The sequence below is a fragment of the Ambystoma mexicanum genome, chromosome 12 (genome assembly GCF_040938575.1).
Source record: "Ambystoma mexicanum isolate Mex_15411 chromosome 12, UKY_AmexF1_1, whole genome shotgun sequence".
NCBI classification, from domain to species: domain Eukaryota; kingdom Metazoa; phylum Chordata; class Amphibia; order Caudata; family Ambystomatidae; genus Ambystoma; species Ambystoma mexicanum.
Window position 1 is genome coordinate 1,135,609,561 of NC_090936.1, and position 144,179 is coordinate 1,135,753,739.

The window sequence follows — 144,179 nt, forward strand, 5'->3', positions numbered from 1 at the left end:
CAGCCAGGCTTTGAGCTGATTTCACATCTTTCTGGACTATAGGAGTGGAGGTTTCTGATTGTGGATTAGTATAGAATTTCAGAGTGTTTCCTTCCAGCGTGGAATACCACTTTAGACTGGAAGGAAGGTTGATTTTCAGAAATAGAGAGGACCCCCCATCACCAGTCTGTTGTCCTACTGCTATTACCGTCACGTCTGGAATTTGGTTGTTCTGGAAGTGAAATTCCACTTGGTCAGATTTTTGTTCAACCATGTGGCATGTGCCGTTTAAACTAACATGGTTGACACTCTGTTTTAATTTTATGGGTCGGCTAGTCTGAGTCCAGAGGACCTTGTTTACGCAATCTATTAGGGGTGACAACCTTCTCAGGAGGTCATTCCCTAGTAAACAAGGGGTGCCCTCTGGGGTCACAACTATGACCGGGTGTTTCAACTTATGTCGCCCGATCTTAATGTCCAAGTCTGCCGTCCCCTCGACGGGAATTTCCTTCCCGTCAAAGTTCTGCAGTTGTCCAGGAAGAGAGGTGAGAGGAATTTGGTAATTCTCTCCCCTTCCTGCATTCAGTTCGTCAAAGGCCCTTCTGGACAGAAGGGTAGCTTGAGATCCAGTGTCCACCAGTGCTGAGATTGTACCCTGCCCCTGTACTTGTACCGGGGCATAATATCTTCCCTCCTTCTCCTCAAGGGGGCACAGATAATGTACATTTTTGGACAACTGGTGGGCTAATTTTCTGGTTTTGGACATCGCTAGCGAGGAGATTTGGGCAGAATTCTGTGGAGAGTCTTGGGAATCTGAAAGAAAAATTTTGCAACTGGAGATCAGAGCCATTGTGGGTTCCCCTGGCTCCGTTTCTGGGCCGCCCCCCCCTTTTTGGAGGCAGTCGCCAGGATGGGTTTGAACCAGGGGATTTTCTTGCTGTTGGTTCTGGGATGAGATGGTGGGCGGCGGTAGCTCAGTCTCCACATCTCCCCAGTCTGGATTTGCATCCCTAGGGACCCATTTTTCTTTGGGAGGAGTTCCCCCCTCTCTGAAGGAGAAGATCCTTTTCCCAGGATCCTCTGAGGATCCCTCTCCCTCAAATTGGAAGATCTGTACCTCCTCCTCAAACTGAGTCTGTTTGGGTCTTTTGTTTCTCCTACCCCCCCTCTGCTCCTTAGGAGGCAGACTTTCAGGGGCAAGAGATTTTGTTTCCGGTTCCTGGGTTTCCAGGGGCTGTTTACAAGTGAGGAAGGAAGCTTCCTCCAAGGCTTTACACCCCCCTTCCCTTTGTGCCTCCTCCCTGGGAACCGGTGATTTATCGGGGTGCTGCCCCCGTCATTGTTCTGGAGCACCAGGTCCAGAGTTGGGTGCGTTCTGCACCGGCATGCTGATCTGAGGGTTCTGCTGTGCCCTCAGTATATGACCCATATCCCGCGCCATGTTTTGAACCTGGCGCTCTAACTGGGAAACCCGCTCAGGCTGATACGGGGCCCTGTTTTCTCCCCTGGGCTGATCCCGGGAAGGGTAGCTGTCCCTCCTCTGGTAGTACCCCTGGTTGGGAAGATTTTGGTACCCCTCCACCCTTGGCCTCCCCTCTCCCGGATTCAGTGGTCTGGGCTCAGGGAATTGAGGAAAGAAGGATGGATGATTTTGGGGTTGGAAGTCGGGTGGATATCTGGGGAAAAAGTTCTGCCCAGGGTTTGGTAAATTTCTGCCCTCCTGTGGGAAGTTTGGAGGGAAGTTCCCTGGGTTAGGTGCTTGGCTGGATCCCCCCCCTTGGGCTGGAGGAGTCCACACATAACCCAGGATGGGTCTGTTACCTTTGTAGCGAGGACTTACATAGTCAGGAGAGCGAGGGACCCCATTTGTGGGGCTGCCTCCCTGGCTCCCTGTCTGCGACTGGCCCGAGGACCTTCTGGGCCTAGCATTATTAGGTGCAGGTAGGTTTTTAGGCCCCCCCATCTCCAAATCCAAAACGGGGGTGACCTTTACCTCTGCCACCTTGGCAGCAGCAGGGGTGCTGTTGGCTTTGGGGTTTTTCTGGGCATTGCTTTTATTTTCTATGGGCTTCTGCACCTCATAGATGCGGGTAGCCTGTTCAATGACCCAGTCTAAAGATCTTTTCTCGTGAAAATCCCTCACGAGCTGGGTCATGATATATTTGGGCAAGGCATGGAAAAACGTGTTTATAAATTCACGGCTATCCGTGCGCACCCTTCTTGTGGTCTGTGCAAAAGCCCGCTTTAACTCCTGCACAAATTCTTGTGGGGCCTGATCCTCCCCACATTGCAAATTGTAGGCTGCCTTGCGAGCCTCTTGAGGATTTCTGTGAACAGAAAAATGTTTCAGGATGGCCGCCTTATAGGTGGACCATCTTAAATGATTTTGGTCCTCCAGCCCCGCAAAGAAACTGGAGTATTCCGGGGAGAAGGTCCACTTTACATATTGAATGCAGCTTTGGCTGTCCTTCAAATGGAAAGTCTCCATCATTTGTTCAAACAACTCTAAGTGCTCCCAAACAGAATACTTAGCGTTCTTATGGTAAGGCGTGATGACGCTCCTGATCGCCTTAATCTGCTTTAAGGGGTCCTTGAGCAAGGCCCTTTTTGCCTTATTGGCCTTTTTGGTTCGGGTAACCCTTGTCCATTCTTCGTCGGACTCAGAGGCACTGCTCCCAGAGGTTCCCGTCTGTTCTTCCAGGTTTTCCCGGATTCTGCGAGCCTGGGAATGGCTGGCAGAATGTGGGGACCTGGTCTCCTGTGTCCTGCGCAGTTCAGAGGAGTCTTCAGATTCCTCCTTGCTGTCAGGATTTGATGGGTACCCCCTCCACTGACCTAACTGGGCAGAGGTTTTCAGGATGCCCTTAATGGGCCTACTCTCCTGGGGTTCCCCACTGAACTGTATTGTACTTGGGTGCCCATACCCGGATGCCCACCCCTCCATTCCTGAGTGGTACTGGCCTATGAGCCCCATACTCTTAGCTGGATAGTAATCTGCCATCCCTGCGGCCCTGTGCTCATGTGCGCCAGGGGACATGGGGGTGGCAGAGTCCAGGGACTGGGGGAGATGAAGGCCCCTGGGGTTAGGGCTCCTGCGGTTATGGTCAGGAGTCTCTCTTTCCCAGCGGACCTCATCTCTATCCGCCCCTGCTCCCTGTTGCAATGCAAGAGCCTGCATTTGTGCCTTCAGTTCCTCTGTTAAGGCCTTACTCGACTCTATCAGTTTCTCCTGCATCGCTACCTGCTGTTGGAGCCTATCATTGTGTTGACAGAGGGCCTCATTTTCCCTCTGTGCTTCCTGGTTGGTCCTGGAGAACTGGGCCAGTCTTTGCTGCAGGAGGGTTACCTCCTGAGCTGTGTCCCTATTGGCCTGCTCCTTTCTTGCTAGAGCATCCTCCACCCTCCTGGTGTGCTCTAGCAAGTTCTGGTTTTCTTTTTGGAGGTCACCCAGTCCCTGGTGGGCCAGGTGATTTTCTTCCATTTTCCTTTTTAAATGGCAGACTTCCTGGCCTAAGGCGTCTCTTTCCTGACTAAGAGCCTGCATTTGTGCCGCCAGGTCGTCCCTTTGCCTTTGGAAGGCACCAGCTTTCTGGCGCTCCTGATCAAACTCTGCCTGGGTATCCAGGTCTTTCAGGATCAGTTTATTGCTCTCCTCTTTTTCTCTGTCTAGTTGGATTTGCAGGGTGGCTACCTGCTCTGTGCATGCCCTGTTGAAATTGATCTGTTGCTCCAGCTTTTTCTGGCTCTGCAGTAAGGAGTCCAAACTGTCTTGGTGCTCCTTCTGCAGGGCCAGAAATCTAGTATCCTGTTCTGACTTTTCCTTTTGCAGCACATCCATATCCTCCTTTATTTTAGTAATGTACAGTCTGCTGTCATTTTCTGACTCCTGGCTCCTCTGCAGCCTCTGCTCAGAAGAGTCCAGATCAGATTGGACCTTCTGTAATGCCATCTGTTGCCTATTTGCCAGATTTTGGCTTTCAGCACATCTATCCTGCATGTCTCCCATATATAGGTACAGGTATGCTGCTATCCTGGCGATCTTATTGTGTTCCTCTTTGGCTTTAGGAGCCATATATAGTTCACTCAGGGCCACATGTAAGGGACCCTGATCTCTATATATATCTGACCCTGTTTCAGTGACCTGTTGTGTGATGGCCTGCAACCACACATCCTGGCCCTGTTCGGTCCATTCACCTCTCACAAATAGCTTATGCAAGAGGTGCTCTCTGGCTATTTTCATGTCTACTAAGGTCGTCATTCTAGAGATTGGTCTCTGTCCTGACTTACAGAAGTTAGTATTTTATTTTTGCAGAACAGAACTTTTCTTGGAGTGTCCCTTTTGAGGAATGCTTCACAGCGTAATGCAGCGTGGTGATCCGACCGGGTGTATGTATCCCGTCAGTTAGCACACTGTATTAAGCTGCACAACTGGTAAATCTAACCCAACGTCTCGGCTCGAGCCCCCACTTTGTAAGAGGATTCAATTCAGCACTACAGCCAAGTTAACGCCTAGTCTAGAATACTGAATGAAAACCCTTATTGATATATCTTTAGGTCCAGTTCATGCGTTCTGGATGACTACCCTTGTATAACACCCCTCTCTTGGAATCCCCCTGACCCCACTGAGCCAAGAAGTAATTCTGTTTTGCAAGTTTAAAAGGTTTATTTGATAAATTAAAATATATATCACACTTTTTAATAAATTAATAATTGAATATCACACTTAATCTGATATGGTAAATATTAACAACGGAGAATCTGGCACTAGCACACTTCTTTAATCACTAATGAGTTGACATGAAATGGATAAGGTAGCACACTGGTAAATAGGAACAAAAGTATAATGTGGTAGAGGATGCTTTATGTAGGCTCAGGTGGATGCAATATTCAATGAATGCAGTACAGAAAATACGCAATATGATTTCAACCAAACAATGTAATCACTTTTCTCTGGCTACTCCCCTCCCCCCCTTGATGCAAGGCAAGGAAATGGAAGGAAAACAAACAGTTCTCAGAAATGCAATCAACTGTAATTCAGTTCAATCCAGCAAGCTTAAACAGAAGTTTGAAAACACAGGCAAATGCTTTGATAGGTGCTAGCAATGAATGAGAAATATGCTGGAAACGCTCTTAATTGCCTTTTAGAGGTTCAGGATGAGTGGTATCTAGTTAATATTAGTCCAGGCTCACACTAGCAATGATGCAGGGATAGTTAACAGGTTAAACGAATTTCTGGCAAATGGAAAGCAGGCATCAGCAGTTTTTTTACATGTGAAGAAATTGCAAATCGTGGCAAAATTCGCGGATGCGCCGAGCGCTATTACAAAGGAACCGCAAGGACCATCTCTACCATTTTGGGGTCCTAGGAAAGCCTGGGATCTCAGCTTCCAAATGAAAGTTATTGCAAGTCTCTAGCCCAAACGGTTGCGGAGATATGAGTAATTTAGTAAAGGTCGTTTTTGGTTTTGTAAATTTTAAATGCACACTTTTTCAAAATGACAAATTTTACTAGAAATGACAGGTGACAGATAGGAGGCAGTTCTACTTAGGTTAAATAGATTGAATTAGATGAATTTAAACTAAGAGATGTGTTCTGAGTTTTGCTAAGTACTCACAAGAGATTTTGAACAGGAAAGCGACTTGGTCACGATCTTCAGTCTGGTCAGGTCTTTCCGGATTCTGCTCACAGCGCCTGGTCTGGTCTCGGCTAGGCACAGCACTGCTTTCTCTCTGGTCTGGTCTCTGCTAGGCACAGCACTGCTTTCTCTCTGGTCTGGTCTCTGCTCTGGATAGATTGAAGTCTCTAGTTTGGCTTTCTGGAGTTTGATGGAGGTAAGTATGGATTTTTCCGGCAGGGCTTCCAGCGGCAGATGAAATTGAATGTCTCTATGTGTCCTGACTCTCTGCTTTTATCTGTTTCTTGAGAATGGGTGTGTGTGTTGCATCACTAGACTTGCCCCTCTCATTCGTCATTGGTCAGGCTTCCATTCCTCCGCTTGATTGGCAAACTGAACTGTGAGTCAGATTGATGTCATTTTATGATCTCTTGAAACAACCTCCCTTATCATCTGTACACCCAAATCTATATATGATCAAAATACATACTTCAGAGTTACACAGTTGTTTGAAATTACATATACATGGTGTGGCTGAATTTAGCCATGTCTATGTCCAAATCTGCTCATTCTCGGAGCTTGCATTCAAAGAGTGTACATAATTGACTTTTTAACTGCTTTTTCAATTTCCGACATGGACCCAACTTTACATACATGTGTGCAGGGGGTAGGGACATTAACTGATGAAGTTTCAGATTTTTAACATGCACACATTTAGAGTAATATCCACTTTTCCGCTAAAACCCCCCTGAACATACCACCGGTTCCTACCACGTCTTAAACTGTGGGCAGAAAAATCACAAGAATTATGGTATCATTTATAAAATTTCCACATGTCCGCACTATGAATTATCCCCCTTTTTATAAAACCATATCCTTGCTGCAGGGGTGTGTCTTTTCAGGTCACATGGTACAGAAACCAGTCTTTCCAGTTTCTGCCAAGCCAGCTTGCTTCTCACAGGCAGTGCCCCTCCCAGCTTCTCCAGGAGGAAGCCACTTTTTACGACGTCTGTAATAAAAACCTTTGCCTGAGTGGAGAGGGCTTTGTTCACTCTCTGGCAGAGCACAGGAAATTCAATTATCAGATAGATGGCATATCCTTATTGTGGGCAGCAAAAGGAACATTGGCCTGGGAACATAGTTGTGACTCAAGTTTCACTCCTGATGGGATCCGTTGCTAGGCAAAATCAAGTTCCTTAAGCCAGACCTTCAGCTAACTTTTTGTTGCTTTTAAAATAACTTGTAATTTTACACATGCAGCTAGAATGCTGATTCTAAGTGCAAAACTATGACATTTCAACAGTTACAAAGGCATGTGACACCAAACATAGGTCACTCATTTAATTTAACATTTTCGATTTTGGTGGTTTTAAATCCAGTTGCAGTTAGGCTTAAGCTGCTGACTCCATAGCATTTTTGTTATAAGCATTGTTTTTGGGCTCTTCATTTCCCAGATTTTGTAGGCACACAAAACTCCATTCTACCAAATGTCTGCTGGTGTTCAGTGAATATTTTGCACATGTTGCAAGGTTTGAAATAGGCATTTTGCTTGCCTTCAGAAAAACACACAGTGGGTTTTAAAACGCCGGCTTTTGGATAGTGGCGAGTACTGGTACTGCACCCATTTTTGGGATTTTCTTGGATTAATGCATTCTAAACAGGAATGGTTCTTACATGGTAGTGAATCCTTGCTTAACATTGTTTTGATGGGGCTCCTTACAGTAAGATGGTTATGTGGAACCCCACAAAAAGGGTTGAATCTTTAAAGTGGTCCAATGAGTCACGATTTCAGCAACTTTTTGACATCAGTAAAAGTGGATTTTGTTAACAAAGACCTTTCTTTACCCTGGTGGGTGGCAAGTTAGGTAACCATTTTGGTGTGCGCACAACTGCGCAGCTTTCCTGGATTTCGGCGCACATGTGGGTTTTCCGCCATCTTGAATTTCCTAAGCCCACAGCACCAAATGTTGTAGCAGGGTAGCTTAAACGTGGGTCAGGACACCCTACACTACGGGATCTGTCAGTGCTTTCTAGGTGATCGACCTGTGACTCTGCCAAGACTCTCTGCTGGTTGATGGCGGCAGAGTTCCCCCCCAGACAACAGGTCGTGGCTCGCCCTGGGGCAAGGAACTTCCCCATAACTTATGCTTACCCACTCGCATTCAGACTCATCCCTACCTTATTGACATTCGAGAGGCCCTCCGGACATCCAGTGGCGTGCACGCACGCACACTCATCCCAACATTAATGACATCCGAGAGGTGCTCTGGACGTGTCTAGCAGCGCATGAGTTGACACTCACCCCGACATGAATGACATTAGAGAGGCCCTCTGGGTGTGTCCGGTGGCGTGTCGCAATTGTAGAGGAGCTTGTGTCCGTCCTTCCCTTTAGTTTGAGGGTGGCTCTTGCACCTCCCCTGTATCTACGCTTCGGTATGTGAGTGGTGGGGGGGTTCGCCCTCCCTCCCCACTTGTGATCCCAAACAATTTCCTACATCCCTCTCTTGCGTCCACCAAGTTTCCCAACATTACTTAATGTCTTGTAGCCTGATGCCCCCTCTCTCAAGTCGCCACTGACAACGTGCCCCCTTGACATCCTCTTAAAGGAAAGAAATCCACACCTTAACCCAAGGATACCTGCTTGTTTGACCCACAGAGACCTCTTGACTTACCCTTAAACCTGGGCACTGAGAAATGCCCCTACCTGTATTTGCTGTCCACTGTTAGGTGAGGGCCCTGTGGGACTTCAGGTGGGGGCTGATGGAAGAGACTGGGCTCAGCAGTCCCCCCCACCTTAATCTGTTCCCCGGCCAGATGTGGCTGTGGCAGAAGACACCCCTCCCTCCTGGGGAGGTGGCAATGTGGGAGTGCTCCCCCCTCCTAATTGACTCACCATGGTAATTTCCAACACCTTTGGGGAGTTTTCACATGTGGCCCCAATGCCCTATGTAAACCAACGGGTATCCCCTTGTTCCTGGCCCGTCCTCGCTCGCCTTGCTCATGTTTCGTCACCCAAACCGGGGGCATACCCACGGATTTCCTTATCTTGACTTTGTTTAGCGTGAGCAAGACATCGGGGTTCCTAATTTGAGCACAGTTTTTGCCGAACAGATGGATAATAAGTATTTCTAGAGCCGCTGAAGAACTTCACACATTAGTAACCTTAATTCACATCGCACCTTATTAGTAGCCCGAACCCTCACCCCCCGCATGCTAGGTGCCTGGGTAAGTATTTAACTATTCCTAAAGGTATATTGCCCAGTTGGCTGATTATCTGATTTGTTTTGAGAGAATTGCTGTGCAACTGATGGGGATCTCTTACCTGTGCCCTTCTATCCCCCTAGCTGCTCATAAGGTGCTTGGCACACTTCCTTCGCCTCCATCGGTGCCCCCCAAATCCCCAAACCAATGAAGAGCCGGGTGAGACTGCCTTGAGGGACATAGTTGTTCCGTGTGGGGCAGTTGGATGAGTTCATCACTAAGCGGTTAATGCTCCTGAATGTACATTAGGCATTGCAAGAGCATCTCCAACATCTCCTGGCCTATAGGGTAATACCAGACCCAGGCTCATTACGATAGTTGATTTCACGACCTGAATGTATCAAGGCTTGTAAGAATGTCACTGTATTCTCTCATGGTACCTCTGTGCCTAGATGCGCTATGAAACACGTTGTGTATTAACATGGTCAGACATCATCGACCCCTTGCCATCCACAACCACCAAACCCCAACCATGCCCCAACCAACATGCCAAAGTGTGCCCCCACCCCAATTAAACCGCCTTGCCCATAACTCACAGCGAGACACACCCGGACACCCGTTGCATGCCCCACGATGTATGCAATTTTACTAATATTCCCACTGTCTGTCCTGCTTTGATGCCTTTTCTAACCCTCTTTTCTTTATAGTTCTAAGCTAGGCCCCTTTATTAGCAAATATGAAAATGTGCAATGTGCAAGGCGCGATGAGGCAAGGAAGGGGAAACAGAGGGAGGACTGAGACACGATCTTACTAGGCCAGGTGACGCATGGCGACTACAGGACATACATCAACCAAAGGAATGAACCCCGTGTACCTGACTATGGCGCCTTGCATCTGGTGCGAAAATTCGAAAAGTAGTATTCAAAATGCGCTTTTGTCGATTTAAACCTCTGCCCCGCGTGGGTGACTACAGTACACAACAATGTTTATACCCGGTCGCTCACAGTCACAGCTCCGCATAGAGCCACATAGAAGCATCCCATAACATTCCAACACTGTACTCACTAATGGCGGCCCTCAACCCCCCCCTCTCCCAGTCACACCCCAACCCTGGCCCTTTGCGCTGCAGCACAATGGTACTTGTGGCCTGGATCAAAGAGAGGGAGATTAAGAGACAACCACCACAAGCGATCCCTTAAACTAAAGGGATTAACCCTTGATGAATTGAAACACAGAGCTTGTGGTTTGAAACTGCTACCTTGTCTAGGTGGAATCCATTATCTTAACCATTTTCACTAATGGTACTACACAGAACATTTGCGTGACAACCGCATTATCAAAAAATATACATATTTTATTTGTCAAGTACATACAAAAAGTTAAAACTCACAATGTTGAAGTACCCGTATGGTCTTCTACCAAAAAATGAGGAAAACACGTATGTTAGCGTCTCGGCATGTGTTAACCCCCTTAAAATGGTAAGTATGTTGGTTAGGATGCTTAACCATTAAAGTGTCTTGTGCTGTGCTGTGCTGCTAGTTGCACTGGGCCATACCTCATTATTCACAACTCACCCAATCACATTCCATTAATTCTACCTTCATTCCATTTCAAAATTTCATTACACAACCACAAAAATTGCCAGACATGTTTCTTTCCGTACAAGGTGTCTCGTGTTAAATACCCGGAAATTCTTAAGGGGCTTGTGTGCCTGGCGCATCACCTGTGCTCTTTGCTTGACATTGTCTAATCACGATTGCACCTGGTCTGATTTAACATTGTATACACTAAGCCTGGGCTTGTACGGTTTTAGTAAAGCCTAAAGCCCCCGACCCCCAGAAGTCCCATAAACCCCAGATCCCCCCTGCCTCATCAGCAATCTGAGCCTAGCCACAGTCCACTTTGGGGGAATCTAATCTGGACTGGTCGCTGCCTCCCACCTTCGTGTGCCGCAACACCCCGGTCAACATGCGGCAAACCCGTCTTACTCCTGTAAAACCGCCTGATAACCCGTAAAAACGAAACCTCAATTTACCAAAGCTTGCCGAACAGTACTATACCCCAAAGCACAACTAATCCACTGACCAACGTTGCAACACTTTCACATTTATATTGTATTGGAGGGCAAACCTGTATACAGTTAACACCTTCTGAGCCGTCCTTCCGGCTACTATGTATTTTGGCGCAGCATCGCCTGTATTAAATTTGACACTGAATTGCTGATGTAAAATGCCTCTACCTTACCAAAGCAAGGCTACAAATAAAAACAAAAAAAAAAATCTACCCAGATCCCTCCCCTTTCACTGCCCTCTTGACCAATCAGTGTGAAGAGCTCTCCCCCATCCCCACAACACAGCTCCTACCTCCTTGCCTAAAACACGCTAATTTCTGTACCCACATGGCGAGCAGGGCTCAAACCATCACACCCGTCCTTTAACCTACATTTCCTCAACAAAAAGTCAGCGCGCCACTCCCCCAACAGAAACTACGACCTCCAGCATGCAATGCGCATAAAACCGCACCCATAACTTTACTGGTGTATCCAATATAACGCTTCTATTTTTTGTTATGCCCCGAAAACCGCGCCGGTGCAAGTGCTCATAGCCGTCTTGGGCGATAAACTCAAACGTTGCCCTTAACCCAATTCTTATGATTGCCCGCGTTTGGCTGGAAACTCCCAATACCAGCCAGTGCGAGCGTAGCACTCAACGGGTTAAGATGCTGCACAATGCCTTTGAACAGACAGCATCAGAATTAACAACCCCCCACCCCTTTTCCAACTGACATCAATCGCGCCAATATTTTCCTCGCCTTACGAACGCCCGCTCATGTCCCACGCTTCCATGAATTGCATAAATGCCACCGTTCCCCTTTGTGTGCTTCTCCCTTAACCATCGCCCTTCAAAATTACAGAGAACATATCCAACTCCATGACTACATGCTAAATTCCGACCTGCGCTACATGCCTCCGGGGCACTCCCCAATCTTGTATTCTTTTTTTATTTTATTTTATTTGATTTAGTTGATACACAACTTTTCAAATATATGCAAAAGTACACAATAATACAAAATCAACAAAAAAGAAAAAAAGGGTATAAAATACCAAGGGTACAAAAGATAACCATATTAGACAAAAACAGTAGATAAAAACAAAGTACTTTACATTTCATATACCTTCCAGATAATTCGAATACAATAACAAAAGATAAAAGATAAAATGACCAAACCAAACACAACTCATGAACCAATGGGACCCCATACAAAATTAATTTGAGGCGGCTACAACAGCCAAAACAATTCTTAAATATTGGACAATAGCGATCTGTACTTTTCTGTAATCTTGTATTCACAGATGGCTCTCTACATACCTGTCTACATTTGAAAATCAAAAATCCTGAGATGTTTGCCCCGCCCACAGTCACACAAAACGCCACCCATGTTCACATGGCCCTGCCCACATGCCAAAAAGGTAAACTCTGTTGTAATGATATGATATGGCATTTATAATTCGCCTATACACAAATGTTTCAAGGCGCAACGAGGCAAGGGGGTTGGGAAACAAAGGGAGGACAGACAACGATCCTACTAGGCCAGGTGTCATTCAGATTGCACAAGTGAATGGGAAGGGGGGAAAGGGAAAGTGCCTGGGGGAAGAGAGAGGGTAAAAGTGCAGTACATGGGAAAGTGGAATAAATAAGATAAATAAAACAAATAAAACAGCCAGCTAGTGGCAAGTGCAAGGAAGTGCAGACATAAGTGCTGGTAGGGGGACTGTAAGGATACAGAAAACGGTCCCAGGGTTCAGGGGTTGCCAGGGTGGCAGTGCAGGTGGGAAATTGACGGGGCCTGAGCCAGAGATCAGAAAAGGGTGGACAGGGAACCAATACAATTTCAGACAGGAATTCAGCAGGGGAGGGGAGGAGGGAAAGCAGAAGCAAAGAGGAAGGTTTTGAGGTGCTTCCGGAACCCAAGATGGTTCTCCTCAAGTTTCAGGGAGGCAGGAAGGCTGTTCCAGAGGGAGGCCCCTGCCAAAGAGAGAGATCGACCACCAACTAGTTGCTTGGAGAAGCGGATGACCCTGAGTGAGTTGGAGGCAGATGAGTGAAGAGCTCGAGAAGGAAGATATTTCGGAAGAGAGAGTTGAAGGTATTGCGGTCCCAGACCCCAGAAGGCCTTGTGTACAATGCAGAGGGTTTTAAACTTAATCCTCGCAGCCACTGGGAGGCAGTGCAGAGATTTCAGTCCGGGAGAGATACGATCCCTGGGTTTGAAGCCAAGGACAAGTCTCACAGTCCTGTTCTGGATAAGTTGCAGAGGGCGGAGAGTGGAGGCAGGCAGATTTAGAGGTTGTTACAATAGTCCAGCTTAGAGAGGACCAGGGCTCTGGAGACAGTGAGCTTCTGGGGGAAGGAGAGGAAGGGAAGAATACCTCTAAGAAGGTGCAGCTGGTAGTGTGACTTCTTAGAGACGTCAGAGATGTGAGTGGAGAAGGAGAGTGCAGAGTCAAAGATGACCCCGAGGTTTTTAGCCTTGCAGGTGGGAGTGGGAGGAGGGCCAAGAGAGGCCGGCCAGAGAGCTGCAAGGAAGGACGGAGTGGGTGTGCTGATGAGTAGAATCTCAGTCTTACTGGCATTAAGGCAGAGGTTGTTGGCGGCACACCATTCCTGGATGGCAGACAGACAGTCAGAGATGAGGGAAGGGGAGGAGGAGGAGGCCGAGGTAGCCTGAAAATGAGCTGGGTATCATCCACATAGCACTAAAAGTTGGGACAGAGAGCGGCGATGCAGTGGGCAAGGAGTGCCAGGTATTGGTTGAACAGCCAGGGCGAGAGGTTGGATCCCTGGGGTACACCACAGGTAGAGAAAAAGATGTCGGAGTGGAAGGACCCAAGTTGGACCTGGGAGGGTTGGTCGGAGAGGAAAGAAGTCAGCCACGCCAGAGCCTGACCATTGATACCCATGTTATCACGGAGAGGGTTGAGCAGGATGGCATGGTTGACAGTGTCAAAGGCAGAATAGAGATCAAGCAAGACAAGAACGGATGGGGTGTTAGAGTCAAGGTTAGAGAGCAGGTCTTCACAGATGTTCAGGAGAGCAGTTTCCATGCTTCTGGCAGCTCTGAAGCCAGACTTGGTGATGGTCATGAAGACAACCAACAGATTCTGTGTGGATTTTGAGCTGGGAGATGGCCGGTTTCTCCAGGAGCTTGCCCAGGAAGGGAGTGATGGAAATTGGGCGATAGTTAGCCGGGCAGGAGGGGTCGGCAGAGGGTTTCTTAAGAAGAGGGTGCACAAGGGAGTGCTTCAGGGGGGTAGGGAAGACTCCAGTGGTGAAGGAATGATTGCAGAAATCAGCCAGGGCAGGAGCCAGGGAGTCGATGTGGTCCTTGATAGTTTTGGAGGAGCAGGGGTGAACCTGTTTCTACAAGACTTTCATAGATCGGATTTGTCTAGAAACCTCGTCAGGAGAGAAAAGGGGAAAGGCAGAGAAGGAGGGAGGAGGGGTGGCTGCAGAAGGGCCAGAGGAAGAGCAGGGAATAGCATGAGGGGGTCGAGAGGAGGAGATTGAGGACAGGATGTCCTGAGTTTTAGAAGTGAAGTGAGAAGCCAGTGCTGTGCAGAGGGCCTGGGAAGGGACAGGAGAGGTAGAGACTGTGGCAGGATTGGCCAGTTCCTTGCAGAATTTAAAGAGTTCAGCCGAGTTGTTAGATGCCACAGAGATGCGGGCTTGGTTATGAGCTCTCTTCTTGGTGAGGACGGAGAGTCGTTATTGCCTTTGCAGCAGGCTGCAGGCCAGTTTGTCAGAGGATGAACTTGAAACACGCCATTTCCTCTTGGCCACCCTACACTTGCGTTTTAGGGTGACAAGGTCAGAGTCATACCAGGAGTTACACTTGACTTTGAGCTTCAGGCGGATTCTCATGACAGGGGCAAGAGTATCAGAGATAGAAGAGTGGATCGTGGAGAGGGCTGTGTCAGGGTGAGAGTCAGCCAGGGGGAGACAAGGGGGTAAGAATGTGACAGCGAAAGCCTCAGCTGACATGCGCTTCATGGGTCGGATGACCGAGAAGGTGGGTGGCAGTGACGGAGGTGGCTTGGCTTTGAGGGGTAGGGAGGGTGAGGTGGGAGGATAGGAGAAAGTGGTCCCAGAGGGGAGAATGGTGAGTGAGAGAGAGTCACAGAGGTCGTGAAAGAGTCCAGAGGGGGGACAGGAGGCATCCAGGTGGATGTTGAAGTCTCCAAGAAGGAGGAGTTGAGTGGTTGAGGCCAGGAGTGAGGAGGAGAGGTCAGCCCACTCAGAGAGGAAGGAAGAAATCTGACCAGGTGGCTGATAGATAGTAGCCACAGTAAGGGAATGGCTAGGGGAGTGAGAGAGCCTGCAGACGAGGCATTCAAAAGAGGAGTAAGCCTGCGTAGGAGTGACAGAGGCAGGAATCCACTCATGGATGATAAGGGCTATGCCCCCATCAGAGCTGTTGGGCCTGGGCGCGGAGAGGTTTTTGTAGCCATCAGGTAGGAGCGAATCAAAGCTGGTGACAGAGCTGGCCGTGAACCATATCTCAGTGAGTCAGAGGACATTGAGGTCAAGTTCTTCAAGAAGGCGGCAGATATCAGAGGAGTGTTTGACAGCTGAGCAGGAGTTAAGAGTGGCAATGTGGAGAAGGTTGCCCTCCTTGAAGGACTTCCGGGGAGGGGTACAGATCAGAGGTATGCCCTGCGGAAGTGTAGAACGCGCCCGAGAGGGGGCAGAGAGGGAGGGGGAAGGCAAGGTAGCCAAGGAAAGGGGAGAGGGGACAGCAGGAGAAGAAAGGAAGTTGATGAGGTGCGGAAAGCGTCTATCAAAGAGGTGAAGGTTGACCTGAGGGCCTTGGACCAAGACGGTCCCATTAGAGTAGACATTAATGATGACCTTAGAGGATAGGTGATGTGACGTGACGTCAGAGATTTGCAGCTCAAATTGAAATATGCATATGTCATTAAATTGCCTTTTCACAACCACCCAAATTGCATAGGACAAAAGGCATTCACCTTCCATAAAATCAACACGTTAAAATGTGCACATGTAAACTCCAAGAACCAATACAAAGGTTTTCCCAGAATTTTGCAGGCCCGAAATTGGACATTTCACCTTAGTTGTTTTTCAGCAGGTTATTTCGTGCAGTGGTGAGTTGTCCAGTTGTCCAGCTGGCAAACCAGATGGCTGTGGTTCAATGGGGCCGAGTCCACCTTAAACTGGGCAAAAAGAACGAAAGCAAAAGAAACGTGCGTTCGCATTGAAAGTTGGCAAAAAAGAATGAAAGGTGAAGCAAAATAAATGTGCATTCTTTTTGCCAATGTTGCTGCAGAGACAGAGCCACACTCGGGCAGGGAGCCGCGGAGGCGTAGTTCTGCAAGGATTTTTCAAAAAGCAATCAGTGAAAGCTGCCCCCCACCCCAACAACAGGCTCACAGGAGGCACTTTCGTGCCATTTCTGGGGCTGCGCAAACCTCCACCCAACTGGCTACCGACAGCAGTCTTTGGCAGCCAATTGGGTGAAGGATCTGATGGGACCCGGAAAGAACACAAAAATTCCTGAGATTCCAAGGTCTTTCCGGAGACCCGGAGAAATGGTTAAAATTCCTGAGTCTCCGGGAAAAATCCGGAACTTAGGCAGGTATGGCTCACTATCATTATTCACAAACTCCTATATGGCACGAATAAGCCCTCTCCGTACCTTCTCTCCCTTGCTTAACGCCTCATGACAACTCCTTTCCCGGCTGGAACCGACACCTGCTGCACTGGAAGGAGGGGCAGGAACCAAGAGGGTGCACCTCGAGGGTCAGGGCTTTCTATAGCCAGCCACTCTCTTGGTCCAGCTACCCCTCCATCCTTTGTCGCTGTCTTGTGACATGCCCCCCCCCCCATCCACCTAATCTGGGTCTATCCTGTCCTTTGTTGTTTCCTTGGGTTGGCTGGGAGGGAGCCCTGATTAAGGGCGGCGCCCACCATTTGCCGCCGTGGACGGCGCACTGGCTCGCCATAGTGTTTGGGAACTCTCTGACTGCCCAAACAGCTAGACTACACTACGTCATTTTACCTAGATTCTTGTCATTTCTTTTTTTAGTTTTCAACGTATTTTCAATGGTTTGAAAAGCATGCAGAGAGGTGAGATTGTGGAAAGCGACCAGAGCATGAATTTTGGTGCGGTTTGACGATCTTGATGGTTTTCCTTTTCCACAACGTCCCTTGGTCCTTTCCTCTAAGCTGCTGGAGCTCGGCAAGGGAGTTGACTGCAGCAGCACAGGCAACCTGCAGGCTTGTGGAACCAGTGGATACAGTGGAAGATATTTGCTTGTGGCTGGCTGGCTGTGTCACGGTGGTCCCTGGGAGGGGCAGGGAATTGGCTGTCAGTGCTTCTTTTTTTGACCAGCATTAGCTGAGGTACAGACCGCGCAGTCCGTGCCACGGCCCACGAGTAGTCTGTCAGTCGGCTCAGTTGCTTGTGTGTTTGAGAGTTTTTCTAAGAGCATATGAGCACAAAGTTCACACTACAGTTTGTGTTACACTGTGTGTGTCAGGCAGGAGCCTGAGCGTTTATACACTACATTCTGAGCGCACCTCCCTGCCTTTTCACTGCTATACAGTGCTAAACAGTGACTACGGGCTGTCTATTGGTCCCCTTAAACTGTGTGCATTGTCTTTTATTTTAAGCACATTGTATGTAGAGCACTGTGACTTGAGCAGAAGGAGAAGGCTAAGTTCTGGAAAGTAAGAAGCTGCAGTTGGCAGCAAGCAGGGTTTAACGAAGACATCATGGCAGGCAAACCAGGTTATCTGCTAAGAAGTCAATCAGCCCTCACGATGGCCAATATTGAAACTCAAGGGCAGACTTCTACTCAGTCCATCTTTAGGATTAAATCTCCCTGACTTCTACTTGATGGCTGGATCTGCATTATTCTGCGGGAAACAAGGAGGTGGTACCACTCGAATTTAACTTGAGAGGTGGCCACACCATGGAAGACATGGTGAGTGAGCTGAGGGCTAATCTAGGGTAAGTCACGTCAACCACACCGAGGGAGAAAAGGGTGATGGATAAGAGGAAACATGTGGCCTCCGTCTCTGCCATAACAACTCTGGTTGCAGGCCAAAAAATAATGAACTTCTTCACAAAATCTGGAACTAGCACCGAAGTGAGACTCTTGGCCCCTAGCCAGGCGACTACCATGGTAAATGGAACCGTTCTTAATGGTCAAAGCATTTTGGAGGTAGTAGAAGAAATAGGTGATATAGGGCCTCATTCCGACCCAGGCGGTAAGTTACCGCCTGGGTCGTACCTTTACCACCATGGCGTAAACTACCTTTACGCCATGGTGGTTGGCGGACTTACCGCCCCATTCCGAGGTTGGCGGGGCGGTAAGTCCCCAATCCCCATTTACCCTTCCCCATTCACATTTTTGCCCCATAGGGCATAATGGGAGTGGGGAAGGCGTTAATTACGCCACCGTAAATTACGGTGGCGTAATTAACAACAAGGTCCCTTAGCGCCATGGATTTTAACACCTGCTAAAAGCAGGTGTTAAATCCTCCATGGCGTAAGGGACCTCGGAATCAGGCGGTAAGGGTCGGCGCTGTTTACGCTGCCGTAAACCCCTTACCGCCTGGGTCGGAATGAGGCCCATAGTCTCTTCAGGGGAAACTGAAGTGACCAAGTGCTCATGGATCGGTTGCCAGAAACTTCGATCTCTTCTACTCAACGTCTGGTTCACCTACCATGCTAACAGATGTGCTCACAATGTGCAATTCATCAGGAAGTTTGAACTTAAATAGATCGATGGCCTCCCTACACCATACTTTGAGGGACATGGATGATGGGATCAAACATACCTCCCCATCGGTCTCGGCATTTAACTCTATACTCAGTGCTTTTGTAGAGCTCTATGACAAATTTAGAGATGAAGTGCAAGCTCATCCACTTATACTCAGTGAAATTAAGTTAAAGAGGGAAGTCCTTCCTGATCATTGGGAAACATGGCAAGCTAACTATTCTAAATTACCTCAGCAAACGGTCAAAATTCCCTCGTCAGTCGAGGGGCAGAACCACGTGCGAGTGACCGAATGTGTTGGTTCTCATTCACTGCCTCTGCCTCTGATGGAGACTGGAAATGTGTGGCTTCCTATTGTACCACTAGAAGCGGTGTCCATACCCAATGAAATAGCTCCTCAAAGGGTTCCTCAAGTAGACAATTCAAATATAGAAATAATCTGCAGCCTGTAAGTGTGGAAAGGTTGGTAACACAACCCGGGAAATCTAAGTCTAAAACCAAACATTTAAAGAGAAACCCATGCAAATTCTTGAGGCGGATCCACGCAACTGAGGAATTGGCGAATCGCGCCCGAAAGGGAGGCCTGAATGTGAATAATAGAAATATTATTTCATTGTTTGCCCAATTAAAATTTCTGGGGAAGGACACTAACAGTTCTTGTTATGCGGGCAACGCCAACGTTTTTATTCAGCACCGTTAAACTCAGAGGAATGTATGGTGATGAAATGTGATTACAGAACCCAAACCTCTTAGTGGATGATAATTGAGAGAAAATTGCAATGTTCCCATTGCCAGTTTTATCTCTTATTCAGGAAACAGTGACACAGTGTACTTTGGTGACTCAGCCATGGGGGTCAAGGTAGTACCAAGATAATTCTGGTGCAAGCTACTTCCTGGATGTATTAAGAAGTCATGACATTGCTGTTCAATGCAATGTTGCTGAATTGTTAATAAATATGAAAGAGGTGGATGTTGAGAGGAAAAGGGAACTAATGACATGCAAAAATGCAATGACCATTAGGTTATTGCACAAATAAATTTAATGCAAGGTACATAAAGAGACTGAGGCTGGAAATCCATCTCCTCAGGTCGAGCTGTGTAGGGATCACCCTAATTCTAAGAGGGTATTGGGCTATGTGTCTACTCCCACAAGCACCCCTGTGAAGGGTCTTCGAGCTGATGAGTGTTCAAGTAAGGAAGGTCTAACAGACCTGAGCGGTGCTACATGTAGTGTCAATGTGGTGAGTGGCACATGTAGAAACCATTATAGCCGACAAGGGAATGGTGCTGCCATGCCTCAAGTATTGAATTGCAATGATCTTTGAGCAGAATTTAATTAAAATATGTTCTCACGCATTGGACTTAAATAGTGATGTGGTTAGTAATTTAGGAGCTGATAGTGAGTTGGGCACATTGTTAAAGCAGCAGAGTACAGTTGCAGCCTCTGGGGGTCGGTATGCTTAAAAGGGTCTCAATAAGGCCTTAGAGGAAGGTTCTTCTTTCTTGATCTTGGAATATGTCCTGGAGCCAAATGATCAAATTGGTCTAACAATGAATCGCTCAAATATATTAGCACTATTTAATCAAGTGCCTAAACTGAGTTTGAGCTGCAGAAAAGACCAAGAATTAGTGGATTTCTTTGGTGAGAAGAGGGATGACATTGTAGCAATTCAAGTTCCACCACGAGCGATCTACTGCGTGTTTTCAGAAGAGGTAGGATCCTTGAGATCATTAGGCTTTGATCTTCGTGCAAGCTCCATAACACCTGCGACCCAATACCATAATATTAACAAGAGGATATCTATACATAGCATATTGGGAGCAAGAATAACATCTTAATGGAGGAGTGAATTGTACAAAGAAATAGGATATCCAAATTCCAAACCAGATTCAGGAGGGGCATCGGGATGGACGCTAATGCTTTAGCTACTAATGCATTATTGGAAGAGGCTGGGGTAAGGGTGCCAGCCCACTTTAAGTGGCATGCATAGATCTTAATATGGCATTCAATACAATAGATAGGTCTAGATTGTGGTCTAAGCTTCAGAAGTGGAACTTTCCAGAATATTTATTGGACATATTGGTTTTTATCCATGCCAAAACAGAGAATAGGGTTTGACTTAATATGCAGCAAAGGGCATTAGGCAGGGTTGCGTCTCAAAAAGGATTACAGTGGTTATTGTCCAAATTATATGACTATGCGATGAGAATAGGCAAATCCCTTAAAGACCAATATTATATGCTTCAAGGAACATAGAAATAGGTCTTCAAATTTGACATGGTCATTAGGTGGATAAATAGTGGGTGCCCCTGGTGAAATATCTGGGATATTTTCTTACCAGAATCTCCATTAGGACCGCTTGGGAAAACAGTTTGATGGAAAAAAGGATGCAATTGGGAGCACAGATCGTGTTTATTTATAAAAGAAAAAAGTACTGTCGCTTCACACTGATCCCTCTGGTTGCATTTTATAAACAGAAAGTAATCCCTGCTTTGTTATATGGGTTGTAGTCAAGCTCTTTCTCAGAGAAATGTGAAATTGAAAGACTACAAAGAAATATTTGTCAAAGTACTAAATCTCCTGAACTGCCTACCTATCTCCATAACAAGATATGAATTGGGCCTAACATCAATGTGCGGTGTAGTGACATGGAAGGTGCTATGCCTTTACTGGAAGTTGATTGTTGCAAAACCTGGCTCCTTATACCATCAAATGTGCACACAGTTGGAAAGCACTAAGCCAGGATATCTAATACATTTCAGAACAAAGTGCCTAGAGGCATTACAGTATGGTGTTGTCACTGGTGATCTTCTTATTAATTATCCTTGTGTAGCAATTAAAAGATCCATGAACAATACTGGCTACCCACCTGTGACACTAGAAGCTCATATAAACTGTTTAAAGAGCTGAGTAAAGAAATAATTGTATTTTATCGCCTTACATTGTACGATGTCCCAATGGGAGGGTGCTGAAAACCTTTTTAAGAATTCGGCTTAACCTCATACCTACCATTCAAGATTCTATATGTGAGAGTCTTTTGTCTAAATAATCTATCTAGGTATTGTAAAACTGATGAGGAAAATCTCAAACATATTTTTTATAATGTGCCCTTTTTTACAGGCAAAAAGGAAAGAGTTTTTAAAGGTTATGTGCACAACATGATGTACTTGAATATGAATTATTTTTGGTACTGTATTCTGGCAGGGAAAACGACCGGTACTAATTAGGGTGGTGACCTTTTTAAAGAATGTAAAGTTGATCGATGAAATTCAAAGTTTGATGAAGTTAAAGGTTTAACGCTGTTTGGATTAATGATGTAAATGATTTTAGAAAGTTTATTTGATCTACTTTTTAAATTGGATAACTATTGAATATAAAATTAAAATGTATTGTTTTGTATTTGTATAATCTAAATGTATAAGGTTTGTAATAAACCATGTACTTAATAAAAAAATGCAGAAGTTTTATATCCTGTTTATTTAAGTTATTTGTATAGCCAGCTGGGCCCCAAGTGGCAGTAGAGCATTTTCTAAATGACGTAGATATATTTACCGAGATGTGAGGAATACACAGGCATTAGGTGCAGTTCACATCATTCAGGGGAGTGTGATATAGACCTGTGTGCTATTGGACAGGTTTCTAAACGATTAATGTCCAGTCACGTCTGGTGAGTAGGCACCGTAGAGAGGCCTTCATGTTTACTCATATATGCGTGAGCATAGCAAGGCAACCCACACTAATTAAAGCGTGTTCAGGGGCTAGGGGTCCACTCCAGAGAACATTTTTAAGATAATATGCTGAAATTATGAAACACCATTTTTGAGAAAAATGAGGTAAAAGCCATACATTTTACAATTGTTTCTCTAGGGTAACACAAGAAACGTCAAGTAGATGCCAGATTGTCAACAGCCCATAGGTGCATTATGCAATATTTTTATGAGGTTGTGGCCACAATCTAATAATTCCAATAATGGATGGTCACTTTAAATCACTTGCATGAAGCTGCAACCACAATCTATCAATGACAGAATGGATGGTCACTGTAGATTACTTGCACAAGACTGCAGCCATCATCTATCCATGGCAGTAATGGTCATTTTAAATTATTTGCATGAGGCTGTGGCCACAATATAGCAATGCTTGTAATGCCCAATGTACATCACTTCCATGAAGCTGAGTTAGCGGTGTAACACAAAATGTGGCGGCCACCCTGCGGGACCTTCCGATGGGCCCTCAAGCTCCACCCCAACATAGTTATACAGCGACCACCAAATTAGATGCCTACTACCATATGCTCCACTCATACAAATTTACTCCACTCATTTAATTTATGCTCCATCCATAGCCATTTGTCCCAAATATAATTTGACGAGCATCTGCACTCAAGTACGATATAGTGACTTCAATTTTGTAAACGATGCTACCAATGCATGTGCAATGCATTGTATCTAATACATAGCACATAGTAAGAATATAATGTAATACCTATGTTATCCTATGATACATATAAACGAAGAAAATAAACATAAAGAAGTGATAAAGATAACACGCCCCAAATCAGAGTACAGTGATCATAGTCAAATATTAAAAAATATATGGTTCTGCTTGCCAGTAACACAATTTAGTCATTATCACAAATGAAGTATTTGAAATTTTGAATTGCACAGATTTCCAAAAAGAAACAATCTTAATGACATACGTATATATTCACCTATATATTCAGAGAAAATCCATGGGCCTCATTACGACCCGTGCGGTAACCATGGTGCTAGTAGCGCCATGGTTGCCGCCGGTATTTTACAAGGTTGGCGGGCGGTAATTCCCCATTCACCATTGGCCCTTCCCCATTCCCATTTTTGCCCCATAGGGCTCTATGGAAATGGGGAAGGCGGTAGTTACGGTACCGCAAATTGCGATACCGTAATTACCTCCAAGGTCCCTTTGTGGGTCCAATCCTTAACGGCTGGTAAAACCAGCCGTTAAGGTAGGGACCCGCAAAGGGACCTCGTAATTAGGCGGTAAGGGGTTAACAGCGCCGCCACCTTTTACGGCGCCGTTAACCCCTTACCGCCTGGGTCGTAATGAGGCCCCATGTATGCATGCCTATCTACAGTACCTAAACATCAATGGGAAACAAAAAGGGCAATTGAGCAGGTTAAGAAAAGAAAAAAATGGTCTCACCAGGTCGGACAGTTTGACAGCGCATCGATTCAGTGAATATGTCCAAGATGTTCCATGGTGAGATATGCTGTGTTCATTAGGTAATGGCCATAAAATTGGTTGTACTAATTCACAGATAAAAACTGTACAGGTATAACGTCCCTTCAATTAACAGTGTCACAGGGACAGAGCCTTTAACCTGGAGTCCAGAACTATAATTTGAGAAAAGAAACAAGACTGAATATAAGTAAAGAAGTGGCTATACCACAACATACACATCATACGTTTAATCATCTAGCAATCTGCCTACAAATGTGAAAGTTATCATGTATCTGTATATTGTTTGGGGCGGACCCCCAGGTATGCCAGAGGGATGCTGGAATTCTTAGGACGTGGACGGCCCAGGTATGTTAGAGGGATGCTGGAATTCTGTGGACTTGGAGGGCCCAACACCCCCTAACACACACACCCCTCCCCCAGGATACATAGAGGACTCAGTCAACGGCAAGTGCAAACTGCGGTTTATTACCGACAAAACCAACAGGGATCAGCACAGGAACAATAAATATTCATGCACATCACACTCTTCCTCGGCTCGCAGGCTGGTTTTACTTCCAAATAATGCACTTAACAGTTCTGTTAAGTGCATTAACAATGTGCTCTACGGTCCGCTGCACTCGACAAAACCTAATCATACTCCATCTTGCTTGTCGTTGCTCGGCACACACCTGCGCTTGATATATAATGCTCAGCTACCATGCCCAACTCCGTATGTCTCTCACTGCACACCTGACCTACGCTGAACTATACTGTGTACCGCTGGCGCTACCGGCACGACCGGAAAAGTTTTGCATTTATACTCCTCATACTGCTCCCGTATCCTGCAACCGCTACTTAGCAGAGCACATCCTGCTGAACTACTAGTGGTGCCCACATGATTGGTGTCCGCACCTTTAGCAGCTGCCACTTAGCATGACCTCTGCCTCCCTGTAAAAACTGTTGCTAGTTGCCAGCATATAGTACTATAATCCATATAGGGTAACTGAACTGTTGATAACTGCTACATAGACATAATAGTGATTACTGCTGTTATTTGGACATTCGAATCTAGGTGTACGTACAGCCAGTGAATGTTATACAATTGTGATTTCTGCCGCTTTAAGGAAAATCAAATTTAGGCATTCTAGAGATTGTGATATAGACACATCTGTGATTTTTACTGTTTTATGGACACTCTAGTTTAGGTGTATTTACAGCCAGTGAATGCTACATAATTGTGATTTCTGCCGCTTTAAGGAAAATCGAATCTAGACATTCTAGAGATTGTGATATAGGCACATCTGTGATTTTTACTGTTTTACGGACACTCGAATTTAGGTGTATTTATAGCCAGTGAATGTTCTACAATTGTGATTTCTGCCACTTTAAGGAAAATCGAATCTAGGTACTCTAGAGATTGTTATACAGACACAACTGATGTCTCTACTGCATTATAGAAACTCAAATCTAGATGGACACACAGTTTAAGATTAGACAATAGCCTAGACTATTGTTCTAGCCTAGACGTTGCTGCATAGCACCACTCCTATAGCCCTGATTCAAGTAATTGTTATATTTGAACCTATAGCCAATGCACCCGCAACCTGTTACTTTATTTGCCTAACACTAATAGAATAGTCAGTCCATTCACCCAGATCTAGTGTACTTCACACCTCATACAATGTACCTAACACTGTCCAATTTAGCATACCTGGACACTTTACTCACATTAGTGTTATTGCACATTATGTTGTCCCCATCAGGAGTTACAACAGACACCTTCAATAACCACTTATCACCTCCTACACTAGCTAGCCATCAGCATAATTTACAACATCTAACTACACAATGCAATATAGCCTTGAGAAATGCTAGACTACGCGCACAACTACCTAGAATCTTTGATCCTCTTATTAAATATGAAATTAACACCCGCCGAACAAAAATGAATCTATACCTAAACTCAAAGGCGCCTTAATAAATGCCAGATCTCTAGTCGCCCATGCTATAGAAATATGTGAAGTTATCTCCACTGAAGGCTATGACTTCCTAGCCATCACTGAAACATGGCTCCAAGAGGCATCAGGCCCAGCACTGTCCCTAGCCATTCCGAACAATTACACTATCCTTAGAATGGATACTACTTGGTGACCTTAATATAGGCTTTAATGACATTAATGATCCACAAGCTACGGCAGCATCTAACATTCTGTCAGAACTGGGCTTCTCCCAAAGAGTGAATGAGCCTACTCACATCAAAGGGAGAATCCTAGATTGGGTTGCTGACCACAACTGCAACATTTCTACCCTAACTATCTCACCTCAAATATGGACAGAGCACCATCTGATATCATTCACACTAGATACAAAAACTCCTAAACCACAGCAACTCTTTGCACCACCCGCACTTACCAGAAATAAAAAAAACATGATGACAGACAAATTACTCCCTGTTATCCTGCCTACTTTAAATGCTCTACCAGACAACTCAGATCTTAACGTCCTAGTTGAAGAATTCAACAAAATCATGAACAAAACCCTTGATAATATTGCCCTGCTAAAGCTCAGAAACAGCAAACCACACAGCCATCTGAACAATTGGTTCAGCCCCCTCCTAAAAAACCTTAGACTAGAAAAAAGAAAATGTGAAAACACTTGGAAACTTCACCGTACTCCGGAAAATAAATTGAAACTAATCAACATTTCATCACAATATAAAAAGGAGGTCCTCTCAGCAAAGCAAGAGAATTACAATAACAGAATTACAGAAGCAAACTCAAGCATGAAAGAGTTGTTCTCCATACTTAGAGAACTGGAAAATCCCATAACTCCTCAAGACAACTGTCTTAAAGATAAAAAATGGTGCTCTGAAATCCAGTATGCATTATCCAATGAAGTCCTCAACCTCCAAAAGAAAATAGAATTAAAGAGAGAGACATTAGCCACCTCTACATTGCCCAATACAATAACACCTCTCAAAACTAAACCTTCCACCCAATTCTACTTCTCTAAAGTCTCTATAAAAGAGGTGGAGAAAGTAATACTTGGACTGAAACCTTCCAGCTGCAAAGGAGATCTCTGCCCAGCACAACTGATCAAAGATGCTGCGCGGGACCTAGCACCATTTATCACTAAGCTGATTAATGCCTCCTTTACCACTGGCACCAACCCAAGCAATTTAAAGGAATCATGGGTGCTCCCACTCTTCAAAAAGCAAACCTTAGACCCGGCTATACCTACCAATTATAGACCGATCACAACTGTGCCGTTCCTTCTGAATATTCTGGATAAGGTGGCATATATCCAAATCCAGAACTTCCTTGAACTGAACCAGCTACTAGGCTCTTGTCAATCCGGTTTCCGTCCATTACATGGCACAGAAACTGCACTTATCGATCTTAAAGCACAAATAGATAAACTACGAGACATTGGAAAACCGACACTACTCCTTCTATTAGACGTATCTGCCGCATTCGACTTAGTGGATCACAAGGTTCTTTGCAACCACTTAGATACAGCTACACACTTCTCCACTGAGGCAATAGTGTGGATCCAATCATTCTTTAGTGACCACACCATGAGGAGCTTCTCACCAACAGCAGCTGCAGACCCCATCCCCATCACCTGCGGCGTGCCACAGGGTTCATGCGTTTCACCAACGCTATATAACATCTTCATTCAGCCCCTGTTTGATGACTTGGACCATCTGGGTATCATCTACACCAATTATGCAGATGATACCCAGATCCTCCTCCCACTTACCGGGGACTATGATGAGGACCTAGCAATGGTGAACAGAATCTACAGCATCGTTCAGGCATGGATGGCCACCCATGGCCTATGCCTGAACGAGGATAAAACATCCTGGGCACCACATCCCTCCTCAACAAACTAAGTATGAATTACTCTTCCTTTATCATCGATGAGAACTGCATCCAAGTAGCTAAGGAAGCAAAAACGTTAGGTATATACCTTGACTCTACCCAAACAGGTAAATACTTTAGCCACATCAACAGCTTACACATGTAAACTAATTAGAGCGGAAAAACAATTTTTATCTCAGAACAGTTGTCTAACTTTAGCCAGAGCGTTGATCATCTCTAAACTAGACTATTGTAATGCCCTGTACATTGGAGCAACTAAATCCACCATCAACAAAATTCAGATACAGCAAAACAATGCTCTTCGAGCAGTATTGAACATTCCTAAGAGAGAACATATCTCGGAAACAAGAAGGAAACATGGCTTACCACCTATGAAAAAATTAGACTTAAAACTGCGTCCCTCACATACAAATTCCTAAACAACAAAGCCCCACAATACTTAGTAGACAGATTCTCTAGAACAAAATCCACTAGACAAACAAGACTAGCAAACACCAATCGCCTTCAAGTACCCCAATTCAAACTCTCCACTATACGCAAATCTAGTTTCCCAGTCAAAGCCGCTCACCTGTGGAACGAGTTACCTGTCACATTGAGAACAGAACAATCCTTTACCAAATTCAGGCAACATGTGATCAGCTGGTTGATAGCGACAAATCTTAAATAAATGTACAAATTTGCTCCCGCCTGTTTTTTACCTATATACCTGCTACAACTGTTATCTCTTTACTGCTGATTTGACTAAATTATTAGATTGTTAATCCTTTCACATGTATGACATTCTGTAACCTGCAACCTTGCACTAAGCTGTAGGTTTTCTTACCTCCTGCGCCCTTATACCCTAGGGTCCGGTGCGCATGATAAATACTAAACAAACAAACAAACAAACAAACAAACAAATGGTGTCAGCACTTCATCACAACTTGGCCCCTTCTCCAGAAAACCTATCGGGACAAGTTATTGGGTATTGAGTATTCTAATACCTATATAGGACATTAAAGATGTCATTCTACTGGCCCTCACATGTCAGGTGGCTGGCCTGTCCCGTCCCCATGACGTTTATCTTCTACATTGTTGCAGAGTAATGGTCCCATCATTGGCCCGTGTCCCCCTTTAATCCACCCCTGGATACTAAACTGGTATTGGTCAGTGCTGTTGTCACCAGGCCTTGGACTTGAACTAGCTCACAGCATCCCATGAACCTCTTCAAGATGATGGGAATGGCTATGTGTCTGCATTGTAACTTCTGTGTACCACCTTTCGCTCATGAGAATGTGACTCTGATGTTGCAACAAATATCGCCATCTGCACATGTTTTCAGCGGGTAAGTGCTCTTTTTCCACCGTCGATCGCTGTACATTGTTTGCTTTGGCCACGTCATGTGTTCAGAGACCATGAATTTGAACCTCACAGCTCTAAATTATGAAGATTTATTGATAATTTCTGCAGCTGGTCCTTTTGTCGTCTGGGGATTGGAATGTCATCCTTATCTCTGGACCTTGACTGCAGATTCTGTCTCACACATCTTGCTCTCTGTCCAACCTGGACCGGCTCAGCTCATCTCTTGCTCAGAGGCCTGAGGCCTGCTGTAATTTTCCTAACCCTTATAATGCAGGTTCTACATTGTTCCTGCTATACTATATTTCCATAGGTTAGTCACACTTGGCTCTGTCAGGTACCATAGGTGCTCCTGCAGTTCCATAGGGTTATCCGCATGTAAGCATCTGCATGCTCTGCTTAGGGTTTCTTATGCATTGCGGTTGCTGCATTTGGCTAATGGCAAAATAATAAAAGCAATGACCGTATGTTTATGTATCTGTCCACTAACTATAGAACTGTATGCTCGTGTTCTTCTTGTATGCGAGTGTGTGTTTGTGTCCTGAAGTGCGGATGGCACATGTGCTTCATGTCTAACGCTGCTATGTCGTGCCTCTAACAATGTCAGCAACAGGGCTTCTGTTGTCTTAGTCCAAGCTGTCCATACAGGTGTCTCTGTCTATGTCCTATGGCTCTTCATCCACGCATGGATAGAGCTGTATGTCCCTTGGTCGGTATTGCTGGCTCAGGGGATACCTCTCAACATACTTGTCAATCATGTGTCCATTGGGAATTCATCCAAAATAGAATGGGCGATTGCTGTGTTTTCTGGCCTTCTTCCTTGTCATAAATTTAGTAGGGGGGGTGGTGGCAAGCTTCTGCATCCATCTTCAGTCGCCTCTCTGGTCGACCTGTCGACCACATCCTTATACAACAGTCCTTTTACTCTTGGTTGCCATATCTTCGTTATTCCTCGGAGGTGCTGATAGTAGTTTGTGTGGTCTTTGTATGACCAGTTCTTGTAACAGCATACTCCTTCTGGATTACACCATACCCACTTCCCTTCATAGTAGCATCGAATGCGTTATCCAGCTTCATTGCTCCAAGTGGAAACAGTTAGCATTGTGCAGTCCATTCCCTTATGCTGTTTCTCTCTTCCACAATCTCGTCCTTTGCTCCTCCTATATTCATATTCATCAGAACCTACATCCCGATAGCTTCCTCCGCTGTTTTCTTGCACCTTGCCATACAGATTTGAATCCCACACATCAATGTTGCTGCCAGCACCAGTGTTCCCATTATCACTTTTAGCCCATCTGACAGCCATGATGGCATCCATGACGCTATCCAGCTCTGGTCCTTTCCTGTCCCCCTTGCTTCTGCTTCCATTTTGGCATGCATCCGCACCATCTGCACCACTGCATCTGATAGTGTTCAGTTATCTTCATCGTTGGCAGGTATGGCTGTGCAACTGGAACTCTCTATTTTAGCGCAAACTCCTACTTCCATGGCTGTGAGGAGGTTCAAAACATATCTATTCTGGAGCACCACCAACCTTATTGCTCTGAGCTCTTCCTTTATTGCATTTAACCCATTCACTGTGAAAGTAATAGTCACCATCAGCTCCCAGCATGTGATCTGTAACCATTCGCATTTGTTTATGTCTGTACAGAAGGTATTATTGATGTAAAGAACATTTGCTTTCATCTAGTGTTGTCTCTGATGCATCTGAGAAGTAATGTCCTCCCTTCTTTACTCTGCTCAATTCAGCTGGTTTCTCTGCCTTGGCTGTTGGTACCAGTTCGAGTGACCTCTTCTTTCTTTTGTTATTTGCCATTTCCGGGAACTCATTGAGCTTCACATCCTTCTTTGGCAATACCATGAAGGCATGTTGATGTGTACCAACGAGAAAACTCCTCCCCAGTCGGGTGGCAGCTTCTTGGATGCTTTCGATCTGCAAGCCGAGTAGTGGTCCATCTGTACTGCTGTTCCTGCCTTCATAGCTGCGTGTTGTTCAATGCTTCTTCATCCAACATTTTCACCAACTTCAACTTCACCATTGTTCTGGTAGCACAGTGCTGGTGTCTTCAAATGTATTATCGGACAAGCTTAATTTTCCACCCATGTCAGTAGCTTGGCACTCACGTCCCATTATTTCAGACACTTGTCATTTTCTTCTTGTACCTTGCTCACTGGTGATTGTACAAGTGTCAGTGCTTTGCTCCCTACCACTCCATCCTTCCATCCATCTTATGTGTACACTTGGCCATACACATGTATCTGTGGTCTTTCCCAGCAACCTGGCTCTCCTCCTGTCTCCTTCACTCTTGTCCGTGGACATAGTAGTTCCTTCGGGGTAATAGTCTTTGTTTCTCCTTTGTCAGGCCCATCAGTTATCTACTGTATAGCTACATCTAGTTGCCAGTAATTGTTCATCATGTCTAATGTCCTTATGTAGTTATCTTCATACAGGAATGTTGCTTTAGACATCCATCTCAGCGTTGCTGTCTTCCCTTGAAATCTTCCTCGAGTTGTCACCATCAAGAGATATAGTAAGCACTGTGCTCTTGCTGCTGGTATTTCAGTTGCTATGAACGTTCTGGAGGCACTCATTGCATAGGGGATTAAGGAGCAGACATAACAGCTCCCCCCGGTGGTTTTCTTTCCTACTTTGGTCATGTGTTTGTACCACATTTTCTTAGACACTCGAGCAGTGTCAGTGAGATACATGTCAACCCCCTACATGTCTGTGTCAACACTGCTCTTACCTATCCTTACTTTTCAGCAGTGTTCTCCTGTCCACCTGACATGGTCATTCTACCTGCTCGGGTTGGGGGAATGTTAGTAGAGGGTACAGTGGTAGCACTAGCAACGCAAAATAGGAATACAATAACACTCCTAGGAATAAGTAAGACCAAAAGAACCATAACATTTTTTAATGTGTCATTCATTTTCACTTACGCTTCTTGGTGCTTGCAGCTTGAAGATCTAGTTGCTCACCTGAAATGCACGAAGAAATGGATTATTTGGTTAGTATTGTAAATGCTCTTAAGACCCGCGGACCAAATAATCGCTTATGTCGAATGCAAACACTTCTTCCCAAACTTTTCTTACTGATGGGTCTCTCTGTGTGGCGAGGGTGGGAGGATTGCCATGCTCAAGCTGTGGGTGTGTTTGGGCCAAGAACTCTATAAAGGCAAGATAGTGCACGTCAGGGGATCGGCCTCGGTTTCTGCTTTGTCTCATCACCGCATGGACAAATTGGTATGAGAAAGTATCTGGGGGATAGGCAGAGGGCAACATGGACAAACATCAACAATTACACCAGCTTTCACATTGGTTATGTGCAGAAAAGAAAAATAACAGACAGTGTGTCCTAATCTATGTCCACAAGGAGTCCGGTCTGTACTTCTGCTGCTCGCGAGTGCATGACCATTGGATGCCCTCCTCCTGGTCGTGTAAGTTCAGAATGCGCTTGTAGCTCTCCTAGGTGCTGAACATTGGGCCTGTTGGTCAAGGTGTCAAGGTGACCTTGTTGCCAGATGACGCCACTGCTTTGTTAGGCTTGACATCAGAGAAGTGGTTCCAGATCGGCTTTCCCTCGAGTTCGACAGCACAGTCGGCCACTTTCTCCACAACGTGCGGACCCGTGAACCAAGGCACATTCCAGGGCCTGACGAAATTTCTGAGGATGACGAGGTCCCCTACATTCACAGGGTTTTTAAATTCAGAGTCTTGCGGCATGCTGTTGCAGTTCCTCTCTTCGCTGTCTTCTGGGCCTCCCCGGTGTCATTGTATCTGGTGAGAGATAAAGAAGCACTAGCCAACAAATAAGTAACATAGTCATGCATCTCTTGCCCTAACTCATCTGCACTATTCTCATAATCCTTCAGTGCTATTGTGGGAGTAGCCAGGGGGAGATGCATGCACCGTCCCTTCACCACTCATGGGGCGTTAAATGGTGGCCGGACCCAGGCCTATTGCGCGGAGGCCATTCAGGCATTCACACACCCCATTTGCTTGCGGGACGGTATGCACAGGCAACTTGTGTTGAGTGCTCAACAATGGTGTGATATGCTGGAACATTTCATTGGCGAAGTGAGGCCCATTGTCAGACCACAAGACCTCACACACACACCCCATCTTGGGAACACTTCCCTGACCACAAACTTAGCTGCTCTAAGGGTGTCAGCATGTGAACAGAGGCCCACCTCAATCCACCTGAAGAATGGGCATACCACCACTATCATGTAGCGGTATCCTTGGCAAACCTGGATCATGTCTACATAATCCACATGTAAATGCTGGAATGGGCCTACTGGCCTCGGTATGGCTCCTCTCACAACTCTCAGAGTATGCCCTGCTGTAAACTTCTGACAAATCAAACTATTGCTCACAAATTCAGCCACGTGTTCTGCCAAATTAGGACAGGACCATGTTTCTCCAACGCGTGTAGCAATGACCTCCTTCCCTGTGTGTGTGTTGGACAGTGCAACCGTGTCATTGCAGTGTTCAATAATGCTAGTGGCATCACCATTTTCCCTGTATTATCCTGCCACCATAGGGCATCGGTCGGAGACATTGTGCATCCACTCCTTGTCCACAGTTCCTTCTCTTCCCTAGGTGCAGATCCCTGCAACTCCATCATCTGTGCTTCTGGAAGTACATTGTATCTCTCCTTGAGAACCATATTTCTGGTGCACTCTCTCACATTTGGAGCTTCTCCTGATTCCCATGGCTCCCCAAAATATGCTGTTCATTTTGCCTCAAATTCTGCTGCTTCCCCTTTTGTGTGTGCTTGGCACTTCACTATTGCTATCTGCCTTGTATAAACAATTACTTCAATCAACCTGCCCAGTAAAAGTGCATGTTGTACTGGAGTCCCGTATGCACTTCTGAACCCTCTCCTGGGCCACCGTGACAGTCCAGAGTGTACTGTGGACGTCATATAGGCAGAGTGGGAATAGATTGTCACCTCCTTCTCTATGCTGTGTTCCAGTGCTAGTATTAGGGCCATTAGTACCTAGCTCATTTTCAGGCTACCCTCGGCCCCCTCCTCTCCTTCCCTCATCTCTGACTGTCTGTCTGCTATCCAGGAATGGTGTGCCGCCAATGACCTCTGCCTTAATGTCAGTAAGACTGAGATTCTACTCATCGGCACACCCACTCCCACTCCCTCCTTCCCTGCAGCTCTCTGGACAGCCTCTCTTGGCCCTCTTCCCGCTCCTACCTGCAAGGCAAAAAACCTCGGGGTCATCTTCGACTCCACACTCTCCTCTCCTCATATATCTGACGTCGCTAAGAAGTCACACTACCAGCTGCACCTCTTTAGAGGTATTCATCCCTTCCTCTCCTTCCCCCAGAAGCTCACTGTCTCCCGACCCCTGGTTCTCTCGAAGCTGGACTACTGTAACAGCCTCTATCTTAATCTGCCTGCCTCCACTCTCCGCCCTCTGCAACTCATCCAGAACAGGACTGCGAGACTTGTCCTTGGCCTCGAGCCCAGGGACCGTATCTCTCCAGGACTGAAATCTCTACACTGGCTCCTTGTAGCTGCAAGGATTAAGTTCAAAACCCTCTGCATTGTCCACAAGGCCTTCTGGGGCCTGGGACCTAAATACCTTCAACTCTCTCTTCCTAAATATCTTCCTTCCCGAGCCCTTCGCTCATCCGTCTCCAACTCCCTCAGGGTCAGCCGCTTCTCGAAGCAACGACCTGGGGGTAGATCTCTCTCCGCGGCAGGGGCCTCCCTCTGGAACAGTCTTCATGCCTGTCTGAAACTTGAGGAGAACCATCTCCGGTTCCGGAAGCACCTCAAAGCCTTCCTCTTTGCTTCTGCTTTCTCTCTCCCTCTCCCCTGCTAAACTCTTCACTGAAACTGCACTGAATCTGCAACTGGGCCACTCTCACTGACCTCGGTCATTGGCCCAGCCACTCTACACTTGCGCTGCATCCCTGGCAACCCCTGCACTGCGGGACTGTCTCTGTATCCCTACAGCCCCCCTTCCCAGCACTTGTCTGCACTTACCTTGCACTTGCCACCAGCTGGCCCTATTATGTATTTTTATTCTACTTACCCTGCACTTCCCCCTCTCCCCCTTCCCCTTGCACTTTTTCCCTCCCCTCTACCCCTGCACTTGCACAATCTAAATGACACCTGGCCTAGTAGGATCGTTGTCTGTCTTCCCCTTGTTCCCCCTCCCTGCCTCGTCACGCCTTGAAACACTTGTGTATAGGTGCGTTACAAATGCCATATCATATCATATCATTAGTTCTGCTGCTTGTGCTGAGTAATGGTATGGTAGCTGCACACTGGCTACCACTTGACTTGTCCTGTCTTCCTTCAGCCTTACCACTGCAGTCTCTGTATGCCTGACCCCATCTGTCTGATCAATCGTCGATGACCTGTCAATGTAGAGCATGTCTCCCCCTCAAGTGCATCCTCCTCTACCTTGTGAGTGTCACTGAACATCTCTGTGTTTGCTGTACAGTCGTGTGTGTAATCCCCAACCTGTAGGCTATCTGCTAGAAATGTTGCTGTGTTGACAATTCTGCATCTCACAATCTTCAGTTCTACATGTAATAGTATCTCCTCATACCCTGATGCTCTTTGTGTAGTCAGAGTGCTCTTTGGCTTCTGCATTATCGCAAATAGGGTGTGCTCCACGTAAAGAGTGGTGGGGCACCCCATGGTTATTGCTTCTGACTTCTCCACTGCAAATGTGGCAGCTGCCAAAGCTCTTTCGCACTGATAGTGTGCTCTCATTATTGGGTCGAGTTTCCCACTGTAGTAAGCTATTGGCTTGTGCCCCATGCTTGTCTTTTGTGTCAGTACTGCCTGTATCACTACACCGTCAGTGTGAGAGAACAGGAAAAATTCCTTTTTGTAATCTGGGATACCTAGCACTGGTGCTGTGCTTGTTGCTTCCTCAGTTCCTCGAATGCCTCAGTCATCTCAGTTGTCCAAGTCAGTGTCTTGTTTCCTTTCTGTGCTTCCTTCAGGGCACCCTGTATGTGCTTTAGTCAAAGACCCATGCTCTGCATTAGTTGCATAACTCTAAGAACTGTTGCATTTCCTTCACTGTCATGGGCTTCGGTGTCTTGTGTATTGTCTCTGCTGTCTCTGGGGTGATCTGTCACCCATTTTGGGATATTGTATGTCCAATGTATAGCACCTCATTCTGACATTACTGTAACTTGGCTTTGTCTACCTTGTACCCCTTATCAGCTAACATAGTCAGCATGTGTACCGAGTCCTTCCTACACTGATCTTCTTTCGTGTTGCAAATCAAAATGTCATCTACGTACTGTAAAACTGTGCTTTCCCTCTATATGTTGCTTAAGTCCATCTGTATTACTCTGTTAAAATAAATAATCACTCGCAGTACCCTTGTGGGAGACGAGTATGTTTCCACTTCTGGTTTCTATATACAAAGGGCCTCATTACGACCCAGGCGCTATTGGGTTAACGGCGCCGTAAAAGGCTGTGGCGCCGTTAACCTATTAGCGCCTAATTACGAGGTCCCTTTGCGGGACCCGACCTTAACGGCTGGTGTAGACCAGCCGTTAAAGTAGGGACCCGTAAAGGGACCTTGGTGCTAATTACGGTGCCGCAATTTGTGGCACCGTACTTAGCGCCTTCCCCATTCCCATTGAGCCCTATGGGGCAAAAATGGGAATGGGGAAGGGCCATGGAGGAAGGGGGAATTACCGCCCCGCCAACCTTGTAATGGGGTGGTAATTCCCCCTTTCTCCATGGCGGAGTCGGTAACTCACCGGCATGGACCATGGTGAAATAGCACCATGGTCTTCCGCCAGGGTCGTAATGAGGCCCAAAGTCTTGTGAGTATGGGTGTAGTGGTACTGAAAAGAATGCATTCTTCAAGTCAATGACCTTGAAACAGGCAGCTTCCACAGGAATGCTGCACAAAACTGTTGCTGTGTTTGCCACTAAAGGATATTCTGCTTCTACAATGTGTTTAAGAGGTCTTAAATCCTGTATGAAATGCCATGATCCCCTTTGCTTTCCTCACAGGATACACTGCAGTGTTGCATGGGGACTCTGATGGTACAAAGATGCCTCTCTCAATCAGTGCTGTGATTGTCTCATAAATGCCCTCATCTGCTTCTTTAGTTAGGGGGTACTGCTTTACTCTTGCTAACATTGCTCCTGGCTTCAGCTTGATCTCTACTCCCCCTATGCGCTTTATGTGACCCACATCATAAGGGCTTGTAGTCCATAAGGTGCTGGGTACCTTGGTGATATCCTCCTCCCAGAATAGGTTGGCGCCTCCGGCCATTGCCATTCTCTGTCGTACTTCCCTGTAATGTATTTGTAACCAGTAAAATTAACTCATCTCGTACACCATCTCTATTTCTAATCTTCCTTCCCTGAAAAGCTCTTTGTCTGTCACTGTGGTTAACCTGCACCCTTCTGCCACTGCAATCACTGCTCTCCATGCCCATCCCGTGTCATCCATCCCATGTACTGCTATCCAATTCTCTCTCACAACCACTGTCTCTATTTCTATTGGCACTATGGTTCCATCTTCCTCTACAATTGGTAGCTCAGGACTGAATAGGTATTCATTTGCCACATCTTCATTGTAATTCCTGGAAGCCATGCAATGGCAATGTCATTTCCATACTGCAATAGTTATGTGTCCTCTGGCACCCCACTCTGTACCTTGCATCCACAATATGCTTGAACAATTTCTCTTACATTGAGCATATGTATTCCTAGTGTGGAGCACACTATTCCCTTATCAGTGAATGAAATGGTCATGTTCAGTCTGCTCATAATGTCTCATCCCAGTATGTTTACAGGTGTCTGTCGAGAGTAAAGTAAAAGCAGTGATAGATTGTGAACTCCTATAGAAATTGAGATGTTATCTGTGAAATGAACCACTTTCCAAGCCCCAGATAATCCTTGAGTGTTCATGGCTTTGCCTGACAATGTAAATTCTCCTTCTATAATGCAGGACCTAGTCGCTCCTGTGTGAACAAGAAAGCAAAAACGTTTGTCACCTATGGTCACCCATATGTGTGGTTCCTCCGCAGGGTGGGTGGTATTGACAGGATGGAACACATCAAGTTCATCTGTGGGCTGTCCTATTGAGGATACAGGGACATCTCATTGCCTGTAAAGGGGTTGTTCCTCACCATGGTAAATCCTCCCAGTTGTCTGACAGGATCTGTTGCCATTGAGTCCACGTGTGCTGCTGCCTCATTGATCTGTATCTGTGCTAATTGCTATGTGTTCCCTCGAATCTGTGGTGCTTGTAAATACTGCTGTGCCGTTGCTGGCATCTGTGGTACCTGCATTTGTGCGTGTGGCATCTGCTGATGTGTGCCCTGCATCTGTCTTTGTTGTGTTGGTCCGGTGCATAATAATCGTCCTGGTCCCCTTGATAGGACTGCTGGCCCTGCGCTCCCCAATTCTGCTGCATCCCCCTGTGCCTAGACACTCTCAAAATATGTCCTAACTGCCCACACGTCCAACACTGTGGTGGCTCCCTCCCTTACTCTTGGAAAGCCCCTGAGAAATCCCCTGGCTTCTGCTGCACCTGTTGCCCATGTTCTCGAAACTCCCCTTGGTTGTGATGCATCTGTGATCCGAAGCGACACCCTCTCTGTTGCCCCCCTCCTCAGAACCCTTGCTGTGTCCCACTCAGCCCCTTGATCGTTCCCCCATGGGCAGTGCAAACTGCTGTGGTTTTGGCTGCTGCTACGGCTGCTGTGCATGTGGCGTGGGGCTTGTTATGACCGCCCCTTCCATCGTGTACTTCAATAGTTTTCTCTGTACTAGTTTTGCTTCATCTATCTTCCTGTCCTCTGCCTTTTTCTTAATCTTCTCCTGCCATAACCTACAAAGATGAACCATCGGGAGATGTATTCCTGGCCACCCTTTTGCTTCCATTCCCACCATTTTTCCTAGACTCTTATGGACAGGCTCTGGCAGCCCCTGTACTCGTATGTGATAGAACATTGCTACTGTTTTGTCCCAAGGCTCTCGAGTTTCAAGGTGCCAAAGCTCTTGAATCTAATGAATGTACTGCACAGGGTATTCACCTTCCCTCATCTTGCATGACGTAATCGCCCCAATGTCTGATATGTCTGGGTATTGTGTCCTTAGTGCTTGCCATACTGCTGCCCTGCAGTTTGCAAACAGCAACCCGTTGTGTGCTGGGTTTTGTGTCATCACCCCCGGAAACCTCGCCTTTTTCCATACATCATCCACTGCATCTCCTAAGATTGACACTAAGAGTCTCTTTACATCTCCCACAGCTAACCTATATCCCGCTGTCATTTCCTCCATCTCATAGATTCACTTTCCAGCCCCTGTATTCAACGATGGTAGCCTACACTTCACATTCTCCGTGTCTGTATGCGTCCATGGTACATACTGAGATTGTACCCCTCCTCTCTCTAATAAGGGCAATTGTGTGAACCCCGCCTCCTCCTCATGCATCCTTCTAGTCAGCCTGACTTGTCAGTCCCCTCTTTCGCTCTTGATGCCTGCACATACATCTATTGGCTCTAGTATGGGTACTCTGGAGCTGACGTCATATCTCCTTGTTAACCATCCCCTTGAAGAAGCCCTTGCTGTACCCTCTTTCCTTTGTCCTGGGAGGTCTTTAAGCCTATCGATGTGTGTAGTGGTGTCATGTAGGGTGTGCAAGTCATTCACCCGCTGTGCCTGCTACTCTGAGCTGCCTCCTCCTTCCACCTGTGTGTGTGTGTCCTAAACTCCCAAGAAACTCTCTTGTCTGCCTCCGCCTCTGTTGATTGGGATTGATATTGCTCATCCTCTTGTCTCCACTGTCCCTGTCTTCAATATCAGACATTGGGCCTCATTACGACCCAGGCGGTAAGTTACCGCCTGGGCCGTGACTTTACCACCATGGCGTAAACTACGTTTACGCCATGGTGGTTGGCGGACTTACCGCCCCATTCCGACCTTGGCGGGGCGGTAAGTCCCCAATCCCCATTTACCCTTCCCCATTCCCATTTTTGCCCCATAGGGCATAATGGGAGTGGGGAAGGCGTTAATTACGCCACCGTAAATTACGGTGGCGTAATTAAATCCATGGTCCCTTAGCGCCATGGATTTTAACACCTGCTAGAAGCAGGTGTTAAAAGCACCATGGCGCTAGGGGACCTCGTAATTGGCGGTAAGGGGTCGGCGCAGCTAACGCTGGCGTAAACCCCTTACCGCCAGGGTCGTAATGAGGCCCATTGTGTCCATGTTACTACAGAAATCATCTGTGAAACTAAGCTTCCTCAATGTCAAGTCCATGTTACGTTTCATGCTGAGGTCAATGTCGCACTCGTTCCCTTGCCAATCTAACCAACTGTAACTTCCTCTGTTCCCTCTCAGCTAATTTGCGTTTTTCCCACTCTGTTACTCCTCTTTGCCCTTTGATCACTTCCACTTCCCTTGTCTTTCTATCCTGCTGATCTTGCTCTGCTCTCTTCTTTCCTTGAGGTTTCTTTCAGTCCTCTCCTCCCGCTCCCTTTCTATGCGCTCCTTCTCCTCCTCCTTCCTTTGTTCCCTATCCTCCCTCTCCAGCTTCTCTTATCTCCTCCTCTCTCTGTCCTCGCATTCTAATCTCTCCTTCCAGTCCTTCTCCCTCCTATCCTCCTCATCCATTATCTCTGCCCAGTCTGGTGCTTCGCTGCTTCTCTTCAGACCCTCCATTACCTTAGTCGCCCCTTCTGCCTCTCCATCAGTTTTCCCTTCCAGCTTCAGGAGTATCTGTCCTCCTATCCACTTATTTGTGGCTATGCTCCCAAGCCCCTCGCTCGCATCCTTCTGCACCTTGCTACTTGCCTCTTGACCCATAGCTGGCAGCCCTGCGCCTTTCAGTATGTCGGATTTGAGCACCCCTCTGCTGCTCTCAATTCTCGTTGTGGTACATCCCTTGCTCATCATCTGTGTCATCGGATGACACACTCAGAGGGACATGGGGAGGAGCGGAGGGATGAGCCCCTGTCTTCTTCACCTCCTGCTGGCTCAGCATCCACGGACGCCCGCTGCATCCTCACCCTCCTGAAACATGCGCCACAAATCGAATATTGCCATGTGTTTTGTTAACTTCTTCCCCTTGTAGGTACCCTGTATGTATGTCAGTAGTGATTGCTGCACGTCTTTGGAGAAACTTCCACAAGGTGGCCATGGTTCAGTTAACTTCCCCTCTGTACTTTTGGACCACTCTATGCTATACTAGCAAATCTTGTCCTGATAAGGTGGGAGTGTCTTACACAGGTGCTGAAGCGGCGTGTCCCTCGGCACTTCCCCTGATACATATTTAATACCTTTACCTGACCTCAAGTCGAGGGTTCCGACAGTTCATTGTTTAGTGTAAAAGGTACAGTATAATGGCAATACTTTTCAGATTCTATGAGCCTTTCTGGCTCCACAATTTATCAGTCGTGCTCCCAGACTCCCCTCCTTCACAATCACTGCCTCCTCAGGCACACTCACAATCTTACGCATGCGCCATTCGCGCACCGCCACTGGTTCAGCTCATCTGCCAACCCCAAGTTTCCAATACTAGTTCCTCGCCGTCTCATGCTCGCCGTGTCCTATATGCAACCCTATGGGTGATGTCACCAATCTATTAACCCAGATAGCGCAGAAAAATAAAATACTGCGTGCACACTGTAATAGCCCGTTACTCCCAATGCACAAAACAAACCACATCTCTCCTGCCTCCTCCAGGCAGAGTATACCAATATTCTCTTGTGATCGAACTGTACCTGCGGCGTCGCCTCACATGCAAAATGTCTCACTCCAGGAGACTTCATCAGTCGACTCACCTTCCGCAATCTAAGCCAGCTCCCTTGCTAACCCTTACACGGATACCGTAATCTATGACCCAAGCTAAAATGCTCAACCCACAGAAAACCACTTATTTACATATCTTCTGTCATCCGTGCCCTTGAGTCAATAGTCTAGCTTATTCACCAGAACCGTTTACCTCTAAAACTGAATGTGCCTTAAACACAGAAGAAGGACTTTTGCCTCTGTTCCTGTTCGTACTAACTTTGCCAATACTAGACAATACTTTGACAATACTCGACGATACTAAACAATACTTCACAATACTCAATACCTTCCCTCACACCCACAGTTGCCATTAGAATAGGTCAATACTTACACTCCATGGTCTGCTGGCGCTGCTCGGGTGCCGGCTACTCCAGAAAGTGCTCACTTCCTTGTCATTGTCTGCCTGGACCACTCGCTGACTTAGGGCAGGATGATTTCAGAGGGGCTCCTGACGACCTTTCCACGGGCACGCATTTTCCTGTCTTCTCGAAATATGCGAGGGTCCTGAAGCCTCTCAGGTTTGACGGCAGAAGAGAGACCTGGTGCCAGACTGGCACAGCCTACCAGCCTCTCTGCTACAAACATATTGGGGACGGACCCCCAGGTATGCCAGAGGGGCACTGGGAGTCCACAGACTTGGAGGGCCTAACACTCTCCCCGCGGACACATGGAGGACTCAGTCAACAGCAACTTCAAACTGTAGTTTATTACAGACAAAACCAACAGGGATCAGCACAGGAACAAGAAACATTCATGCACATCACACTCTTCCTCGGCTTACAGGCCAGTTTTACTGCCAAATAGTGTCAGCACTTTGTCACAACTTCGGCTTGTCTTCAGGCCAAGTCATTGGGTATTAAGTATTCTATTACCTATATAGGACATTCTAGATGTTATTCTACTGGCCCTCGCATGTCAGGTGGCTGGCCTGTCCCATCCCCATGACGTTTATCTTATACATTGCTGCGGAGTAATGGTTTCATCATTGGCCCGTGTTCCTCTTCCATCCACCCCTGGATACTAAACTGTGATTGGTCAGCGCTGTTGCCACCAGGCCTGAAACTTGAACAAGCTCACAGCACCCCGTACACCTCTTCAAGGTGATGGGAATGGCTATGTGTCTGCATTGTAACTTGTGTGTACCACCTTTCGCTCATGGGAATGTGCCTCAGACGTTGCAACAAATGTCACCATCTGCGCTTGTTTTCAGCTGGGAACAGCTCTCTTTCCCACCGTAGATTGTTGTCTATTGTCTGCTTCAGCCACGTCTCGTGTTCAGAGACCACAAATTTAAGCCTCACAGCTCTGAATTATGAGGATTTATTTGTATTTTCTGCAGCTGATCCCTTTGTCATCTGGAGATTGGAATGTCATCCATATCTCTTGACCATGGCTGGGGGTTCTGTTTCACACATCTTGCTCTCTGTCCAGCCTGGATCGGCTCAGTTTGTCTCTTGCTCAGAGGCCTGAGGCCTGATGTAGTGTTCCTAACCCTTATAATGCAGGTTCTACATTGTTCCTGCTAAACTATATTTCCATAGGTTAGTCACAATTGGTTCTGTAAGGTCCCATAGGTGCTCCTGCAGTTCCATGGGGTTATTTGCGTGTAAGCATCTGCTAGCTCTGCTTGGGATCTCTTGAGCTTTGCGGTTTCTGCGTTGCTGCGTTTGGCTAATAGCAAAATAATAAAAAGCAATGATATTAAGTGTATGTATCAGTCCACTAACTATAGAACTGTACGCTTCTGTTCTTCTTGTATTCAAGTGCGTGTTTGGGTCCGAAAGTGTGGATGTCATGTGTGCTTCATGTCTAACGCTGCTATGTCGTGGTGTCTCTAACGGACTCAGCAACATGGCTTCTTGATGTTTTATTTCAAGCTGTCCATACAGGTGTCTCTGATCATGGCATGTGGCTCTTCATCCATGCATGGATAGATCTGTATGTCCCTTGGTCGGTATGGCTGGCTGTGGGGAAAGCTCTCAACGTACTTGTCAATCATGAGTCTGTTGGGAATTTGTCCAAAATAGAATAGGTGATTGCAGTGTTTTCTGGACTTCTTCCTTGTCATAAATTTAGCAGGAGGGTGGGGTGGTGACAGGCTTCCACATCCCTCTTCAATATGAACTGCCTTTCAAATAATGTTCTTAATAAATGATCAGATGCACACTTCATTGTTAGAAATGCTAAGTGAACATTTGCTAACCACGAACCTGCTCGCTAAAGTAATTTCAACATCACTTATAAAAAATATTTTTGGAGAAAAAGGGAACATTACAAATAATGAATACTTCATATCTATAAAACGCATAGCTGTCATACTGGACTGCAGACTGATGACTGCTTCGCTGGCAAACTGGACTGCAGATGCATGGCTGATTCGCTGGCAAACTTGATTGTTGACTGCTTGAGTGGCAGACAAACTGAACAACACCAATAACTGCTTTGCTGTCAAACCTGACTGATGACTGCTCATCTGGCAAGCATGGACTGATGACCGACTGGCTACAAAGTATGATGACTGTTTGGCTGGCACACTGGACCACAGACTAATGACTGCTTGCCTGTTGGCCAGCACACTGGACTGATTACTTCTTGGCTGGCAAAATCGACTTCAGACTTTTCGACTGCTTGGCTGGAACACTTGACTGTTAACTGCTTGACTGGCAGATGAACTAGACTACACTAATTACTGCTTGGCTGTCAAACTGTATCACAGACTGATGAGTGCATGGTTGGCAAACCTGACTGATGACTGCTCATCTGGAAAATGGGATTGTGGACTGATGACTGACTAGCTAGAAATAATGACTGCTTTGCTGGCACAATGGATCACAGACTAATGAGTGGTTGGCTGTTGGCTGGCACACTTTTGGCTACATCAATGAATGCTTTGCTGTGACCCTGTACTACAGACTGATGACTGCTTGGCTTGCAAACTGGGATTCAGACTCATGGCTATTTTGCTGACAAACCTGACTGATGACTGCTCATCTGGGAAGCGTGGACTAGTGACTGACTGGCTGTAGAAAATGATGACTGTTTGGCTGGCACACTGGACCACAGACTAATGACTGCCTTTCTGTTGGCTGGCATACTCGACTGATGACTTCTTTGCAGGCCAACTAGACTTCTTGGATGCTTGGCTGGCACACATGACCTCTGACTGCTTGACTGGCAGACAAACTGGACTACACTAATTACTGCATTGCTGTCAAACTATACTACCGACTGATGAGTACTCAACTGCACTTCAGACCCATGGCTGCTTGGTTGGCAAACCCCAACTGATGACTGCTCGACTGCCGAACGGGACTGTGGACTGATGACTGACCGGCTAGCAAACATGATTACTGCTTCGAAGGCACACTGGACTGTGGACTGCTTGGCTGGCAAACTGGATTGATGATTGGTTGGCTGGCTGACAAAGTAGATTACACCAATTACTGCTTTGCTGTCACACTGAGCTACATACTGATGACTGATTTGCTGGTAAATTAAAGGCGTAGACTATTAAGGAAAAAGACGCCTTTTGTACTGTTAATCAAGAATTGTCATCATACTGTCATTAGTCAAGCACTGTCATGCTGTTAGTCAAACACTCTTTAAGCTCTCTAACTTTGAAAATGACTTTTTATACTTTACCTTTCCATTCCCTAGGTTTAAGGTTTGCTTACAAATATTTTTCTTCTCAGTATCCCTGCATTCAGGAACATGTTTTAATGTCCAGATAAAAGATGCATTTTATTGCACAGTTTACCACACCTTGTAATCAAAAAGAAAAAGTTACGTTTATCTGTGATCTTGAATAACACAAGTAGCTCACGTTATATTACTGGATCCCTGGAGTAGAATCTAACAGTTGCTTGCACCTTTCTCTGAAATGCTGGAACAGTGTTGGAATAATGTTTATCTCCTTGCCTTTCTTTGTGCAAACTCCTCTGTTAGCTCTAAAGCATCTACTTTTGTTGCTCTTTCACTCTCCATTACATGAGAAATCTGAGGGTACTCTCACTTCCACTTCCTTGGGACCTTCTGCACAGGTGGCCAGGGAAAGGCCATTGTTTTTGGATCCCGACCCTTGCGGTAGAGAAGCGAGGGAGGATCACCTGGATGGAGGGTCCTTCGGGATTGGGAGTGGCAGTATTTCCCATTTCCCTTCCAAGCGTAACCCTCTGTTCCAAGAACAGTAATGGGATATTGTTATCCATGTGCCATTGATCAAGAAAAGGATATGAGATACCATCAGTCTAGACGTACCAGAAAAAGAAATAAAGCGCTAGATATGGGATGGGTGAGACATGGTACCCCTCTTTTTATATTGATTACAACCCTAACCCTCTGCCAACCGTTATGGGCTGTTATAAGCCTGCTCTCCTTATTTTTCCACATATGACATTTGACAGAACTGGGACGAGGAAGCAGCAACCAAGAGTTATGCACACCAACATGCAGCTACACCATTTTGGTACTGAGACAAGGAAGAGGGCCTCAGAGGAGTACCGTTGCCAAGACCAGGCATGCCTTACTAATAAACCTAACTACAATCAGGCAATTAAGGGAAAGGAAGCATACATGCAACACTTTTACACAAGCCAGGTGTGTAAAAGGGGTGAGGAGAGAGAAGCAAGATGCTGATGGGAGCCGTGGTGAGCGTTCTGCAGCTGAAGAAGCACCCTGAGGACTGAAGCAGCTGAGGGCCCTGGCGAGTGAAGGAAACCAGATGAGGGGTCGTCCTTCATTCCATCTAAATAATTGCTTGTTCAACTGTGGCACTGCAAGAGCACCAGAGTGTCTGAGGGGCAGAGAAAACCCCCTTGAAGGAAGCTGCCAAGTTTATGGTCTGCGTGATATGGAATAGGACTTCAAAGTGAGCTGGTGCATTTCCCGGATAGAGAAACCCGCTATTACTGATACCGCGAGGCTCGTAAAGTGAACCGTGATTGTTAAACGGGAGCAGAGACTGGTACAATGTAGCTGAATGGTCACTTGCCTTGTTAAAGGAACAAGCATGTTTTGGAAGGTCTCCGAACATTACAAATCCTTCCTTTTGAACCAATGAACATGTTTTTGAATGACTTAGAAGGAACGTTATCAAAAGTCTCCAACCACGGAATGTAAATGAAATACATAAAGCGTTTGAACTGGGATGAAAACTTAAAGAAAGCCAATGCATTTTGAATACTGAACATAAGGGAAATTTAACAATGAAGCAAAGCAGTACACTTTGAATACTGAATGCATGTGGTACACCGAATGAACTCAAACTTTAAAGATGAATATAACTAAGCAACAAAAAACTGCATTCAACTTTAAACTACAATTGAATAATACTAAATGACTGTTGCACAAGAATGAACCCAAACTTTAAAGCTGAATACATTACCAGCTGATGGAAACCCAAACAGCAAACCTTAATAAGTGAATACAGTGTGAGAAAGCTACAGATTGAAAAGGGGTGTGTGAAACATGGTGGCAGAGCCACGAGGCAGCTAAGGAGAAACCAGAGGAGCCCAAGAGCACACCCTAAACCCCAAAACCAATAAAGAAACCAAGTAAAGGTGACTTGGTGCATAGGAGCAAATATCAAGGAACCTGTGTTAGGCATTGAAACCTTGGGCAAGGGAAACCTGAGACTTGACAGATCTATATGTGTTGTCTTGGAATTGGAGTCTCAAGACCCCTTTTTGTTTAAATTGTGTTATTCGAAACTTGGGGAAGGGAACCCTAGGATTGGTTCTGAAATATATTGCCTTGATCTGGAGAAAGATGAACCTTAAAACTATTTTTCATGGAACTTTCTTGTGCTTGCGGAAGGGGAGCTGAGAGAAAGCTGTGAGCTGGAAGAAGTCCAGAACGTTGAGATACACACTGTTTCTTTTGACTTTGGCATCCCTAAACCTTTGTTTCTTATAGTTGTGAGGGCAAGAATAGGTTTCAGACACAGACAGACTATTAAGCTGAACTCTTTGAATCAGACTTTCCCTAGTTTCGTTCAGGTAGGTAAATCCCACCTTACCATAGGGCAAGTTAGGCCTTCAACCTTCCTGACATTTAAGTTAATAAATATATTTGGTTTGAACCTTAAGTCTTTTGTCTGCATCTTGCTTCATGATGCCTTCACAATACAGAAAATGGACAGTCGAGTCAGTCTCTTCTGTGTTATGGAACTTCTAAGGTAATCATTTATTAATTTTAGCTTAGAAAAAGATTGTTCTGCAGGAGCGAAAGTTCATGGAATGGTTAGGAAGAGTGTAATAGCTGTTACAATGTCCAAAACACCTGACTGTATTCCACTTTATTTAAAAAATAACAGATCTACCATATCTTTCATTGTTCCCCCTGAAATGTTTTTGATTTGGCCTTTTAATGCTGCTCTTAATTTTAGAAGCTGTAATGGGAAGTTTAAGGATAAGTCATCCTTGAATTGAGCTGCAAGGGATTCTGCCGCTTCAAAACAAAAATCAGATGCTTTTAGAATTTCTGATAGAGTCATGAAATTAAATCTTTGAACAATGGCATCTATAGCTGAAAATATTTTTTGTGCATTATTGGTGTAAAACACTGATACTCTCAAATTATCTTCAGGGTCGGATAATCTTTTGTCTTTGCACATTCTTTTTGTGTGTCAGATTCTTTTTTTTTTATTTAATACAGTTTGTTACAAACTTTTTAAAATAAAATAAAAAAAAGAACAAACGAAAGGTAATAAAAACCTTTTTTTCATTCTTAAATCCTCACGAGCGCTCATTATTTTTTGTCTTTAAACTAAGTATCGATTTATTACATATATCTTTCCTATTTTTATAATGAGCGCTCGGTGTGCTGAACGCAATCTTTTTATATTCGTCTCCTTGTTTCGTATCTTCTCTTTCAAACAATTTTCCTTCTCTACAGATTCTTACAATCATTACAGTCAATGACTATCATTATCTTCCGTCAATAATTTCTGTATCTTTTCTAGGTAGCGTGCAAGAGTTACTGGGCCTCATTACGACCCTGGCGTTGGACCATGGTGCCAATAGCACCATGGTCCATGCCGGTAACTTACCGACTCCGCCATGGCGGAATGGGGAATTACCACCCCATTCTGAGGTTGGCAGGGCGGTAATTCCCCATGCCGCCATGGCCCTTCCCCATTACCATTTTTGCCCCATAGGGCTCAATGGGAATGGGGAAGGCGCTAAGTACGGTGCCGCAAATTGCGGCACCGTACTTAGCAGCAAGGTCCCTTTGCAGGTTGGTTTTTAACACCTGCAAAAAGCAGGCGTTAAAGTCTCCAAACCGCAAAAGGACCTCGTAATCAGGGGCTAAGGGATTACCGGTACGGGTACCCTTACCGGTACCGGTAATCCCTTAACACCAGGGTCATAATGAGGCCCACTGTGTGTCTCTGTGAGTCATCATTATGGAATTTAATCCACCATTCTTCGGAGCTATATGTCATAAATTTTGCCAATTCCTCTCCTAGATGTTTTGTTCTTAAATCTTTCATCTCAGGACATTCCAGTAGAAGATGTTTCAGTGTCTCCTCAGAGTCAGTGCAGAAACGACATTGATCGTCTTCACTTCCGGATGCATGTCTTAATTTCTGAATCTCCTTGGTTTCTAATAGATTTAACCTGAATCTCATATATAGTTTTCTGAGATGCTTACAAGGAAATACTTCGAGGTATCTTTTTTCAGTACATTTTGGTTACATTCCCCAAGCAGTTGCAAGAGAAGAGGTAACATTTTCAAATTGTCCTCTGAAACTTACAAAAGTTGTAGTTGTGCTCTTCAACGTACCAGCTGCTTGCAAAAGGTCCTCGTCCTCAGATTGTAGCAGTTTTTAACCTACATTAATATTTTCTAAATCTTTGCTTTGTACTACAACCACAACAACAAACTCAAACATCTCCATACATTTCTTAAGACCAGTAGCTTTGACATGTTCACCAGCCTTTTTACACTTTAGTATTATTTTTGCCTGTGCTTTCATGACACCTTTGTTTCTTATAGTTTTGAGGGCAAGAATAGGTTTCAGACACAGACAGACTATTAAGCTGAACTCTTTGAATCAGACTTTCCCTAGTTTCGTTCAGGTAGGTAAATCCCACCTTAGCATAGGGCAAGTTAGGCCTTCAACCTTCCTGACATTTAAGTTAATAAATATATTTGGTTTGAACCTTAAGTCTTTTGTCTGCATCTTGCTTCATGATGCCTTCACAATACAGAAAATGGACAGTCGAGTCAGTCTCTTCTGTGTTATGGAACTTCTAAGGTAATCATTTATTAATTTTAGCTTAGAAAAAGATTGTTCTGCAGGAGCGAAAGTTCATGGGATGGTTAGGAAGAGTGTAATAGCTGTTACAATGTCCAAAACACCTGACTGTATTCCACTTTATTTAAAAAATAACAGATCTACCATATCTTTCATTGTTCCCCCTGAAATGTTTTTGATTTGGCCTTTTAATGCTGCTCTTAATTTTAGAAGCTGTAATGGGAAGTTTAAGGATAAGCCATCCTTGAATCGAGCTGTAAGGGATTCTGCCGCTTCAAAACAAAAATCAGATGCTTTTAGAATTTCTGATAGAGTCATGAAATTAAATCTTTGAACAATTGTATCTATAGCTGAAAATATGTTTTGTGCATTATTGGTGTAAAACACTGATACTCTCAAATTATCTTCAGGGTTGGATAATCTTTTGTCTTTGCACATTCTTTTTGTGTGTCAGATTCTTTTTTTTTATTAAATACAGTTTGTTACAAACTTTTTAAAATAAAATAAAAAAAAGAACAAACAAAAGGTAATAAAAACCTTTTTTTCATTCTTAAATCCTCACGAGCGCTCATTATTTTTTGTCTTTAAACTAAGTATCGATTTATTACATATATCTTTCCTATTTTTATAATGAGCGCTCGGTGTGCTGAACGCAATCTTTTTATATTCGTCTCCTTGTTTCGTATCTTCTCTTTCAAACAATTTTCCTTCTCTACAGATTCTTACAATCATTACAGTCAATGACTATCATTATCTTCCGTCAATAATTTCTGTAGCTTTTCTAGGTAGCGTGCAAGAGTTACTGGGCCTCATTACGACCCTGGCGTTGGACCATGGTGCCAATAGCACCATGGTCCATGCCGGTAACTTACCGACTCCGCCATGGCGGAATGGGGAATTACCACCCCATTCTGAGGTTGGCAGGGCGGTAATTCCCCATGCCGCCATGGCCCTTCCCCATTACCATTTTTGCCCCATAGGGCTCAATGGGAATGGGGAAGGCGCTAAGTACGGTGCCGCAAATTGCGGCACCGTACTTAGCAGCAAGGTCCCTTTGCAGGTTGGTTTTTAACACCTGCAAAAAGCAGGCGTTAAAGTCTCCAAACCGCAAAAGGACCTCGTAATCAGGGGCTAAGGGATTACCGGTACGGGTACCCTTACCGGTACCGGTAATCCCTTAGCACCAGGGTCGTAATGAGGCCCACTGTGTGTCTCTGTGAGTCATCATTATGGAATTTAATCCACCATTCTTCGGAGCTATATGTCATAAATTTTGCCAATTCCTCTCCTAGATGTTTTGTTCTTAAATCTTTCATCTCAGGACATTCCAGTAGAAGATGTTTCAGTGGCCCTCATTACGACCCTGGCGGAGGACCATGGTGCAATTTGCACCATGGTCCATGGCGCAAAGCTGCCAACTGGGTTGGCCGACTTACCGCCCCTTTCTGACCTTGGCGGGGCGGTAAGTCCCCAATCCCCATTTACCCTTCCCCATTCCCATTTTTGCCCCATAGGGTATAATGAGAGTGGGGAAGGCGTTAATTACGCCACCGTAAATTACGGTGGCGTAATTAACAACAGGTCCCGTAGCGCCATGGATTTTTCCGCCCGGAAAAACCAGGCGAAAAAAGCACCATGGCGCTACGGGAACTCGTAGTAAGGCGGAAAGGTACGCCATGCATTACGCTGGCGTAAACCCCTTTCCGCCAGGGTCGTAATGAGGGCCAGTGTCTCCTCAGAGTCAGTGCAGAAACGACATTGATCGTATTCACTTCCGGATGCATGTCTTAATTTCTGAATCTCCTTGGTTTCTAATAGATTTAACCTGAATCTCATATATAGTTTTCTGAGATGCTTACAAGGAAATACTTCGAGGTATCTTTTTTCAGTACATTTTGGTTACATTGCCCAAGCAGTTGCAAGAGAAGAGGTAACATTTTCAAATTGTCCTCTGAAACTTACAAAAGTTGTAGTTGTGCTCTTCAACGTACCAGCTGCTTGCAAAAGGTCCACGTCCTCAGATTGTAGCAGTTTTGAACCTACATTAATATTTTCTAAATCTTTGCTTTGTACTACAACCACAACAACAAAACACAAACATCTCCATACATTTCTTAAGACCAGTAGCTTTGACATGTTCACCAGCCTTTTTACAGTTTAGTATTATTTTTGCCTGTGCTTTCATGACATCCAGAAAGTGAAAACATAGGGCATGAAGGGCATCATGTATTGCCCAGCGTGTTGGACACAATTTTTTCAACATGGGATTTATAGATGAAGATACTTCTCTTGAAATGGTGAGACATTCCCACCATTTGATGCTGTCACTGAAGAATGTATAATTCAATTAGTTAATTTTGTATTTGTGAGCTTAGATATTTTATTCTTTTAGATATTGGGCCTCATTACACGGTAGGCGGTGAGCCATGGCGCTATTAAAATACCGGCACCGCCTTGGCGGAAAGGGGATTTACCGCCCCATTCCAAGGTTGGAGGGGCGGTAAATCCCCTTTCCGCCATTGCCCTTCCCCATTCCCATTTCTGCCCCATAGGGCTCTATGGAAATGGGGAAGGCGCTAATTACGGCACCGCAATTTTGCAGTGCCGTAATTAGCTCCGAGGTCCCTTAGCGGGTTGGATTTTAACGCCTGCAAGAAGCAGGCGTTAAATCCTCCAACCCGCAAAGGGACCTCGTAGTACGGCGGTAAGGGTTAACGGTCACCGTTGCCATTAACGGTGACCGTTAACCCTTACCGCCGTCCGTGTAATGAGGCCCATTGTATTCTTGTTACTTTTTTCAGTTAGTTGTAGTAGCACTGGGTCATACTTGCTTAGCAGCTCTATGATTGACCAAAGGTTCCCACTATCTTTCTCTCCTATTTTTTCCATGTGTCCTCGGAAAAGCTAAATTCCTTGTAGTAAATGTGAGAGTGACATCAATAATTCTTCGAAGAATTTGAGTCCAAAAGCTAACTTATTGTCGGTATTCAGATTGCCATAAACAACACGTCATAAGCCACATTTCATAATCAACACAAGCCCCTAGATGGAATTATGCTATTTCATGCTCTTCCTAGAAACACCTTGCCGGTCTTTTATTCTTACAGCCCATGATTGCTGTTGGGAAGACAGTCTTCTGTCACCATAGCATAGCCAATTTGTTAATGTATAATATTTCAAAAACTCCTATTCTTTAAATATCTTGGGAAGATTCCTGTTGGTTTGCAGGGACCATATTTAAGAATTAATTTCTTTAAAGCAGTACTATGGTCAAAGCTATCTGCAAAGTTTGCTCTATCTGTAGGGAATACATCTGGGTGAGTCGATGAAATTATTTCAACGTCATTGTCAGATTCCATTACAGTGGCCCTCATTACGAGTTCGGCGGTAGCCATGCCGCTATTGGCGGCATGGCTGCTGCCGAAATCGTGTCAGGGTCCAGGTCCTCGGAATGAGGACTTACCGGGCCAATCCGAGTTCGGAAGGCCCGGTAATTCCTCCCTCCAAGGACCCGGACACGGTCCTTCCCCATTCCCATTTCAGCCCCCATAGGGCTAAATGGGAATGGGAGAGGGAGCAAACACCGGGCCATTACGAGATGGCCTGTTGTTTGCTCCCTCTTCCCCTCGGGGGACCCGGTAAGCACGCCTGGTTTACCCAGGCGTGCTTACCGTGTCCCGCGAGGAGAACTCATAATGCGGCGGTACGTGGTGAACGGCGCCGGCACCTTTTACGGCACCGTTCACTCCGTACCGCCAGGGTCGTAATGAGGCCCACTGTCTCATTAGACCCTGTATATTCAGAGTTGATGGATCTATGAACATCACTGACGTAGCCGTGTTTACAGAAGGCAAAGGAGCCAAATCCTGGCCAGAGCAGGATGGTTGTTCTATTGGCACTTTGGGCCTCATTACACGGTAGGCGGTAAACCACGGTGCTACTAGCACCATGGTTGCCGCCGGTACCATACCGGTACCACCATGGAGGAAAGGGGAATTACCACCCCATTCCAAGGTTGGCGGGGTGGTAATTCCCCCTTTCTCCATGGCCCTTCCCCATTCCCATTTTTGCCCCATAGGGCATAATGGAAATGGGGAAGGAGCTAATTACGGTACTGCAAATTGAGGTACCGTAATTAGCACCAAGGGCCCTTTGCGGGTCCCAACATTAACGGCTGGTCTACACCAGCCATTAAGGTCGGGTCCCGCAAAGGGACCTCGTAGTTACGGTGGTAAGGGTTAACGGTCACCGGTACCCTTACCGGTGACCGTTAACCCTTACCGCCTTCCGTGTAATGAGGCCCTTTGACTGTAGGCAAATTAGCAGTACTTACTGGAGGCAAAGTAGCTATGTTTTGCCCAAAGCAGGATTGTTGTTCTGCTGGCAGCAGCATCTCTAGTTCTTGCTCTGAACAGGACAATGCATTAACACTGCTTCTAGGCTTAAATATATATTCCATTTTTGGCTGTTTGCTCTTATGAGTTTCATCACTCTCTTTGTTATGTCGTTTCCGAGCACCACTTAAATACTGCCATGGTTTACTCATTTTCTTATTTAATGATTTTTTAAATGATTTGTAGTTAATTTAAGTAGTGCTTGTGGTGTCCTTTGCAAGCTTTCTCTATTCTGGATCTTTGTCGGTCTAAGTAAGGAGAAATATGTGCAATTATTCATGCATATAAAACATGGCAACATTCACAATGATCAAGAGTGCAGTATTAATTGTAAGCAATATTAAATGTGCAATCGAAAAATAAACAGGAAACAATTATTTTACCCATGTCAAAGTATGAATGGAAAAAATGTGGCTATTTAATTCGTGGTGTTTCATTTTATTTTAACTGATATATATATATATATATATATATATATATATATATATATATATATATTCAGTAAAAAAACTTTGTTAACGGGACATTATGGTTAAGTTGCGCAACTAAAAACCTATGAAATTCAGTGAAAAAACGTTGTTAAAGGGACGTTATAGTTCCAAGTAAAACAGAAAAACCCCTGAAATTCGCCAGTTATGGTAAGCTAAGCAACCATAACTCACGCCACCACCGTGCACTGCTAAGCCTAACACCCAGGACCTCAAAGATGACATCACAAATGTCATTGATGACATCACTGATGACATCACATGTCTGACTCCCCCTTTTTTCCTTTACTGACATATCTAGGCCACATGATTTTCTTCAGTAACAGTCAGGAACAAAAAATTGTAAATTACTATATTTGTAGACTTATCCTTCAAGTATGTTCTTAGAATAATTCCCTTATGGTCCAGTCATATCATATGAAACATATGCATAGGGGAAACACAACCTTGAAAGACAGCAATCCTTTTTGTGCATTAAAATTATCAGTAGATTTATCAGCACTTTCTGATACTTTTGATGTTTTTTTATTACTGTACTTTCCCTGTTCATGCTCATATTTTTATATGTTGTACTCACACTATTTTCCTCAGGGTCCAGACACATCATGTGATATACATAGATAGGGTAAGTAACTGCTTTGAAACAGAGCAATCATTTCTCTGCATAAAGGTAATCAGTTGGGTTATGAACACTTTCTGCTACTATTGCTGTTTCTTTTTCTTACTTCAATTCCCTTGTATATATTCATATTTGTATGTGGTGTTGTCTCTTTGTGATTTGTCTATAATAATGCAATTATGTAGTAAGTGGGTTTTATTACCTACTTATCACAAGTTTCACTGTGCACAAAACTCTAATATGAAAACAATTATCATTTCACTATTCAACATGGCAAGCTTATGAATATTGCACCTCCATCATGTATGCTGCACACAATGCCTATGTTTCTACATGAGTACCTTAGTATACTGGATTGAAGTTAATAATAGAATGCTATTTATATCAATGCATAGCTTAATGCACTGATTAGTACATGATATTTATTCCAATAAACTTTTGACACTTTTTTTATTAACATTACACTAAGAATCCCTTGTACAGACTTTTCATGAAAGGTAAATGCACATGTGATGTCATCAGTGATGTCATCAATGACATCTTTGATGTGCTGGGTGTTAGACTTAGCAGTGCATGGTGGTGGCGCAAGTTATGGTTGCTTAGCTTACCATAACTGGCGAATTTCAGGGGTTTTTCGGTTTTACTTGGAACCATAATGTCCCTTTAACAAAGTTTTTTCACTGAATTTCATAGGTTTTTAGTTGCGCAACTTAACCATAATGTCCCGTTAACAAAGTTTTTTTACTGAATTTCATAGATTTTTAATAGCGCAGCTTAACCATAACGTCCCGTTAACTAAGTTTTTTTACTGAATTTCATAGGTTTTTGGTAGCGCAAGTTAACCATAAACTCCCTTTAACAAACTTTTTTCATTAGCACACAGACAATATACAAAGATGGAGTGTAAAAAGCATTTTCTCAGGGATGGCTTTACACAGAATGTTGCAAAGTAAGAATTTAGGCTTGTTCACAGTGAAGGTCAGCTGCTTCCATTTTTTGCTTGCGGGCCGCAGTGGGCCACGACTCGCACTATAAGGTTCTATTGTTTTTTGACCTTGACACACAGGGATCGTGTAAAAACGTAAGAGATGATAAGGATGAAATTTCTGAAACTAAACCGCTTTTATATATTATATCACTATGAGAAAGACCGTTGGCACAGACGGAGTCGTATTTAGGGACTGCATTACCGGTAGACAATGGAAAATGCCAATATAATGTAAGTAACCCTTTAGATTATTTTATACCGGAATATAATAACAATAGCATGGCGTTAAAGCCCGGTTAAGTTGTACTTGTTCGTTCAATGTGGCATATTGTTTTGTACCGCGCACTATCACCGCCGAAGTGGTCCCCTGGCGCTCAGACGGCTCTGAAAAAGGCAGAGGAGAGAGGGTGGGTTAGTGGGAATAAGTTAACATACTCCGTTACACTATCCTCGGTAGCAAATAGTTTCATGCCCTAATAAATAAAATGAATGTTTTTAATGAAGATCGGCTCGTGAGACTAATTTATGTTTTTAAAACAGGTACATCCTTCCCTACTGTCAATGCCACGATTTTCAGACCCCGGCCGACGGATTTTTTAACTGCCAGGTGCAGCTACTTCTAAACAACTTCATGACCCTTACCATTTTATGGGACAATCGCCAAGGACCAATATGCCCTTACGCGGTACTAGCGGCTAGGAGCAACATACCAACCATTATGGTGGTCTAATACCTCGTTGTTGGGAAAGCCTACCGATTATCAGTGCAACCATAGTGCTTCTTTTATCATAAACCAACACCCTGTGTACCGCAAAGGAACAGCGCATGACTCAAGATGAACTTTTGCGGATCGACAGCAAAGACAAATGCAAATCGCTGAATATTCTCTAAACATTTGATGTCAAATAAAAGTACTTTACAAAATGTACAATCTTGCTGTTTGCTTTTAAATCACAGTTTCATATTCCGAATTGTGGCGTGCTGTGTTGTGAGATGATCTGTGTTGTTTTCCGGGTTCTGTGTAGAGTCGCGTATGACTGGAGATGACTGGGCCATACGCGGTACTAGTGGCTAGAAGCAACATACCAACCATTATGGTCGTCTAATGCCTCGTTGTTGGAACAGCCTTCCGATTATCAGTGCAACCATAGTGCTTCTTTTATCATAAACCAACACCCTGTGTACCGCAATGGAACAGCGCATGACTCAAGATGAACTTTTGCGGATCGACAGCAAAGACAAATGCAAATCGCTGAATATTCTCTAAACATTTGATGTCAAATAAAAGTACTTTACGAAATGTACAAGCTTGCTGTTTGCTTTTAAATCACAGTTTCATATTACGAATTGTGGTGCGTTGTGTTGTGAGATGATCTGTGTTTTTTTCTGGGTTCTGTGTAAAGTCGCGTAGGACTGGAGACGACTGGGCGCGTTTGGCTACACACCCTGTAACGTCACGGAGAGAGACGGGGAATATGAATGCTTTGATAATGTCAGGCTTAGGGGCGGGAGATATGATTTAGTGTCGCAAAAGCAGGTCAGCCAGGTCGATGGGGCAAGTGATAGGATTATCACATAATGTCGGTGCACAGCAGCCTGATTTATCGTTTGTTTAGTGGACAGAAAGTCGGGTAAGGCCCACTGGAAATTGAAATGTCAACGGGCATAAGGAGGGTTCTTAGAACACTTTCAACCTGACAACGAACAATACGAACAGCGTTCTCAGAACACCCCCATTTTGTTTAATTGCAAACATTACCTCCACGTCCACTCTTCCTCATCCCAGTACTTACTTCATGAGGCCCCTGCCTCCGACACAGGACCTTCTTCTATTTCTTTAAATTCCTATAACTCCTCCCCCACATCCACATCACTCAGTTTCATATTACCAAGCCGGAGCATGGGACCTTCCCCGCAGGGGGGCCGAGGAGAGTCATCAGTACTGTGACGAGGAAGAGTAGGACTGGGAGTAATGAAGATTACCGGTAAGTAATCAGAGCATTTCAGGACACCCCGAATACGGACAGCGTCCTCAGGACACCCCCATTTTGTTTATGTACGAACATTTAAGGACACCGCGAGTGTTCTTAGCTCAATTTTAGCTTGCTTGCGAACAAAACGGACACATACTCCGTCCTCAGAACACCCCACCATTTAGTTTATATAGAAAATTTCAGAACCGTCGTGTTGTCCGCAGACAAATCGAACACAACAAAAGTGTCTAGCACATAAAAAAAACAGAACATTGAACCTATCTCATACTCCCCCACCCTCCCCAAACACTCTTACACACCAACACACTCCACTAAATACAATTTTTAATCCAAGTGTCACCCCGCTGTCCGCGGTCGTCGGTGAATGCAAGATGGCGGGAGCCACAGAAAATCTGACGTGCTTCACGCACCACGCCGTCCAATCAGCGAACACGTTGCATGTCCGCAGACATCACGCAAGCCGCTCGGCCAATCAGGGCACTGTCTGCGGAGCGAACTTGGAAGCCCGTCCGCGGAGCGAACGGAGATATCACTAATTTTTTTGCCTTACATTTTGGTCATTTTAAAAAAAACTACTGGACGAATTTAAACCAAATTTGCAAAAGCACGCTTTCGGGACCAAGCCCCCGCTCCTGCCACAAACCTCTCCAAACATTGCAAACAAATTCAGAGTGGGCCATATACTTTTTTTGCAAAGTTTGGTGTGGATTCGTCCAGAGGGAGCGAAGTTATAAGCCACCCAAAAAATGCTCTTCCTATGGAAACACCAACTTAACCATAACTTCATGGACGCTACCGCGTCCATGTAATATATATATATATATATACATATATATATATATATATATATATATATATATATATATATATATATATATATATGTATATATATATATATATATATATATATATATATATAGTGACCACTTCATTCCAGCTGCCAAGGGCATTGTACTGGGAATGTCTGCATGAGCAAATGATGGCCGCGTTCCGGATTGACGCAACACAACTGAAAAAGAGTGGAAAGTGAAGGCCAACATAGTTTGTTTCACTTCTCAGAAACAATAGCTACCACTTTATTAATACCACCTCATATTTTAATAGATATAAATAAGTTTGTTATGTGTGAAAACGTACCCTGGGAAAAAGTTGTCAGGTAGGCGATTTATTTCCCTGCACTCCCAAAAGCCTTCCCCCCATATTCTAGGATGGGTTTGAATTAATGTTCTAACTCCAGTCCTAGAATATTTGGGGAAAGTGCTTGATTTTCGTGGGAGTGCACATTTGGGGAAATGTCGCACCCTGGTGACCTCTTCCCAGGAATCTTTATCAATGGATACCAATAAGTTCAGTTATTACCTTTCCATTTAGAGATATTATTCAAAGACATTGGCCCTCATTACAAGTCAGGCGTTAAGGGTTTAACGGCGCCGTCGGCGCCGTTAACCCTTAACGCCTGATTCACACTTTAACGCCTGCTTTTTGCAGGTGTTAAAGTCCAAGGCGCTAAGCAACCTTGGTGCTAATTACGCACCGTAATTTACGTGCCGTAATTAGCGCCTTACCCATCCCCACTATACCCTATGGGGCAAAAATGGCAATGGGGAAGGGCAAATGGTGAATGGGGAATTACCGCCCCACTCACCTTGAAATGGGGCGGTAATTCCGCCATCCACCATGGCGGAATCCGGCATTGACCATGGTGCTAATAGCACCATGGTCCACCGCCTGACTTGTAATGAGGGCCATTGTATGACTATGTACGAAGTATGAATGATATATTCATTGGCTTGTATTCCTTTAAAATATGTTCAGGTATACTAATGAAATTGGTCAATGTTTCACTACTAAAACAGTCAATAGAGAATGGAGTCAAAAAGAAGGAAATTGGACATAACAAAACCACAATGAAGAAACCTTAGCTTAAACTATAAATTCAACAAAGAGAGAAGCTGAGAGAAGCAGACAGAGAATCAGCAATGCTGGTAGATGCTGCAGCTGCAGCTAACTTGTTCTGTGTGAGTGCAGAACGCCATGCAGAGGAGAGACACAGCATGCAAAGAAGCAAAACTGGGAGAGGTTTGCTGCATCCCTGTCTATGGCCATACGCTGATGAAGGGAAGTCGGAAGCAGAATAGCCCTCAGAACTCACCATTAGCCAGAGGACCAAAAGCGAAGCTGTGGGTGAAACGTGAGTAAAGCTGAACCAGCCACAGAAGACCGGTAAGCCTGGGGAGAGTGAACTGGTTACTGTGCACTTCAAGGTGAATGCCACGTACAATACACAGTGCATGCGAGCCCAAGAGAAGGAAGTGAAACAATTGATACCAATACAAACATTGTTACAAGTCTAAGTAAAGACTGTATAGTTGAAACCAATACAAATATTGTAAGAAGTCCAAGGAAGAACAGTGAAACGGCACAAACATTATTAAGAGCCAAAACAAGAGAAGTATAACCGAAGTGGCTATTGTTAAGAAAGGGTCGGTGACCCAGCATATACAATGATTGTTTTCTAGCTAAACAGAGAGCGAGTGAAAGGTGGAAGAGCTCTGGCAGGGTAGTGAACCAGGCAATGTGGAAAAGCCCTGGCAGGATAGTGAACCAGACAAGCTTCACAGGAATGGGCTGCCACATGAATGTTGCTTATTATGCCCCACTCAATGTAGCCCCATTCCATAAGGTGTGGCCTTTCCGGAATGTGCATTTAAATGAATCTTCCCTACTATGCCCGCAGTACACCGGATATTGCCCCCTGTACCATTAGGTGTGGCTTTACTAGAGTGGTCATTTACATGAATGTTACTTATTATGCCCACTATACACCCGATGTAGCCCCCCACATCATGAGGTGTGGCTTTACTGGAATGGACATTTACATGAATGTTACTTATTATGCCCACTATACACCCGATGTAGCCCCCCCACATCATGAGGTGTGGCTTTACTGGAATGGACATTTACATGAATGTTCCCATTACGCCTATTTTTACACCTGATGTCGCCCCTCATGCCATGAGGTGTGGCTTTACCAGAATGTGCATTCAATATTTACCCTTTGTTGTAACTGTGTATCGCACTTGTACTGCAACTAGCGCCTAGATACCTCAGGGCTTTGTTCGCTGCTATAAATGTACAAAATAAAAATAAATAAATAAAGGCTCTCCAGGTTTTGTCAAACGTATCCACGTTATACTTGTTATCCTCTTTTATTCCGACCACTGTTCCTGATGTGCTACACTTAGAAAGTCCTCCAGCCTTGTTTCCACATTTGATTTGCATCTTGATTTCCATAGTAACAACATGACACCATTGGCATACATTACAGCTCTCAGCATCCCTTTAAAATGTGATTGCCTTATTGATTGCCTTCGTAAAATGCAAATCAAAGAGAAGCAAACAGAACAGACCGTATCTGAGTGCAGGAGATGATAAGGTATATTAAGTGAGGCACTTCATCGGAATGACCGAGTGATCTGCATAAGAGGAAGGCCTTGCACTGTTCTGGATCCAAGGTGTACGTCAAGCCCAGTGTGGCCAGTTTATCATCACATTCGAGAGTTCTTCCAGCCACATGTTTATTCTTTGTGAGACGTCTCACCAATCATCCCTCACTGCATTGCACTCCCACTAAAAGTGATCAACCTTTTCCGGTTGGTGGAGGGGAGGGGAGGAGTACACTGCACCAGGCATTATCTGAGTGCACTGCACCAGGAATTATCTGACGGGGAGGAGGCGCATTATCTGATGGGGAGTTGAGTAGTACACTGCGCCAGGCGTTATCTGACGGGGAGGGGAGGAGTACACTGCACCAGACATCCCGAGAGGATAGCTCAGCGGCAACGTGCTCGCCTTGAAAACAAGACGACATGAAGCAACACAGGTTCCATTCCCGGGTCCGCGCTTAGAAACCTCTGGGTATTAAGCACTGTTAGGGAGAATTCTAAGAATGTGCTAATTTCCCTTACCTTTTGAGACCCCCAGCAACTTTGTTGGATTTCTAGGATAAGATTTTTTAACTGGGAAGAGTGTTTTTTTCCCACTCTTCCATGTATTTCGTGTGTGTTTTACTTTTGTGTTCTTTGGTTATGGAGTTTTAAAACAACTCCAGAGGCATCATCTTTTTTTGTGTGTCACACAGCACCTTCAGTGCAGTGACACAAGGGTATCTTTTAGACTTCCCAAGGTTTAAGTACCTTCTCTGGGACTGACTACTGTCTTCCAGAGCATGTAAAGTTAAATTGACTTTACTAGTCTTTTTAAATTTACAGACCCAGCACACACTATCTTACTAGAGAGTGCTGGAGGGGTTGCTTAGCTTCCCCAGAGTCAGAACACTCATGCAACAGTCAAATGTTACCCTTTCCTGCTTTAAATTGCTGGTGGCAATAGTTTAGATCAAACTACCATGATTGTTCCCGATCGCGAACACCGGTAGGTAAAAATCAGGTCAGCCATGTTTTCAATATGGCGCCCCAGACCTATCTGTAAAAACAGACTGCGGTCGACTTTTTTTGCCATTTCTTTTAGGAAAGGTCCTTCTTGTGTTTGTCTCTGCGTGCCAAACCAGGTTTGGTCCCTTCGTTCGTTGGCCTTTGGCGGGCTTCAGTGCTGAAGCCCTCCTCTGGTGCCTAAGTGTCTGGGGTGGACAGGATGTGAGGGAGTTGCCCAAAACTCCCTGTGCTTAGTCTCCTAGGAGACCTGAACGCACTCTGGAGAGATTGGCCGGCTGGCTGTCCGGCAAGGACAGCCACCCTGCTGTGTGAGTGACAGCCAGGCTGGAATGAATGGGGGAAAACTGTTTAAAAGCAGGTCTGTGGGACTTGGAAAGCAGAGTCGACCACTGGAATGAAAGAACCAAAGACGAGCTGAAGGAAGACGACTGCTGCAACTCCTGGATGACCGGTGAAGCCCTGCTGCAGGTCCGAATTGCCTGAAACTCCATTGACAGAGATGCCCTTCAAGGTTAACTTCTTCCCTTGAGTTTGGTGGGAATAACCAACTCTTAAGCCGCCTGGACACCGTCCCCTCCTAGTCGAATTTTCTGCAGAGTGCTGTGGAAAACCGGATAGCCAGTGGGAAGGATACCAGTTTGAGGTCTTTAAGTCACTCACACCTTAAACCAATGTTTTGCTAAGCTTGTGGCCTCATCCCTGGGCAGTGCAGGAACCTCCTGATGTCCTCCTTCTTGTCCCCATGACTGAAGCTCAGGAACAGCGAGATCTGCTCGAACGGCCAGGAACAACGGCCTCAGCTACAGCTCTTCTTCAATCTCAAGGTACTGTGCAAACGCGGTCCAGACATCCTTTCGGCCACAGCAAAAGTTTGTGAAACTTTCCCAACTTTGAAGGCTTGTCCTTCCCTAAACCAACATCTAACATTTCGCCTGATCCGTGGCAAAGACTGAACCGTTTACTACCAGAACTGTGGTAGTCCATACAAAGACTCTGAACCATTGACTTTTGCCCAGGCTTATGAACTGAATTGCTGGTTGTAGTTAACTGAAACCCTTCACCCTGCCTATTCAAGTATTTGTGCTGTTGATTCTTATAACCTTGTCTTTTTGCTCCTTTTTAAAGTTTCTGATGTTCCATTTTGCTCCCACTTCCGGGGAGCTGAACTTGTTCAGTAACTTATTGGTTGTGTATTTGTAGTATATTAGCATATGATATTGAGCTGCTCTTGCTAGTGTAATGTTTACCAAATTACTGTGTAAATAAATGTATATTCTTTTACCAAGAAACCTTGAGGAAGTGTTTGTTTGAATCACTGTATTTGTTGATCCTTTGTGTAACTTGTTCTACTGTTCACTTTACTCTTGTACTTACACTTGTAGTCTTAATTGTGTGTAGTGTTTCCAAAGGGTACTGCATATGATTCTGCCTAACAAGCGCGTTATAAATACGCAACTAAGAGACATGCTGCCTCATCACGAGTTTGGCAGTAACCCTTAAATGCGGCAGTAACGCTATTACTGCTGCATTTAAGGGTCCGCCAAATCAGGGGCTTGGCCGATTTAGCCCCAGCTCTTAGCTGGGGCCAAATCCACAGCGATTTTGCTGATTTTCAGAGATATTACCGCCGGCGTAATATCATCGAACATTCCCCATTGGGCCCAATGGGGAATGGGACCTTCCTGAATGGGCCCAATGGGGAATGGGGAATTACTGTTCCGCCAAACCCGTGATCCGACGTTAATAGCGCTGGGGGGTTTGTCGGTAGGGCTAATAGCACCTCGATGACCCCGGGCTGTGTGAGCGCTTTAAAAATGCAAATAAAGAAATCAATTTAAAAAATGTAAAAAAAAATTATCTGACGGAGAGGGGAGGAGTACACTGCGCCAGGCATTATCTGACTTCTTTATTGCGTCTTGGACATTTTTTCAACCGTCCAATTCACACAGACAGGAGCCTTCTGCAGCACCAGCGGAATCTTTGGATCCCCTGACCCTGTTTTGATACTCCTCAAAACAACCTACAATCCCCCCCCCCCTAAAATGTGGTGAAATCCTCCTACTCACACCCATCGATTTGTTTGTACACCCTACCCAGGCAATGATGGTCAGTCACTACTGACTCCAGCACAGGTCTTCCGTAACAGTGGGCCTCATTACAGAGAAGGCGGTAAGGGTTAACGGTCACCGGTAAGGGTACCGGTGACCGTTAACCCTTACTGCCTTACTACGAGGTCCCTTTGCGGGACCCGACCTTAACGCCTGGTGTAGACCAGCCGTTAAAGTTGGGACCCGCAAAGGGACCTTGGTGCTAATTACGGTACCGCAATTCGCGGTACCGTAATTACCGCCTTCTCCATTTCCATTATGCCCTATGGGGCAATAATGGGAATGGGGAAGGGCCATGGAGAAAGTGGGAATTACCGCCCCGCCAACCTTGGAATGGGGTGGTAATTCCCCTTTTCTCCATGGTGGTACCGGTATGGTACCGGCGGCAACCATGGTACTAATAGCACCATGGTTTACCGCCTTCTGTGTAATGAGGCCCATTGTCTTGTAACCACTCCTGTCCACGCTACAGCGTTCTGTCAACCTCGTGTACTATCGCTTCCATCCGACCAGGAGGACCCCTTAAAACAGTTCTCCAATTCCCATCAGACGCCGTCAGCCACACAGAGCTGCACCTGTATCCTTTGATTCAGAACAATTGGTGGATTTCCTAAAACTGGGGTATCTTCTTGCACAAAGGAGTCCTCCCCATACATCTAAGCAAGGGCGATCAATTCCATCTGAGCAAAGGTGTGCTGTTCCACTCCCCACCTTTTGCCATCTTCTTCTTGCGTAAAATGTCTGTGAGTTCTCCACCTTCCAGTTGGATACGTGTTGCACTCTCCACTCTAAGCTAAGTTTCTCCCACCAGCAGACCTAGCGCAAAATAGAAGCTTGCGGAAATGTTCTCGTGCTGTGAAGGTCAAATCTTCCTTCTCCACTGGCGAGTGCATCCTCCATCATTTCAAAAAGTAGTTGTGTTCCTTTTCCCCACAGCACTTTCCCATGCAGCTTAATTAGTGGTGCTCAGGAAAATGCATCGGGCCAGCACTGGGCTTTCAAAAAAGGGATATTAGGGCCATCATTTTGATGCTATTTATTGTACCCCATACAGAAAGCGTCAGCTTCTCCCACCTCCCCGCCATGATGTTCAGTTCTTCTGTCACTATATCCAGGCTGCAACCTATAGTATTGATCATCTCTCTACTAAATTATATAGGGCCTCATTACGACCCTGGCATTCCCGTAATGAAGGGTGCCGATACGGGACCAGCACCCTTCATTACGGGAGTGCCTATTACGAGGTTCCCTTTGCGGGACTCGGAACAGACGTCTGGTAAAACCAGACGTCCTTTCTGGGTCCCTCAAGGGGAACAGGGAGCTAATAATGGGCCGTTATTTACGTGCCCGTTATTAGCTCCCTCCCCATTACCATTGAGCCCTATAAGGGCTCAATGGGAATGGGGAATGGTTCCTTCAAGGAGGAATTACCGGGTCCTCCAATGTTGGAAAGACCCGGTTATTCCTCATGGAAGGAACCCGGTATCGGAGCCCGGTATGTAGGCAGCCATGGCGCTAATAGCACAATGGCTACCTCCACACTCGTAATGAGACCCATAGTTTAGTTAGTTTAGTTCATTTATTTGTAAAGCGCTCCTTACCCTAGGGTAACTGGGCACACGAGATTGATACATCGTTACAGAAGCGAACAGAATAGACATACAAGTAGAATGCAGTGGCCGACTTGGGGTTACAGGTAGGCGGCGTACAACTTAATACAAAACAGTAAGGGCCCCATTACGATTTTGGCGGTGGCCATGCTGCTATTGGTGGCATGGTTGCCGCCAAAATCGGGTCTGGGTTCCCAGAATGGGGAATTACCGGGCCATTCCTCCCTCCAGGAACCCGGGCCCGGACCTTCCCCATTCCCATTTCAGCCCCCTTAGGGCTGAATGGGAATTGGGGAGGGAGCAAACAACGGGCTGATTGCGAGCGGGCCGTTGTTTGCTCCCTCTTCCCCTCACGGGACCCAGTAAGCACGCCTGGTTTGACCAGGTGTTACTTACAGGGTCCCGCGAGGGGAGCTTGTAAGGAGGCGGAACAGGTTTAACGGGTCCGCCTTCTTTAGCGGGTCCCGTTAACCTGTTGCGCCTCACTTGTAATGAGGCCCTAAGTGTTGGAATTGCCAGTGGTTACAATTAGTACCAAGGTACTTAAACGGCTTTATTTCCCACATCATTGGCCACATTCTTAGATACGCTACGTGGTAGCTCGTAGACTAGACCAAGGCGGCAGCACCGCCATCTTTCCCTGATGTATTCTGTAAACAAAACATTCCAGGATGCAGCTGCCCTTTTGAACTCACTCTGAGAACTCTCAGAAACAATAATGTTGTAGAGGGCAACTCTGCGCTCTTTAGGTTCACAACTAAGGCGAGGAAGCACTGTTGAATCCCACGCTCCAGACTGAAGAAGTTGGATTGGCAGCGGTTGATGTAGACATGTGCACCTGGGGCATGGTACAGCACCTCAGTTGTCATCATTTCAGGACCATAGCCATGATGTGGTATAGTGGCAAACAAGAAGCCCCAGCACAAGTGGTCAAATGCCTTCTCCACACTGACTGATACTGCTGCACCCGGCTGCCTCTGCTCCATTTCTACATAGATACTATATTGGGAATGAGGCGTGTATTGTGAATCCCTTCTCAGCCAACCAGGAAGCCCACTTATTCTGACTTAACAATGCTCTTTACTACTCCGTGTAGTCTGCCCACTAGAACTTTTGCAAAGAGTTTGGCATCTACATTTAGGAGTGAAATGGGCATATCGCTTGTACAGCCTTATTCATAACTTCCCCATTTGTGGATTACTATGGTTTTTGCTTGTCACTCAGTTTGCAACTCCCACCACCACTGCATGGTTTCTCTGAAAACTCTTGCAAGTATTTACACCATGCGTCTGCAAAAGAGCTAATGAAACTCCTCAAAACAACATCTAGACCAGGGCCTTTGTCATTTTGTATCATTTCCAGGGCTCCCAAAATCTTTCTCTTCAGTGGACTTTTCTAAATTGTCCCTTTCAGGTGCCCTTATAGCTGGTAGATAAAGCCTACCGAGAAATACCTCCATGCCTTCCTCATAGTTTTGCATTCTGGTAGAAACAGCCTTCCCAGAAATACCTCCATACCTTCCTCATAGCTCTGCATTCTGGTAGATACAGCCTACCCAGAAATACCTCCATACCTTCCTCATAGCTCTGCATTCTGGTAGATCAGCCTACCCAGAAATACCTCCATACCTTCCTCATAGCTCTGTATTCTGGTAGATACAGCCTACCCAGAAATACCCCCATACTTTCCTCATAGCTCTGCATTCTGGTAGATACAGCCTACCCAGAAATACCTCCATACCTTCCTAATAGCTCTGCATTCTGGTAGATACAGCCTACCCAGAAATACCTCCATACCTTCCTCATAGCTTTGCATTCATCTGTATTCATGTCAATGTTGATGATTTCTTCTGACATGTGGATGTTTTTACTATTTGTCAACAACAGGATATCCACCTGATTTACAAATGTGTTCTGTTTCAGGTGATGCACCAAGACCGTGGATAACATTTTTCCACTTTGCCAAAAATCATGGCTCAGATTCTGACAATGCATTCTCCCTTATGTGTATTGTGACAAAGTCCTCTAACTGGCTGTGGTGGCAGAAGGCGGGGTGACGAACGGGGCCAGGAGCCCCACATGCCATGTGATGATGGGCCTGTGGACGATATGGAAAGCATCTGTTAGTAACCCCCGCCTTGTTCCTGTCACATGACCATGGTCAGCCACATAGGTTATTCCGGGTCATCCAGGCCATTCTTAATTGTCTTTAGGAAAGTCAATAAGATATCCCAGTTCAATGCCTATCCAATGCCATAACCAGATGATTGGGCAGATAGGTCCAGTAAAGTGTATCTCTGCATTGGCTACTGGCAGATCCCATTGGTGAAGGATGACAGGCAGAAGACTTTGGGGGTCATTACGAGGTTGGAGGTAACCATGGCACTATTAGCGCCATGGCTGCCTCCAAAACCTCACCGATTCCGCCCTGGTGAATGGAGCTATTACCGCCCCATTCCAAGGTTGGCGGGCGGTAATTCCCCATTCACCAGGGCCCTTCCCCATTCCCATTTGAGCCCCGATAGGGCTCAATGGGAATGGGAAAGGTGGTAATAATGGTACTGCAAATTGCGATACCGTTATTAGCACCAAAGACACTTTGCGGGTCCTCCCTTAACGCCTGGTAAAACCAGGCGTTAAGGGAGGACCCGCAAAGGGAACTCGTAACAGGGCCGTAAGGGATTACCGGTACCAGTGCCCTTACCGGTACCGGTAATCCCTTACCACCCGCCTCGTAATGAGGCCCTTTGTGTGTGACTCCCATGCCTACCCTACGGCCTATGTAGAGCTCCAGCCACCGTTCAGTGGGCTTCATTACAAGTCTGGTGGTCTAGAAATAAGGTTGTGGGTAGCAACATACGACCATACGCCAGGCTATGAGAAGGCCTGGCCCGCCGGGAGTACCGGCCCCTACAGGTATGGTTTGCACAGAAGCAGCAGCACCATTAGAAACAGTGCCGGCGCTTCTGTGTCCCCATTCCCGTGGAGTCCTTTTGGACTCCACGGGAATGGGGACTTACAATTCCCACTGCCTGACATCCCATCCACCAGGACTTGTAATATCCTGGTGGCACCGGCATATCAGGTGGCAGAAACAGTGTTACGAGATCGGTGTCAATCCACCAACCTTGGAATGAGGCCATGTGTGTGATAGATACCCTGCTACAATCCCATGAAGACTATTCTGCAGGCTATCTAAAATAAATTATTGTTGGGTACAGCCAAACCTGGGTTGAGCACATGAGACAACCATATTTGGTCATCCAAAGACTTCTCAAGTTTAGTCTGAAAGCAAACCCAGAGCTGTGTTACCTTGCCCTAAATTCAGTGAAGTAACTGGGATTCAAAGAGGGGAAGGGAACAGTCTCGTCATAAGAAAAAAAAGTTGAGCCCACTCTGAAGATTGCTGCCTCCAGACCGAAAAGGAATTAGCAGCCTTCCTCTGTCTGTGGGCTATTATTGAAGGTTCATCCCAAACTTCTCAACAATCGTATTAACCCTCATTTGATCAACGTTCAAAAGAATAGTCTGATCCAAGACTAAGGAAGAGTCTTTCAATAAGTTGAAGAACTCCCTCTGTGATCTACCCCTCCTATTTAAGCATGGTTTCAACTACCCCTTTATTCTGAAAACAGACTCCTCCTATGGGGGTCTTGGAGCAGTGGTCTCACAGGTTTGCAATTGGATCGAACAACTCAGTCTGCTCATTAATGGGAAACATCCTTGTGCGGAGAGTTATGCTGCTCAATAGCTAGATTGTTCATTTATTAAACGGTTGCCAGATACACTAAACTACTATGCCACCGGGTGGACATTCATTATAGCCACCAATCATGCCCCCGCCTCCCTTGGTTAGACAGAGAAAGGATCCAATACGTAATGATGTGGTTTTCAGCCCTACAGTAATGCACTTTCTCAGTTATTCATCACGGGTACAAGATGATGTGGGCTTTCTCAGTGGGTACCTTATTGTTGCTCCTAAGCGTAGTCCAAAGCAAAAGGGGAGATATGCAAACCACACTCCATCGTATGCCTGGGTTTTGGAGCATACAGTGGAGGGAACCCAGGGCCAGGTGCCCTCACCCACAGTGTGATGATGGCCCCCCAGGAGGTATTGGCAGGAACCCTGGTCACTCTCCACCTTGCCTCTGTTGCATGGCAGGAATCAGCCACATGGGTTATTCTAGCTCAGATGGCCCCTTGTTCAGCAGAGAGCGGTGTGGGTGATACCAGCCAAACAGGCCTTTGAGGACAGGCCCCACAATCAGGCAGCAAAAACTGTAAATCCAAGACACTAGCAGAGTGGCCGTTCGCAATAGGATCAGGAGAACCCTTGCAGGAATCCTCTGTGAGAGCAACGCTAACCTCACCCAATGGTAACAGAGCCTCAGAGGTGGAGACAGGAGGAGGTTGGAGAAGGGAATAAGGAGGAGGATATTAGATGAGAGAAGGCGGGGGTGGAGAAGAGAATCAGGAGGAGGAGATTGGATGAGATCAAGAGGAGGTTGGAGAAGGGACTCAGGAGGAGGAGATTAGACGAGAGCAGGAGGAGGTTGGAGAAGGGAATCAGGAGGAGGAGGAAGAGGATGGTAGTAAGAGAGCAGGCGGAGGTTGGAGAAGGGAATCAGGAGGAGGAGATTAGACGAGAGCAGGAGGAAGTTGGAGAAGGGAATCAGGAGGAGGAGATTAGACGGGAGGAGGTTGGAGAAGGGAATCAGGAGGAGGAGATTAGATGAGGGCAGGAGGAGGTTGGAGAATCGATTCAGGAGCAGGAGATTAGATGAGAGCAGGAGGAGGTTGGAGAAGGGAATCAGGAGGTGGAGATTAGACGAGAGCAGGAGGAGGATGGCGAAGGGAATCGGGAGGAGAAGATTAGACGAGAGCAGGAGGAAGTTGGAGAAGGGAATCAGGAGGAGGAGATTAGATGAGAGCAGGAGGAGGTTGGAGAAGGTGATCAGGAGGAGGAGAAGGACAGTAAGAGAGCAGGAGAAGGTTGGAGAAGGAAATCCAGAGGAGATTAGATGAGAGCAGGAGGAGGCTGCAGAAGGTGATCAGAGGAGGAGGAAGACAGTACGAGCGCAGGAGGAGGTTGGAGAAGGGAATCAGGAGGAGGAGATTGGACGAGAGCAGGAGGAGGTTGGAGAAGGGAATCAGGAGGAGGAGATTAGACGAGAGCAGGAGGAAGTTGGAGAAGGTGATCAGGAGGAAGAGGAGGACAGTAAGAGAGCAGGAGGAGGTTGGAGAAGGGAATCGGGAGGATGTGATTAGACGAGAGCAGGAGGAGGTTGGAGAATGTGATCAGGAGGGGGAGCAAGACAGTAAGAGAACAGTGTAACCCCTGGCACAATTAGGGCCTGTCTACCATGGGAGTTACTTTCTTTTTCAGCACCTGCAGGGGCAGGTTAAAGCATACACAAGCACATGCAAATGAAAACACACACCCACCCCTCCCCCATGCACTCCTGAGAATGACAGCAAACACACACACAGACCTGTTGTAATAATACTGTTACATTCCCCTCCCCCTCCCTGCACGGGCCTCTCCGGCTCCTGCTGTGGCTTCGAGGGAACACAGGGGGGTCCATGGGAGAAGCAGAGAGCCTTGCCGGGTTTACAGTGAGTAAAAACCCTGCCACGGGCAGGAACCGCAGCTGCGTGCTGGAGACGGTGGCGATTTTTCCTCCTCGTCGCCAATGTTGTGTAGGGGTGGGCCTGGTCCAGGTCAGGCCCCGGAGCTTACAAAGATACACAGACACCAGTCTGCTGTTTACCAGGTCCCCTCACCAACTGGCGCATGCGCCGCGGGAACCCGCCTTTACTGGCATAACATGTGACTGCTTCCGCATCTCTTAAACCGGGCTCCACTATCTACAAAGGAGTTGTTGGAATGCTGAGAATAAGTGACATGCACAATGGAGAAGTCACACCTCAATGGTCTGGTCCTGAAGGGTGGAAGTATAGCATGCATATATAAATGCTGGGATGGTTGAGAGAGAAGGGGAGAAGAAGCAGGACAAGCACAGTGAACCTCTGGGGGGGGGCATGGCCTTGAGCGCCTCCGTAGAGAATGTTGAGCTTTAATATTCTGACCCGCGTATGCCAGGAGCAGCCCAGTGGCATCAGCGGTCCCAGCAGGGTGACCTGGGAAGAAGAAAATCAGGAGCTGTAAGTGATTTCAACCCAGCACTCTACCTAAGTCAATGCCTGGTATAGGATGCCCAATGGAAAACCTTATTTATATATTTTTATGTCAAAAGTTCTTTTATTTCTGGATGATGTACCCTTATATAACGGCCCTCTCTTTGAATCCCCCCAGTTTCACTGAACCAACAAGAAGGTTTGTTTTGCAAATTAAAAGATTTATTTGAAGAATTGAACTATATATATATATATATATATATATATCACACTTTTATAAATATGAATAACTCCTGAATATCACACTTATGAATATTTAGGCACTAATCAGCAATGGGTAATATTACAATATCAACAATCTCTTTAATCAATTAGGAGTAGGAATAGGAAGAATAATGTAGCAGAGAATACTTTGTATGGTTCAAGGAAATGCAATGATAGGAAAGAATGCAACACAGAAATAAACTTGATATGAATTCAGTCAAAGACAAGATGATCACTCTTTCCCCCTGCTACTACTCACTCCCCCCAATGTGCAATATGAAGAGATGGAATGTGGGCACACAGGTTTCAGGAATAACAATCCACAATTGCAGTTTCAATCCCGATTCCCCCCCAGCAAGCAGAGAGAAACAGGGCTGATTTTAAACAGGACAAATGCTTTTAATTGTGGTTTGAAATGAATGGGAAAAAAATGCTAAAAGTGATTTTAATCTGCTAAATTGATTCAGAACTAGTGAGAGTTGCTTTGGATTGGTTCAGGTCAACACTAGTAATGATTGTTGGATGATTAGCAGATGGAAAATGAACTTCAAAAGTTGAAAGCAAGAAATAGCTGTTTTTACATGTGGTGAAATTGAGCTAAATGTGAAATCGCGGCAAACTTTTCAGCGCACGAAAAACGCAAATACAGCAAAACTATAAGGAGTTGAAATGCAGTTCTTAGTTCAATTGAAAGCTGAGGATGTTAGCTTCAAAATGACATTTCGTTCCTAGCACGTACAGTTCAAAAGTTACAGAGGTTTTAATCAAGGTCAATTCTTCACAAAAGAGTCAAGATTTCAAAATGAAAGATGCGCTGATGAAGATTTGGAACAAAGATTTCTTAACACTAGGGAGTCTATGGAGCCGCAAACTACATGGACAGCACAGCCACCGATCCAGAGGTGCCTCCGGGTAGTTTCTATCTGCCTGAGACGATTGCCTTTCTCCAGAAAATATAGATTAGCGCCAAGATGATTATCATTACAGTTATCACAGGACTATATTATTGAGAAGGATCTAGGATAGGCAAAAGAGAGTCAATAATGCAGTTATGGATGTGTTGGAACGAGTTGAATGAGATTACTTAATACTACTATGGCTTTGGAATGGAACGGGCCCGTCAAAGATCTGGTCACAGGTTTGGCTTGGACTTCACTCGCCACCGGACAGGATTCAGGGCACCTGGACTCTGCTCTCAGCAAGGCACTCTGGTCTGCACGGCCTCTTGGAATGGGTGTGATGGGTTCTGGGTTACAGCCCTGCTGGACTAATCTGGATCTTGGGTTCTAGCAAGGGTTCTTGGCCAGAGGTAGCCAACATAGCACAGCCAGGTTGTTGAATTGATAAGGCCCTGTGGAAGTTTAGGGGTTAAAATCAGGTTGCAAGACTTTTAAAAGCCCGCTGAAAAGGGTTCAGCTTTTTGGGTTAGGCCTCTGCTTCAGGGTTCTGGAGTCTGGTTCTGGAGTCTAGAGATGGGTTCTGGAGTCAGGATTCTTCCTGCAGAGCGCTTCGCCGGTAGATCAGTGATGAGTGAATGTGTGTGACTCTGGGACCTCAAAAGTCCCTATTTATCCATCTTCAAAAGGGGTGGGGAGCCTGATTATACTATGCCCAACCCTCTAAGGATCTGAAAGGTCAAAGAATTCCCCCTCTCCTGATTTGAGAAGGGAACAGTGTGTCATGATGTGTCATCATATGTCAGAGTGACACAGTGTTTAGGGTCCAGAGAAAATGCCTCCCCTTTGCTTTTACCCAGAAAATCTATTTTTCCCAAAAAACACATTTCCAATATGCACAACTTGTTAATAATACATAATTACATGACAAATTGACTAAGGTACATTTCTGTCCAAGCCTCATCTTCCTACGAGTTTTGGTTCACAAATGACAATTTCTCACGCTTTTGGACACTTACTCAGTGTCAGTTCTGTACCAATTTTTACACATGCATACACATACCATCTGGGCATATTCCTGGAAATGTTCATGTTCCTGACATAATCACAATTGCTAGAATATTAACTTTTTCATGGTTCAGTCTCTGAAAGTCACAACATTTCCAGAGTAGTTTCTACTTATGAGCAATATTTTCATTTTAATAATCTCTAAATTCCATATTTTTGTCAGTCGGTACAATATTTAATAAGTCTTTTCCCAAAACAATATTTTCTGTGCCCTCTGAATACACACAATGGTTTGTCTCCGCCTCCAAGGTCTTGGCGGGGCTAGAGAGTCACATGGGATTGTCTTCCTGGGCAGTTGGTGTCAGTCACACCCAAATTAGCATTTTCTTTCAGTTCAAGGAACCCATTGTCCCTTTCCCAGAGCAGCAGAGGAAGTCTCCTCCCCTTCTCATCAGCAACCCCATGAGATATTCTCTCCTTTTGGTGGGAATGAACAGGGTGGTGTGTTCTCAGTGGGGGAAAACCTCTTTGAAGTTTTAGCTGAATCAGGTTACCTTATGGTCAATTGTGACATTGTTCCTTTAGAAAATTACAGTTACAAATTTAAAATAAGCAAACATATCTTCAATTCCAGTCTTTTTCAACATGAAAATCAATGTGTGGCACCCTATATTGCATTTGATGGAGGTCCCTTCTTTTCCCACACCTAGCTTTTGAGACACAAGTGTAACCTGACAGATTTAGAGATTGCCAGCGTCTGACAGAGGCGAGTAACGGTATGCACCCTTTTTTGACATATTTCTTTCCAGCAAGTATCTTTAAAAGTGTATTTTGTTCTGATAAAATATACTTCTGCTGACATTATATTTATGTGGATTCTTGAAGTAGAATGATGTTCAACACTCAACAAGGAGGTTGGATCTTTTGTGTGGTTTGTGAGCCATGATTTTTGCAAATTTAACAACCAAGAAAAACGGATTTCCACACAGCTCTGTTTTTATTTTGCAGTCTCTTTGCTCGGTGGGCAGCCAAATGATGGGTTTTGGCAGTGGTCTCCTGTGTTACCACTGACATAGGCAAAAGTGGATGGCGGCCTATTTTTTCAGATTTTTCCTGCGCACTTCTGGGTGATTTTAGCGAGCAGAATGCTTTCCGGCAGCCATTCTGATGTTCCTGATGCAAGCAGTGCACAGTAATGTTGCAGGGCCTGGACTAGTGGGGGAAAACATCCCACAGAGCATGCCCTGGGGCAGAAGAGGTGGGTGTGGATGAGAGGGTTGAACTCCTGCTCAGGTGAGCCTGGGCCTGAAAGGAACATCTGTGAGCTGATAGCTCAGGTCACATGAGAGGCGTGACCCACAATAAAAAAATCCTCTACCATATTAACAGTGCTGCATGGGTAAAGGCGGTACCCCAGACACCGCATCCGTGCAGACTGGGAAAAAGTAGATGGCCTGTGATGCATACCCAGTCATGCTGGGGCCAGACTGGGTGGGGCCAAAGGATATGCAAGTCTTGAGCTGCTGCAGTGGTCTGGCCCAGGTGAAGATCCTCAGCACTCCCTTGCCTGTGGAGAGGATGAGGTGGCAGCCTGCGGGAGATGTCAGTCTGCCCTAGGTCAAGATGAGGCAGGCTGTGAACACAAAAACTAGGGCAGCCTCTCCTTATCTATTACTGCAACACGTCTCATTAGTAAGTCTGATTAGGTGAGAAATGTCCACCCTTCTGTCACACAATCTCTCCCCATGATGTTATTTCCTTGCTCAGCTACTCCCTGGTGCTAGTGTGCTCTGACCACCACCTTCTTTGGGTGTTGGGATTTGTAGCTGCCATTGGACTTGAGCCACCAAACTCTGGTAAAGATGGAGCTTTTCAGCCACTCTGAGCGGTTGCCAACTGGGAGGTCCTTCCCAGATATACACACTGTGTGGGTGTCTCACCACCTCCTTGTATTAGGTCCTGGTCCAACTGCCTTCCAGGTGCAGGGAGGTGTCATCTGACAAAGAGCGCCTTAGGCCTCACCCAACAGCCTGGGAGAGTAGATCAGTCATGTGAAGTCTCACCCAGTGTCTTGTCCTGCCCACAGGGATTGACAATGCGAAAAGCACGGAGATACAGGTAAGAGAGCACTCCATAACCAATGGAGCCTGTTAAGAATTAACTGTCAGGAGTTAACAAGAAACATTGAAATCGATCGATTGGTAAAAATCTCCCGCTTTCATATATTGTATACCCATAGAATATGAAGTAAATCGATGCAGCGGAAAGAACGCACTAAGGCAGCGGCTGCTTAGGAGAGTCTCTAGAAAAGTGAAGCCCCACTGTGAATGACTCCCACTAATGGCGGTGAAATCATGTTAATACAGTTTGAAAACCTCCGAAACATATTAAACGAATTCACACAGAGGACATAGATACACCATACTCACTTTGTTTCTCTTCTGTCATCATCTCGTATTAGAATGACGCCAGAGAAGTGAGGATTTACTGTGTAACGATCCTCTCATATTTAAACGCAGACTAATTTGAAAAGGACCAAAATACCACAGACGCAACAAGCAGCGATAGCTGCACTGCGACATACGCAGCCGCCATTGGTCGGTGAATGTAAGTAACGATGCCGTTCACATTAAGCCACCATGCATGGGAACTAATCTCCCACTACAAATTAGAAGTAGCTAATGGTACAAATTAACTGCAAGAAAAAGAGTGGCGAAACTAAAACTGTATAAAATGCCATTGCAGGCTAACACAGCATTGGCTAGAGAGCTTAGACGAGGAAGATTCACCATAAATGAAGTCCAGAAGACTAAACAAATTACTTTTTTTTTTAATTTAACAGCAAATGGAACAGAATTAAAAATAGAAATAGTGGGATTATAGAAAAACGGTGTAGTGCATACCCCTGAAGAATTTCTCAATTTATTTGGTTTAGTACACTGAGAGAAGGAATGAAACATGTTGGGTAGAAAAGTTATGAATGTGAAGAATAACAAATGTATGAATGAAGTTTCAAACGGAACAGTCACAGAAAGTGTGCTATTTTTCTCTATTGAAAAAGAATAGGGTGTTATTCCACTTAATCATGTCAATGTGGTAAATAATTGACACATGTTCATGCGAAAAAAATAAATTCTATCAAAATTAAATATTTTCCTACTAACTGATTACATAGAAATAATTTTATTTGTGCGTGATTACAGTAAAATTGCATAGCACAACAGTGATTGTCAATCTATAAAAGAAAGGTTGCGTACACTAGTCAATGTAGTGCTAACCTAACACGACATAGGAACACCCAAACACATTTTGAGTATACATCATTTTTGAATAGGAGGGATTGTTTGGGGTGGTCGTTAAGAATACTCTCAAGTCTCCAATTTTTGTCTTAGCAATTGTCCTGATAGAGAACACTTGCCGACTTGTTGAAGCCCAGAGCAGGCCAGCTGAGGAAGGCTTATCATTGCACTTAACCAATGAGGGTTTGGAAATGGCACAGACCTGCAGCCCGAAAACAAAGACCAGGGTTTAGTCAAATTCGTTTTTTGCAATATGGCTACATCTTGTAAGAATGTCTTTTCATTTGAATTTAACTACTGCCAGGGCAACCAAACAACAGACCACAAAACCAGATCCACACAGTTGTTAAATTAGGATCCTGTACTGGCACAGTCTAACACCATTGTATTATTTTTTATTTAAAAATGTGTATTGGTCCACTAAAACATTACAACAATAAGTATCATGAAGACATAGAGGGAAAGGTACAATGCATTTGGATAGATCGACTTTCATAGGTAATTCCCATGTACAAACAAATCAACATAGAATACAGTGCATTGAACACTTTGTCATGGACCTTTCAGGCATGCCAAGGTTTCTGCATAAAGCATAGGCAGAGAGCCACAACCCAAATACAAGAAGAACAGACAAAAGGGAGGGAGGCAGGGTTGAGGTCCTTTTAAGTATGCTAAAAGGGAGCACAAGGCAGGGTAGCGCAGGCCGTCCCACCAACCAATAGAATGCCTTTCATAAACTAACACATTTTATGATTCCTGTGATGACAAACCCACCCCACAATCTGGCACAAGGAAGGGTCTTTTTTGGTTAGAAAATGTGTTTGTATTCTCGATGCATAGAAACTAACTCATATGGATGTGGTCCCATTCACAATGTCTTGCTCATCAAAATCAATTTAACATGAAACACAGAAATTGCATCACTCGTTCAAGCAGTAAATGACACATAGCCAAATGGCTGTTCTGAAGACTAGGTTTAGAACAATTGTTGTTACTTCACTGAAAGGCAAATATTTGTCAAATAATTTAAATAAAATACACCTTGAAACTTAGCAAAGCAATATCAAACCAACTCATAGTTAGAATATAAAACATAGGCACATTGATACCATTTGGTTAAAGAGATACTTTTTAATAAACTTCACAACAATTTCTAAGTGTTATGAATTTCAGATCACGGCCCTTTTGGACCTCCTGGTCCTTGTCTCAACGGGGCTTGCATTCCGTAGTACTTCCAACATGGCCCTCCAGAGCTGAAGCCCTTGCTCGCTCCATGCGCTGAACGCGGCATGGTCTATTTATAGACCAATGCTTCCGTGGCTCCGCGCATCTCAATGCTATTGCAGAGTAGCCCAGACGTGTGTTTGTAGCTTGCGGTATTGTTTCCCTTGTCCCAGTGCTATTACCCATTCCTTTTCCTTTCCCCTTTCCTGGTTCCGAGCCTTTCTAGCCTTTTCCAGTCTCCCGGATTCCTGGACTCCGTGATCCCGGAACTAAACGCAACCTGGAACCAGACGAATCTCGAGCAGCGCTGTTCAAGACCAGGAGCGTTCGCAAGAAGGCAGCGATCGAAGTCACCGGCAAACATCGGACCCAGGTGAGAAGGGGGGAACTCCTTGACACTAAGTGAATATAAGTGAGAGGGAAATACAACATGATTTGGAGTAAGGGAAAGCAAAAGAGGATCAATTCAAAGCACTGGTTCGGGAGACCTTATTCCTTCAACAAATAAAGCCCTTCGTCATTGTTCTAAAACCCAGAACAAGTTAATCTAATTTGGGACATTTATTTGACTACGGTAGTTGCAGTGTACAGGATCTTATAATTCCATGATAAATATGTGAATTCTAATGAGTCCAGCTCACTGATTCCATGGGATCCTTGCTTCTGCAATGAACCAGGGAAAATTCTATTATTTATTTTATCTGCAGAGGAAAATATACCCCCTGACAAAATACTCAATTTCTAAGGTATATAATACTTAAATAAATAAAAAGGGAAGTAGTACACTTACTGTTCTCAGTGTTAACTAGAATTTGAACAGGAGTCTGGTTCAGTTTCTAATCTGTCTGTGTACTGCTGTTCCCTCTGTGTCCTGGAAGGGGTGGAAAAATACCTGGACAGTAGGTAATCTAATTGCCAGTCTCACTTATGTCCAGCCAGTTAGCTGGAAGGTTGCATTCTCTTCTTCTCGTGTGTGCCTAAGATTCATGTTTGCAAATTCCATTAATGTTTTCAGTCAAAGGGCCTCATTACACGGTAGGCGGTAAGGGTTTACCGGTAATGGTAAGGGCACCGGTACCGGTCAACCCTTACCGCCCTACTACGAGGTCCCTTTGCGGGACCCGACCTTAACGGCTGGTTTTACCAGCTGTTAAGGAACGGGCCCGCTAAGGGACCTTGGTGCTAATTACGGTACCGCAATTTGCAGTACCGTAATTACCTCCTTCCCCATTCCCATTGAGCCCGATGGGGGCAAAAATGGGAATGGAGAAGTGCCTTGGTGAATGGGGAATTACCGCCCCGCTCACCTTGGAGTAGGGCGGTAATTCCGCCATCCACCAAGGCGGACACGGTAAAATACCGGCGGCAACCATGGCGCTAATAGCGCCATGGTTACCGCCTACCATGTAATGAGGCCCAAACAGTCTGGATTATCTGCTTGCAAGAATACAATAATTTGACCCCGTTCCCATGCAACCTAATATCACTACTGAATATCAGCTAAATCCATCCTCCAAATTCCATTGGTCTAAATGGTTTGGGGAGTTATGTAGAGGGAGTTCCCAACACCTTCTATCTCCCCCTTGTGTGAAAGCCCTTCAAAATGACATCATAAACTGTTCTGTTATTTGTGTTTAAATTTCTTCGCTCATAACATATTTTGTGCCCATATCGGATTACTCTAAATAACATTACAGTGTTTGGAAACATGTGCTGGTTTAAAGACAAGGACACTGGAGGCCATTATTGCCTTTGTCAATAATTGTTAAATATATGTCACAGCCAGTGTTTTATTATAGTGCGGCACTCACCACCCTATAGTTAAGGTGAGTCGGAGACACATCGGAACCCCTCATAATTCTATTGTTAATAACTTTTTATTCGAGTAACGGATTTGGCCAAATTTTAGAAAGGGATTAAACGTCTGTGGGGCCCCCCAGACTGCAAAGTCTCCTAAAGATTCATTAAACAATAAAAAAAGTTCTTAAGCGCCCCCGAATTATTTTTCTCCAAAAGTGCACCCTACTTCCCTTTCATTTTCCCATTGGCAAAAAATGTAAATTTTTGCCAAAGCGCACAGCCTAAACCCAAGGACGGATTTGGACCAGGTCTTCTTTTACCATGAAGTGTTGACTCGCGATCCACGCTTGGTTTGGGGTTTTTCTGTGCTGTAGTTATAGTTTGACAGATATGGGGGTGCCCCTTCCCCAAAAATTATAGTTATATCTCCCATGGTGCATTGCAGGATCACGGTTTTCAGAAATGAAACAACCGCCATCGTGTTTTTCTCTCGATGTGAGAGATATGTTTGGCTATAGCCGAGGTTGTGGGAAAATGAAATGCAGTAAAATGCTATTTGCAGGTCAAAAAACATACAAATCCCATCAGGGTAGAGGTGGGGGATGGCTAGAAAGCACTGAGTGAAATTTGGGAGTTGGAGGGGGTCCAGGGACTGAATTTGCAACACTAAGCTTTCTGTAGCCTCGGCTATAGCCGCCATTTGAAAGCAATCTGCATCACAGAAGCAGTGAGTGCTCTGGGGTGAAAGGGAGAGGGCGGGGGAGGTGAGGAGCTGGCACAGATGAGGAGGGCACTTGGTGATGGCCTAGGGGTGGCAGGGAAGCATTTTCTTCCAGGTTTTTTGCCGATATTCGGTGCAATATCCGAGGTTACGAAGTACTACAGATAACTGCACGTATGTGTAGTTCTGTACCCGCAGTTACATTTTTGTAATAAAAATAAAAAGATACTTTTATAACTATAATGATGTTGGTGAAAAAATCACTAGCTATGGCCAAAGGCCATGGCCAGTGACATATTTGACATTGATGCCTCCCATTCATGCAATAACCAGGACAGACGCTGCTTAGCTTCAAAGTGAGGAAGATGCCAACATCCTCATGCCATGTTGCCTGATGAATGAACTGAATTTACAAGACCACTTAGTCTGCGCAACAGGGGGCACGAAGTTAAGGTGGCTTTAGCTGAATTTCCAGAATGGTGTTGCATTGAGTTCTCACCTTAACGTCACTGCAACTAAAGTTTTTTCCTTGAATTAATATATCCACATAGTGATCTAGTCGTGCATTGTATAAGGATTCTAAACATATACTTAATAATTTCGTAGGACTCATGGTGGAAGAGTTATGATCCTTTTTGTAATCAAATGAACTTGTGGGTACTACACTTTTCTATGAATTTCCAATTACAACCTCATAGCATTTTCTGAAGTTTGACTTTGTCACGTGAACTCTTTAAAGATCATCAGCCAGATGCAATGGAAAAATTATGTGTTCTCTTAAATGGATGCGTGCATGTGTTCTCAACTCGACATAACAATTTTAGCCGATTAATAAGATTTCCCATACCATTAAGTATTGGATTTAAAAACAGCCTTCGATACTCAATACTGTGTGAAGAGATTTACTGTGGAATATTCTGCTGAGGGATAGTGCTCTGCCCGACCTGGTGGCAATTACACATTCACTGTATTCTGCCAACAAAGCTATTGTTAGGTATGGCCTGGGAGGGGCCACAGACTGAGGACTTTGAGGTGAATGTAGGAGTAAGGCAGGGCTGAAACCTGGCACTCATATTATTGAATTTCTATATACAAATAATTACTGATGCCTTGTTAAGTGGGTGCCAGGACTGCCCCAAGATGGGCGCGGAGTCATACCCCACGTTATACTATGCAGACGATGCAGTCCTTATGTCTACCATGCCCCAGTGCCTAAAGCATGCTTTGTCTATTTTTGTTAACACATGTACAGAGTTGAATTTAGCTCTAAACATCCCAACATGCAAAATGATGGTCTTAAAGCCACCCCATGCTAAAAGGAGAACCCTAAATTTGAGTCTATGTGACGCAGTTATCGAACAAGTTAACCACTTTCACTACCTTGGAGTCTGCTTTGAGGATTCGGGTAGTTGGAAGCCACAGGTAGCCAAATCAACACTCTCACTGACCAAATACTGTGCTGGTATCTCATCCTTTTTTGCTAAGCATGGTAGAGGTGCAATTTCCCCCACATTGGAATTATTCCACAAACAATCCATAACGGCAGCTACATATGGATCTGAACTGTGGGGACCTGTTAATGTCGCTGATTTGTCTACCTGTGAAAACAAGTTTTTAAAGAAACTACTGCTTTTTCCTGTGTCGCTCACTCAGCCCTGGTCCACCTAGAATTCGACAATACTAGAATAGAGGCTCGGACCTCGTTATTTTTCTGGGCAAGTGTCCAGAATGGAGAGGGACTAGAGACATATAGGAACGCCCTGTCACATGGCTAGAGCCTCGAGGGAGTGCAGGGGGGATTTAAAGTGGCTTGTGCATGTAAAGGCTTGTCTTTTCCATCTAGATATGGCTGAGCTCTGGAACAATCCCCAGGCGTCTCAGGTATGGCACCTGAATACCTTGAAGCTCAAGGGAAAAATGTCAATGTATGAAAACCTCGCAGCTGATGCCACAAAGTTGAAATTTGGAGTGGAATATCTTGAGTCTGCAGCAGAACTAGGGTTGAAAGTTTATTTCAATACCATCCCCTCAGCAATGGAAAAGTCTTTCTATGTCCGATTCATGCTTGGATTTCTGCCAATAGCTCACATAACTAAAGGGCTGCAGGGGGCACAATCGGATCTTTGCCCAAAGTGTTGATCGCAAACAGGAAACATTGTGCATTTTTTGCAAATCTGCACTAAAACCCATCGTATAAGATGCATGTACCTGCGACCTGTTCTGAACAATGCAGGTATTTAACCGCTGCAGTTAGGTATCTACCAAAATATTCACTTCCTCATGTGGTTTTCGGAACGGCACGTTTTATATATATATATATATAGGGCACGGTTGCAGAGAAACAGGATTTTGAAGAGTGGTCTCGGCACGACGGCCAGCGACAAATAAGTGCCTGAGGCTACAAGCTTTGGCTCCCCTCAGTCACTATGTTGATAAAAGCTTACCTGTTGATTATTTGTGTGCTAATATGTAATTGTAATTATTTATACAGTGCTTAAACACAAGTCGAGTGCTACAAAGTGCTTCAAGCCAGGAAGGGAATACAGTAATCATTCTTAGGCCTTAAAGTTTCTGAATTATTTAAAAGAAAAAAAGAGTATACTAGGCCTGACGACATTTCTCCTAGTGCAAGTGCATAAAGTGTTACAGTTGCGACCGAGCTAAGGAGGGGGATGATCGAAGAAGGGGCGGAGGACAGGACAAACTTACTAGCCCCAGTACATTTAGGTCATGCATGCTTGCAGACATAGGAGTATGGAAGGGAGGGTGGGGGGGAAACAAATGCATCCAGTCCAGCAGGGCCATGGGTTAAGTGCAGAGAGGCTGCCCCACTCATGGAGCGTATGCTGAAAGTGCAGTAATTCTGAACAAAGTGCAGCAGTCCGAAGGCAAGTGCCAAATGACTGGCAGGGGGCCTGAGACTTGTAAGGCTCTGGAGGTGGCCCATGCAACCAGTCAACAAAAACTGAACAGAGCTAGGGAGGGGAAGGAGGAAGGAGGGTGAAGAGAAAGAGAATGGAGGTTAGCAGTGGAGAGGGAGAGAGAAGGAGGAAGAGGAAGGTGTTGAGGAGTTTCCGGAACTTAAGGGGCTGCGGCTCACGACGGAGAGAGGCAGGGAGGCTGTTGCAAAGGGAGGCACCTGCAGAGGATAAAGATCTACCCTCAAATCCCTGTTTGTGAAAGTGACTCAGCCGCAGAGAGTTGGAGGGCTCTAGAGGGAGAGTATTTAGGAAGGGAGCATTGTAGATAGTGCGGGCGCCAGCCCCAGAAAGCCTTGTGGATTAAGCAGAGGGTCTTGAACTTGATTCTTGCAGCCACTGGGAGCCAGTGGAGGGATTTCAGCACCAGAGAGATGGGGTCCCTGGACTTGAGGCCAAGGATAAGTCGTGCAGTTCTTTTCTAGATGAGTTGTAGAGGACAGAGAGTAGAAGTAGGAAGATTGAGAAAGAGGCTTTTGCAATAGTCCAGCCTAGAGAGAACCAGGGCTCTTGAGGCGGTGAGCCTCTGGGGGAAAGTGAGAAAAGTTAGAATGACTCTGAAGAGGTGCAGTTGGTAGAATATAACTGACACTGTGCTGGCCATCCTTTTACTCCTAATCTTGAAACTTTTACCCTAAGCAACTATGAACAAATCTATGTCCTGTATGCAGGCAAAACTCTGAGAGCGATGTATGACATGCAGTTGATTTGCACTTACTGACCTGTAGTTTTTACGAAGTTTTTAGTTCGTTGAGATAACTGTGCATTTCCTATCGAATTTGTTGCTGATTTGTACTGATGTTTTAAATAGATGTTGATTGTTTATTGGAACTTAAAGGCTAAATGTCGACTAAATGGATGTTTGACTGACTGACCATTTAGTTCTAGCTAATGGGTTTTTGTAACAGAAGCCATTATTTGTGCTATTTCAGATGACAGCATACCTGTATCATGCATGCTATTTGTTTTCCTTCGACCTAAAGTTGATACTGGCAGCAACGTGTAATCAATAACTTTAAAATGCTGTTATGAGAATAGTTATGTGCTCTACATCTTATGATTAAATGCAATAAATTATTGTTCCTGAACACACGTGTTCCTGAATAAACACAGATATCCATGCATCTAGTGGTAGAACAGTAAATTACAGTGTAAGGGTATCTTTTAAAATACACTAGCCATGGTATATGCTGAAATTCAGATTTGTCTTAACCTGTTCACAGAAAAAATGGTAAGTACATTTCTATATAACATTTACATAACAGTTGTCCAGTCAACCTTTGATGGCGTTTCAAAATATACACAAACATCATGTTAATAACATGAATTATGCATTCATATTATCATACAATAATTGATGATTTAATGTAGATGTTCTGAACAAATGTAAACTGGGTGTTTTTCATTTGCATAATCCACTTTATGCCAGCAGCCTGGGATTGGAAATACTACAGGCCTTAATTTATGTACTTAAAAAATGTAATAATATAGAATACATATTCGTATAATAGCCCCACCCCCATCTTGGTGATACATTTCTGAAGTTGAGAGTGGGAGAAACAAATGGAGTTCTCTAGGATTTCTGTTCCTTAAAAAAGTCCTTTTCGGTCTCGCGTTTGTGGCAACACTTTTGTCTTGATTGCAAAATTTAGGAATTGAGAGTTCAAAACACTTCAGCAATATTGGTGAAGATTCTATTAGTCCAACATTGTGCTGTTCCCAGTGGCAGAATGTGCCAAAAGAATGGGCTGACAGGTCACTGACTTGAATCAATGTTTTTTTCTGCATTCAAAGTCTTGTTTTTGCCTGGTTCCTTGGCTACGGTTCCTGCCAATTCTGTTTTTATTTTTCTGTGGGGACAAGCACCATCCACAAAGGCTCATCCGGGATTACCAGTCTAGAAGAATTTCAGTCAGTTTTACTATGCAGAGAGGTAGAAAGGCTGGTTTAGTATAAAGCATGGACACAGAGACTTCATGGAACTTCCTATAATATCTTGTACTCATCATCTTAACAGTACAGTCCATGCATTCATATTTTCATATAAACACTCTTTCGTATCCTTCTGAAAGGATTCTGGCTCACTTTTCCATTGGATTTCAGTCAGGTTCTTACTCAAAGGTCACTTCAAATAGGGGGTTCCAATGGTACCCCTGTCTATCTAAGGGTCATCAAGGATTACAGCTCTTAAGCTAGTTAATATGTACTGAGTGCCTGAGCCCGTTTTGGGATTCAAATTGTATAAGCTACTTGAGATGGTTTACTGTGATTTTATTGCTGAAATAACACTGATGTACAATTACAAAGTGCAATACATATTGCAAGAAAAAGTATGGAGATGCCTTTACATTGCCCATTGTAAAAATCCCTTTATTCCTGGCCCTGATTCTCAATGACTTGCACTTGAGCCAATAAGCATCTCTAATGGGCACCTATACACACCAAAGCAGAAGGAAAAGGTGTGTTTCACTTCTAAAGCTCGGAATTAGGGGAAGCACCTGGTATTGTAAAAATAAAAAAACATGATTTACCACTTCCAACAAACTCAGAAAGGGCCCCAGTCTAAATGGGATTGTAGGTGCGTTGACGGGTCTTTGTGATTCCATAGAAAAATGTTAATCATGGGATAATTCATTGATTTCTTTTTATAGGACATTTTACTGCAAATGTATGTGGGGGAAACCCCCAATAGCCCCTACCTGTATTATTACCCTAACCCACGCCCCCACATGCATTGGCACAAAATGCAATTGAAAGAATTCGATAACTTCTCCTGCGATGGAAAATCCAACAATGGAATCATCCTCTCCCTATTGAACAATTTGCTGAAGAAAAAGGTTTTCTTAGACAAGCCTCCATATTGATTCACTTTTAGCGGTGACGTAAGACATTGACTGTGGCAGATTCTGGTAACACAGGGTTACCTGAAGTGGTAATGTCTGTCTAGAGAGGCTAGATCAGGGGCAACGTGCTCATCTTAAAAACAAGACGACATGGAGCACCACAGGTTCAATACCTGGTCCGCGCTTGTGCGTTATAAATAACCTATCATATCATATCAATAAAAGCACGTACACTATTGCTTATGCTTCTACAGTACTGACAGGGTTGGAGCAAAGATATGCCATGATATAAAATGCAATATTACCAATAAAGTGGAACTTTGAAAAGTTTGGGACATTTGTACAGGGCACAAAATTCGAAATTAGGGGCTGATCACAAGCGAGAAAAATACATGTTGCTGATTAAGAGTTTCAATAAAGTGTCATCATGCATAAAAGGATGAGTGACTACAATGCTGGAACATTCGATAGATGCAGGATGAAAGTTATGCTCCTGTTATTAAGCATTTCACCACAGAGAGTGAGTCCCCATGACCCCCTCTGAGAAGGCCTCTATGGGAAGAGAGGAACAGAGAGAATTGCATGAAGCCTTTGTAGGGGAGATGGGGCAACAAACGTTTATATGCATTTATTTGTCATTTAAAAGCTGCCAACTGCCATGTTGCTGTCTGGTCAATTACAGACGAAATGAGTGGTAATTTTGTCATAAGAGGACATTGAATAATCCCTTCAAAAGGAGCTAGAGCACAATCATTGGGAAAGGCCAAGAAGGAAGTTAAGAAATAACAGAGACAATCCAGAGACTGAGGCTTGACTTCTGTTGGATGAAAGGGTGCCATGTCTGTTTCAGGAGAAAGTGGGATTAGATATTGTGTGTCCAATACAATGTGGTGATCTATGTTTGACGTGTTGGTGCTCACGTTAGGTGGCACATACTTCCCCTGCGCAGTGCCAAAATATATGTGTTGGAATTGTTAACTAGTAGGTCTCCTAAAAAGTGGCATGTAAGAACCACTGTTCCGCTAACACTGGACAAACAATGACTGCAGAATGAAGGTTTACATGTGCATCTTTAATCAAAAATTGCTGCATCGCTTATTTTGGGTTGCATTTAGGAAAAGTGCTCACTGTGCTGAAACGCAATTCGTGCCAAGCGTGGCAATGTTTCAAAGGTAGACAATGCGTGATGCATGAAAGTATGTGACCAAAGTTAGGGTCGTGGTCCCCTGAAGTTAAAACATGAAGGACCACGATGTGTGGTGGGTACGCGGTTTGCCCGTGTGAGGAACTGCCGCCATATCTTTCGGTTCTAATTGATCATTTATCAAAATGTGTTGGTGTAAAGATTTTGGGCCTGATTCATGGATTATTTGAGCTGAAAAAAAAACGGTATTTGTGCGCCATTCTGCCTGAAAATCCCTGTTTAACAAATGGGGATTTGCGGGCAGAATGGCGAAATCCCGTTTTTTTGGCGCAAATAATCCATGAATCAGGCCCTATAAGTGATAGAAGAACATGAAATGCCATGTAGCAAATCTTCCTAAAGGTGAGTTATCTGACGTAAAATGGATTTAATTATGAAAATCAAAGGAAGGCTACTTTTCAAGCACACAAACACTCAATAAACGACTTCAATGCACTACCTCTGAGATCAGTGGAATGGTGGAGAGATTCAATCACGTGATCAAAGAGACAAGAGATTCAATCACGTGATCAAAGAGACATTCCACGTGGCGAGTAAATTAGGGAGTAAATGGTTTGAAATCATGAAGGAAGTGGCAGTAGTATATAGACATACCCCCAACCCCCACACTCAGTAATGGGGAGATTCCATTTGACGTATTAAGGGGGAGATTGGCAGCCCAAAGGTGTGTACAGCACAACAGATTATTGCTAATTTGTCCAGGTCTGGGATTGGAGGACAAGAAGACACACAGGCTGCAGAAAAAGGGCAGTACATTGGAGGCACAATCACCAGCTGAGGAATGAAGCACATAGATGCAGGAAGTGGGAAAAGGACGATGGCGCATGGCATCTGGAAGAAGGGGGTTGAGGAACCTGGATAGCGGAATGAGTGACAGGGGTGATTACACAAACAGAGTGTATTGGGATGATGGACAAGTACACCATAGCAGAGTAGAGTTGGGGTCCACAGATGGGGCTGGAGTCAGTAACAAGGACATTTTATATTGCATTCTTGTGCTGCTCTGATAACTGTGGAACTTTGGACCCACAGTCACAACCATCTGCTAGATTGCTTTTTGCCATCTTTCCAACTCTAATAAACCCCTACTACATCTTAATAAAAAGCATGCACTAAATCACAAGAAAAACAAAGTGCGCTCACCATACTATCCCCCCACACAAAGTTTAAATGATCCTAGGCGTGGACAGTGGTGTGACCACGTGACGGAAGTGACGATCAGCCGCCATCTTGAAGTTGACAGTCCATGCTGGAGGAAAATTGCCAAGCATGTGATATTTCAATATGGAGTCACTAATGACAGATAGTTTGACTGTTAAACTGCAGCTGGGTCTTTATTCATTAGGACCCTGTCGAGTGATAATAGGAAAAATAAATAAGCATGGGCAGTGTGCCTTGCACATATGTGGTCTATCTTCCCTGGAGAGATATCACCTCAGCCAGCAGGCAAGATGATAACTTCCATAATCAAAGATTGTTTCCAGCTCTACTTCCAGGCACGATATGGGACTAGCACCCTGGAACATTCTCCAAGGACATTTATATTTGCTGTGGGGCACTGGTTCCACATTTGCAAAGGTTTTATCCTCAGGATAACCGAAAGCTAAGAGTTGCACAGCAATGATCCAGAACATCCTGTCGCTTCCAGTTTCATAGAAAGCCAAATGTATTTGTTGGGTCCAAACTCCTCCTGAGCCTCTGGACTTAAATGATCAAAATGGGGTGTGCACACCACAAGCGATATTTGAAAGAGGTTCATAAGCCTATGAACAAAGCAGAGCCAATCAAAGGCATCTACAAGTTTTGGCATCAAGCAATTATACAAGACATTTCTTGCAGGACAGTTGCCTCTTTTAATGAGGTTGTACCAGTGGTCATTGAAAGGAAGGAGGCAGTGATGAACAACTTCTCCCTTCTCTTGTGTGCGGATGGGCTCCCCTCCACTCCTGGGCCAGGAGGCCTTGGACATCTCCACCCTTGCCTCCAGATAAAAGGTAAGCCCTAAGGGCTCATTATGGACCAGCACTCGATGCGCACATGGCGCTCCACATTTTCTGCATTTCTGCCGCGATCGTGGCCGCTTGCCTTTTGTCCTCAGTGCCTGTTTGCCTTGCCTTGCCTGCGCATTGTGATTGGTCTTATCAAGACTCTTCAGGTTCCTGCCTTCTCCCTTCACTTCGCCCTTCTCTTGTCTGCGGATGGGCTCCACTCCCGGGCCTGAAGGCCGCGGACATCTCCACCACTGTACTGTAAAAGGGAAAGAGCTAGACAAAACGCATAGCAGGCCCATTAACAGAAAGGGAGCCATAGGCATGTTTTATAACCTCCAACATTCATAAAAGAAAACTTCTGGGGGGAGGTGAAAGTAGCAAAGGGGGAAATGTGCTCTACAAATGGGGATGTGTGGAAAACAATAGAGGGAAGACCTCTGTTTATTTATTTATTTATGTTGGCATTTGTTAAGCGCACCTAACCCGGAGGCATCTAGGTGCTAGTTACATAAGGTTGACGGTTGCCTTGGATACAAGGTTCATTGGGCCTCATTACACGGACAGCGGTGCCGGTAAAATACGGCACCGCCTTGGTGGAAAGAGGAATTACCGCCTTATTCCAAGGTTGGTGGGGCGGTAATTCCCCCTTCCCCCATTGCCCTTACCCATTCCCATTTTTACCCCATAGGGCATAATGGGAATGGGGAAGGTGCTAATTACGGCACCGCAAATTGCGGTACCGTAATTAGCTCCCTGGTCCCTTTGCAGGTTGGTTTTTAACACCTGCAAAAAGCAGGCGTTAAATTCTCCAACCCGCAAAGGGACCTCGTAGTAAGGCGGTAAGGGTTAACGGTGACCGGTACCATTAACGGTGGCCGTTAACCCTTATCGCCGTCCGTGTAATGAGGCCCATTGTGTTACAGACATGGCACTTTGCATAGGGTTGCATAGTTAAAACGCACTCATTATTTCTGCACACAGAGTCGATTGAAAATGAGGCTGCAGCATGGAGTGCAGTGCAGCGCAAAGTGCCCTTGGAGGGTTACCAGAGTATTATTATCCAGCCCCCCAGCTGTCTGGTGTGAATGCGTGGGAGGCGCCTAAGGAGATGAAGGTGTGCTCGCACCAGTGAGGCAGGACATTCGCCGAGGAGGGCAGTCTCTGTGGGAGGGGTCGGGGGATAGTTCAACCTCAACTCTTGGGAGCTGTCTCCAAAATTCGGTTGTAACTGTGACACTTGCAAGAGAGTATATGGTTTTATAATGAATCTTGTAGCACAGTCCTTGAAAGAGGTGGTACAGAAACTTGGACAGGGTCTCTGAGCACACTCTTCAGAAGACGTGCGCCAGCAACTTACTCTAGAGCACACACGGTACTCTTGACTCACTACCAAACTCAGCACACCTGTTTTTTTCTTTATTCACAGGACTTCTCTTGAGCCAGAGCCGGCCTTAGGGCAGGGCAGGCTGGGCGACCGCCCGGGGCACCATTGTCCCCCAGGGCACCAGCTCGGGGCATCCTTTCAAAGGCTGCCCCGAGCTGGCGTGGTGGGAGAAGTGTCCTTTTGAAATTAAATGCGCTCGCGGGAGTGCGCGCATTTATCAACAATAGTGTGCTGGCCCGCTATTAAGATTATTACCACCCTGCTCCGGCGCAGGAACGAGGCGATAATCATCTTAATAGGGTGCCGCAGCACCGTATTGAGATTATTACCTCCCTGCTCCAGCACAGTAGTGGGGCGATAATCATCTTAATAGTGTGCCGCAGCACCCTATTGAGATTATTACCACCCTGCTCCAGCGCAGGAGTGGGGCGATAATCATCTTAATAGTGTGCCGCAGCACCCTATTGAGATTATTACCACCCTGCTCCAGCGCAGGAGTGGGGCGATAATCATCTTAATAGTGTGCCGCAGCACCCTATTGAGATTATTACCACCCTGCTCCAGCGCAGGAGTGGGGCGATAATCATCTTAATAGGGTGCCGCAGTACCGTATTGAGATTATTACCACCCTGCTCCAGCACAGTAGTGAGGCGATAATCATCTTAATAGGGTGCCGCAGCACCCTATTGTTGTTAAATGCGCCAGTTCCCGTAAGTGCATTTAATTAAAAAAAACATTTAAATGACACTTCTCCCACCACAAAAAGAAACATTTGGCGCTCCTCCGATCCCCAATTGACCAGGGGTGCAGAGGGGGGGTGTCAAATCGTTGTTTTTCGGCGCAGGGCACTGCTGCCACTAAGGCCGGCACTGACTGGAGCGACCTGTTTATATCTGCCGGAAAAAATTAGAACGACGGGCCCCAAAATGGCTGTGTGCTTGAAAGTGCGTATACGTCACATGCGTCGGGGCGCAGGTGTTAAATCCCGCTGTTTACTGAATGCATTTACTGGCATCCACGTGCCTATATCCAATTAGGTTTCAGAAGTCGAGCACATTGAAAAAAAACTAGTACATTTGGATAAAACATATAGTGAAATACTGGTTGGCATGACAACCTACCTTGAGGACTGACCCAAAAAAAAATAGGGAATTAATAAATAATAAAGAACAATAACTACTGAGCACATTCCTTGGCATCTTGTGCTTATTTGTGATTATGTTGCAGGAGTTGATAGCACCAAAAATATATCAGATTTAGATAAAAACTCACTTAAAAAATCATGGACTACAAAATAAAATATACAGTACGCTCAGTGTCCACCATGTAGGACCAAATAACATTATTGGAGCTGATCATACTTGGTACTTTGGGGTCACCAAATTGATGAGGGGTTCACCGACTTGATGTTATGTTATGTTATGTTGATTTATACCGCGCACCGCTACCACCCAGGGGCAGTCTCCCCTGGTTCCCATTCTATTACAGGGAGACCGGCACGGGCGCATCCTTGTCTCCACTGGTGTTACAAAGAAGAAAGGACATCCAGGTCACACTTCGCGTCGCTTCGCTGTGCAGGTTTGGTGAGCACATGCAGGTGCGTCCGACCACATTGAATGTCATGGCGCGGCCGAGAGGTGAACGGTATTAGCATAACTGACCTAAAAACATTTGACCTAAAACATTTGATCGAATTCTTTTGACCTTTTTTTCAGTCAAATTTAATTAAATATATATATGGGGTGGGTAAGGGTATAGATTAGGTTGAGGGGAAGTGGGGTAAGGTGTTGTGGGGGCTTACCCCCCACATTTTAGACCAAAAAAGGTCACATAAATTTGATCAAGTGTGATTAGGTCAAATGTTTTAGGTCAAATAGACCCAAACCAGGTGAACGGATACACAATCGGAATGAGTCAAAAAAATTAGCGCAAATAAGCAAAAAAGCACAGGTTGTGCTTTTTACGTTCGCGCTTATTGCTGAAATGTACAGGTCACCTGCGCCTTCCAGAAGGGGTGGGACAGAGCCGCTGTCCAGCCCCCTTGCATACATGCTACTAACATTTATGTATGACAGGCTCCCAGCAACCACATGTTGGCTGGAAGCACCTTTTGCAGAGACGGACTTTAAAGGGCCCATCTCTGTTAAATGATCAGAAAATAAAGCATTTCTTTCACCGTTTGGACGATGCAAATGCTAGTCTGGCAGCTTCAGAGTCAAATAATGACCCTGCCGTGATTTGCGCCTCCCTCTGTGCCTGTTCTGAACAAGTGCAAGGGGGAACGCCCCTCACTTATGCACATTTAAAAGTGCATCCCTTTTGTGAATTCGCGAAGCACTTTTTAAATCTGCAGCAATACTCAATTATTTGCACACATGCTCAAAGGGGCAAAAAAAGGGCACCCGAATAAGCGCATCAGAGAAGTGTTCATTCGGAGGGCCTTTGAGGAGTCAGCTGCTGCTTTTTTTGGTGCAAGTGAGGAGATGCCAGCAGGATCGAACTGTGCAATTAAGTTCCATTCCAATGTACCCATATAAGACTCAAAGTAGGTGCCTTGACTTTATTTGATCTAGGGGTGCACCCTCTGGATCAATAGGGGACAAAAAAGTAAACGATACAGTGGCCACTCACAATTTAAGTAACAAAGGACATTCTTTTTATTAGCTGCATGAACAAGATTAGGGGCCTCATTCCAAGCATGCCGGTCTGGTAACAATGGTGCTGGTAAGCCTACCGACACCGGTATTTCTGACCGGCACACTCCGAGTCCGCGTGCGGCTGCCGTCTCGCCCGCCAGTTCTGACTTGGTGGGCGGAACGGCAGCCACTCGCAGACTTTCACGGAGGCACCAGCGCTGTTATATACGGTGCTGGTGCCTCTGTGTTCCCAGTGTCCCCCGCCGGACTCGTATTGAGACCCTAGGTCTACTGTTGGGTCCACCACTCGAACATAACAGTTTGAGCATACAGCTGATCGTCGGCAAGTGGTCACCAATTTAGACTGGTTGAACCTTTGAACAGGTTGACCTGTCCAACTGGTCGAGCACTGGCTGGCTTGCAGTGACCCCATCATAGAAGGTAAGGAGGGGGCTGGTGTGGGCGGGGGTGGGATAAAGCATGGTGGGGTATGTGTTTAAGGTATGTGGGGGCTGGCGTGAGAGCCATATGTTTGTTATGTAGGGATCAGGTCGGGGTCGTCTGCTGGTAACCGTGGTGTGCCTGCATGCGGTGGGTAACTACAATGGGGGAACAGGACAGGGGTGGAAGGATGGTGAATAGGGGTAGTGGTAAGGGATCCCGGTTGGGGCAAGGAGGGGTAGGAAAGGTGTATATTGGGGAACCCCCTTCAAAGGGAGAGAACAGCGGGAGAGGTAAGGGAGAGGGAAAAGGCCATAAGGGGACTATAGGAGATAGCTTAGGTGAGGAGATTCAAGCAGTTGCATATAGCGAACACCTGGGGTCGACCAATTAAAACTGCGCTAAGGCAGCCATTGTGAACGAGCAGTTGGGGCAGCGGGGAAGCAATTGTCCTTGACCACTTGAACTGTCGCGCATTAGACATGCAACCCTACAGATAAGCACAAAATACACTTCCTTAACCAGTATGCGGGAAGTCTTGCTGTCCAGGAGTCCTCACTCACTCACCCCATCTCTAGGGGCAGCACTCTGGGGGGACCCCGGGCATCCGTTACTAGGGCCACACAAGCACACCCAGAGGGGAGGGTGACTCTTGGAGATAGGTGCTAATATGGAACCTTGTTTTCCATACACCAATGCCCTCCATCTGGTTAGGATACCATATTCTTTCCTTACCCCCCGGGAGAGCTCTGGGGCACTGCGGGCTGTTACTTTACTGTAATATAGGTTTGCGATTCCATCTAAATCATGGTGTCTTGTTGGGTATCCCTACTGGAAAGCCCAGGTGCAACTGCAGTGCCTAGCCCTAGCTGACGTCCCTGCTGATGAGGGTGGCTATGGCTCTCAACCTTCCCCTAGGAGCAGTCTATGCATCCTAAGTGCCTGTATCCCCTTCATGGTGGGACGACCTAGGCTCTCACGCTGACCCCAAAGAGAGCTCTCTCACCCATTGGAGTAACTTTCTTAAAATTGTAGGGGGGGACATGACATCTGAAGAAAAGGTGGCCCAGCCAAATGAATGGGGCCAAAATGGTGTGCCATGAAAGTTGGGGGGGGACAAACACCCCTACCCCCCCCCTAAATTTACGCCTATGCTCTCACCTATGGTCCAGCATTGTCCTCACGTGATGTCCTATCGTGTACATACATGCCAAGTTACCCAGTGCCATGCGTGACACCTCACGTCAGTCCTGTTTTGCATGCTGGGACTTGTAGTTTATTTTTATCCATTGCAAGTATGGGTGTACTAGTCACAGCATGCAAAGTCAAAAGCCCGGACTGGCTCACGGTGTCATGCGAAATATGCGGCCACTTGGCAGACGATCTGGTCTCTTGGAATTCTGTGCCACACGGGGGCCATCTCCGTCTCAGTGGAGCTCTGCATCCGTTATGCAGCAGGGGGCAATCGCGCCCCTAGACTCCATCTTATAGCACCTCCATTCAGACATTAGTCAAACTCTGAAAGTGGAATTAGCACGGAGGAGGTTCATAGTAACATTCCAGTTTAACTCAAATAAATTGCTTTCCTATAAAATATGTCGCTGTATATGCTCTGTCCTATTAAAATATATTTTGCATATTCTTCCTATGCGATATTTATCAGTGCATATGAACATATCAAAGGAAAATATCTCCCATGGACAGTAGACTTTCAATGAAACTTTGTGAATTAAGCAGAGAATCGAACAGAGATGACCTACCAAGCCCAGCACAGGCTGTGTTATTACATAGGTCAAACCATTGCTTGACAGCTATTTCTTGTGCTGTTTTTAAGGAAAATCAGACAAAGCAATGAGCTGAATAAAGCCTGGTGAACGAACTTGCTTCAGACTATCTCCTCCTGGTGCAGGGTCTCTTTAGGACACTTGTCCAGTTGAAAACCCTCCTCTTTGCGCTCTTTTCCTCTCGTTATAGCGCTGCTTTACTGATTCTTTGCACTCTTTCCTCTCGTTATAGTGCTGCTTTACTGGTTGTTTGCACTATTTTCCTCTCGTTATAGCGCTGCTTTACTGATTCTTTGCACTCTTTCCTCTCACTATAGTGCTGCTTTACTGGTTGTTTGCACTATTTTCCTCTCCTTATAGCACTGCTTTACTGATTCTTTGCACTCTTTTCCTCTCGTTATGGTGCTGCTTTACTGATTCTTTGCACTCTTTTCCTCTCGTTATTGTGTTGATTTACTGTTTTTTGCACTCTTTTCCTCTCGTTATAGGGCTGCTTTACTGGTTCTTTGCACTCTTTTCCCTTCATTATAGTGCTGATTTACTGTTTTTTGCACTCTTTTCCTATCGTTATAGTGCTGCTTTACTGGTTCTTTGCACTCTTTTCCTCTCGTCATAGCACTGCTTTACTGATTCTTTGCACTCTTTTCCTCTCGTTATAGCGCTGCTTTACTGATTCTTTGCACTCTTTTCCTCTCGTTATTGTGTTGATTTACTATTTTTTTGCACTCTTTTCCTCTCGGTATAGGGCTGCTTTACTGGTTCTTTGCACTCTTTTCCCTTCGTTATAGTGCTGATTTACTGTTTTTTGCACTCTTTTCCTATCGTTATAGTGCTGCTTTACTGGTTCTTTGCACTCTTTTCCTCTCGTTATATAGCGCTGCTTTACTGATTCTTTGCACTCTTTTCCTCTCGTTATAGCGCTGCTTTACTGATTCTTTGCACTCTTTTCCTCTCGTTATTGTGCTACTTTACTGGTTCTTTGCACTCTTTTCCTCTCGTTATAGTGCTGCTTTACTGGTTCTTTGCACTCTTTTCCTCTCGTTATATAGAGCTGCTTTACTGATTCTTTGCACTCTTTTCCTCTCGTTATAGTGCTGCTTTACTGGTCCGATACAGGATGTCATGAAATTGGATAGACTGCGCCATGTGCAAAAGCGCTTCAGTCATGCCTTAAATATAGGTATTCCAAGCAAGGGTATGGGGCAACTTGGCATCAAATGCTTCTCATGACTATGCATCAGTGGGATCGTAGTATTGAGAGTGGGGGGAAACGGGGAGCGCAGTGAGCCATTTACTGAAAAGCTGGAAGGTTTATAAGTCTTTAGGCCAGACATAGGTGAGACTAGTAAAATTGCTAAAGCCTGCTTGGAGTGCTATACACTCCTTATGTCAAGCAATGAACTCTGTGACTGAAAATTCATCATTCGACAGCTCGTTGAATTTCAACGTTGGCAGAGAGAGATCATTTCACTAAAATGTCAGGGATAGTGGAAGTGACATCACTTGCCGATGATATCGCCAAAGGCATCGTCGAAGGATTCTGATAGTTTGCTCAGTGTTGAAGACCCCCGAATCACAGCTTGCAGCAGGTCGATGTCAAAACAGGGATGTCGGCTGGTCTGGCTTCCAGGTGCTGTGTGTCCCACTCCAGGGTCTCAAGAGCCAAGGTTAGTCCTTTCTCAGGCTCTCAAACACGGGAGAGACTGGCACACACCTTAAGGGGTCCTGCAACATGGTGAAGTCCCAGGCAACAGGGTGGCTGGCAGAGGTGCGGTTTTGGTCCAGTAGCAGAGTTCACTCCTAATATGTCCCTGGGGATGGTTAGGGGACAGAGCTCACCTCTGCCTTGGAACACCTGCCTACACCTCACATCGGAAGGACACTGGAAAGGTCTGCTCTCAGCATCGTCCAACAAAATCTCCTTTCAGGATTGGAGTCCAAAGGATATTTCCAAGAAGTGGTGTGAGACCCCTTCTTTTAAAGGCGAAAGCCCACAGGTGATTGCACTAACGCTAGACTTTAAGGGTCCATTACCCTGCTCTGCAAAGTAGTAGGTTTTGCCCTTCTGACATCACACCCAACATGCCTTGTTTCCACAGGAAGTGGAGGCAACAGGAAAGAGAAAGAGAGACAGAGAGAACCAACATGGCAGACTTTTCCAAAAACTGTACAGATCTCTCTCTGGTTACACTAAGCCTGCCCCCTTCCCCTCTCAATAGAATCAAAGGCCTTTAGATAGGCAGCACCCTGGAGTGATGCCTAGTTCATTGTGAATGGGTGTGTCCCGTGACTCCTGTTCCCAGGCCAGTTTCCTGTGGAGTAGCTGTGTCTAGGGAAACTGCCTTCACAAAGGAACAAAGAGAGACAATTCCCCCCCAAAGCTACAGTCCTGCCAGTGGGCTGGGGGAGGCTTGTCTTGAATGAATACACACAGCCCTTCCACAGCTAAACTGAGCACACAGGACTAGCACATGTGTAATATGAAATTGAATGTGGCTGTAATGATTATCAGTTGTGACATGCACCATGCCTTTACTCGGGCATAGCTTTATTTTAGAGTTTAACCTGTGCCCATCATGGGCTATGTATTTGCATCATAGTTTTGCTACAGGGCGGCATATCTTAAATGCAGCCCCTGTGCTGCAGAGACTTGGCTATCACTGAAGCTGTCAAAATGGGCAACTGTGACCTCTGGACCTGCTCTGTGCCACTGGTAGAGCAGGTGCTTGTCTGTGTCTTATTCCGTCCCTCTCGCTACTGCTCTCTGTTACGTTTTAGTTGGGCAAAAAGGCGAAACGAGCAATGGCCCCCGCCCCTCACCCATTATAATGTTAAAAAGCAAATGCATGCCTACTGGATGAAGAGCAGGAATTAGAAGATTGGGGAGGCATGGCCTGTCAGGAGGACAGCTGAAGAAAAGGCACTCAAACATAAGACCAACAAACCTAAAGGCCTAACAATTAAAAGTATTTTTTAAAAGGTGTGCTTTCTAGCTATAATTTTCGAGATTTACTTTTGAAATATCTCAAGTCTAGGAACATGAGGCGAAGGCCACAAATGTGCCATTTAGGCCGGTTTCACTGAGCGACATCGGTCTGTGATTTAAGCGGGAAGCTGACTAACAGGTTGAGAACCTCTTTCTTGGAAGACTATTGTGGCGCTCCCACATCCCTGCGTAACCTCAGATGGCCTGACCAACTATAAAGCCTTTCAGGCTATGTACTGACAGAAAGGGTTGGTAATGTCCAGAAAAGCAGATGAGTCCGGCATAATGACTCTTAGAAAGGTTGAGAGAGTGTGGGCCTGATTTACAAAAATGTTTTAACATGGGAAAATCACATTGAAAACATTTTGGTAAATCAGGCAGTGTGATGGTTAGCTGCCATTAAGGGGAGACTAGTTCCTGAAATGAATTAACTCAAAGTTAAAGCTCGAAAGGCATCCACGTAGATGCAATGATTTGACTGTTAACCAATAACAGCAAAACAATGATACAAATCATAACTTCATGTCTTTAATAGTGCTTTGATACATATTTCTCTCACTTCTAAGTGCTTTAATAATAGCTACATTAGTTTTCACTTTCAAGGCTCCTAAATTTATAAACCTTAAAGGGGTGAAGTGCTGATTCTGCCTTGCTGTGATTCAAACTCGCGATGTGCCGGCTTGCACCATGTCTGAGGTCAGCACTTAACATGTGAGCTATCCACCAGACAAATGAATAAATCAGAGATTATTTCCATAGATGAGACAATTAAGACAACAATAAAAAAGGATTCACACTGACATATTGTTTGGGGTGCGGCTGCGAATTTCATATAAACGTATAGAGTGAGAGAGGGGTCATTATCACAGGATAATGGCCCACACTAGTTCGTGTCATAGCATACATTCCGTAAGGGTCACTATCCCAAACAATAAAGATACCTCCATGGTGTATAGCACAAAGTTTTAATAGCACTATAGGTTTTGAGGTTGTGTTGGTGAAACCACTTTACTCCAACAGTGAGTAAAGTAAGTACACATATATGGTTGTAAAATAGAAGTGGTTTTCATTTTGTAATATTTAAATTTCGAGGTTGTCTTTATAGGGTATTTTAATTTTAAGCGTTGTTGAAAAGGAACCGTTTTTGCAAGTATGCATTGGGTGTAATGTAAAAGTAAATAGTTTCTCTGTACAAACGTTAAAGCATTGTTCCATGTTTAGATGTGTTAAATTAGATGTTTTCTCTAACATTGAAGGTGCACGGAAAAATGATTGTTCCAAATAGGGACTGTCTTACTGAAAGAAATCTTGCTGGGGAATTGCATTGCTGTTTGTTGAATGCTTTCTGCTGTCTCCCAGTCTGCATCGGAAGTCAGAATGTCTGGAATGTGGTCAATATCAGTAGTTACTGGTTGCATTCTGAGCAATCTGATTGGTTGAGAGGAGGTAGCTAATGACCATCCTGTGCTAATATGAAATAGGAATATTATAGACCCATCTTAGACAATATTGCATGACTCTCACTAACAGATTAACCCTGATTAAAACATGTATTCGGCTCAAAGCCATAAAAAGTACACATTTCATCATAAATTAATAATCAGAAGCATCAGTCCAATACTTTAAAACTGTGGCATTGAAGATAAATATAAAAGATACAAGGTACTGTTAAAAACCTTGAACCCAAGGGGTCCTTAAATCAGTAACACTTCATGCAGGGATAGGATGGAGAATAACTCTTAGACCAAATAATATGACCGACTCAGGAAGTTGGCAAAAAGTCTCATCTGACTGTTTTAATATCAATTATCTATAACAGGTAGTTACAACAGACGTCGACGGACGTTCGCTCGAGCTCTCAAATATTTTGCATAAAAAACACATTTATATACTCAAAATTCATCATACTTGGACGTCATACTACGTGGAAACAAGAAAAACCTACTGTGGGTCGTGATATGTTCAAAGGGAACATCTTACTTTATACTTTCTATATTGGGATGGGTTGTGATTGGGTCTCTACAGACAGGTGGACAACGTATGCCCACCCCTAGTGCAAGTAATCTTCAACAGTTATACACAGTATTTCATTGGCTCTCAAACTATAAGGTCCTTCATTATAAGGCCATCTATAATTGGTTGGCACGCTTGCAGCTTTTTGGAACATGCAGCTCAATAGCAGCAAGTGAGATAGTACCGCAGGTGCCAGTGGGTGGACTTCGACCGTGTCTCCCCACCCAATTAGCCCAACATCTCTCATCGCTCTTGCCTTCTGCCATTCAGATTGTCTTTGAACTTGACCTTGCAATGTACCCTTGCTCCTGGGAATTAAAGGGAGTACAGGCACACGCTATCTCAAGTCTCATGCAACAGCATGCCCACCTCCTATTTCTATCTATAGCCCACGTGACAGGAGACGTATTTTGGCCTGTTTTACAGCATTTAATTGTCTTCACTTAATGAAGATGGCACTCACGCTGTTCTTTCTTTGCGCCTTAACACAAGACGATTCAACGTTTCACGGTTCCTGTTCTTTATAGATAGATAACCAGTTTTTGGCTACTTCATCACTTGACACCAGGCCAACAGCTCTTCCAGGCCTTTCCATGCTCTTAAGCTCATGTTGCTGCAACACAGCTTTCTGATCCTTCCTTCTCCGTGGGTCTGAGCCTACTAAATATGTGACACCGATGTCCAGCTCTATATAATGGTGGCACTGCCTGCAGTCTTTTCGCTATGTATAGCCAGCCTTTAAGATCACTTAGTCTACTTGCGTTGCTGCATCTGTACAGTTATAAAATGGCTTGCATTTTCAGCAGTGCTTTTCAAATGTGCAATATTTATTCTGCATAGGAAAGTTTACTCGATTCTTATTTCATCATCACATTCCATACGGTTCATACATCCTTTTCTTCAGCCAGCCTTCTCCGTGCATCACGCTTGCTTCAAGTGACGTCACCAACTTCCCTTTCTCTCATCTTCATATTCCTTCAGGGCTCTCCAAGAGATTGTCATCTCTTCGGGGATACATCATGTAGGGTCTTCTCAATGGATACCTTTTCTTGAAGGCTCTCTGTGGAATAGGCACGATTACTGGTGTTGGATATCAGGTAATAAAATTCCCAACAAAAATATTGCTGTAAATATGGCCGTTTGGTTCGCCATAGGCGATATTTTTATTGGGAATATTATGTGGGAGCGGGGGTTGCGGGAGTGTCCCCGCACATTAAAAAGTGATGCAGGGGTGTCCCCTGCAGGGTCCATTGTGAATTTCGCCGCAATAATATGGCGATATTTTTGTATGGCGATATTTTTGCGGCAAAATTATCACATGGAACCTGGTGTTGTATATGATGCGATTTCTGGCTTCCAGCATATTGGAAGGATGGGGGCGGGACTTGCTGCAGAGGCATTCAGCTGCTCCTCTACAACCATCTAGCATAAAACCTAAAAGACAGACGATAATAAATAAAATTCAATCTTCCTGATTGGTCGTATCATCATGCCAACATACCGTAGGTTGCATGGGCATGTGAGGAGGTAAACTACTCCTGAGCGGTTACAATTGTATAAGTGCTTTTGTTGCCACTGTGTTTTCCAAGCAATGTCGACACTTGTGCTGTGGTGTGTCTGTGCATATACGGAGCATCGGCCACATGGTGCTTGTCCAACAAGAGGCACACTGGATCAGAGAGTTTCTTTTGTCATCCTGCCGGGTGTCACAAGGGAGAGTTTCCATGTCTGCATTTTAAGGCAAAGAAAGGGGGGGAAGAGGGCACAATCCTGTGCTTAAAAGTGTCCAGAGCTTTTTTATTTCTTGTTTAAGCCTATTGAAGAGGGGGGAATAAGCAAAAACCACCGTTATGTTCTTCCTGGCTGGAGGTTTGGGATGTTGTTGTAGAGTGATCTCTCTCAGAATGTTCCTAGCTCTCTTGTATGTTGCATTGAAAATATTTTTGGGGTACCCCCATTGGATCAGTTATGTTTTCAACACTCTCGTCTGGGTCACATAATCTCATGGTTGGGTACAGGTCCGTGTATGCCTCAGGAACTGTCCAAACGGGAGATTATCTTGTAAAGTTCACGGACGATAGCTGGAATAAGCCAGAAGTGAATTCCTATCCATACTCCTTTTGTACACTTTTGGTGCAACTTGAAGTGGGAGAATGGAAGAACAGACTCCCGCCCTTCCCCTCTCGCGCTTGGCCTAGAGGATAACGGCCTAGACACCCGCCACGAGAGGAGTTTGCCTATCTACCAGACGACCAAATACCCTGGTACAGGAACATACGGATGTGCCCACCTACCTGCCCAGCAGCCCGCCCTGCCCATGCCGACACCTGCGGCATGGATCAACTCGACTAAACCTACACGTCGTTAGAGATGCCATGACGACCTAGCCAACGGTCAGCACACCTGTGCAAACATGCACACTGGACACTCCCACACCAATCCACACGAAGAACATACTCAGTGCTATGACGTAGGCGACAGACATACCCACGGACGTGCATCTTTATTATTTTTCACATAGGCTCTCAAAATGCAGAAACGCAAGACGCATAATGAACTTATCTAAAAAGGCTTGCTTACGCTTCTTCTAAGAACCATGTACCATAATGAAGAGTATAACGGAGACACGATACTGGGGATAGAGCAATATGATACCGTAACCTAAAGCGCTCTGCATCAAACGGTTCCACCTATGCACCAGGCCCAAGTATGCCGCAAGCAAAAGCTTCCATGAACATTGAATGAGCAAGAGCTCGGTTGCTGACCCTGCAGAATGAGCCCGGCGAAAGCACACAGCCAAGGGCACGATGTTGCAATCTCGCACGCCGCAAGCCGACGCCAAGGTCGCACCTGCAAGATAAACCAGGCACACAGTGGGAAAAACAATATTAATTGTGCTGAATTCTGCCTCAAACACGGTCCCACCTCACGTGACAAAGCCAAACCTGACAGGATGCCAAGCCCAGGAGGAAGGAGACGCCTGAATCCCACGTTTCAAGACACAGGCAGATACAATTAAAAGACTCATTGGACATCTGCAGCAGTGGGAGTAGTCGACCTCCCAACATATGAATAAATCCTCACATTGTTTACACCTACCCATAGTAAAAACATTGTTGCAAATGACAGGTGCACTGCGAGCTGGGAACAGCGATAGTCCCAGACTGGGAGGCTCGCGAGTGGACCAATCAGAACATGGGGCTCTTATCACTGACGCCATTAACATTGACCAATCCTCAGAGGTCTTCATGTAACAATTTTCATGTATCAAATTGAAGGGACAGCCCAAGTATATCACCTGACTAACCCTCAACCACTAACACCGTTCTCTATATGTATGCTATACTAACCCTACCACTCGAGTAACCAATCCAGAGTGGAAATAGGTTTTTTGCTAAAACTTTGTAAGATGACGCAAGTAGCGCGTCATACTAAGGTAAAAAGGGCCTGCGAGCCCCACGATTGTGTGTGTGTCAGGACGGACGCGTACGTTCCTTGACCCATCCCTGCCGTTTTGTCTAATAAACAGCAGAGTCACCTTGCTTCTTGCGTGTGTCTCATACTCTATCTCTTTTGGGATATACGGGAGGAGTTGGGGCCTCCCTGCCCGGAGGTCTACGGACGGCCCGGCCGACCCCGGCAGAATTTCCCCCCGACAAGTTCATGGGATGGAAAGTCGGGAACAAATTCATCTGAAACTGAAAAGCGGTTCTGATGAAGATGATCTTCAAGCTAACAGCACGAGCAAATGTGCTGACCAAAAAAGGGTGGTGGACAATCGTAAGTTCAAAGATTGTGGGGACCAGCAAGCTGTACCTAAAAAGTCCTCATTGGCCAAGTTGACCGTGTCGACAGCGGATTCCGACAAGAAAAACATGTGAAAATCCAGAGTGCATACTTTGCGAGAAGACAAGTTCTGTTCTCCGGAACAAGACAGGACGGTCTCTTCCATCCCTAGTCCTTCGGACTACGGAACACTGGAAAGTAGGAGGAACTCATTGGTCCTGAAATCCACAGAAAATAGTAACAAAAGTAGACCCCTCATTGATCTGACAAAAGGAATCAGAAGAACAGTGTCATGGGCCGAAAAAACAGAGAGTAAGCCAGCACCTGTGCCTACAAATCAAAATGCTGACAAAGGGCCTGAGGTAAAAAACGCCTTAGCACATTACAGAGTTCTACTGGAAAGGACATTAGGTTACGAAGATAACCTGACCATGAATCGGGCCAATGTTATGAGACTTCTTCATTCCCTGGATTCCCCTGACCAATTGAAATCAAGGGACATAGATTGGATTGAACTTCATAATGATCAGCGTCATTATAGCGTGATTCTCCATATAGGAGATCGGAATACTAAACGCTCACTCCTAGAGTTGGGTTCAAAACTCAATCTATGTGGGTTCGTGCTCAAGGAGTTGGAGGAGGGGAACAGTACACAGTCTGAAGGCCCAAAGGACTTGAAATATCTGTTAGGTAATTCCCTAAAGTCAACAACAGAATCAAAAAAAGGCCATGTTGTGCAAGGGGTGAAGACGGTCAGGGACGTTCCTGAGGTCGATGGTAGAGGAGATCATGTGTGCACTCACTTGGATAAATCTGGGCCGAACTCGGAGAACAGCCTAGAGGATTGGAGTTGGTTGGCCAGGTTCCTAGCAGCTAAATCATAATGCCATCAGGCTCCTCGGAGTGTCCAACACAGTCCCTTGCGAAAAGGGATACAAATCATGAGTTGGAACACAAGGGGTTTTTCGCATCTGCTTGGAAACCTGGCAGTAGACTGAACAACCTACGAACTTTTTTGCCTGCAGGAAACTTGGCTGTGTGATCTTCCACTCTTAGACTGGTTTGAACTATTCTTAAATCCAGCAATAAAGGGTTCGAAAGGAAGACCCAGTTCAGGTCTCTTATTAGGGATAAAGCGCACAAGTGGTTTAAAAGTGCTCTCTTCAATAAACAAGAACCCTTGGATTCAGCTTACCACAATTCTATTCACGAGAAAACCCTCACTTGACATCAAAGAGTGGCAGTTGCTTATATGCAACGTGTACTGGGGATCTGCGGCAAGAGAAGAGGACAGATTTATGGAAGTTCTCTTGAAAGTCATAGATGATTCCAGGATTGGGTGCCCTAAACTGGAGATCCTACTCTGTGGAGATTTCAATATGGAAAGCTGCGATAAAATGTGGAGCAAAATCGAGTCCTTGCCTCTGACTGCCAGAAAAAATATAATAAGAGGAGTGAACCTCGAGAAAGAACTTACAACGAGGAACATTCATATGGTGAATGGAAATCTGCAGGGCGACCAACCGGCTGCCTCGACTTGGAAACGTGCTAATCAAACCAGCACGTTGGACTACATTTTTGTAACAGAGAACCTAATGGGGAAACTAATATCGTTGTAAGTGCTCCCCACGTCACAGAGTGACCATAACATTCTAGAACTCGAATGTGAGGCCTGGGATAAATTGCCTATTACACCTGCTCAACACTTACCAAATCACTTTCTTGAGTTAGTCCCGGGGGGAAACAGACTCCGTATGGGAAGAAAAGAGACGGGCCTGGCCTTGGACTTACTAATTAAGTTAAAATCTGATGATCAGGATCAATGTGCAAATCTCATAGAATATACTGAAGTACTAAAGATCTTTCGTACAAAGGTGGCAGCCAAGGGAAGTCATCAAATTACTCGGCACACCTATGATCATCAAGTAGCGGCCAAAAAAAGAGATGTAAGAAAAGCCAGGAGGCGTTTTGTAAAAACCAATGCACCAGTTGATTTACTCCTGTACAAAAAATATAGAAAGAACTACAGAAATTGGCTTTTGCAACATAAATACTAACTAGTGCAACAAGACAGCGAGAAGATGTTAAAACTGATAACTACTAAAAATATCACTGGCATTTGGAAATTGATCAATGATACAAGTACGCCCCCGGGCTCTAAAATTGTAAATCCCATCACATCAACAGTCTGGGAGGCCCATTTTCGGAATCTCTATTCCACAGGGAATGTCTGTGGTCCACAAAAACTTTTATCCTCTAATGAGTCCTGGGACATTGAATTCGGAAAGCAGGATATTGTAGACCTTATCAAAAATTCAAACTCTTCCAGAGCCGTGGGGCCGGATGGCCTCACAAATGACATTCTCAAGAAAGATCCAGAGAAATGGGCCTCATTTATGATGATTCTGTTCAACGTCATAAAGAGACTAAAAAGGATACCCCAATCTTGGACGACGTCCATAGTCGTGCCGATTTTCAAGTAGGGAGACAGGTCTATGCCCGCGAACTACAGACCGATCGCCCACTTGGACGTTGTGGACAAAATATTTGCAGCAGTGATTCTGAAACATTTGAACGACTGGAGTAGGCTGGCAAACCATCTGGACCCTTGGCAATTGGGTTTTCGTAAGGGCATTGGGACATCTTTGAATGTCCTAATCATAAACATACTGAAATGCCTGGTCAAGGAAAAAAAATACAAGAACATCTCTATTGCGTCCATATATTTGGAACAGGCGTTCGACTCTGTCGATCACAGTATCCTGTGGCACAAATTTAGGAAATGGGGGTGCCCTAACAATTTGAGAGAACCCTTGGAGGCACTACACAATGGTACAACTCTTAAAGTCAGGTTGGACAGACAGGGTACCCTCTCAAGCAGTGTGGAGGCCCAGAACGGGCTGAAACAGGGTTGTCGGCTGGCCCCGGCGGTATTTTGTCTTTTCATATCTGACATGCAGGAAGCCTTCGGAACGGTGAGATGTTCCCCACCAAGATCGCGGGGACCTCTGTGGGAAGGCTGCTGTTCGCAGACGATCTTCTGCTATTAGATCAGACTGCAGTAGGTCTGCAGCGACAACTAAATGCACTAGAGTTGTACATACAAGGAAATGGTCTCCGAATTAATCCGAAGAAATCAAAGATTCTGAGACTAGGTCCAACCACTGTTGTCAGAAATCATAGGTGGTATCTGTCAGGGGAAGCTGTACCAGTGGTCCCGGCCATGGTCTACCTGGGAATAACTTTAAACAACAGTATCCAAGATGGTCCGGGCATTGAAAGACTTAGAAGTAAAGTTACGAATTTGGCATCTCAAGCACTGTTAATCAAGCGACGCTACTGCTCTTTTTCCCTCCGACCTCTCATAGACTTTTAAAAATTGAAAGTATTGCCTATTTTGACCTATGCCGCTGAGGCAAATTTTTTCCTTGCCCCAGAGGTCTGGAATTTGTTGGAGGGTTTATTTTGGAAAAGAGTGCTGAGTTTACCAACATCTATCCCAATTGAAAGTGTGCGGAAAGAATTGGGTTTGTCTTCACTTTACATTTCTATGGTCTGGAAATCACTGACCCTCTTTGGCAAATGTCTGCACCCCCAGGAAAGAAGAGGTTTTCTGGCTATCAATGAAGCTTTGACCAGAAAACAGATCCCGGCTTTAACCACATGGCAGTCTATTTGCACAGAAATTTTGAACAACATAGCCCTAAACACTGATAACCTTATGCAAAATCCGCTCAGGGTTAAGAAGAAACTCTTGGATTGGGACTGGACAGTTACTTTGGACAGGCTTAGTGCTTTCCAGTCTATAACCCAGGGTATGGACGAGCATTACTGTAGAGGCACTGTGCATCCGTATCTGGACAAATTACCCTCAAGTATAGAAAGGCATCACTTTCTGAAATTCCGTCTGAATCTCCTCTATACAAGAGAAGTTCTAGGGAGGAGAACTAAAACGGGGGAGCAACGAAGTTTGTTGTGTCGCTGCTGTGGACAGGAGGTGGAAACCCTACAGCACTTGGTGATGAACTGTGTTTCATTATCGAGTTCCAGAGAAAAATGGCTGGGAATACACTTCCAAAACTTGAGCACTTTATCTACGCAGGAGAGGTGGTCAATTTTAAGAAGGGGAGGAAAAGTATCCATGGCTTTGGCCTTGTTGAACTTTATGAGAGAAATTTTTACAAAACTGGACATTTTGTTACCTGGCCTTCATTCTTTCGCTCTATCATTTTTCCTCCCTATATAGTTGATGTAATGTTTATTTTTTGAAATTTGCAATTCCATGATGCATTTAAAGTTTTTTTTGAAAAATAATTGATGCAATAAAATAAAAAAATATACAACTTTTGATTTAAGGTGATCCCCAAGGGGCATGATATGGAGATCAAGTAAATGTATTTCCTGCTTGATTGGTTTGAGGCTGAACTTGAAGTATTGGTTTCGTTCATTAAGCCAGCTGTGAAAGGCTTCCAAATCCTCTGCAGAGCCCTCGAAAATTATAAAAATGTCATCAATATACCATCACCAAATCCCTATCTGTTTTTTGTACGGGTTGGTCGCCGAGTATATGTGCTCATGTTTTAATTGGTGCACATACAGGTTGGGCAGCGGGGGAGCAAAAGTTGCCCCCATTACGGTCCTCGAAATGTGTTGACAGAACACTTTCTTAGAGAGAAATAAATTCTTCGTAAGAGCAATCTCCGCCAGCGGTGCTATCAGGGTTGCAGGCACATTATGTCACAAGATGGCTGCCAGTCCTGAGATATGGATCAAAGGGAGCAATGCCCACGCTCAACTAAATTGGACCTGTAGATAATGACACAAATTGCTATAGTCATCAAAACCGGTCAACCTCTTTCTTTCTTTTCCCCGATATCCACTAGAGTGAACAGGATACGTGTTACGAAGAAACTGACACTTGTTTGTTAACTGGTACCCTGAGCATTATAGATCTTGCTCTTCTCATGGACATAGCAGGGAATTTTAAGTTATCCACTGGAACCCAGTACCCCGGATATGAAAACATATTGTTTAGTAGGTTAATAAATGAGGGCTTCACCACCGATAGAGGAAACTCCCCTTTGCAATGTACAATATGCGGGGAAGATGAGACAGTATTGGTCTGCTCCTCCCAAGGTTACTACCAGTGTGGCTTTTTTAGAAGACTAATTCAAACACTATGAGCCTCATTAGGACCCTAGCGCTCCCGTAATGAACGGTGCCGGTACAGGACCGGCACCGTTCATTACGGGATTCCCTATTACGAGGCCTGCTAGCGGGTCCCACTTTTTATGTCTGGTCTGACCAGACGTGAAAAGCAGGACCCGCTAGCAGGCCAGGATGCTAACAACAGGCCCGTCATTGACGGGCCCGTTGTTAGCATCCTCCCCATTCCCATTGAGCCCTATGGGGCTCAAATGGGAATGGCGATTGATTTTTGCCGGGTCCAAGAAAAGGGAAATTACCGGCGGAAGCCGTGCCCTTAATAGGGGGACGGCTACCGCCACGGTCGTAATGAGGCCCAATAACATTATTTTGCAGATTATTAAGCAGGGACAGATCTCTCACGCTTTCCATTCAGATAGGCAGCGCATCACTGTCATCCTAGGCATAGCACTCCCTGATAGGGACAGGGTGTGCTTCCTTTTAGGGACAGTGTTAGTAGTTTCAAGATTAATTCTGGTAGTATCTGTAAATCCATTAGAAATATTAGTCAGTCAATTGTTGCAAGTCATTTGAAATTGGGATATTGTGTGGTGCCACGGCGTTGGTGGCTGATGTTTTGGTGACGGCTCTTTGTTGACTATGGAACAAGGATTGAGGTTTTGTCTCAATCCTTGTTCCATGGAGGTGTTTACTGGGATTAAATGTGAGGCCTGGCATAAAACTAGATTTTTCTTTAGACAAAGTCCAATCTTTCATGCTGGAGAAGTGGGGGAGCATTTTGTTTGTTCCTTAGTGTATAAACAGATAAACATGACAAATCCTTTTTTGCGCTCAGTTTTCTTGCCATGGTTCAAAACGTTACATAAATGGCTCCTAGGTTAATTTGGCTCAATCCCCTATTTGCTCCATTACTTATCAGGCTACCAAAGATACAGGCAAACCCATCTCGCGTCATCTAACGAATCTTCATGTACAACATGTTCGCTCCGTTCCATCAAACTGGGGCTAAAGGGAGTTGCTCAGTTTAGCACTGGTGCAAGCATTACATAATCCGGCCTAGAAGTGAACCCTTTCACTGGGCAGCATTCATTTCAGAGCTGAATCAGCTCAAGAGTTAACATCGTCTATCATTAATGTCCCTGATCCTCAGTGGAGTGCTTAGAAGCAGACTATCGCTGCACACTTTCTAAGGTCTGCACACACCCAATCCAAATGCTCACAAGAGGTTGCCACTGATCTCTACCACTGTATCCTGAGTGAAAGAACGCCTTTCCATGTGTCCTACTACATTAATGTTGGAAACATATTATATTACAGCAGGTGACTGTAACTTGCTGCTACCCAACCTGCTGAGCTCACATGGTTTCTGACCTTTGACTTTGATGGGCAGGGCTGAATGGAAGGGGGGGTCTAGTCCAAAACCACTGGAGATCTAAAGGCTGCAGACACCTGCCCCACCCATAAATCTACTTTAGTCATGTTGGGGAAAAATTATTTAAATCCAAGTTATAGTTGGGCACCCGATGCATACATCAATGTATGCTGGGTAGCGTTATTCACCACGTTCGCGAGGGCCTCTATGAGAGCTTAAGGGTGTTACCAGCTAAACCAGCCGCCAAACATGGGGGTTAACTCTATTAGCACCAAAGAGTACTACAGCACTAGCCCAATTTCCTTTTCAAATAAAAACTACAAACCAAGATGGCTGCCACGTAATATAGAGAAGGGCGTAAGGTCCTTTTCTATGTTAGTGACAGTCATCTCTTGAGGATGAGTTGGGTGGAGAGGTATTGAGACAGCAGGCTGCAGGTGGGTGAGATGGGAATGGGTGGCCAGAGGCCAGGTGGGGCGTTGCAGGTCACAAAGATGAAGATTGGGGGGAGGCTCTGGCAGCCAAACGTGGAAAGCGGTTTTATACCAGATAATCCAGTTTGCGTTCCAGCCAATGGGATTGTGCAGCACCTCTCCACAGGGTCCTAATCAAAATAAACTTTCAGAAAACATTTTCTTTGCACGGGTGTGGAATACCAAAATAGTGGATAGAATGCCAACATCTATAAATGAACTTGAAAAACGATTTTATTAATTTATAGGCACAGTAAGAAGAATAAAAGGGGCATGTCCTTTATTCAGAGAGTGAAAACCAGATTAGGCAACACATTTAAAAATACACTTTGTGCCAATAGCAGACTTTTGAGGATAATATTCAAAGTAGAAGGGGAAAGAAGGACAGAATTAAATAGAACATTCATTTTATTCTATGAACTTTTCCAGACAGAATGCAAAATGTCCATCATTTTAAAGAATTGCCTCCTTATGTAATTCACACTTTGCTGTGGAGCCCAGAGACGTCTTTATGGGAGGGCAAAAGGGGCACATGCCCCGGGCTCCCACCTTGGAGGGTGCCCCAAGAAGGAGCCTTATTTTTTTTTTAAAGTCAAGTTTCCGTAAGTCAACAAAATGAAGTATCACACATCAGGATTGTCTATGGTGCGCTGCTAAGGCTAAACTTTTTTCTGTCTGTTGTTGACAAGTACATTTTGTTCTGATCTTTTCATCCTGTTCACTGTGGTATACATAGTTTGCGTGGCACAACACCTGTAGAATGCTCACCTTTCTGGGGGGATTATATTGAACAAGTGCAATAGCCAAAGTTGAACTGCATATTGATAAATTTGAGTGCCCCTTTGGTTCAGAGGATAGCTCAGTGTATTAAGCACTCGTTGCAGAGATATGCATTCGTGTGCAAGATTACAATACCAAATTCCAGCAAGTCGGACTCAGTGCTTCGAATGTATGAAGTTGTTAAGCCTGCATGTATATGTACTTTGTTTTATTGCACTCCAGGTTTTATCATCACCAATGTGCATGCACCAGATAGCGGTTGCTATAGAAACTAACATAGCCTCAGTATGGTGAAGGTCTAGAAATTGGTTTGTTTAGATGGGGAGTTGTAAAACCTAATAAGGCACCTCCAATGATGTCAATAAAGTGTCAGAGATGTTTATGTATCCAAATTCCAGACTGTGGAACCAAAGCATTCACGCTTGGATCCTGACTTTGCCAGCAGACGATACAGTGATCCTGGACACATCTTATATCACTGACAGTACTGTACTGCCTTCTATGAAAAGGTTTGCTTCTCACAAACTGGTGGCATTGTTTGGCCTATTACCTGATCTTTCCTATCATGTAGGCCATTTGAGTGGAACGAGTCCAAACAGAAGAGAGCAGACCAGATATGGCAGGCTTCTTACAAGCATGTTGTAAGGTCTGTTTATGTGACAACAAAACTGTTTGCTTTTTTGTACAATTCAAAGGTTTTTCTGCATGTTTTTAAATACTATTGTGCAAGCTTTTGTTTGGGGTGTATTTAAAGCTTTCAAATACAAAATAGAAAGCTATCTGAAATCTTTTAAGATCACGTCCATTAGTATGCTGGTATTTATATACTTTCCTCGATGATGGAGACAATGAAGCTAGAATCATTCCCATTTTGCATATTATTTCTATAACGTTTTGTATTTTAAAATGTTTATATTGGGTTATGTGATTTTCATATTTTCCAATTCATTTCTGTAAAATGAAATTATTTTAGTTCAGGGTAAAAATTTGAAAAGAAATTGGTAAAGAGCAGAAATTGCAGAGTGGGTACGAATCCCAGCTTCACATCTTAATCAATGTGTGATCCTGGCTATCTCATTTAATCTCGTATTTCCTGGCCTGTCACAATTGCGAGTCCCTAAAACATTCAAAATTGTAAGCCCTTCAGAGGGATTTCTTTCTCAGGGTATGATCTTTAAAAAAGACTCACTCGTGCTTTCACTGGCTATATATAGTGTTGCTTCCTCTATAATGATAGTGAGCTTTGTTATATTACACACCACAGCCACCTGTTTCTTAGCTCTCGAATGGCAACACTGCTTGAAACCCATGTCCCACTTCTAATCTCAGTCTCTCTGGATACATACACCTTCCTGGTATCTTCAAATCGTCATCCACTCTCTATGCTATGGTATGTGGAGTGTTCTCCTTTCTTCCCATTGGTCGACTGTATCCATGCTTGAGCACTTGTGCTGTCTCCGAGCCAGCTAATCTGAGTCGTTTGACTATTCTGGATTATGTGAACCTTTGTCATAAAATCTGTGTCCTGCAGTTATATTATGTCCAGTATACTTTCCACGTGGCTGCTATTGATTAAATGTTTGCTCTACCTATGCTTGAACACAAGTACCCTGGACATAGACTGCTAATGTTGCCCTTGAAATGCTACTTGTTTATCACTTTGATTACAATAATGAAGAGGGTGAGGTATCTGAAAGGAAGCTTACCATGCTCATTTTGATCTCTGCGAGGCTGCATATCAAGCCATGGGTTGTTATCGTGACACGGGATGTGGCGCACTAGATATTATATTACCCTTAATTCTTTGGGTCTGGAGGGGGCCCCAGATGTTTCCGTGCCTCGGGCCCCCAAAGTGCTTAAAATGGCCCTGGCCCCAGTGGTTAACTGCACCCAGAAAACATGGTCTGCTGCCCTGGTTATTGAAGCTCTACCACCTACATAGACTTTGTGTCTGACCATGTCTTCCCCTCTTTATGTCTGCTAAGCAAGCATTGGCAAAGCCAACAGATTTGGCTTTTGTGTAGGCATTGGATAGGCATTTGCCAGGCACTGCCATAATGCTACTACTACTTTATATGGCAACAGCTGGAAAATGGTGTGAGCACCTGGTTCTGTCATAGCAAGTGCCTGGAAATGGTATCCAGTGATTTCAACACTTAAAACAAACATCGTTGGGTAAATATATTTTTTTCAGCAACTATCCAACCCTTTCCCCACATATTCTAGGACTGGAGCTTGTTTATATAAGTGCACCAGCCCTAAAATATGTTTGGAAGGGTGTTTATTGCCCCTCCCACACCGTCCCCTAGATGGGATCCAATGCAATAGTGTTGGCCAATAGTTGGTGCTGAAGTGCCACCCAATAGCCGTGCCTAAAAATGATTGTGGCATTTTCACAAGTGGCAGAACAGACTCTTGGGTACGGTAATGCAAGCACTCTGCCAGCATGGGTGCCAGATTGCAAAGGAGGCCCCCATTGTCAGGGCGCACAGGAGACAAAATGCCACTTTGCCAAGCAAGTCAGAAACTGCTCCTGCACAATACACAATATAAATGAGACTTTATGACCAAAAAATAAATAACAGAATCAAAATTCTCACTGTGGCAGTGTGTTGCCGCCTCTGTCTGCTAAAGTCTCATGTTTAATGCCTCGCGCCTGGAGTAAACAGCGAGGACAGAGGTTGCGTTCTGTGGCGCAATGATGAGGGGCAGCTGCTAAATATTTCATGGAATGACAAATGAGGCGTTTGCTCACGCAAAAGAATGGCAGAAGAGATCTGGTTCCTCTCGTACGTCCTCCGAGACAGACGGGACATCAGGATATTGGTTTACACATTTGCAGCGTCTTAAAATAAAATAAAAAATTCTTACTGTGTGCAAATACAAGATGGCGTCCAGATGCACTTCTAGGCTTCCGAGGGTTGTGGCAGCGAAAATAATCGTCAAAACCACTCAAGCAGTAATATAACAGACTACCGAAAAGTGGAGTACACACTTACACGTCAAGATAATTGCAAAAAATGCTTTAAAAAAATGACCCATCCTTTGGTTCATCGGGAATAACACCATATCCATCTAATACAATTAGGAATACTAACACCTTATTTAAATCCATACAATAATTACTTCGCAAAAGATTATCTTTTTAAAAATGTGATTTAAGAAAAGAAACTGCAAAAATGATCAATCTGCAATCGTTTACATTGATTAAGTAAAAAGAAGCTTTTAAACCTTATTCTAAAAAATAATTGGCTACTACTGGTACATTTTGACCCACTACTCCCTATTTTTTTTTACAGGTGACCTCACTGTTTATACACGCATTGATCCAGGTGCACATGTATGTAACTGTCCAAAAAAAGCAACAGGAAATGAATGCATGAAAATAAAAACAGCTGTGAGGTGTTGAACAAAGCATTGGCAGAGCTCTTGGCTTTGCTATTGTCAACACATTTTACATATATACGCACACATGTGTGCTGTCCTGTAAAGAACATGCAAGCTGAAGGGCCCCTCATCATTTGGATATTATTATGTGAGCTGTTAGCCTGTGCTGGCTGATTAAATGCTTGTAACGTTTTATATCAACAGCTGAGGCAGGAAGCCTGCAACTTACACAATTGAACAAAAAGGCCCAAACAATCTTTTTGATCTCTTGACATCTGGCCTGGCGTCTTTAACAAAGTTAAAAACACACCTTCAAACAAGAATTGCCCAGGTCATGAATGGTGTTCAACAAAAGAGTTTAATGCCTAAAAATCCTATCAGTACAGGGGCACAAAGTAGGACGTACCACTCTGAAATAGAATGCAGACATTCATGATATATGAGAGCATGTGTAGGAGGGCATCTGCTTCTTCATGCTTATCGGTTTTTGGTAACGTGAGAATAGTGTGTTGTACCAAGACCCAGCACCAGTTTACCAGCCATGCCCAAACAAAGAGGGTATCAAAATTCATGGGTTTTTTTCCTTTTTTTATCAGTTTGTTATAGCATCAAATTCAAAACAATTAAAAGTAAAAAAAAACTGCAAAATGCATGACACCTAAAATCCATTACATTGAAAAACCCATTACTATTGTTTATACACAATTCATGAATTATTCATTTTTAAGATCTTTACAGAATGTACAATTATGAATGCTAACTATGTCAAATTCTCTTTACTTCCGTTGCTTATGTTATGTTATCTTCATTTATATAGCGAACGGTCGCCCGAAGGCATCATGGCGCTGAAGAGGGAAAACTGACCAGTTAGGAAAGAGCCACAGAGTAGAGAGCTAGAAAAGGGTGGTCTTAAGCACTCTTCTAAAAGCAAGGTGGTTGGGAATTGTCCTCATTACAGAGGGGAGACCATTCCAGAGGTTGGCTGCAGCTATGCAAAAAGGCCCTACCACCAACCCTAGTACGGTGATATCTTGGAACAACAAGAAGATCTGCGGTGGAAGAGCGTAGGTCCCGCTCAGGGAGATAGCGAGAGAATTTGGCCTGCAAGAACTCGACCCCTTGAACGTGAATAGCCTGGTGGACTATACACAAGGCCTTGAAGCGAACATGCTGGCTAATCGGCAGCCAATGGAGTGAGCGCAGCACCAGCGTGATGTGAGCTTCATACGGGGTGCCCGTAGCCAGCCCGGCCGCCAGATTCTGTATACGTTGTAGCCGCTGTGTCAGGCCAATAGGATGTGATAGATACAGCGAGTTACAGTAATCCAAGCAGGAAAGAAATAGTGCTGCGACTACCGGAGGGCGCAGAGGTTCAGGTATCATAGGTAGAAACTTCTTCAGAACCCTGAGTTGGTAATGGCCTGCTTGGCACACAGCTGTGACTTGATTTGACATGCAAAGGGTAGCAGAGACTGGGCTGGGGAGGGGGCCCAGAGAGGCGGGCCAGAAGGCAATGGCCCACAATGAGGAATCCGGGGGGAAGCCCACCACCAGCACCTTAGTTTTGTCACCGTTGAGCTTGAGCCAGTTATGGTCCATCCAATCACCAACGGCAATCAAACAGTCATGAAGGCACGACGACACCTCTACACAATCCTGGTCTAAACGGATCAAGATTTGGGTGTCGTCGGCATATGAGTAACAGTTGAGGCCGTGGGCGCAGTTAAGGGATACCAGTGCCCAGATGTAAATGTTAAATAAGATCGGGGACAGAGACAAACCATGTGGGACACCGCAGGTGAGGAGACAGGGCGAAGAGAGGAAAAGAGGTATGGCATGAGTCTGGGTGCGGTCTGATAGAAAAGAGGTGAACCAAGCAACAACCCGGCCAGATATTCTGATCTGTGCCAGGCGTGACAACAGGATGGGGTGGTCGACAGTATAGAACGCGGCCGAGAGGTCCAACAAAATCAGTGCCCCAACCCCACCTGAGTCAACCAACCTGGACATATCATCCTGCACGGACACAAGCAAGCTTTCAGTGCCTCTGCCTGGTTTAAACCCTGCCTGTGCAGGATTGAAGACCTTTGAGGATTCAAAAAAAGAAGATAGTAGAGGGGTAATTAGTGATTCCAACAGTTTGGAGAGAAAAGGGAGCAGGGAGATAGGGCAAAAATTAGCAGGGACCGTAGGATCGAGAGAGGGCTTCTTAAGAAGGGGAACAACCCTTGCAGATTTCAACTTTGGGGGGACAAATCCTGATTGGAAAGAATTATTTATTGCAGATATAAGTACTACCAAGAGATCAGGAGCGATCTTCTTCATGGTTTCAATAGGGATAGCATCCACAGGAGAGGAGGATTTAATTCTTTGAATGGCTGCTAGAACTTCCACCTCATTGAAGAGAGGGAAGGTCGACCAGTTGGCTAGGAGTTCGGTGGGGGGGCGGGTGGCACCTTGGCGACATTAGAGGTCGATGTAGCCAGGGATTCAGCAATATTAGTGCAAATGACTTCTATCTTATTAATGAACAAGAGAGAGAGATCATCGCACAGTTTTTGAGACGTTTTAACCATGGAAGTAAGGGTTTCAGAGGAGGCTATTGACACAACGCTGTTTCGATCTTATGGGAGAAGAAAGTGGCTTTGGCAGTTTTAATATCAGCCAGATAGATTGAGAGACAGGACTTATATGATTCTCTGAGATTGAGATCGTAGTTTTTGCGCCATTTACGTCATATCTACCTTAACTTCAGGCGGTTGGCTTTAAGTTGTTCCGAGAACCTTCTGCTTACCTTCTTTAAGCAGAAGGTTGTCCGCATTATTATTTATGTAGCTGAATCTAGAACTTGGCGTAGCATGAAATTTTATTTACAGATCGAGGGTTTCTTTTGGAAGAGAGTCTTGAACCTTCCCCAAAGTGTCTCTATGTGCTATCTGAGATATGAACTTGTATTTTTGTCCTTAAATTACATGTATATGTGAAGAATGTGTACCTTTTATAGGAAATGTTTAATGCCTTTCAGTTAGGCTCTCTAATGGATATTTTATCCAAACACATCAATACTGCAACTCATGAAATGATGAGTGTGTGGAAAACAAAGATATAGGAATGCATGTAATTAGCTGGTATATCTGAAGATCTTTTGACATCTAATCCAATCAGGGCTAAAACTAAATCAGGGTAGTCTGATTGGATCACCACAAGTGGAGCGTGTATGAAATGTCAACTCTTGCAAGAACACAGGTCACTAGCTAAAAGGTTGCAGACTCCAGAATCATACTTAGTCAAATTTCCTGCACCAAAATACAGGGATACATTTTTTAGATTTCGGCTTAGTTTGTGGCACACTTAGGATGTGTTAGCAACTCGTAAAGTAAAAGCCAGAGACTCGAATATTTGTGGATTCTGCCAGAAATTAGAGCAACCTGAAATGATTAAACATTTGCAAACTGCTTGCCCTGCACTATTGAAAGGACGAAAGATGTATTTCTATCACTTCTTTTGTGATTATCATATTGTAACAACAGAAATGTGGGAAAGCTTACATGACTGGCAACAAACATCTATGAAATTGGCTAGTTTGCATTTTCTAAGAATATTCAAGCTAAATGAACCGAGTTTTAATTACTATTTTACCATTGTGAAAGGAAATTGTACTGTGATAAAATGTAATTGCGCAATTTTTATAATTTTAATACGTTTATGTTATAATGTTTGTGATGAAATGCACACATCTTATGATTTTATTATGTATTGTTTCATATTGAAAGGTTGCATTTTTCTAAATCAATAAATAAAAATAAAAAGTACAATTCACAACATAATTTTAACACAGTTAAAAAATAAACAGTCATAATCAATAGTGAAGTCGAATGACCATTTAAATTCAAGTGCCAAAAGGAATTTTCATTGATATATATTCCAATACGTACACATTTAGTTAAAAAAAAATAAGAAATTCTCTTTTGGCTTGTAAACAGTGACAATGAAAACACATTTGCTTCAAAGACTCCATGCTCTGTTTAAAATATGAGCACCGATTGTCCAGACTTAGCCCTCTAATGTATAATATTTCCCTCGTATGGATAAGATTAAATCTAATTCTTAGAAAAGTCCTCATGACACGACCATCTGGGCATTGAATAATGTAATGTGGTAGAATTCCTCTTTTTTTTATTCTCTAGACATAAGTCACCAAGTAGTTCATATATAGTTCTCTTGTCACAGGTTTCTAACCAATCTAGGTCATATATTATCTTTTTTTACTTCCAATGGATTGCTCACAAGGAGATACACATCAATGTTCCTTTGCTCCATAGCACTCACACATTGTTTTTAAACCTGGTAAGACATTCCTTGTTACAGTATTTCATTTAGTTACCAATCCATTGGTAGAGCGTGCTGCATGAAGCCATTATGACGTTTCTGTACCGGGATACTACTTTCCATGTAATAAAGCAGTTCTTGGAGGCTAATTCCAATTCATATGTAATAAAAGCAATTGGAATGCAGTTTGGAAGGTTTAGTGTTTTGCACCATATTTCCCCCTCCAATTTTCCATAATCCAGCTCTTCAAAGAGTGTAGATATCTTCAAACCTTCAAATTACAATACGACACCCGAGGTGACAAGGAAAAGCAACAGTATTTTTTGGCAATGAAAAGCATCTGGTTCCCAAAATTGGAACACCTCTCCCAATGCTTATTTCTCATTAAAGCCTCCTGAGATGGGCTTGTAAGGGTAAGACTCAAATATTTAATAGACTGCACAACAGTTACAGCATTAGCTCCAAAGGCCAAGTAAATTTGGGAGATTTTGGTCTAACACCATTAAAACATAATATATGTGTCTTAGTTGGATTGACTTTTAGCTTATTTAATTGTGTGTAGCCATCAGGTTGTTTAATACGTCTTTGAAGAACTATTTGGGTTCTACCCAAAAAAAGGACATCACCTGCATAACTTATCCAGAAGCATTCTTCCTTGCCAATGATGGGTGGAATGAATGCTGATGACTATAAGAATTGGCCTAATTCTGAAACATATAAATTAAAAAGGTATGGGGCTAAGAAGCACCCCTGCCTAAGTCCCCTTGCAGTGGGGATCACCTCTGACACTGATCCCTGAGTATCCAATTGGACAATAAGTTTAGTGCCAGTGTGTATTTGTACGAAGATGTTCAAGAGATGCGCTGGAAAATTCCAGCTATTAAGCTTATTCCAGTGTCTGGTTCTATCTACCAAATCAAACGACAGACTCAAATCTACACTGGATACATACAGGGGACCTTTCCTACTTGCATCTTCTATTGAAGCATTGATTACAAGCCCATTTGAATCAGTACCAATCCCACTGGGATTTGGATAAACTATTAGTACTCATTAACCAGGCTTCAATTTCCTTCTGCAAACAAGCTGAAAAAACCTTACAATCGGCAACTAGGAGGGTGATTGGGCGATAGCTAATTGGGTTCAATCGATCCCCCTTCTTATAAATTGGAACTATTATTGAAGTTTTCCAGGAGTCGAGAATAGTTTGGACCGAAACATCTTCTTGTTGCAGGGTGAGGGGGGGGGATACCTCAGGGGCAACGTGTTTGTCTTGGAAGCAAGACAACAAACCGAAACACAGGGTTGAATCCTGATTCCGTGCTTAGAAACATGTCTCTGGTATTAAGCACGTTATTAAAGAACACTTATAATAATGTTTTAAAAACATGCTTTCTGGGGGCTGAATTATAATGTGCCTCCAAAATTAAAAATCTTGTGTGTATTTGGCAAGACCATCCTGGCAGCGAATGCCCGGTCAGTGCCAAGGTTCAGACAGTGTTCTACTCTCTGCGTATGTTACGACAAGTCCTGCCATTGATTACAGATGTTGATCATGCTGCTGCAGTGGGTTCTTTAGTGAATTCACCTTTGGACTACTGCAACATCCTTCTCGATGGAATTCCGGCCAAACAGCGCCAAAGATTGCAAAACACACAGAATGCTGCCGTACCATTGGTCTGTCAATTGAGCAGGTCTGCCCTCTGCTGCCCGTCAGACCCTTCACTGGCTGGCAGTGGAAGACAGGATTAATTTTAAGGCAAAGTTGTAGCATCCAATGTTGCAATCATAGAAGGGGAACAAAACATATACAACAAACAATGATCTAAGCACCATGATATTATTCATAGTGCAGTTTTAGCATATGTTGTTCCCACTATTCTGTTAAATACAAGTTCTATGATGTGACTGTTAGAACTGATAACATATTGTTTTGTCCTCACTGTATATGTTGGCCTATGCCCAGTTGCTTTGCAAGCAAACCCGTATTACAAGGTTGTGACCCCAAGTGAATCGAGCCTCCATTTTGGGTTAGAACCGCCATTTTAGTTCATTGTACAAAGTCACCCTGTAATCTAAAATGGCCGTCTCGTGTGCTCTTGTTCTTGCCTTAAACTCTTCAACCTCTGTAGGAGGGTTAATATCCAACCTGCCTTCAGGCTACATGTTAGGGTCATGTAGACCTTGTCCTTTGTTGACCTCGGGATCAGGGGATTGCTTGAATTAGCAATGTTAACCTACAAGTATACAAGAACAATAATGCAATCCAAATACGACATGCAAAACATTTGTTTGATTTGTATTAAAGTAATATTTAAAGAGTGTAACGTTAAATTAGAGAATAATGTCTGTTAGTAAGTTCATTCAAAAGTAAACCGCATGCACGAGATATGTAAACTAAGAAAGTGAACCTGGTGTAACCCTAGCCCAATGTATTATTAACTAGTAAGAAGATGGATATCATTATAACAAACTGTATAAATACGCTGATGTCCAGCTAGCAAATTCTGCTCACTGCTCACATTGAACCCTGCTGGTGGTCTCTGTGATGTATTGACAGCCAAATAGCTATTTGTGTACTTTGTTGACTACTGTTCAGTTTTGTAGTAAAGATTGCCTGTGTCAGTCTATTTTCCTTTGCTCGGTGTAACAGCCGTAATATTGTATTTTTCTGATTCCACAGATGGCGTCTGAATAGGGACCCTCAAGATTGACTTCGTCTCGTTGAAGGTTGGCTCGGCTATCGGACCGGGATCGGACGGTGCCAACAGAAACGGCCACTCTAGACGAGAAGTGAATTCCTCAACGAAACTGCACGATCTGATCCCTGAACGGTGAGTTGTAGCCCGAGACGACGTCTTGACGAGGGTCCATTTATCGAGGTGGGTAAATTTGCTGAAAATCACCAGACACGTGGGTCCTTAGCATTGTCCTTAGTAACCCGATCGGGCCTCCCAGTCCTTTGGTCAGGTGAATCGTGTCCCGATTCTTAATCTAACCCTGACAATTTTAATTTGGAGCATTGTACTCGCGAGCACATTTATTTAACCAGGTAACACCAGAACTTTGATATGCCAGGGAAATTGTCTGTCTGTCGCTGCGGAATAATGCCCTAAAGCAGGCAATCTTTGGAAGATAGCCGTCCCGCACCACAGGAGGTGTCGCCGGCATGTACTATGTACTGTAAGAAAGGCTTTGGTAGTATAGCATTTAATGACATTTGGCACAGACAGACCAGACATAATTCTAATCTTCGGTGGCCAACCAATGGTAGTTTTGAAATCCCTCGTATAGAATATTTAGAGTCTGTATTAGTAAAGAAAAAGGCTAGACCTGCAGCATTTGACGCGTTACATAGTTGGAAAACAGAAGCTTTGCAGCAATAGAAGAGTAGAGAGAAACATCTGCGTAGGCATATGAAAAGTGTCGAAAAGGCACGGTTATATGACCAAAATAAACAATTGGAGTCAGTTAGGAACACGGACACAGCGTTTCAATTAGGCATTCAGAAAATCCACCCTTCAAAAGATTTTTATACGTCAGATGAATTGATTAATAAACTTTTGCATGAACGAAGGCCTGATGGCTCCGCGCCACCTCCGTACGTCCCTCCCCCTGGCGCTTTGCCCCTTCCCGTTGTTGTTCCCCCTCCTACAGTTCCTCCGGTCCTCCCTGCTGTTCTTCCTGTTGTTCTTCCAGCCGTCACTCCTTTGCCTGCCCCCTTGCCTCCACCTGTTGATATTCAGAATGTGCCTACTCTTCTTCTTCCAAGTGATTCTGCATCGCTTGTAGTAGGCCAGGGAGCGAGACCAAATGTTGTGACTCGTAATACTGTGTCCCCAGACAAAAAGGGTGAATTGATTGCTTGGGCTAAACATTGTATGGAGAAGGGTGAACAAGGCAATGTTTTTTCCACACTCGAAAATGTAAAAAGCATTCCCGAAAAAAATGTTTTTATTGAAGGATTAGGGACTCATTTGAGTATAATGTGGAATAGATTGAACTATGAAGATTTCCCACAGGGGTTACGGGATTTGAACACCTTAGCGTTGTCCAGAGATACTTCGGAGAAGGTATATGAGCATGTTGAGAGGATTTTTGAGTATAGGAAGGAGTTCGAAGTATCACAGAATGAGGAAGTAGATGGTGGCAGTTTAGGTATTATGTACTTACAGAAACGGTTTTCTCCTCGCCGTGAATTAAAAGTTGAGGAAGCGCAAATTTGTATAAAGGATGCGATAAGATGGATTTCGGATATGTCGATAACTCCAGATGAAGTATAGGACACATATAGTCAGTATACGTTAGAAATTCAGAAGAAAGTGATACAGGTGATGGTAGAGTACCTGCAGGGTGAGTGTGTAAAAAGAAAGATTTGTTGTCCTGCAGAATTGTTGAGTGTTTATAAGAGAGCTTTTTCGATGATACTTCTTCGACTGCCCTAGCGCTTGATTTGGCTCTGTTGCTTAGTAAGCGTTCGGAGCTGCCTATGAGAGAAGTCCCTCCGACATTTGTCCCGAAAGTTGAGATTGCGGCTAATGCTGCACGAGGAATAGTCGCCGGAGAAATTCCTGCACATTACGTATCACTGTTTGTTCACTTCCCGTTTTCAAGACAGGAAGTGAACACCATAAAACAATCCATTCCCGATATAAAAAAGAATCCGACCAGATTCTATAAAGAAATAGAGTCGGTCTTACAGTCGTCGGTATTCACCTTAAGTGATATTGGCCCTCATTACGACCCAGACGTTGGACCATGGTGCTAATAGCACCATGGTCCATGCCGGTAACTTACCGATTCCGCCATGGCGGAATGGGGAATTACCGCCCCATTCCGAGTTTGGCAGGGCGGTAATTCCCCATGCTGCCATGGCCCTTCCCCATTCCCATTTTTGCCCCATAGGGCTCAATGGGAATGGGGAAGGCACTAAGTACGGTGCTGCAAATTGCGGCACCGTACTTAGCACCAAGGTCCCTTTGCGGGTTGGTTTTTTGCCACCCGCAAATGGATCTCGTAATCAGGCGTTAAGGGTTTAATGGCGCCGCCACCTTTTACGGCGCCGTTAACCCCTTAACGCCTGGGTTGTAATGAGGGCCATTGACCTATTATTTCCCGTACTCCTACCAGTCGATTTGTGGAAACAGATCAGGACTATAGATGACATACCTGGGTTGGGAAATACATGGGATAACATGGTTAGGCTAGATAGAGGAAGACCAGCTGGCGAACGACCGCCTCAAGTGATATTAACCTTGCCTGATAGAATTATTGTGAAATTGAAAACTATGGTTCCTGAGAAAAGAATCATTTGGGACAAGCTTACGGCCTGTGTCCAAGGAAAGTCTGAGGGTGCTACCGATTTCTTCAATCGATTCGAGCAGGTATTCTCAGATTTCAGTGGACAAGACTTAGGCACAGAGTCAGGGAAAAGGCTGTTTGTCGACAAATTTGTACGTGGATTGCTGCCCGACATCCAGTTACAGATTATGTCTTCTGAAAGCGCTTGGCAGGCGAAGTCTCAATCAGAAGTACTGCATATGGCTCAGTACTATGAAAATCGTGCAAATACTGAAAAGGAAAAACTTGAGAAAAAAAGGGTGACCTGAAAACAAAAGTGGTATTACAACAGATTGTTAGAAGCCCTAGAGGGGGTAATCAATTTAGAGGTCGGTACCTTCCACAGGGAAGTGCGCCCTTGGCTCCGGTAACCATTAACCAGTGTGCCTATTGCCGGCAGGAAGGCCACTGGCACGCACAATGTCCGACCTTGCAGCAAAGGTCATTTGGGAACATGGGTTGACGATCCAGAGGTCGCCCAGGTGCAGGGGGCCCTGGCAGAGGTCAGTTTGCACCAGAATCACAGCAACCTCCTTCACAAGATAAGCAAGTTTTGAATGTGGATGATAGAAACATTTTTGATCACCCTTCTGCCGCGTACCTCTCTGAAGAGCTTCCTTTTGATAATATTCTGTTTTGTTAAGATTGCCCAAAGCAGGATTTGGAAACTACACCTATTCCCGTTCATCAGAAAGGCCCCTACGTTGAGATGGCGATGGGAAATAGGAAGCATCTATTTTTAGTAGATACGGGAGCACAGAAATGTTCCATTGATCATTCACGGGTTCCAAATATTCCCCTGTCAGGGCAGTCCAACATTTCCGTAGGGTTTTCAGGCATACCTGTAGTTTGTCCGGTCTCTTTGCCGGCACCGATAACACTGGGTCCCTTCACGGAACAGTGTCCATTTCTACTTACCACAAACTGTGGGGAGAACTTGCTGGGGCTAAATTTGTTGAAGGCATTGCATTGCATGCAGTAATACATTGTTCTCCGGACAGAGTTCGGTTAACAATTTCACCTCAGCAATCACTCGCCTCTCAGTTTTTGACTCAACCTTTACCGCCAGAATTTAGTAATGTTCCAGAATGCTTATGGGCAATTGACGATAATGATGTGGGCATTCTTCAAATTGAACCTCTTAAAATTATTTTGAAAAATGGAGTAAAATTGCCTGGCATCCCGCAATATAAGATCACTGTTGAAGGCGAACAGGCTTTGAAATGTATAGTTTCTGATTTTATAAATCGTAGAGTAATTGAGGAAATTGCGGGTAGCCTATGTAACAGCCCTATTTTGCCAGTATACAAAAAAGGTGATAATGCGATTCCCTTTCATTTTATAATTGATTTACGTGCTATTAACAAAATTGTGGCTCCTCAATTTCCTATTGTACCTGATGTTACAACGATACTAACCATGATTCCAGCTTCTGCCACTCATTTTAGCATTGTTGATCTTAAAAACGTGTTTTTCAGTATTCCCATACACAAGGATAGCAGGTATTTGTTTGCGTTTACCCTAGGTGGACGCTCGTTTACATTCACTCGTGCACCACAGGGGTACACTGAGAGTCCAAGTATTTATAGTACGGCATTGAAAGAGCAGCTCGATACTCTCGAGTTGCCTACTACTTGCACATTACTACAGTATGTAGATGACCTCCTCTTGGCTGCTGATTCTGAAAGTGCCTGTAAAGAAGGCACCGTGTTGTTGCTTTGTCACCTAGCAAAACATGGCCACACAGCTTCACTTAAAAAAATTCCAATATTGTTGTCAAGAGGTCGCCTATTTAGGCTACCCCCTGTCAAAGGAGGGAAGACGGTTGACACCTGAATGAATAAAGACTATTTCTGGCATGTCTGTCCCAAATACGCAGAAGGAAGTTAGAGCCTTGATAGGTATGGCTTCTTATTGTAGATTGTGGATCCCTAACTTTTCGTTAACGATTAAACCAATGCTGGCTTTGACAAAGAATGGCATTTCTTTGCCATTGCCATGGACTTTGGAACACCAGACAGCATTTGATTTGCTCAAATCCACACTGTGTTCAGCGCCGGTTTTAGGTACTCCGAATTATTACAAGGCCTTTGTATTGTTTGTGCATGAACGTGATGGATGTGCTTTGGCTGTATTAATGCAGGAGCATGGAGGGAAGAATAGGCTATGCGGTTACTATTCCTCCGCCCTTGATCCTGTAGCATGCGCTTTGCCAAGATGTTTCCGCGCTGTTGCTGCTGCTGCTGCGTCTGTAAAACAGAGTGAGGGAATGGTCCTGGGTCATGCGTTAACCCTAATGGTACCTCACTCTGTAGATATTTTATTGAATAGAACTCAAACTCAACACCTCACTTCTGCACGATTGACAAGATATGAACTAATCTTGTTTGCCCCCCACATTCAAATTCAGAGGTGTTGTGTATTAAATCCGGCTGAACTTTTACCTGTCTCGCAAGATACTGTTGATGGTGACGATATGTCACACGATTGCCTTTATATGACAGAACAGGAGACTAAAGGCAGAATCTATCTGAAAGACACGCCTTTGAATAGCCCACAAGGAGAGCTATTTTGTGATGGTTCTTGTTTTAAACTTCCAGACGGTACATCCACGGCTGCCTATGCCGTCACTATTTTGAGCACGATTGTGGAAACTAAACGAATTATGCATAATTCTGCGCAGGCCACAGAAATGATAGCGTTAACTAGAGCTTGTGAACTTTCTGAAGGGCTTACAGTAAATATATATAACGATAGTCAGTATGCTTTTGGGGTGACCCACAATTTCGGTAGACTTTGGAAAGAACAAGGTTTCTTGACCTCGCAACTAACGAAAATCCAGCACGGCACTTTAATAGTGTGATTACTTTCAGCACTCACACTCCCTGTTCAGTTAGCTATCATAAAATGTTCAGCACATCAAAAGGTTACAGATGATGTAGGAAAAGGGAATGCTTTCGCCGATAAGATAGCTAAACAAACTGCCACTGATTTCAGTTCAGAAATGTATGCTGTAAAAGAAATTGTAAACGTTTGCACTTTGGGTGAAAGTATCGATGCTGTAAAAGATATTCAAGCAGATGCTACCATAGAGGAAACTGAGAGATGGATTGAGGGTGCAGGCAGATTGGATGACGATGGGTGTTGGGTAGACAATATTGAAGGAAAATGGTTACTCCATGACGTCTACATTACAATGATGGTTATTATGGCTCGTGGTCTGAGACATGTTTGTGCGTGCAAATTGACTAAAATGCTACACAGTGTATGGGCCAATGATAAGATTTTCAAAACGGTGGAGCGTTTTGTCCAAAGCTGCATGGTTTGCTTGCAGCACAATGTAGGAAAAGGTACCTCGACTCCTAGAGGAAGTTTCGCTCTACCTTCTGTCCCGTTTGAGGTTATTCACTTTGATTTTATTGAGATGGAACATTGTAATAATCTTAAATATGTATTGGTTGTCATTTGTGCCTTTAGTAAGTGGGTTGAGGCTTTCCCGGTTAGAGATGCAACAGCCATAACCACGGCAAAAACTCTGTTGAAAGAGTTTTTTCCTAGGTTCAAGCTGCCGAGAGTCATCTAGTCAGATAATGGGCCACACTTTATCGCTACTGTAAACCTACAAATTTGCAAAGGATTACAGATTGACAAACGGTTGCATTCGGCCAGACATGCCCAAAGTGCCGGATTAGTGGAAAGGCATAACGGCATTATAAAGAACAAGCTCGGTAAGGCGTGTGCTGGCACCAAGCTAAAATGGCCAGACACCTTACTGATCGTGTTGCTTTCGATGAGAACAACCCCTCAAACTAAGACTGGGCTCTCTCCCTTTGAGGTGGTAATGGGGAGGCCTGCTAATATTTGGGGTATGCCAAAAAGTCGCTCGTTGTGGGACATAGAAAATGTGCTTCTTTCAGATTACTTTAACCAGTTGACTAAAAATCTGTTTTCAATTTATCACCAGGTGCGAGGCATTACCTGTACGCTACGAGGGTCCCGGTCACAGTCTACGACCGGGGGACTGGATCCTCACAAAGGTTTTTGAGAGGTCATCTTGCCTTGCACCTCGGTGGAGGTGTCCCTACCAAGTCCTGCTAGTCACTCAGACTGCTGTGCGGGTCGTAAGAACTGGATTCATGCGACGCACACCAAACGGATCCCACAGCCCGTGCCATACAATACAGAAGATACAGAATCCCTTCCCACTGCTGTAACTAGCATGCCTCAAACAGCAACAACCAACAAGGGAGAATCGGGGACCGCTTCCAAATCCGCAAGGCCAGACAAAACGGCCATCTTGTCTCCGCACTCCCCAACAGTGGAACTTCCGGATCAATCCTTTTCTGATCCCATTTCCGTTCATTCGCCACTTCCAGGAGGAAGTGACGACACTTTGTCCTCACCAGTAACTGCAAAATATAACTTGTGTCCAAGGAAGTAAACGTACAGCATGGTTTGACTGTGCGATTGAGAAAATCATTTGAGGGCTTGCCTTTTGGCCCGACTGTACGGGAAGATTCTGTTGGCTAAGGGTTGTTGGGAAGACATTAAGAAGACGCGCGACTGGAGTCGCCAGCAAACGAACAATTGGTGTTTTTTTGGTTGAAGATTACAATGCCTGCACCCGCTACCGCTCGTACCCAACATTTAGATAAACATGTGACTAGCAGAGACAATGATCAAACACAACGTTGCGAATTTGACTAGTGAAAACAGACCTCTGTACGTAGGCGAACCTGTCTATTTTGTTTGCGGTAATGTGGCATTTCCATGGTTGCCCAGGGATTGGCAAGGAACCTGCTATTTAGGGATTCTTCTAACTGGGGTATTTATTGCTAGTACTGCAGATGTTTCGAAAACTCGTCCACGACGAGGTGTGAAAAGGGATACTCCAGTGCAAACTCTAGGAGATATCATGAAATCCTTTGTGCCATTTTTTGGGCAAATTACGAATTCAGAAGATATCAGGGGACTAGCGAGAGTATTGGAGAGAACCATCAACCGGACCACTGACATACTCTATGATATGATGTTAGAACAGAAAGCGATAAGGTTAGTGGCTCTTCAGAACCGGATGGCATTAGATGTCTTTCTGGCCGAGCGTGGAGGAGTATGTAAATTAGTGGGGTCCGCTTGCTGCGTTTACGTACCAGACTCCTCTCCAACGATCTTTAGGGCTATCCAAAATCTACATGTTCTTAGTTCAGAAGTACATGTTCCTGAGGGAAACTGGGAACTTAGTGCATGGTTTTGGGACCTCCTACGGTCATGGGGATGGAAGTTGTTTTCAGCCCTGCTGATTATCTTGGGAGGTTTTCTGTTTCTTTGCTGCTGTATACAGTGTCTCCCTGGTATATGCTCAGTATTAGGGGGATGTTGCACGCAAGCAACAAGTGTACTAGGGCATAAAATATGCGCCCCAGAGAAGGTTTCCAAAGAGTATGTGTTAAAAGAAACTCTGGTGTCAGATCTAATGGCAATAGATATGTCAGACAATGATTCGGGATGTATAGATGTTGAAATGTGGAGTTAGTTGCAAAGTGATTGAAGGTAGTTTAGCGCTTGGCATAGGCCAAAAGGAGGGTTTGTTAGAACTGATATAATATTGTTTCGTCCTCATTGTATATGTTGGCCTATGCCCAGTCGCTTTGCAAGGAAACCCGTATTACAAGGTCGTGACCCCAAGTGAATCGAGCCTCCATTTTGGTTTAGAACCACCATTTTAGTTCATTGTACAAAGTCACCCTGTAATCTAAAATGGCCGTCTCGTGTGCTCTTGTTCTTGCCTTAACCTCTTCAACCTCTGTAGGAGGGTTAATGTCCAACCTGCCTTCAGGCTACATGTTAGGGTCATATAGACCTTGTCCTTTGTTGACCTCGGGATCAGGGGATTGCTTGAATTGGCAATGTTAACCTACAAGTATACAAGAACAATAATGCAATCCAAATACGACATGCGAAACATTTGTTTGATTTGTATTAAAGTAATATGTAAAGAGTGTAACGTTACATTAGAGAATAATAATGTCTGTTAGTAAGTGTATTCAAAAGTAAACCGAATGCACGAGATATGTAAATTAGGAAAGTGAACCTGGTGTAACCCTAGCCCAATGTATTATGTAAGAGGCTCGACATCATTATAACAAACTGTATAAATACACTGATGTCCAGCTAGCAAATTCTGCTCACTGCTCACTGCTCACTGCTCACATTGAACCCTGATGGTGGTCTCTGTGATGTATTGACAGCCAAATAGCTATTTGTGTACTTTGTTGACTACTGTTCAGTTTTGTAATAAAGATTATGGGAATCTTTACAAGCCTGTGTCAGTGTATTTTCCTTTGCTCGGTGTAACAGCCGTAATATTGTATTTTTCTGATTCCGCATGACTTTGATGACTGTTTAGTCAAGTTCCTTTAGAGTTTCAAGCACCAGTGTTACGGTGAATGAAAATTGCAGTGATGTTCAAAAAGTAAAAAGCCAACTCCATGTAATGTTCATTATTTAGCAAGAATAGGTTACCAAATGTAAAAAACAGAGTGTTGTGCCATCACCTCTTTGTTTTTGCTATGTCACCCTGAGTGGGACGGATAAACCCAGACGTTGATCCTGTGCCTGCTGGGCCTAGAGACCCAAGCTACTGCTCACTGATGAGGCCCAACAAGGCCAAAACATGTTTGGGGATGCTTGTGGTCTCGTGCAGAAGGGATGTGACCTAGCAGTTCGGGCTGGACTGGCCCTTTTGGGGTGGGGCCAAGTCTGATTTTCATATGGTCTTTCCCCTTCTGTAATGGCTTGGCAGGTGAAGTACGATGGTCTGGAGGGTTGCCCAGAGCAATGCCAGTGGTTAAGACCCCGAGTGGGACGGGTATGCCCAGACGTGGGTCCCGAGCCTGCTGGGCCTAGAGACACAAGCTACTCCTCACTGATGAGGCCCAACAAGGCCAAAACATGTTTGGGGATGCTTGTGGTCTCGTGCAGAAGGGATGTGACCTAGCAGTTCGGGCTGGACTGTCCGTTTTGGGGTGGGGCCAAGTCTGATTTTCATATGGTCTTTCCCCTTCTGTAATGGCTTGGCAGGCGAAGAACGAGGGTTGCCCAGAGCAATGCCAGTGGTTAAGATTAATTCTAAACCTTCCAGCCATCACCTCTTTGTTTTTGCTATGTCACCCCGAGTGGGACGGGTATGCCCAGATGTGGGTCCCGTGCCTGCTGGGCCTAGAGACCCAAGCTACTCCTCACTGATGAGGCCCAACAAGGCCGAAACATGTATGGGGATGCTTGTGATCTCGTGCAGAAGGGATGTGACCTAGCAGTTCCGGCTGGACTGCGCCTTTTGGGGTGGGGCCAAGTCTGATTTTCATATGGTCTTTCCCCTTCTGTAATGGCTTTGCAGGCAAAGTACGATGGTCTGGAGGGTTGCAGACCCCGAGTGGGACGGGTATGCCCAGACGTGGGTCCCGTGCCTGCTGGGCCTAGAGACCCAAGCGACTCCTCACTGATGAGGCCCAACAAGGCCGAAACATGTTTGGGGATGCTTGTGGTCTCGTGCAGAAGGGATGCAACATAGCAGTTCGGGCTGGACTGCCCCTTTTGGGGTGTGGCCAAGTCTGATTTTCATATGGTCTTTCCCCTTCTGTAATGGCTTGGCAGGTGAAGAACGATGGTCTGGAGGGTTGCCCAGAGCAATGCCAGTGGTTAAGATTAATTCTAAACCTTCCAGCCATCACCTCTTTGTTTTTGCTATGTCACCCCGAGTGGGACGGGTATGCCCAGATGTGGGTCCCGTGCCTGCTGGGCCTAGAGACCCAAGCTACTCCTCACTGATGAGGCCCTACTAGGCCGAAACATGTATGGGGATGCTTGTGGTCTCGTGCAGATGGGATGTGACCTAGCAGTTCGGGCTGGACTGCCCCTTTTGGGGTGGGACCAAGTCTGATTTCCATATGGTGTTTCCCCTTCTGTAATGGCTTGGCAGGCAAAGAATGATGGTCTGGAGGGTTGCCCAGTGCAATGCCAGTGGTTAAGATTAATTATAAACCTTCCAGCTATCACCTCCTTGTTTTTGCTATGTCACCCCGAGTGGGACGGGTATGCCCAGACGTGGGTCCCGTGCCTGCTTGGCCTAGAGACCCAAGCCACTCCTCACTGATGAGGCCCAACAAGGCTGAAACATGTTTGGGGATGCTTGTGGTCTCGTGCAGAAGGAATGTGACCTAGCAGTTCGGGCTGGACTGCCCCTTTTGGGGTGGGGCCAAGTCTGATTTTCATATGGTCTTTCCCCTTCTGTAATGGCTTGGCAGGCTAAGAACGATGGTCTGGAGGGTTGCCCAGAGCAATGCCAGTGGTTAAGATTAATTCTAAACCTTCCAGCCATCACCTCTTTGTTTTTGCTATGTCACCCCAAGTGGGACTGTTATGCCCAGACGTGGGTCCCGTGCCTGCTGGGCCTAGAGACCAAAGCTACTCCTCACTGATGAGGCCCAACAAGGCCGAAACATGTTTGGGGATGCTTGTGGTCTCGTGCAGAAGGGATGTGACCTAGCCGTCGTGCTGGACTGCCCCTTTTGGGGTGGGGCCAAGTCTGATTTTCATATGGTCTTTCCCCTTCTGTAATGGCTTGGCAGGCGAAGTATGATGGTCTGGAGGGTTGCCCAGAGCAATGCCAGTGGTTAAGACCCCGAGTGGGACAGGTATGCCCAGACGTGGGTCCCGTGCCTGCTGGGCCTAGAGACCCAAGCTACTCCTCACTGATGAGACCCAACAAGGCCGAAACATGTTTAGGGATGCTTGTGGTCTTGTGCAGAAGGGATGTGACCTAGCAGTTCGGGCTGGACTGCCCCTTTTGGGGTGGGGCCAAGTCTGATTTTCATATGGTCTTTACCCTTCTGTAATGGCTTGGCAGGCGAAGAACGATGGTTTGGAGGGTTGCCCAGAGCAATGCCAGTGGTTAAGATTAATTCTAAACCTTCCAGCCATCACCTCTTTGTTTTTGCTATGTCACCCCGAGTGGGACGGGTATGCCCAGACGTGGGTCCCGTGCCTGCCTGGCCTAGAGACCCAAGCTACTCCTCACTGATGAGGCCCAACAAGGCCGAAACATGTTTGGGGGTGCTTGTGGTCTCGTGCAGAAGGGATGTGACCTAGCAGTTCGGGCTGGACTGCCCCTTTTGGGGTGGGGCCAAGTCTGATTTTCATATGGTCTTTCCCCTTCTGTAATGGCTTGGCAGGCGAAGAACAATGGTCTGGAGGGTTTCCCAGAGCGATGCCAGTGGTTAAGATTAATTCTAAATCTTCCAGCCATCACCTCTTTGTTTTTGCCGTGACAATTCAAACTGGTCCATCCCTTGTCCACCTGGGTGTTTTCATGCAATATTTACAAGTTGTGTGCGTACCCTTTTCCCAAGATGTTAGAGGGCAACTCTGGTGAGTGCAAAAGGGTGGCAATATTACCGCGTTATTGAAGCAAAATGACGGGTCGATGATGGCGTGTTCGCTGCCTGTTTCACTGGTCCAAATAGACGATGCTACTTAAATTCGTGTTTTTGCAAAGATATCCTGAATGACAAGGAAAGGTGCTACGCGAACAGGTCTCTGAGGCAAAACGAGTGGGGTATGTCTCACTAAAGTCTAAAAAATGACAGAAATGACATAAGTAGGTGGTTCAATTGCGAGATTTACTGAGCAAAGAGAGAGTAATGTGCATAAGGTATACTGGGTCAATCCCCGGCGTAGTCTCGCAGCAACTGCAATGAGTAAAGGATTAATTTTAAGGTGGCCAATCTGTTCTTCAAGAGCTTCAAGAGTTCCGCCCCTCCGAACTTGAGGGATAAGCTTAGTTGGTCATAACTCTTGATCATAACTACTAATTGTAAGGTGGCCAATCTGTTCTTCAAGAGCTTCAAGAGTTCCGCCCCTCCGAACTTGAGGGATAAGCTTAGTTGGTATCAACTGACTAGGATATTACGCTCAGGGGACCAATTGCTGTTGAAAATTCCCCAATCCTGCTGTGTCACAGTGGATGGCAGAAGGTTTGCTGCCTGCAGTCTTAAATTATGGAACAGCATCCCTTGAGAAATTAGAGCCTTGGAATCCATCAACCAGTTTTGAAGAGCTCTCAAAACTTTCCTTTTCAAAGCGAGGGCTGATAGAGGCTCTCTTTGGGGGTTTCCAATATATTTCCATCTGAAAAAACGGCCCATTATACTGTCTGCATCTGTGCCTCTATACGATTAAGTTCATCCTTGTGCACGATTATAAATACCACAAATTCAAATTCATAGTTCTTGTGCACAAAATGCTCTAAAAAAGAAACAGGATTAAGGCCCAAATCCTAGGAGCCAGTTTCATGATATTATTAGAAAGTCCATTGGGCCCTGGTGCATGTGAATCTGAAGAAGTTTGGATAATTATCAGGATTTGTTCTTCCGAGATCTCCAGGGCCAAAGCACCCCCACAATCAAAGTCAAATGGCAGCAATGAGGTCTCACAATATAGTCCCATAAATTAAGATCTCAGCTGGTCTTCTGCAATAGGGTTAATCTGGGAATCCGGGCACACTGATCCCCTGTTCTGCACTAGAGACCAAAGGTTCTTACCCTTATTACTCAAAATCGCCTCCAGCATACATTCTCCATCCTGTTGGGCTAAGAGTTATCTGAGTGCCTTCTGACAGTTTTTATAGGACTGCTTTACTTTCTTGATCATAACTACTTTAGCATCTGGGTGACAATTATCAACTTGAATTGCATTGAGATCTTGCTTCTACAGTTTTTTGCAACATTACAGTTTTTTGCAACATTACACAATATGATTATGATTGTGAGGATGGCCAATATTAGGCCGAGTGGATATTCTTCCAAAAATATCTGCAATCCTTTGGCTAATAAATGTAGGGAATGTATCTACTGAGAATGATTTTAAGTTAACCCTTAGTGTAGTAGAACTCAAAAGGGTAATCAATTCCACATTAAATGTTTCTAAGTTAGTAAGGACCAGTGAATACGATTCTTTTTTTGGTTGGTAGAAATATTCCCACAGGGTAACAACACAGGGGATCTCACGTTCACTTCAAAAGCAACAATCAACATGGCATGATCACTAGTACCATGGCAAATTTTTCACATTTGTGGAACAATTTTCGAGATGTAGCGATACAGTCGATCCAAGAGACTGAGTCACCCTTATACCATATTGGATGGCTTGGGATATCGACTGATAACTGTCCATTAAAGATGAGTAGCCCCCAATCTTTACAAAATTTCCACCAGGTTTTACCACGCTCAATTTGTTTTAGCTTATAGTCCGAATCCCAGTTAATACCAACATTCTTGCAGTTTTCAACAAGAAGGCAGCGTGAATTCCAATCTCCCACAACCATCATTTCTCCATCAGGCGCGTAGATCTTAAATATTTCTACAACCGTTCTCAAAGCTGCAAAAAAATTCCTGTAGTGTAGAGTGAGTGGGGTACCAATAGATATTAATAATTAACACCTCAGTTTGGGAGGCAATACCTGGAATGCAGAAAGTGTCCGCAAACATACCTCTAACATCCTTCGAGACATAGTTCCCTATTAAACCCGGTCTGTTATCAATGGTGATCAGAAGGCCTCCCAAAGGTCTTCCATCACCCTTCCTGGTGGCCGTCTGCTGAAAGTCAAAGTACCCATCCCATACCAGAGCATCCAAGGTGCATATTTCTTGCAAGCAGATAAAACAATTTAATTTAAGGGTCTTAACAATTTGTGCATCACACATAAACTTTTCATAGCCCCTAACATTCCATGAGATTAAGGAGAGTTTTTGTCCAATATCAACACAAACTTGAATTTGATTAGATGTAGTGTCAACTACAGGTTCAAGGCACAATCTTAAATGCTTACACTCTACTTCATCATCATACAGTTATGCATTAAAGACAATGGGCCTCATCAAAAGCTTGCCAGTAGATTTTAAAAAATGCAGGTAATTCCGTTTACCAGCACTTTTAACATACCAGCAAATTACAAGTAAGCGGAAACACCATTGTTGGTAATGCTGGCAATGGAATAGCGGATGTCCAAGACCCTAGCAGCGGTATTACCGGCACAACAGTGATACCAGCAAAAAAGGAATATGGTTATGACAGTAATACTACAAAAAAAGGCCTGTATTACCAACAAATCTCTGGTGGAGATACCAACACCACAGAGCAACCAGTAAATGCAAACAGGCCACAGGTGCACCCAATCCACCCAGGTGCATCAAATGCACTCAGGAAGAGTACTAATGGGCCAAACGTACCCCAAAAACACATACCAACACAACAATAATGCCACTCATTGCTGCAAACATGGACCGGGAGGTGCATTTACAGATGATTTACATCGGCTGGGGCTGGAGTACCAGCAATGGCGTCAGGAGACCTGGGAGAGAAGGAGGAGGAGGAGGAGGATGCTGCAGATCGGGATGCAGGTGGCAAGGAGGAGGAGGAGGTATGCAGTGATCCCACGCACAAGAGCCACACCATGGACATTCACACACACACACACAAATCCTCACCCTGTGCTGCCTTAACAGGGAAACCATCAGCGAATTCCTCACCCACATCCAGGAGGACATAGGGAGCAGGGTCAGCATCAGGACAGTCATACCACTGCTGGTAAACCTGGTGTCGGTTCTGCACTTCCTGGACTCTGCAACCCAGCACAATGGCACATCACTTCCTGCATTCTCCCGAGTACTGGTGAAAATGCTGGAGGCCCTCCTGCGCCATGTGGGCCAATACATTGGCCTCAACACCACCCTGGCACGGCTCAATGCTACCAAGGCCCGGTGCTATGAGATTGCAGGCATACCAATGTGGTGGCAGCATTGGCTTGCAAACATCTGGAGCTGGTGAACGCTGCACATCTCAAAGGAGGTCTATAGGAACCAGAAGCAGTCCCATTCCCTCAATGTCCAGGTGACCTGTGACGCCAACCTGACCATCATGCACTGCTGTTTCCGGTTCCCACAAAGCTATGATCATGTGGAACAGCACCCTTCTGGCGTACATGGCGCATCACAGAGGACAAAGGACCTGAATGTTGGGTGAGTACATGTACAATCCCGTCTACCTTGCAGCTTGAGTGACAAGCAATGCGGGATGTAACAATGTAACAAATGCATGTCCGGAATGCACCCTGCACATGCAGAACCCACCAGCACACCCCTAACTTGACAGGCCACAACACACAGGGGTAGCACATGACTTGAGATGTAGCAGTCATGGAGCAGGCCATTGCAACCCCAATGGCACAACCACACGTAATGCAGTACAGGTACCAGGATGGAACCCCCCCATGCAAAGGCAGTGTATTATCAGAAATGGCCACCCAGGGTCACCAAATGCATGTCCTGGAACAACACGCTGAGCAGTGCAATACACATGCAAGGACTGCAATGTGAAACAGTGTGACACAATGTGAAACGGGGCATGCATGCAGAGACTGACCATTGCAATGCCACCATCACCGGCAATGCTGTTACCAATCTACAGTACACGCACCTGTGTCTCTCCACCTTATATATGACTCTGGATACCCACTGCTTCTGTGGCTCATGGCCCCTCTGAGGAATCTCCAGACGCTGCAGGATGTGGCATACAAATGGTCCGATGTGAGGAGCAGGGTGGTGATTGAGCAGACCTTTGGCCCCCTGAAGGACCGATTCAGGTGCCTGCATAGGTCTGTGGGTGCACTCATGTACAGGCCAGAGAAGGTGAGACAGGTTGTATTGGCCTGTGAAATGTTGCACGATATCTGCATCACGTGCAACTTACCCCTGCACTCAGATCTGGGCATTCTTCCCGCAGAGGATGATGATGCTATGCCAGTCGGTCACGTGTACCCATGCACTGAGTGGATTGAGGTCAGGGATGGATGCTTTACCTGGCAAGAACTAATTGATAACTTTTTCTGGTCCGCCCTCCACTCAGCACTTCCTTTGCACGGTACTGTATATCATGCACAATCATAGTCAACACTTGTTTGAAGAAATGGAATGTCCAGTCATTGCTTCAAGTGAATAGAATGCATTTAACAGTAATGTGAATGCACCTATACTCTCCATCCCCTCCCCAAACACCTCCCTCCATCCTTTTCCAAAATTACCTACTAACCCCCCTCCCCAAACACCTCCCTCCAACCCCTCCACAAACACACCCAGTAGAACACTCAATCAGTGTCAATGTCACTTGCGGGCCCTCTTGGCCATGGGGCTCTTGCCAGACTCCTGTGTGGGCTATAGTCTCTGTAACCAGTGCCTTGGGCTGTCTTGCTGGGAGCCCTCAGTGGTGGTCACGGATGTGGGTGGGTCTGTAGAGTGGCAGATGTACACATCATCTCTATCTCCCGCCCCTCCCCTCCATTATACCGGAACAGCAGGGGAAGAGCCCTATGTGGGACACCAGATATTGTCCCAATGCTGCATCGAGTGTATGAGGAACGATATTCACTCAGACAACCATATCGAATGTACCCTTGCACTGAAATGGTGGAAGGATGTCTGCACACTCCATTATTATATCCAGTAATGAAAGAGTATTACCCTTGCAAACATGCATTAGCTGCTGCTGCGTTTGCTATTGAAAAAGCTTCAAACGTTACAATGGGGTATTCAGTGACGTTATTTGTCGAGCACGCTTTACTCGATATTCTAGAGACACTCAAATGTACATTGACTACACAAATTAAAATGGTTAAATGCAGAATAGTGAACCCAGCAACATTCATAGCAGAACCCGTAGGGAAGTATGACTATGCACATGACTGCACAACGTATACTGAGGTTTATGATGACATTCCACGCTTTAGAGAAAATGCTCTCGGAGGGGGTAAATCATCTTTATTAAATGGTTCTTCAAAATTGACCAAACGACTGATAAAAGGCATACTGGCCCAGAAATAGTAAAGCTGAACCGTGATGGTGAATTGGAAGCAGTAACAAGTGCGAGATTTACTTTGCATTGCTCTGCATAGGCTCTTCAAAGATATGAGGATGAGGAAGTGACGGTGTACTCTGACTCAGCCTATGTGACATCAATTGTATACACAGAGGTTTGTCACATTGGAAAAGGAGGAGTCTTCTCCATGCAGGTGGCACAGCCGTGCAACCTGGGTCCCTATTAGATAAGCTTATTGAGGCACTAAGACTCCCTTTGGCTATCACTATCATGTAATGCACAGCCCACACTAAAAGAACAGACATGATTTCTCGTGGTACCAAAGCCACAGATGTAGAACCAAAAGGGCAGCATATTACCCAAACATCATATCATGAAAAAAGGGCAAAACACAACTGCGTATAAATTCTCTACGGAGAAAGAGGTCTTCCCCATACAGATGGTGTCTTAGGAGATGCAAGGTTTTCAAAGAGGACAGAAGGATAGATCGATTTGCTCACTGTCCCTACTTAATCCCAAACTGTTGCTAGAATGCACTGGTGAGCCGCTTATCTTAAAGGGACAGGAAAAGAACATAAAGAGAAATAATTTTTTTAAATAATTATATTCACAATCTTACGATTGTTTCAATTTTGTCTGTCCCAGGCCATAAACACCCTAGAGGGTGATTGTATGAAATAAGGTGTTTAAAAGAAGATAACACCTCTGGCAAATTCACATACTTCTACTGGGTGTATGTAACAATTTATTATCCCGTAGACAAGCCGAGTAGTCCTAAGGTGACTTCAGATAAAAGCCAAACAAGAGGGTTGGCTTTTATCTGAAGTCATCCTAGGACTTCTGGCTATAGGTTCATGTTGGTGGTAGTATGATCCTTTTCCAGATGGATTGAGGCAGGTCCATGTACTCCCCTGATGCCACCTGCACTGCCAAGTTCCATGTGCATGAGGTATTTTCAATATGGGGTGTGTGCGAAGTCCTGCGGTCTAACAATGGACCGCATTTTGTAAATGAACTATTTGAGCAGATCACTATTTTATTAGGTATAAAGCATACATTCTCTTCTGCCTATCACCCACAGGTGATTGGGATTTGTGAACGCTTAAACAGACATCTTAAAGAAAATGAGCACACTGCATCTTCTATGCTGCCAATCACAATAACATTGCATACATTCTTGTATGCTGTTTTTACCTTTATTTTTCAGTCTTACCCAGCTCTGATAAGACGACACGTGGACATTGTCACATTTTGTGGCAATCCTAAAAACAGTCATATTATTTTCAGAGTCATTGTTGCAATCATTCTGAAGTTTTTGATATAAAAGTGTGATTTATAAAAGATAACAAAATTACATATTGAATTAAAACAAGATGTGAAGGTTTCAAAATCGAAGAGAATCACTACTATCAGGAAAATCGATAGGTTTTTCTGGAATAGTAATTGTGATTTCAATCTGCCTTATGATTTGTCTTTTCTTCCTTATTATTATGGCATTCAGATACATAATGATAATTAAATGTAGATACAGTGGTTGACAATTAAACATTTCTGATGATCCCTAACAAAAGCATAAGTAGTATTTTCTCTGATTTTGCTAAACAAATTGTTCAACTTAAAAAGGATGCTGGTGAAGATCATGAAAATATAAATACATATCTTGATAATTCAGCTCATTTAGATAATAACATGTCTTATCAGTACATGAGAGAGGAGGGGAAGAGAACATCAGATAAAAGCTGCTACGTATGCTTTCTCATCCCTCCTGCCATGAATACCTCCAGAACATTAATTGCAATTAAAATTCCCGCACACAGCAGTCTGTCCTGATACATTCTGGTTTCACCATCACCGTCTTGTGGCCAATGCTGGATTTTACTTTTATGGACTTCATTGATTGACGGTGCATCACCCTTTCTCAATTCTCATGCTGGTCTTCCTTTGCATCTTGTACTCATGCTGGCCCTGAATCATGCCGTTCCCATCTTCATCTTGTATCCTGGCTTGCAACATTATGGGCCTCATTACACGGTAGGCGGTGAGCCATGGCGCTATTAGCGCCATGGCTCATGCCGGTAAAATACCGGCACCCCCTTGGCGGAAAGGGGATTTACTGCCCCATTCCAAGGTTGGAGGGGCGGTAAATCCCCCTTCCACCATTGCCCTTCCCCATTCCCATTTCTGCCCCATAGGGCTCTATGGGAATGGGGAAGGCGCTAATTACGGCACCGCAATTTTGCGGTGCCGTAATTAGCTCCGAGGTCCCT